Source organism: Diadema setosum, chromosome 8 (genome assembly GCF_964275005.1).
Source record: "Diadema setosum chromosome 8, eeDiaSeto1, whole genome shotgun sequence".
NCBI lineage: Eukaryota > Metazoa > Echinodermata > Echinoidea > Diadematoida > Diadematidae > Diadema > Diadema setosum.
This window is the reverse complement of record NC_092692.1, coordinates 8,248,295-8,392,297: the sequence shown is the minus strand read 5'-3', so window position 1 is coordinate 8,392,297 and position 144,003 is coordinate 8,248,295. Positions and strand designations below refer to the sequence as shown.

Below are 144,003 nucleotides of genomic sequence, written 5' to 3'. Positions count from 1 at the left end.
TGGTAAGAACAAAGACCATCTTGATCGCACTCATGGTAACTACAAACTTGTAAAGTCTGATATCACTACACTTGAATCTAATCCAGATAACCCTTTTCTGCTTAATTGAATGAATATGACACGATCTCATTTATTTATCTAATGAAAAACACAGTATATAGTACACAAAATAATTGAACTTGTAACAGCGAGACCATAAAATTTGATCGACCGTAGCCGGCAATAAAAGCATGTCGTTTTCTCAATTGCCCATAAAACGGATTCACAGATTTTTTTTTTCTTTATGGCGCACATGTTTATTAAAATGGATACTGAACCGTCATTGCAGCATCGCTCTAAAGATCGAAGAAAGCAAAAACCTGTTAGCTACCGTGGCAGCTGGAATGACGGGTCTAGAATAATAATGAAGGAGGTCGACAGGTGAACAGCCCAAAATAGTGTCGCCATTAATCACTATCAGTCGAGGCATGGTTTAGAATAATTACCTCCGTAATAAACGTGAAGATATTAGATTTTCTCCTGTTTTTAGATAGATCGCATCTGTATTTTCTCTCTGCTCCATGTCATTAAATATATATAGTCGCAAATTACGAAGGAAAAATGTCTTTCCGGAGCACATTCTGACTATATGTTATATTCTATACTGATTTGATATCCATCAATGCGAATACCTAAAGTGTGTTCTATTTGAGAAGATATCATTTGGCAACGGGTCACGTCAAAGTGTTTGAATGATTTTCAATTATTTTGTGCGCTCTATTGTGAAAGCTTGATTAATATCTGTGTCATTTTGCCATTACAGAGTCACCATGGCAACGGCGACAGTTTAATTTGTGATGGATTGTGCAAATAATCAATAAAAATCAGAGGTCTTTATTAAACGTGCTGTCACTCACAAGTCAAGGGTCTAAAAGCAAATATAATTCCTCTGTATTAGGATACACACGACTCTTTTTTTTTATAGAAATTTATGATATGGCGTCAAAAGATGAGCTCTGTTGCATCATTTTCCGGCATGCATTCTCACCACGATGTCGTGTTTGTCATCAGTAGATGGATGCTGAATCAAATCTGAATGAATGATGTTCATAATACCTCCAAGGTGATACAACAATTCAGTGTATTGAGGATATTACATGTCAAAATTTGAGAATAATATGCATTATCTGTAGGGACCCCAAGGCCGCTAAATATAAGTGAAAGAAATAGTTTAGAATGATGATACGTATTAACCATTAGATCATATTTTTTTTTATTACGTTTGATGAATCATACACACACACACACACATATATATATATATATATATATATATATATATATATATTATATATATATATATATATATACATATATATATATATATATATATATATATATATATATATATATATATATATATATATGTGTGTGTGTGTGTGTGTGTGTGTGTGTGTGTGTGTGTGTGTGTGTGACGCATTTTTGGTTAAGATATTTGATGGCCCATGTTATGATACTAGCATTAATGTGTTAATTGCTTTTCATGATTATGATACTAGTCTATGTGAAGGATGTTTCGCTAACGCTATTGCAAATTACTAGTTTAGCTATCCATAGCCCAATCTCAATTTCTTTGCAATCAGCGGAGTTCTCTCTTTGTTCATCTTCCTTTGTTCTTCTGACCTTCACAAGTCCATTCTGTGCTTCCCTTGCTTTGCCCTTGCTCTCACTTCAGTACTTTCGCTCCGTCCTTTCTCATTTTGACTTTGCTTGGTCTTTCAGGACTCTTGCCCTGCTCTCCTAAGTTCAACTTTGTCTTGACTTTCAGAGTTATTGTCCTCATCCTTCGCCCCTACCTCTCACTGTCCTTCAGCCTTTTCAGCTTGCTCCCTTTGCCCTTAACTCTCACTGTCCTTCAGGCCTTTGTCATTTGTGCTTGCTTCTTATATTGACTTTCTCCTGTCCTTGTATCCTCTCCTTCCCTAAGACTTTGAGCTTCTTTTATATCTATGTGCTCAAAGACGTCCTTCTCCTATATACTCCGCAGCGCGATAAACGTCTTTCTCGTGACCTTCATGACTGGTCCTCTCTATCTCTCTCGAACAAGAGGAGCTTGTTTGAAAGGGGTATATAAGACAGACTTTATATTTATCTTGAGACTCACTTTCTTGGAAGAAGTTATCGAGAGGAGATGGAGTGAAGAGTTTGTCAGCTAAGAGTGAAACCCGTGTTTGAACAGCGAGAGAGTAACCAACGAAAGAGATTAAGAGTCAACCAGTCCAGAAACTGTCTCCAATCATGTTAGCTTGTTGTATTAGCCAGTAATAATTCCTTCACCGCATCGCACCTCTTATGCCTGGCGAGACATTCTCAAAATCCATCCCTGTAAATGTGTTAGAGTGATTCTCCATAATAAACTTCTTAACCGTGATTTCTGCCTGATGAATGTAATTTCTCCCTGACTCTCGGCATCCATTGGCAATAACTTCAACATACTTTGGGACTTTCACAGAATAGGAAATATATTCTGCCCATCTGCGACAAATATAAGTCGCCATCACAACACACATATATATATATATATATATATACTCCTAGATGGGTCATTTGGAAGACATTTCCATTTGTTTTATATGCAAATTTATTATTACATGTTCAATGGCAGTTTACGCAATGGAGACACGAAAATTGTCTCCTTAATGACCAGTTGTCTCCCTAATGAAGACACTTCCCCCCAATATGTCTCCCTAAGGTGCCAACTAGGGATATATATATATATATATATATATATATATATATATATATATATATATATATATATATCCGTTTGGTATATATCCGTCGGGAATATGTAGTTTGTTGAGGATTGAAAAGTGCTCAATGCTGTAAAGCAGAGCATATTAGGCGTAATCTCCGAAATAAAATATCCGAAACAAAAACGCACTCAATAAAAGGTCCGAGCTTATATCCAAATGCAGACACCGGAAAAGAAAAATCATCCATGCGTCAAACCGATCCACCGCGCCACATGAGCACAGAAACACACCACTTTGTCAGTCTGCCTGAAGATCGCGACAGCGTGAAACCGCCGGTAGCAGACATGGCACCAAAACACAGGTACGCCTATATCTATATTATATATATATAGATATATATATATATATATATATATATATATATATATATATATATATATATATATATATATACAAACGCTATATAATTCATATTACACAAGGCAAATACATTACATTGTAATTTATCAATTGTCTTGGATGGCTGACAGCTGATTATTGATATATATTGACTTGAGGTACTTCCCCCTAAACTTTCGATTGAGCTCTTCATTTATGATCCACCAGTCATATAGGCATATACGTTTCATTTATGATAATGTATAGGCCTTATGTATAGGAAAGGGCGGGGGGGGGGCAGAGCAGATTTACCCAGAATCCCGAAATGTATGAATTCCTTGACAGTCCTTTGTATGGGCGTTGGAAGCGTTCTTCATTAGATCGTGTTTCATTTACACTCAATCCATTAAAGTTTCTGCAACCTTGGCTATAGATTATATCAAATCTTTATGAATTTGATTAGTCAAAAAAAAAAATAGAAACGTCGCTATGGCGACAAGTATCGCATTAAGTCTGTTGTACACCTATAGTGTGAGACGACAGTTTCACACAATTGGTAAAAAACTTTAATGGCATGTATATGAAATTTTGACGGCACAACCCCATTTGCTGTTGTTGTTATTGTTGTTGTTGTGGTCATACATTCCTTGAACCACATTCCAATTGGATGGTAAAGTGTTTCAGAGCGGCAGGCTGCCTATTCGGTAATTTGAGCATTTTCGCTTGACATTTGTCTTTGAACATTACCCTTTGACCCCCACATGTTCATTCAAATAATCACCAACTGCCGTGATATCCAATTTTCATGACGATATTGATCCTTTTTTTTTCTCAAAATACGGGGAAAATTGTGACATTTCAACATGATCGATTAACCTTTGACCCCATAACCCAATTTTTACTCACAGAATGATTGCGCAGTAATACAGGAGTAATTTAATTAAGTGTATGCACAGAGTAATTTGCGAGGTTTGGAGAACATGTGTAATTTCAGAATTATATAGCAGATTTTTGGATTTTCACCTGTCCTTTGATCCTTGACTTTTGACCTCATGACCCAAGATTTCTCAAGAGAATCATTGTCATACAAACAGTACATGCATCAAGTTTCATGAAAATAACCTGAGCCTTTTCCAAGATATGGAGAAAATAGCAAAATTCATATGTTTTCACTTGACCTTTGACCTTTGAACTTTGACCTCCGTGGTCCAAAACTTGCCAGAGAGAATCTTTACCGGGGGTCCGTTTCATTGAGTCATCACATAATTTAAGTCTTTACATGAATCTTAGAATGGCCAAAGTCGCTCCTATGTAGCTAAGAGAGATTTTCAAAGAGCAGTAAAATCCATTTCACGAAGTCTCTCACAAGTGTGTCTTATGAGCGGAAAGTCTCTCATAAGACTTTCATGAAACGGAGCCCTGGTGATACATAACATGCACTAAGTTTATTAAATACCTTCAGGTATGGCAGAGATATGGGGAAAAGTGATATCTTAAGAATTTGACCTTAAGCGTGTGCATCCAAAAGTTGACAGCCATTCACAACTTCGTCTATTCATAGATACAGTTATGTGCCAAACTTCCTTTAAATGTCTTTTAAAAAGGTTATCAAGTTACACAAGTGTTGGACTGAGGGTCACCAACTCAATATCAGGGAAATAACTTCTGATATTAGTTCAACGCTATTGTTTTAGATAGGACCTACGCTATAATCTTCAATGACGTCAGTTTAAAGGTGTGTTTTTTTTTTTTTTACTATAAAGTAGTACGGCCTACTATGAACAATGGTGTTTAAGTTTCATGAAAAGTTGGTGGCAGACATTTGAATAAGATGTCAATAGATACAATACACAAATATCGTATAAGTGCGAGAATTGGAGTATATATATTTATTTGACATTTGACTTATTTTGCACAGAATAATATTTACATGAAAATTGAAAACAAAGAGGTAACAACAAAATCAACAAAATACATAGCTCATAAAACAGAAAAATCAAAATATTGACATGCATCATTAACCTGTACCCGTAGGGTCATTCCTAAGTGAACGTAGGGCCTATATGAAAAATTCACTTTTCTAATGAGCAAACACCTAATCAAACAACGAAGTGTATAGCTGACCGTGATGCAGTCATTTTGTTCCTATAACTAGTAAGTTTATAGAATTAACTCCTAAATAATATTGTGAAGTTTGAATATACTGATATATGGTTTGATATATGCATGTATGTACAAAAGTGAAGTTGTTGTAAGAGAACCAAAAGTTAGCGCGAGTGCTATACATGCATAACAATGCCTATGAACATATTACATGTATTATTCACCAAAATATTTTCTACCTTATATTCTTGTGAATGAAAATTTAATGTGTATGTCATGCATTTCATGACAGGCTCTCTGTGTATTGGCTTTTTCTGGTTAATGTCCCTCGGCAAGAACTTCTCGAATCTAACTCGGGTATATAGGATGTTGAAAGTTAACCTACCATCGTTTTATATTTTGGCAAATAAAGTAAACGGTCCGTTCTTTATCTCTTGTTACATAGGAGTGTTAATTATACTGACTAATATTCTACCATATGTCGTAGATTGCCTGTCAGCAAAACAAACAAAAATTGTGCAAGTGGAATATCTATTTTAACTGGAAAACGTCCATGACAGGCAGTTATGTGAAGGTTGCTTTGGTCTCGTTCTGTTGTTCGTAACGGACGAAAGTAGGCCATCGCTTTCGTTGCCTTTTTTTTTTCTTCCTTTTTTTTTGACATAGATGAGATGCGGTTCAAAATAAATTTGCATGAAGTTACCCGCACTTCAGTTCCAGACAGGATATGCTGCTGAATGAATGTTTGTAAAGCAAATAAGAATATGCAGTGAAACAATAACACGTATAGTCAGAATAACGCCAACTTTCCCTTATACACACTATTTCACTCCGTCATGGATGTGGTTCTTCCATGTAAAATAACTATCCATATAATAAAAAAGAAGAAAGATGTCATCCACTTTTCTAATCTATCTATCTGTCACAATGTCTGTATTCATTCTCTTTCCCTTTGATAACATCCTTTCACCTTTGAACTTTTTATAATCACATATAATTTGTTTTCTTTATTTTTTTCTTTTGAGAAATCTGATGAACGCCGCAGACAACAGGAACGACACTTCGTCAGTGTTTCCGTCCTGCAAAAAGATGTCAAATCCCCATAAATACAATATGTGAAAGAAACCGGGAGCTTCACAAGAATGGCTTGCAGGGCCTACAAGCTCGTTATGAGAGTCAATGTTAATTTATCCTGACTGGGTCATTTCTACCGTATACATGTCCGATGTGTTTGACCGTTGCGAACTTCGGCGACAATGACACATATATTTCAGTCCTTGTTGGAATTTGCGATACTGGAATGTGTACACGAAGGGGTTGATCCAAACATTTATAAATGCGATGCAAACGGTTAATGTGTATACTAGCCCGTTTAGGTCTACGTCTCCTCCAAAGCAGAAGAACACGAATATGGTGACATTCGGCGTGTAGCACACGCAGTAGCAAACGCTGACGGTGAAAATCGTCCGGATAACATTTCGGCGGGCTCGGCCCCGGTAGTCAGCTTTCTGATGAGTTGAGTTCATCTCGTCTTTACCCCCCATCGGCGTTTGGCGAAGCGTGCGAACAATTTTGATGTAAGCGGCGGTGATTATGCCAAAGGGTCCGCTGTATAGCATGACAAAAGTGAAAATTCCAATGGCGGGTTGCATAATTTCGTTAGGCCATTGAAACCGATGACATATTCCATCTTCAATTCTGGCTATCGTCATTAGATAGGTCATGTGAAGACAGCCGTAGACCCACGGTATCAATGCGAGTACTCGCATCACCTTCGCAGAGACTCGTCTGTATGGTATGGGGTAGACAACCGCCAGGTACCGCTCAAGCGCCATCAATGTCAGGTTTACCACAGACGCTGCGTAAGTCACCCAATACAGAAACTGGGTGTGCCAGAAGGTACACACAAATCTTGCGAGAACCGTGTTGGTCGGCAGTGGTGGCATCGGCACCACAAAAATCGCTACGAGCAGGACTGAGGAAGTGAAATCGATAAGAGACTGGTTGACAAACAAGATGTTTGTCATATCGTGCAGCGATTTGACGCTAGCAATAACGAACAAAACCATCCCATTCCCCGTTATCCCCAGCAGACCAAACGCAGTGTATACAATGCTGGTCAGAAGTGACCAGTTTCTGTTTTCAAAAATTTCAAGAGACGAAGTATTTGAAGAATTCATTCTTTCAGAAATTAAGTCGAAAAATTACAGATCAGCAAAGCGGCAATAAAACTATCGTCACGAGCTGCTGGATTATTATACCCTTTCTCATCCCGCTCCCGGCTGGATGGCAGCACGCTATAAAAAAATTGCACAAGGCATCCTTGCTATTGTGATTGACAACTCGTACTTGTATACTCAATGAGTGTCACGTTTTCCCTCTCCTTATTCTATATATTGCACGACTATTTTATGGGGGGGGGGCTGATTTACTCTCATGACGCGTTTCAATCGTGATGAATAATGGAACTTGTTTTTTTATCTAAGTGCTTAATCAAGCCATCAAATTAAATGGTGTGGGGGGGGGGGGGTTACATTGTGTATGTCATACTACCTATCAAAGAGAGCTAACAAAAGAGACAGTGAAAAGTGGAATCAAGTGTAATTCACTAATCATAATTCAGCGAAAACTGAAAATGATGTCATTTCGAAGTTTAGTAGACATATCACATCAGTGAATTATGCATATACCAAACACCAATGTGGTCTGTGGTATACGCCATTTACGTTATCATTTTGTGATCATGTCGGATCTGAAGAGTGTATGCTTGGGTCTTTGGTTTTGGATAACAGACCGAAGTTTGGGGTATACATTACCCTGCAAAAACATCGGTGTTAGATTTAACACCACGGGTGTTAAATCTAACACCAATCAAGTGTCAATAGAGGACCACACCCACAGGTGTAGAAAAGTGTTCACCTGGCACTTCGTGGTGTTAATTTGACACTGCGCTGGTGTTAATTCAACAATGACACCGCATGGTGTTGATTTGATATTGCAGGTGTTAATGTCAATGGTATAACACCCGCCCAGCTTCGTTAGGAGACCACACCAACTGGTGTTACTGTGGTGTAAATGTGTTCACACTTTTTTTTTTCAAAAATCGAGTACTTTATCGGAAAAATTCTTGATCGTCTTGTTGGAGTTCAAAATTAACAAGTAAAACAGTAAACTATGAAACTATTCAAAAAACAATTTTATATTTTGAAGTGACACCCGGAGGTGTTGATCTAACACCACAAATGAGCACCGAAAATTTAACACCAGCTCGGTGTTTCGTATCTAACACCGGACTTTTTGCAGTGTATGAAGCTTTAAATGCTACCTCTATTGCTGCTTCTATATGCTCCTCATCCCCCTTTTTTCACTTCTGATGACCGACGTTTCTGAAAGAATCAATTCTTTGAATACTTCGTATCTGGAAATCAAATTCACTAAGATGTCTTCTTGAATAATGCAGACGATAAGAACTTTTCAGTCATTGTCTTGCTGCAGAGAGATGAAAGAATCTACAAACACTGCTTTTTAGTGGACCTCTCAGTTCTCTTTTTTTATCCTCTAAATATATATTTGTATTTTCCCGTCTGTACACATAATTTATTTTCATTAGTTTGTTGACTATCCTTCGTACTTTGTAGTGTATTAATCTTATGATGGATTTTCTGATTTACCTTGTGTTATGTTCTGTTGGAAGAAAAATGAGAATGAATTAAATGAATTGAACTGAATTGAATTTAATTGAATTTAATGCATGTGAAGATGTTGTAATAGCCATTATGAAGGATTCACTTTCACTGTTGAACTCTAGTATAACCCTTTCTCGAAGAGTAATCGTACCTTTAAATCGGACACCTATTTGAACTGAGCTGCAAGAAGAAGTACCGGTATATAGCTGGGGAATGAGTGAATTATCATGACTGTGCCTATACCGTATGGTAGTACGCAGTCATTCTATAGAATATAGATTCTATAGATCTATGATACATTCTCGACATGCTCGAAGTCTATGGCCCCATTTCACAAACTACCTCCATGCCTGAGACTTAGATCGTACAATAAAAGCAGTAGGACATCGAATACCATTCAGGATGTCAAACCTTGAAAATCGAAAAGACAATATCATACTAATATCAGTTTTCTCCCTTTATAGTTAATGTTATAGAAAGGTTTATTTATTCGTGTCTTTTAAAGGCCCTACCTCGTAGCCCAGGGACTAAATTGCGTATATCATTACCAATAATACGTACAGACAAATTCAAACCTTCAGACAGTTACAAAATAAAATATTTGCACGTACTATATCATAAAAAATGAGTGAGAAAATATCGTAATTACACAAATCAATATCTTCAGCTTTATTCGGAATATATATATATATATATATATAATATAAAACATACACAATAAGGACGTATTACACACTTTTGAAAATAAACATCAGAACTATGAAAATAAAATACTGTATAGCGACTGTTAAGGTATATTTACGCAAGTCCTTCACTTGAATGCCGAAAACCTAAACACTCTGCGCTTAGAATATTGATAAGAACATCATATTAACAGAAGTTTGCCTGCCTAAAGTTGGTTATGACAAGAGGTGCACTCGAACAGTATAGTGCACAATCAAGCAAAAATATGTAATGATTACTTTGTTGAAACTCCTCGGATATTATTCGATTAAAGGGATGGTACAGTATTGGTGAAGATGAGAATTGGGCTTTTAACTTTTTGCGAGATACTAAGAAAACACTTATGATATACTACAGAACATACCATTTTAAGAGGAATTCAAAGTCAATTTGATGAAAATCGGGTTTAGAATGACTGAAACATCCAAAAACAAAGTAAAATCAAAGCGATCGTAATAAAGTGTGGGACCCACACTTTATAAGAATCGCTCTTTTTTGGATATCTCAGCCATTTCAAAACCAATTTTCATCAAATAAATGTTTAATTCCTCATGGAATTACATGCTCTTTCATATTTCATAAGAGGTTTCTCATTATCTCACCAAAAAATGTTACAAACCTGAAATTAGGTCTCAACCAAAACTATACAATCCCTTTAAGAATGTTGCACCGTCCATTTATAGCATCATATGTATTAACATACAAAATAATGATGCACAGGACAGAGTGGATCGGTGAGAAATGGATGCGCGAATTAACTCTGGAATATTGTTTAAACCCACTCCCTGCGCTCATGGGTTTTAGACGGTTCCCCAAAGTTAAACGAGAGCACTCGATTTTCACCGATTCTCAAAATAGGCCTTTGCATTACGAGTATCCGTTTTATAAAATGGGTCGGTACATTTTTCCCCATCATGGGTCGGTACACGCGAACCTATACTATACAATTAAGGCGTTAGCCATGCGTTTGGATTTTACTGGACGCATGGCCCTGCCTTCGGATTCTACCGGACGCATGGCTCAGTGTGAATCAGTAAAAATCATTGCATGATAATTTACTAATCAGATTGCAAAGATTCTAAAGCCCATTTTATAGAGTAAGATACTAATTCAATTCGTAAATGATTCATTGCTGTTGGTGTTGTAGCTTCTGTGATAACTGCGTCTTCAGTAAATATATAACGTCAAAATGAAAATGAGCATAAATACCAATGGTGTACTTGTGTAAAGTCAACAAACGCACATCAAAACAGGAAGGACCATTCACAAACCTATACCCCTCAAATATTACATGCTATAGTGCGTTCCCGTTAAAGCGAAAGCGGTTAAAACGAAACTCTCGTTACAACGTAGTCGAACTTCAGGTCCAAAATTTATTGTCTACATATCTTTATATATTCAACTGTTTGGCTACATACAACGATATTTCGATGTCTGACGAAAGAAAACTGGCGATTCCGAGGACTTTGTATTCACTTGTCGTTTTTGCTTGACTGAAATATTTCCTATACCATCAAAACAAGAAGTCCAATTGAAACATCATTACATGCAGAGTTACACTGTTAATGTTATCTTTTGTTATAACAGGAAACATGAAACTATGCTCAGTCGATTAGAAGGTGCATTCCATTTTAAGACGTATTAGTAATAAAGCAATGATTGACAGATGAGGTCACATGCAAAATATTGGTTTGGAAGGTGTTTGTTGTTGTTGTTGTTGTTGCTGTTGTTGTTGTTGTGGTTGTGGGTATTTTTTTTTTTTTTTGGTGGGGGGGGGGATATCGAGTAACCTGAAGAAAAATTGGAGAAAATTATCGTAAAATAAATCGAATGTATCTAGTTTCGCACCACAAGTGATGTTGAGGGTATCATGAATCAACACAAATTAAAATGCATTTGCACCACTAGTCCGTTAACCTGTGTGTCTGTTCAAGGAAGTTCAAGAGATTGTGTTACAACAATCTTATTCCCTTTTAACTCCTGTTCGATGCCTTTGCCAAGTCAAAAAATATTGAAATAAATTATGCAATGTTGTACAGATAGGAATACATCGATTCATGTCTCATTGCATAATATCACTAGCTACTCTTTGAGGGAGATATGTGTTCGCTATGATGGTACAGCTGTAACTATACTTTTCGCCATCTATATATATACTTAATTGATAACAGATGAGCGGTATAGCGCTATACACCATCTTCACTTTTAGCAGGTTTACACGTTCGGCATTGATTATATACGGCACATATGCCGTATTAACACAGGGTGAAACCCAAAACTATGACTGTACATCACCAATTCATGATTAATGACAAATGACATTCCTCTTTCTTATTTGGCTAGGCACTTCACTTGTTGTCAAAGCAACATAATGTATAACCTTGCTCAATGTAGCAATTTATTGAATATGTTTTCAAACAAACAATCAACCTTTGTACAACAGCCAACTAAACTGACTCGTCAATTAACATTGCGGAAGCATCTATTTTATTGTGTTTGCATTGAATGCACACGCATCAACAAACCTTTTGTATCAATATTGCCAAATACCAGGCATTAACAATAAACATTTTGTTGCTGTCATGGTGTATATTCTAGCAAGCACCATTACAAGGATTACGTGAATAATCATTACATCACAGGACGGTTGCTTATCTCAATGAATGTAAGTACCAACATGCCTTATATCACAAATCACCCCTTTTCTGCTTAGGTCCTATATGTGTTACTGTATGTCCCCAAAAATTACAACGGGACCCTCTGCAGTGACTGCTTTAAAAAATAGTGAATCAATCCAAATACAATGGCAGGGTATGAAAGGATAACTTATTTTCCACATCTTCTAGAAGACCCCATCCAATTTGAAAGAGAAATGACGATCTTTGTAGAGCATGTCAGGAATCCCTAATTCTCTCCTAGTTCTGTCAGTTGTGTTTTACACATTAATATGCAGTTCCAAAGCATAATGCTAACATTGGAAGAATCAGACCCATGACATACTTTACAATGATCCACATTTTTCTGTGACCACTGACCAAACTGAATGAAGTTTTCTGCAAAATATAGGTAAACGTTATATTCTTGGACCATGAAATTGCATTCAAACAGTTTAATCATATTTTACGTTATTAATGCGGAAATCCGATTGCATTTTTTTTTTTTGGGGGGGGGGGGGCAAACTGTATTGTTGGAAAAAGCACGGAATGAGCATCGTCAGTGACTTATCATATTGTATCAATGCACAATTGCTCTTACAGAGCATCTACAGATTGCCAAATATCTTTAAAGAAGAAATAGAATATACATGTATATTTTTGTCATCTGTTTTTTCTCTAAACACACCATGTTTTTATTTTTTTGTACTTTTGATTTACTTTGTTTCACTTGATACTGTGTACCTTTATGTACATGTGCGCCTATATATAAGTTTTGTAATATGTCATTTTCACCTCATGATGCAAGGACATACATGTATTTTAATGATGACGAACAGTCGTGTTAGCTGAAACATGTGCCATGCTTCAATAAAGAAATGAAATGAAACATACACGTAATAATCATTATACAGTATCATAATCATCTGCGCAAAGGACAGATCCAGAACATAAATACATTTTGTTTCCATACATATTCTAAAAGACAATACTGGATAGTAGAAAAATGTTTTTTGTTTTTTTTTTACGGATTTCTTCTTAGTAATTTGCTTCAGATTTTACTTCTTTGTAATTGCCATTGATCTCCGAGAGTATTAACCTTCTGAAAAGCAAATTTGGTCTATGTACATCAAGTTGTAATATTTTCGTCTGGTTTAACTTATATTAAAGCATGGTATATACAATTAAGTGATTTTTTTAATCGTATTGAGATAACAGTCAGAAGGAAGGTTGGTCTGTATTTACTATTTTACAAAGTTTGATCTGATAGATATCTATATGTCTGAGCAAAGTGACAAGACACTTTAACAATGGACAAATTTTGATCTCTTAATGGCAGTGACACTCAGTTAAATAAAAAAAGAATTGTGTTGAGGAATTTGGAATGGGAGCCATTGCAGATCCTTGCGAAGGAAACGTTGGCACAATAATGAAAACACTAGCAACAGTGGTTAGTCCTTCTAGAGATTCACACCCGAAACAAATGATATAATACAAAGTCATCGTCTGATCATTTGGAATGTTTTCAGTAATTATGATAAGTCCTGCGTATTTGGCCTTCTACGAAGAAAGCTGTTCTTGTGAAGAAATCTGTTTTATCTCTGTCCCGGTACTTACTGCGCCATGGTGGACTCCAGGAGGTTTCTGGCGCCATGCAAATGCAGTCGTCAGTCCCAGCTGGAATTTCCGATACTGGAGCGTATAGATAAAAGGGTTCGTCCACATGTTGATGAAACCGACGCACACCGTCACGTAATAGACCAACCCATTGAAGTCGACATAGCCACCAAGGCAGTAAAAGAGGTATAGAATTTGATTAGGTGCCCAGCAGACGGCGTACGATATGCAGAGAAGCATCATGGTCTTGATGATGTTTCTGCGGGCGACGTTCCGGTAGTCTCGGGACTGATGCACCCCTCCTTTGAGCTTGCTCGAAAAGGCTGCGTCCTGCCTACGAAGCGCCACCACGATATGGCCGTACATGGTGATCATCGCGGCGAATGGTAGAAAGAAAAAGATCACAAATGTGCAGATGCCTACCACTGGCTGCATGATCTCGCTCAGCCAGAGAAACTGGAAACAGAGAAAGTCATCGACCCGCGTCAGGAAGGGGAGGTAGCTCATATACAGGAAGCCAGAAATCCACGGGATTAAGAAGACGAGGACAGCGTTGCGCCGTTTCATCTTAAAGCGGTAACGCAAAGGTTTGACCACCGCCAGGTACCGCTCTGTCGTCAGAATCGCCAGGTTGATTACTGTCGCCGGGAACGTGGCCCAGAAGGGATACTGGGTGTACCAGAAGCCGCAGAGAAAGCTGGCGAGGAGTTGGTTGTTTCTCGGCAGAGGAGGCAGCGGCGCCACGAACAAGGCCATGAGCAGGAGTGACGACGTGAAATCGATGAGGGATTGGTTGGCGATAAGGAGATTGGTGGTATCGCGGAGCTCTTTGACTCTGGCAATGACGAAGAGCACGATCCCGTTACCGACCACTCCTAGTATACCGAAACAAATGTAAATGATAAAAGTTGGTCGTGAAAGCTCAATTTCGACGACGTTGATATCACTCGCAGTGGTTGTCGAATTGTTCATTTTTTAGATATAATCGTGAGCCAAGATTTTGTGTAAATGAAACAGGATATAACGCTGTATAGATGTCTAAAGCTCTAACTCTGGCTGTATGCAATCGCGCAGATTAGCTCGATATTGCGTTTTACACAACCGTGGTCACAAAAGTCCAAAGTTCAAAAAGCACTGAAGTCAGTAATTGGCAGTTAACCGAAGTGTTACTTATATCAATCCTAGTAACTTAGCTTGCTATATATGTATTTGATATCAAACTTAACGAATGAAAGCTCTCATCTCGTCCTATTGGCTAGAGTTCGCCGGTTCTAAAACGTTTATCTAATGCAAGCATTTAAATTAACGTGTTGAATGATGCATGGAGAAAACCCTCACTCGCAAACTCGAGTTGACAAAAAACAAAACAAAACAAAATACACGCTTTTCTTATATTTCATATGACCATTTAAACCTATTTTTAAATTGCCATTAAAGCCCATTTGATTCACCCTTGTAAGTATACCTCACATATTCTATCATTTACTTCAAACAATCTCTCTGGAAAAAAAAGAAAAAGTTATTTGATAAAATATTTTATCGATTCACCATTTCTTTAGTTTCACCTTGAGAAAGCAACTATGTGCAAGGAGTTAATTTAAACTTTGACAAAGCATGGGAGTAAAAACGAAAATATAAAAAAAAAACTTAAACCTTTGAACAATTGCCATGATGGCCTGTCGGTGTGTTTTCACCATTTTGAGGATAGCCGTTTCTATAAAGCAGCTAAAAGCTTGCATTCATATACTTGCAATTCATGTTGCTCTGTAGCCTATAAAAAGCACACTCAGAGAGAAGGCAACAGTTAAATCGAATATATTGAATGTCATCTTTATCTTTTGAAATCAGTACCCATTGGATCGCATTATCTATATGGCTTGTGTGGAAGTTTCTCTTGAAAATCTAGTCTGTATCCATGATCACTTTAGCATTGCTTTTGTACATCAGTTCAGATCAATAAAAATTATCGACCCATCGCTCAATATACGCGTTTTGAAAGACATGATGGAAACTAAGCATTTTGAAAGAGATAATGGAATCTACCCATTCTGGAGTGATGACTTCAAATCAGTAAGTGCTCCTTTGAAACCGACACGAAAGATATGAAAGTAGTTTTACTTTGATATATCTTAAACTGTTTTTCCTTCCCCTCTTTTTTTTTTTTTTTTTTTTTTTTTTTTTTACTGCGCTTTCCTTTCTTCTACTGTATTTCCAATGTTTTCATGGCAACCAAATAGCCGCATTGCCTCAATTTTATTTCCTTTTGTGGCTAAAGTCACGTAAGTGGCATTTTGTTCTAACAACATCTCAATTTACAAAGAAAAAGCTCCATGGTAACTTGTAAATGCATATATGTTTTCAAATCATATACTGATATAAACCTATCAGTCGTTTTTCAATCAATGTCATCCACTACAGTTTCGCTCGCTGAAATTGTATTTTGACATGTAAGGCTCGTGGGTCTTCAGCTTCTTGAGTGCTACGCACTGCTAAGTGTGCACAGATTTCTTGTGAGGTCTACTAGAGTCCAGTCTAGGTCCCCAATAATCTAATTTGTTTGTCAACATGCTCAAGATTGATTCGCTGACTAATTTCGCAGAAGAAAGTCAGTCAAAACACTTAATGTTTTATCATGAAGGTTACGAATTAAGAAATTGCAATTGAACCTTCTTCAATCATTTCTTCTTATTATGTTTTCGTTAAAGCGACCAATAATTTTATTTGCAGGACATCTTCAATTCTTACAGTTACTCTCAAACTACTCATTATGGTTCTTTGTTCTTGTGAACACAAAGTAGAAATGTATCCAATTTAATTCAAATCAAATAAGATGGATTTTCCAGTTGCCACCACAACGAACTGAACTGAAAATGTGCGCAGCTATGAGGATAATATAAGGGAAGACAAAACGGATTGCAGAAAGACTTTCTTTACACATTATGACCCGGGATTATGACTCAATAGCCATTATTGTTATTAATTCAGGCTGGCATGATCCTACTGTCGCTTCAAAAATTGATTCTACGCCCATCAGTATAAATTCATTCACGTCGTAAGAATTTCACTCGATATTGCAAATTGAATCAATTACTGCCATTTAGATAGACTATCATTCGTCTTCCGCAAAGAAAAAAAATACAGGAAAAAAAAAACAACAACAACACACACACACCTTATCTGCCAACCCTCGTTAGCCTACAGGGTTGTGACCGAATCTTTTACGAAAAACAAAACATCTTGAGATATTAGGAATATGAATAGTGTGGTAACATTTATAGAATCTGCAGAAGACGATTATGATTAGTTCTTTATATTTACCGACTACTGTAATGATTTTAACTGTTCATAACATCTCATCGGATAAGATTGTAAATGTTTTTTATGTCCCACTCATAATTATATCATGCTATGCTACTTTTCAGTTTTCAAATCCGAGAACCCCGTTGGTTTGTAAATCAGTTAACCAATTATCAACGGCGAACTGCTAGAGAATGTGGAAAATTCAGAATCTGAACTGGAAAGGATTAAGTTTGAATTACTTCCTGGGATCCAGCACTTCACTCATGTTGAAACACATTTCCTGTGAAAGTAATACCACTTAAATTAATTTGATAACGATGATGCTGCTTTGCATCTATTGATATGTTCATCATGTACAACCTCACAACTCCAAGTCAAATTTTGCGATCGATCTACAGGGAGTTCTGTCTGAATGCTATATCCAGCAGCAGATCTGGTACTACTTTTAGTTATCATTATACACTTCTGTACATCTGATTTGAACCATTGTCCATCTCTGTGGATATGTGAATATTTCGCTTAATGCTTTTATTTATCGTATTTGCCTAACTGTGTACGTGTCAATTGTCCGTTAACCTCAAGAACCTTTATGCGCACGCACCAATGATGATAATTCTGAACAGAGCCTTCTAATATAACGCTCTGATTCTGAACTAACTATGCGCCCTCTATCGTGGGTACAAAATACAGAATATTTAATGACTTACACAGCTTATGACTCATACATAAAAAGGCTATTATTTCTACAGGAACCTATTGTAAGAAGAGCAGCGTCAATGTTTAACTCTTGTACTTAGCGCATAATTGCAATTTTCTTTAAGCATTATTGAAACACATTTCGAAAATAATATGAAAGTGTAGAATGCAATTGGCGAGTAATTTGATTGTTACAGAACATTAGGTCAAAAGAGGTGTTGACTGTTACATTATTTTGTGGAGATATTTTCAATTTTTACTGTGAAGCTTTGTCACTTAATGAAGTCACATTGAAGTTGTAGTTTCAGCTTTAGTTTGATTTTATTTGTCCACTTGTTAAAATATACAAAAATGCACACAAATGCACAATGAAAATGACAAAATCAGAGACTACTAATCCCAGTCTTAACATAAATGTAAAATGTACAGTTCGACATATTTGAAATGTACAATTATACACCTGTATTACAAGCTATTGAATATAAATCGCCAATGAATTATATCAAATGTTTTTTTTTTCCTTGGAGGAATATCAAATATATTTAAAAAAATAACCAGATATATTATTATTGCAAGTCGAATCTTAATCTATTTGTAGGTGTTAGCAACGCCACCCGTTTAGAACCTAGTTATCATTCATTAACCAGAATAATACTAAAATACTCTGCTGCTTCGATAATGCTGTCATGACATTTATGAACAATTATTTCGCAAGATACACTTTGAGTACAAGTGATCACTTTTCGTAAATCATATCAAAGGCTTATAAAGCTCTGATAATAAACCCAATATTTATAAAGAACAATGTAATATCTGAACATTGCCAAGTTATTTGTTAGATGTTAATTAGTTTTTGTGAATTGATAGAACTGACCATCACTTCCGCTTTTATAGATATCAGATAAAGTTGCTAGCACTGTTACAGTATAAAGGATATTTTTTGTTGTTAAACAAAATAACAATCGCAGAACATTAAAAAGAATATCTTGAAAACGAGAACAACGGATAATTGAATGTGTGCGCTTGTGATAAGTCCCGAAAATAGGAGCTTTCAAAGATTTTACATATAAAGACCATTATTGTATTCTATATCACAGCTATCAGATATCAATAAACGTAACGAAAGTGATGTAATCGAATACTTTTTTTTTATCAATCTTACATGCAGTTATAAATACATCTTGGTGATTTTGGATATTGTCCAAAAGTGTGTCACTAATTTTGTACAAAAGCTCGACTGCCTCTTTTCAACCATCGTAATTTCGTCTAGGAAAAGCATGCCGAGTTTCGCTTTATACTCAAATATGATTGTATTGCTTGAGAACTGTATATGGTTTATCAGCCACTTATCGTAACTTAAGAATGAACTAGAAAGGTCGCTATGGCCACTGGTATGCCTCCACCATAATGCATGATTCTCCTAATAGGTCTATGGTACATCGTGACAATGTGTTGAATGTTCACTTTTCTTGATCTAGGTTCAATTGGATGAATAGGAGAGCATTTATTTGGGGATTTGCGGATTTTTACTTGACTTTTGACATTTTATGAGTTAATGCATTGAGCAATTTTCAAGGTACCGGTATGGAGAAGAAGTGTAATTTCTGTATCAAATATTAAATTGTAGCATTTTAACCTGCCTTTGACTCTTGACCTTTAACCCTATGACCCTAAAATTCCCCAGAGAATCATTGTCAGGCAGAACATGTATAAATATTTACTAAGTTTCAAGATATCTTGAACCACTTCTGAGATATGGAGGAAGAAGTGAAATTCAGTACTTTCACTTGATCTTTGACCATTTGACCTTTGACCTTTTTGGCAAAAAACAAACTTCCCAGAGAATCTCTGTTGGGTAATATATGTACATGTATGCATCAAATTTAAAAACAAAATCCTGCAGGCATCACATAAATATAAGAGGAAAAAATAAAATATTAAAGAATTGACCTTGACCTTTGACCCCCTGACCTTTAGCCCCATGACCCCCAAATTCCCTAGATAATCACTGCCAGTCAGTACATGCATGTGTAGGGCCTACTACGTTCCATGAAGATACCTTGAACCATTTCCGAGGTGGAAAAAAGTGACATTTTCACTTGACCTTTGACGTTTGACCTCATGACCTTAAACTCTCACTAGAGAATCCTTATTGGGTAGAATATGAATACACTAAATTTCAAGAAAATACCTTCAGGCATTGCACATATATGGGGGAACTAGAGAATTTTTGAGCATTTGACCTTTTTATTTGACCTTAAGCATGTGCACCCAAAAGTTGATAGGCACGACTCCAAGTTTCATTAGGATACCTACAAAAGGTTTTTAGTTTATACGCTGTTCACAAAATTGAAGGAAGGACAGACAACCCGAAAACACAATGCCTTCGTGGCGGAGGAATAAAAATTGGCAAAGCCGCGGCTTGATCATTATATTTTTTTGTGCTGCCCTCTTGAGTTGCACATTCAATACAGGTCCGCTGATGGGGCTGCACCAGGCTGCACTCTCCACATTCATTCTCTCACAATAAAAAGAAAAAAAAATATGTAAATCGAAAAATACAGAAAAAGTAGAACACACACAATAGCTGCACTCATGACTCACGGCTAGTACTACCCTCCCTCCATTATTATGAAATGCCCGCGGCCCCTGTTGTGAGCTGTCTGTGGCACTATCCAAGCCCACGTATATGACCACAAGCGAAGGTGAAAATAATTGTGCAATGCAATGTATCTTAACACTTTACGCATGCCGCATTCTTGAGGCTACTACCCTTGTTGGGTCTTTAACAGGTATTAGTCTTCACCTTCATTCCACGGCACTACAGTAGCATAGTATATGTAGTACTAGTAGTCACTAATTAGTTACATGTACTGTTGATTCATTTCGTGTTAAAGTTGCTTATGGTCTTTATCCCTCATTTTAAATGGAATGATTTAACACAATCGTAATGCAACGCACTGACCTCCTAACAAACCTGTAATTTGTCAGTTTGGACAAACAACCCCTGAACATGCCCTCACTATGACACATTACGTTTTGTACTACGTCTTCAACAATAGCGGCGTTTATGTCAATGTCAATCATGTTCAGAATGAAGCGTACATAAAGTACTCTGCCAGTTTCAGGCTGCCGCTAATGACAACAATGGAAAAGAGATAATCTTCCAATGATAGCATAAAAAGTCAGCAGCTGCAGCAGAAGCAAAAATGATGGAAATCAAAACATTGTTCTTCATTACTGCCGAACCTCTTCGTTAGTGACTTTTGTAACGACTCTACGGATCGAGTCACAAAGCCAGAAGGAGACGACTGGGGCTGATCAGAGTAATGTACACAACCATGACAAAGGAGCCCGCCGTTCTCACCATGCATTAACGATTTTTGTTTTCATAATCTCGAATATTCTTTCATCCCCGATCGAGTTACATACCGAATTTTACACGGGTGAAAACACATCGCCTACGTACATTGATGCAAATAAAAAACACATACAGACCCAGACGAAGCCTTTCATTTTCTTTTTTTAGCTGCGTTGCCAATGTGAAGGTGGTGTATGAATTGTTATACAGAATCCAAAATCGATATGTTCACTCATTTGATAAATGTTTATCAAACGTCCACTTCCTTATCATTTCCCATTAATTGTTTTATAACATTCAAATCTGAAATATTGACTTATTTTGATAAGACGAATCAGTGTTTATCAGACCCGCACTGCCCTATTTTTTCCCCATGAATTGTTTCATAACATCTTCGATAAGTGCTTATATGGCGTGTACTTCCCTATTGCTTACCTTGAATTGTTTCATAACATCCAAAATGTATATGTTGACGTATGTGATAGTTATCAGACGTAGACTTCCTTATTGTTTCCCATAAATTGTTTGATAACATCCAAAATTGATATGTTGACTTATTTGCTAAGTGTTTATAGGACGTGCACTGCTGTATTGTTTTCCTTGAATTGTTTCAAAACATCCAAAATGTATATGTTGACTTCTGTGATAGTATCAGATGTGCACTGCCCTATAGTTGTAACTTTACACTCAAAGTGTATAAGAAGTTAAGAAATGCAAGATGTTTGAATATTGAGGAGTAATACCCCAAATATTAAATGTCACTCCTGATTCGTCTAAACCCAGAGAGCTGCCTTTCAAGTGGAATGGGGAAAAGATTTTTTTTTTTTTTTTTTTTTTTTTTTTTTACTTAGTTCGGCTACACGTATGTATTAACCTTACAGTTTTGTCAGGAATTTTTTGTCAAGGAAAGTATTTATGAATATGCAAGCCAGGAACAGTTAGATCGTCGTTACTCTGAAATTTGTTTAGAAGTCTCTTTACAGGTTGCACAAGATATTGGCGTGTGTAAGTGGAAATAGTCAATGAAAGTTTAGAGTTGTATCAACACAGTGCAGCATAATGTGAATTCTGCGTCACGATTATGCTTTGATGCTGCCCATAAGGTGAAGTAATTTACAGAACAAACTAAGTAGGAAAATCCAGCTATGCAGAAGATTAAGTGATTGTGATTAAGTCTTCGATTTAAAAGTTTTTCAAAGTGAATTTTATTTTTGGCAAAGTAAAAATATGAAAGATTATTTACGTACAAAAGGAGAAAGAATGGTAAAAATTTGAATGCTTCTTTACGGTCTTCATAAGATAGGCAAAACTAAAGCGTATTGGGATCTTTTTTAAACAGTAAAGGTCGTCAGATTGAAAGTGCAACCGATGTTTCTTTACTAAAGTTAGCTCGTACAAAACTTGAATACTCTAGGAAACGTGAATAAATCACAGGATCTTCAGGCCAAAGGGCTGTCTTTGAGTGATGACAATGTGACATTACAAAATGGTTATTTGAAAGCACCCATTACATTAGAAAGGGTTGAATTAATGAATAATGAATTGAAAATGCCAAAGTTTGTAGTAATGATTTGATACAAGATGAATTTTTGAAAATTTCCCTTCATAAAATGTGTTCGCTATAATACCATAATCACGCACGTATCAAAGAGGCTCGAGACATTGTGAAATATCAAAATCATAGCAGAATGTTGTGGCTGTAACCAGGAATTTATTAGATAGATTATAAGGACTTTTGCATTTACGTTTACATTGTGAAACCAAATGTAAACCTCATAATATTCTGATGGAAAAGGTGAATATTGTGTCTTGTTCAGTACATGCACAGGCTACTGTGTGATTCGTGATTGGATAGAGGAAATCGGTGTATCATTGAATTCATGAGAGAATAATATAAAGGATGAGTAATAATGCAAGGTGACTTTCCACTGTAGGTCTTGACAGATATATGCAACAACCAAAAACAATGTTGTTGTTGTGTTTTTTTCGATGAATGCAAACAAAAGGAAACGAGCCAGAAATATAGATACAGTGTAATATAAATGAAACAATGAACAAAGAAAATGTGATTCCATCAGGATTCGACCCTGAACCCTCCAGATTGCTAGACCAGTGCTCTTGCTGACTGAGTTTTGGAAAGCTCTATATAATACGATGTTCGTGATGCATCACTTCGGTGATTCCTTGCATTTAATTCAGTCCTACAGGCAACAAAATAAACAATTTCTGTCAGTCATGCAGACGCTGCTTCTGTTGGATAGTTATATATGTAAACTTTTCTTCGTCTGTCCTTTTTCCCCGCAGCAACATCAAAATCAATAAACTAATCTTGGCACTCACTATACTTCAACAACAACAAACAACTCAATAACTTGTCAAGAATAACTGCTATAACTTCTTGCAATTGAGATTGTCCTGCTACTACTGATATGATATATCACCTTGTTCTGAATATTTATCAGAGTATAGACATTGAGTTAAAGTTTTGCTAGCATGTCATGATTTATGCAAATCGATATGCGAGGATTCAGTTGACCTTTCTTTGCTCTCACAAGAAGTCTTTCATCTCGTTTCCTTTCCTTCCATTTTATTTCATTTCAATCCATTCCATTCTTATTTCATTTCATTTCACTTTCACTTTCATTTCTATCCAAAATGTAATTACAGTATAACATTTCAGAAATATACCTAAAGTAATGAAAATAATTTCGTATGATCAAGCAAGATATTTTGAACGAAAATGCAATCATATAACTGTGTAGCATAACTGTACCAAATAAAGTTGTTACAAAACGGAGGGGACTGCTGAAAAGATGCAAAAAAAAAAAAAGAACAAATACTACTAGACAGCTTCGAGGAGATTTCGGTGGGATATAAAGGCACAGTATCTCCTGAAAATGTTTCCGATTGCTGCAATTGGCGCTGTATAATAAAGTTGCTGAAGGCTACATGATTAGCCGATTCTTTGCAGGAGTCAAAAGTTAATTACACGATGGCTCTTAGCGTTACGGCAGCTAGTCGAGAATAAAGCGCATCCCACGTTTGTCTGTACGTGCTTCATTGGGCGCGACATCCACTTCAAATTTGCGCGCACGAACTTCAAAGGACTACTGCCTGAATTCAATGTCATACAATTGAAAATATTTCAATTACCATTTTCTTTTTCAATTTACGTTGATGCGGTTTTGAATGAATGGAGGAAGGGAATAAACCAAACAGAGTCACAGTATACACGAAATATAAGCGTCGAAATTACCAAGTCCGTGGCAATTTGCCCAAGCACATACATACATACATACATACTGTACATACATACATACATTATGCATACAAACACGCTTATATAAGTACATGTATCATACGTCTTTGATTCAACAATTCTCATTATCTTATTTCGATAAATATATAGGCATATATGATCATACAGGCATATCCCGCTTCCCGCATTTGGCACTATTAAATCACCTGGTCTGAACTTCTATTCCTTCTCTGTTTCTCTTTCACAAACACTGATTATCGGGGGCTTACAGCCAAACAAGCTTGCTTTCATGTACGTAGGTCCCATCATATATCTCTTTGTGCAACCCCGATTTGACCATTTATCAATATAATTACTGTTGTTATCATGTATGTATTTTTTTTTTGTAATTGTTGACAAGGTAAAAGAACTTGTGATGTTATTTTTCGATGTAGTATTGATATACGAGAAGTATGAAATAGATTGAAATTGAATTGAAAATATATGTCAAACCTGTTTTTTTTTTCAATATCTTCCTTTAAAATGTATCAATATTTATTTGTATTATTTTTTTCTCTGTCATGCTGTGATCTTATTTACCTTTGACACCATGCATGCTGTGCCAAAGCCCATGTGATTATTGCTGGGGCCTGCGCCAGTGTTCAGAGGTGCCATATCATGCAACTAAGGTCAACGGAGGGTGAAGCATCTTTCCCAACTAAGGGGTCTTAACACCGCCGGCGCCAAAAGTGTGTGTGTGTGTGGGGGGGGGGGGGAACCTCCGGGTTTCATAAGCTAACAAGCAAAAAGGAAAAAGGCCTTCAGCGCAACTTCTGGTGCCACATCCGGGTTTCTTCAGCTGACAAGCAAAAAATGATGCCGCGGTGTTCACACAAGAACACAAAACATCTATCGTGTTCAGTACCACGAACTGACTCAAGATAATACTTTCAAAGGAATGTGGCCAATGTAGAGCTATTTATAGTAAATAATAATGAAGATCTGCTTTTCTCAAGTGATTCGTGGAATCAACAATAATTTATGGATAATAATGCTTTCTTTGAAGATGAAGTCGGGGATTAACGGCTGTTGATGAAGCTTATGATTTTGTCTGCTTCACATGTCTTCGTTTGTTGTTTACATCGATATTTATGAACAACATTCTGTCAAAATCTCTCCCGCACCAGTGGTAGTTGTCACATCTGAGTGTTTGCTCTTTCAAATCGGTTTCGTGTTAGCTCATTTGCCCAGTGATTTTTCTGTTTGTAATGTCTGCCAAATACAAAGCATCGACAATAATCTCCATGAAGTCATTATGCTTCACTGTCGTTGATGTCATGTCTTGGTCCCTATGAAAACCACACAACGCATAAGAGCGCAGCTATATGTAGCATGTCGAAAACACTAGGCCTACGTGATTACATTAGTCATAGTAAATGATGGAGTGGCAACTCTGCAGACGTTGCTCCTATACGCTTTTAAAAATTGAAATTAACTTCGAATACATGTCAACAAAGAAAATGACATTTTTCTGATGGACATTTTTTTTGTGTGTCATCCGCTGACGCCAGATGAAATCGTGAAAATACAGTCCTTAACACACATAAATTATAGTGCACCTGGTCGTGCACAAAATGTCAAAGACATTAAAAATTGGGGATGCTCCTGAAAGGGAAGAATACTTTTAACGCTCTTTCCAATTCCATTCTGAAAATAATTCCCATCTGCGGTGAAACCAACGACGAATTAATTCCTCGAACTTTTGGAGATGGTCAAGTCTATAGACATGCAGTAATAGAATGATGATCGAGTCAGCTCTGGTCATATTAAGACAAGAAGCAGATCGCTATGTAAAATAGACATCTGCGATACCCATTACATTACAAGCTAAAACTCAGTTAAATGCTAAATTGGATTCTCTCTCTCCCTCTTCCATATTTTTTTTTTAGAGGGTCATTTTGTTTTGTTAGAAAACGTCCTATATAGATGACAATAACAATAGAGGTCAGGTACGTATATATATTCACTCTATTTATCTTGTGAGGTGAATTGTCATATTTTTTTTTCCCTATTTAATTTCCAATCCGTAGTGGAACGTAAACACAAACACGGAATTTAGCTCGAAGGCTTACTTGTTCGCTGCCAACGAAAGGTCACTTTAACGACTGTCAAACAATCCGGGCACTATTAAACGCCCAGTAAAGCTTTGTATGAAGTGGGGAGTAAGAAATCAGATGAAGATGCGTACAATAAACACAGTTTCTTTTATGAGTATAGATTTCTACATTCCGAAATGGAGTAGATTCTAATCGAATGGTTGGCTAAGAGCGTACATGTGACCAGCTATTTATTTTGCCTAACACGTAATCTTGTTTATGACAGGTCATTAGTATACAAATATTGACTGCTCATGAGGATGATGGTGGAAATTATCATTCCCGAGGTGCTTTTCATACCGACCCTTCTATCACCCCGAGGCGTTAGCCGAGGGGTGATGGAAGGGTCGGTATGAAAAGCACCGAGGGAGTGATAATTTCCACCACCATCCGAATACAGAGCAGTTAATATTTGTTTTATATACCTCATCGTTTAAGACTAAACCAAGATCTAGGGCTAGGCAAATACGAAGTAAATTCTAACTGTTAGGCCTAAACGTTAGCCCTAAAATCAGGCCACAGCCTGCGCTTGCTTGCATGGTTTGCGTGCATTTCGTACACTACCCAGTACGCACGGTACATTGTACTCACTCACACGGCCTTCGGCGAGCTCCTGCATAAAATCTTGGCAGAAGATTACAGTATACATCCAGTTTCCCGTCGCTCGTGTTTTAATTCGATATTTCCGACATGCTGAGATTTGTCTCTGCTTCGGGATCCTAAGAAATTCTAATTGCAAAGTGTACGATCTTTGATCCAGCTCACTTCAAATCACGGAGGAGCGCTCGATCACCATGCCACGTTGAAACATGCCTGCTGTGCGCTATAGTGCGATGATTTTGCATGTGTTTATACGATGCGCGTAGTGAACGTCCTTGGGTGGAGGACCACTAGGGGTTGCGGACACCGCGCGCGAAGTCTAGTGTACTTGTTATGTGTACAAAAGTCGATGAGGGTTTACGAATTCTATCACAAGGGTTTTGCCTTTCTATCAAGAGGGGTTTGCCTTTCTATCACGAGGGTTTTGCCTTTCTATCACTTACATGAAAACCCTAAGGGAAGATAGACGGGACTACACCTTGTCACGTGATACACTTTTGACCAATCAGTGATACGAATCTCACTTATGAGGTATATAAAGACGAATAATGACTGGTCAGTAGAACTTTCACGTCACGATGCATGGTGACCGAACGAAATTTCTTCATCTTATTTACAAATGATAAGGTGGCTTTATCAAACGACCCAAAAAAAAAATGGTTTATCATTACACACACCCGGTACCATCGAAGCAGTCTAAATGTGTGCACGTCACGAGTTAACACCCATGAATCATACAGCCCAAACGAGTTATACAGCCCATGAGTCCGACACTATAAGCAAACAAGACCCACGAGTTCGACACTAACAAAATAAACTCTCCCTTTGTTGAGCTACTATTCCTTCTACCTCCACAGACACCAATATGATTTAATTCATCTAATCAAACGATTGGAAAATGTTTCTATGGTATATTCTTGATCTGAAATATCATTATATTATCACATCAATTACAAAAGAAATAACAAATCTAATTCGGAATGAATTTCCAGGAAGTAGTTTAGATAAATCTGTCCAATCCATATTTGTAATTCATGTTGCATGAAATACAAAAAAAAAAAAAAATCCCCCATATATCTTGAAGTTTATTTTAGTACAGGAGTAAATGTGAATATATTCCTCTTTCATGTTATCATAAGTTTAATAGATTTGACAAAACATATTTTGTTGTTGTACTTTTGGTGTAAATAAAGCCATGTAACAAGTAATATTGAAATTCTCTTTGTTTATCAGAGAGTTATACGTCTATAGGTTTTATAAATGATATACATTTTTTAAATTTCTTCGTCGTTGTAATCGAAAACGCTGTTACCATATTTTATCGACAGATCATGGGAGTTTGCAGGTCATCAACCAACAATTCGGTGGGTTTTTTTTTTTATTGATATATCAGAATTCAACTTTTTTGTCACACAATCTTTAATTCCATATCAATTTGGAATATCCGCATTTTGACATTTAGAAGACGACTGACCACCAAGAGTCTTCAATCTCAAAATGAGATTATTCAAAATTTTGGGTTAAACACTTTGGCACACACCTTCAATGTCTCAGAACTCTTTATAAAAGGATGCAAGTGTTGCATCATCCACATTTGGATTTTGACACGTAATTCGAAATAGAGCAAAACTATCAAAAAGCATTGGGCGGGCGGTAAAAGAAGGTTATGCCCCCGGCGCCCAGCCTAGGCCCCTAAATGGGAACCTATAACATAATTCATTAACGAAGGGCTGCACACCTGTAGCCTGTTCCACTGGTAGCCTCTAATTTACTTCAGGTATCGCCTAAGCTTTTCGCATCATCATTGTACAACATCGTGTTCCCTGCAATTACGTGATTACTCGTATTTATTTATTTCTATCACAATGATAGTAAAAAAAAAAAAAAAGCTACAAGCTCTGCTTTTTAGCAGTCCCCTCCATTTCCAACAATATTGTTTATGCATTTACCACAGTGACATAACAGTTATTTTTTTTTTGTATCTCTGTTGATAATTTACCTGTATCTTTTTACAATGTTATTTATGTTCATTGTGGTACTGATTTTCTGACATCTGTGTATACGAATGTTACACTGTACTTCCAACTTCCCCCCTACACTCGTCACTTAACCCGAGTCACAGATTTTGATTTTAAAGATGTTGTATTATTTTCCTAATGATTGTTTTTTTTCTGTATGTATAAGTTATGCTTACATGAAATCACATTGATTTCATTTTCTTTCTTTTTAATGAGATGTGGAAAATAAACTTGAAACTTGAAAAACTTGATTTTGTTTGTTGGAAATGAAATAAATCAACTTGAACTTGAACTTGAAAAAAGAAAGAAGAAGAACCCAAATTACAGTAGTTCAGACAACAAGAAACATTAAACACGCATTGACATCAAAGAACTTTCTAAACAATTATGTAGGTCGAATGTTCTTGGATAGACTGTTTGTTTCGTTTGTCGTCAGAAAATGTATTTGATCAATTGATCCGCGACAAACTTTCTGTGTAATGTTCATATAGGTGGACATTTCGATGCGAAATTGGAGAATTTACTCTATTAAATCCTACTGATAGCTATATTATGACAAAAATGCCACAAGAGTATTTTTCCAGACTCCCATTATTTTGACCTATTGTTAACATGGCTCACTGCCTTCAGCCTTCGAAATTTTATTCTTACATCAAATTTGTTCTTAACCATCACTCGCGGGGTCGCATAGAGGCCCCGCTGGCAGGATTGTGATATTTAACAGCTTTCTGTCTGTTATAATTCTGCTATGACCCAGTTTATGAAAAACATGAACAATCTATCACCCCTTTGTTGATAATTTTCAAGTCGCATACACGTAGTGAACGCAGAAATCAGTTTATATGATATCCTTTCCGGTCGCCTATCAAAACATGGTTCATGAGACTCATGATGACTGTATAATTTAACAAAAACATCCTGTGAAAGTATTGGTTGGAAGCACATCAAGTACGTCCGAGTTGACATCTACATTGATCTATGTATAGTGTATGTGAATGTGTGTGTGTGTGTGTGTGTGTGCGCGCGCGCGCATGTGTGCGTGTGAGTCAACTATGGATTTTTGGTATCGCGTCATGATTATGACACACCTTCCATTGCATAAAGTATAATACAATATTCACGCATTTGCATCCTGCCACGCCCTAAACCTAGCGGGATCGGGAAAAGATGTAAACGTCATATTGTTTTCGCCTCCTTTTTAGTAAATTAATGTGTGTCTGGACCAGGCAATTTAAATCCCAAGACGGATGAACGGATGATGGCCTATTTAGCCAAGGTTCTCTTTATTGAAAGAAAAAAGACGCCGTTAACGAGGTGTGCAAACTTACTGCGCGTTTGCTAATCATGAGTGGGTTATTAACATCATTAAAACAAAGGTTTCCGCAAAGTCACCCAGAAAGGCAGGCTATTAAATCTCTCACTATGTGAATACGCCTATAAGCTGATTCTACATGAAATCATCACTGGATTCGGAGGCGTGGCGCACTGCCAAAGTGCACCGGCCCACGCAGGAAAGGTTTCCGTCGCTCTTTAAGCAAAGCCTCCAGAGGTGAAGGCAAAATTCAAAGGCAGATCATATCTCTTTGTTCTGCCCACAAAAATCCATAATCATGATAATGGTATACAACGCCCAACCCCGTGGGCTTAGCAATTCCTTCATGGTTTCGTGCACGCTCTATCACTCCATTGAGGTATAGTTCCGTCGAATACAAGTGTGTTATCTGCGGTGATGAAGCAGACATTAGAATAATATGCACGTCGACAAGGGAGAGGGGAACAATGTACTGTGCAATGAGAGAGAGAAAGAGAAAGAACCCCAAAGAGATTGAAAGAGGGTTATGGATAGATAGATAAAAATTGATACAAAGAGGAAGACGGGAAGACAGATAGAAAGAAAGATATAGGAAGAGGGAGGGAGGGAGAGGGAGAGAAATGTGACACTAGACATGTAGTAAGCATTAACATGATATTAGTTGTCTTTGAAAAATCATTCGCAGTCCCATGATAGCATCTTCTTAACGAGAATTTTCCTATGTCATGTTTTTTATCCTTGTAATCTTGCCCATTACCGCCATAAGATTCAAAATTCTTTATTATCTGTTAACATACAAAATAAAAAAGAATTACTTTCCAATGGCATTGAAAAAGGGCATTCCCTTATCTTCCAGACTTTATTTATTTCACGCCTTTTTCCTTTACATCAATTGGATTGTGTGAATTTAATCAGTAAGTTGGATTATTCACAATGACATTGTACTCGAGATTACATAAAGTATAATAAACACAGCTTTCTAAAAGTGATAATGTATACGTTTTGAATGAAATGCCTCCAAAACTGACGCTTAAATCCAACAATAGAGTTCAGCTTGCTTTGTGTTACTAACAAAACATTATCACACGAATGTGGTGAAAAACTCGAAATAAAACAAAACAAAACAAGGTCTTGCAGAGTAAAGGTCAGCATAGAGAGCATGAAGTGCTAAATTAGAGAAAGAACTGAAATAGAAAAGGATATGTCACGATACCCGGAGACCTAGCAATTTTGTTTCTTTAATCTTTGTTCTCCTGCAGATGATAGGTGCTTTAGAACAAATATTTGAATGAATACATTTCTAATGTAAATAATTGAATGAATAGAATTCTGCTAGTAAAAAAAAAAAAAAAAAAAATCGGTAAGAATGCCACTGGAAGATCTGTTCGTCACAGTATTGTCATTTTACGCACTTTTTTTTTCCACACAGGAAAGAAAAAGTTGATTAAGGATGTGTGCCTAACTAGGTATCAACGCGGGCGTCTTGTTACGGTGTCTGTCTGTATAGGTGAATGGACTCCAGTGCTCGCGCAACCATACCTCTGCCTGCGCTCACGACTGCTCAAGATGAGTCGCATTAGGGGTGCTAGCTCTGATTACACGCACGCTGATTAGGGGGCGATTTAGGACTGTCGGTTTGGTAAGAAGTGAAGTGCAAGTCCATTCTGAGGTACACCGAAAGATTTGCTGTGGACGGACGAGGAGACTAGCAATTGTTATTGCTTGATTAGGGAACTTTACTATCTGCCAGCAACACACAAGCGGAATTGTGAAACGTCTGCAGGGCTAATTTCAAACCCGGACTATCGGCAGGGGCGCGGGATACACTGTACTCCGAGATCTGCTGCAATTAACTCTCCGGCCCAGAAATGAAATTAATTTTGCTGACTCTTCTCTGTCTGGCGACTCTGGCGTTGGCCCAAGGTAAGGCTTGAAATGAAATGTTTGTTCAGCTGAGAGAGAGAAAGAAAGAGAGGGGAACCCGGAGAACGTAAAATCAACGAAAGAAACTTAATTATGTGTTTCTGTCTGCTGACCGTCACTCTCCTCGACCTACATTTTGAGCGTTCTGATTACGGAGTCTACCTGTTGTTACGCTGATTTAACTCTTTGTCATTTCCAATAGCAACCTGTTCATACAAAATGTTAATGAGATTTAATTTTGAAATAGTTTAGCATTTTGAGGTAATTAAGCGGATATTGTTCCACTTGTTTCATAAATTATATAATAACAGGCATCTATAGTCCATTACATTAGATGGATCGTTAACTTACAGTTTATGTTTTGGGAGAATATGATATAACAATTACACAATTACCACTATCTATAAAGACATGAAGCGTACATGGCTCACCAAAGATCGATCAACTAATATTTTATCTTAGAGAGAAACATAAATATGGAGAAGTCACATATAAACCTATCATTATTATTTTACGTAACAACGCAATTTTTCTGGATTTCCTTTATCGTTTCCGTTTCTTCCCTGTCTCTCTTTCATTATTATATCATTATTCGAATTCTTTATTCATGTATTATTCATATCTATAGGACGATATCGTTAAAGTAAGCCTGAAATAATGAAACAAAAGTTTACCACCGAAGCATGACTTAATTATACCGAGTGTCCCCAAAAAAGTGGAACGGTGGATTTTCAGTATATTGCGGTCTAAAAGTGATATATTTTTTGACATCATTAGAAAGAGCATCTTCCGCAGAAGACAATGATACCAAAATCTTTAAATTTGGTTCAGTACTTTTTATTCTACGCCAATTTCTGTAAATGCAGTCATTTTCAAATTTCGTCGGATTTTTGCGACTTATGAGATAATAACTTGAGCGCGACACGCGATCCATACGGTGAATATTGTGTAAGCTCGGTGATCCATGTCAACAAACGATACAGCTTTCACATTGGGCGCGGGCCAGGAAAAAAACAGTGTGTGTTTGTGTGTGTGTGTGTGTGTATGGGTGTGTGTGTCTGTATGTGTGTGCGCGCCCAATGTGAAAGCTGTGGTATTCTTTTGTTGACATGGATCAACGAGCTTACACAATTCACCGTATGGAACGCTCGTCGCACCCAAATTATTATCTCATAAGTCGCAAAAATTTGAAAATGACTGCATTTACAGAAATTGGCGTAGAATAAAAAGTACTGAACCAAATTTAATGATTTTGGTATCATTGTCTTTTGCGGAAGATGCTCTTTCTAATGACGTCAAAATATATAAAACTTTTAGAACGCAAGGTACTGAAAATCCACCATTCCGCTTTTTTTGGGACACCCGGGTCCCGTTCCATAAAACTTTTTTAGCAACCTTAGAAAATTCTGGTTGGGATTTGCCCAACCTGAATTTTTTAAGGTTGCTAATCTAAGAATGTAAAATCCGTTGCATAAAAACTCTGGTTGGGAGCTTCCAACCGGAACTTTGTGATTTCAACCGGAAAAAAATCCGGTTGGAGTTTTATGCAACGGGCCCCCGGTATAATTAAGTCATGCTTCGGTGGTAAACTTTTGTTTCATTATTTCAGGCTTACTTTAATGATATCGTCCTATAGATATGAATAATACATGAATAAAGAATTCGAATGCTTTGTTTTGTCGTTCATCGTATGAAAGTCATCAAAAATGTCTGATAGATCTAAAATGATCTATATAGGTGGAAGATTACATTTTTTTCGCAATATTCCCCTCTCCATTACAAAACTCAAGGTGACTCTTGCCAAATTTGAGGAGTAGAGGACTGATAGATACATATTACTACAGAGAGTTTATAATTCTGTAAACAAAATCAATCGTGTATAATCATATTCACCATTACTCACTGGAGTTATCTAGTTTATGTTAAGAAGGCAAAGCAAAGAAAAAAAAACACACACCTAAAAACACACTTTCAAAAAAAGAGGTCACTTTCAAATCTAACTCATCATTTGTCATTATATATATATATTTTTTTTTTTTCTGGTGCATGATTGAAAGAGACAATAAACATGATCACATGTAAAGCAGGCATGAAGTTTCTGCGACCCAGTGACTTTTTATTTGCTAAGAGGAACGAATTGCTAGGCACAGGCTTATATCTAGACGACCTCGCTCTCTGTTTATTTTTTCTTTCTTCCCGACCCAATCAGCAAATAACGATTGTTTCTTTGCGCAAATAGATGGGAAATTCCTGGTTAGGGCATTGACTAACTTTCTTTCTTCCTCTCTCTCTCTCTCCCCGTGAGAAGCAGTGGCTCAATGAAGTTGCAAAACAAGTTGCGAATGATGAATTATTTGGGGCTTAATCATTATGATCATGTAAAAGTAGCAAATCGCGTCATGCGTGGGAGAACCACCCTCTATGCTTAGGGTCAAACACGGGGCTCGCAATGCCATTGAGTTAGACTCGCCTATTACTTTCCCCACTTACTCCTTGGGTGTTGACACAGTTTTTCAACTTGACTGAACTGCCCTCAACTCTGTTCGCTGCTAGACAATCTATCATAAACAGTTGTATACTACTCATGAAATCGCAATAAGACCACAATATTTCACCGCAGTATATACATCTAGAGGCAAAAGAGAAATAGGCCTAGAATTGGTCCAGCCCATATAAATGAAACACACTTTACAAGCACCCAAATACAGTAGAAACCAGGACTAGTATTAAACCCAACGTTGCATAGCATCGAATCACACAGATTACATCGGTATATTCATTGACCCGCGACTTTGCTTGGTCAAGCACAGAACGATCTCCATGCCATCTAGTAACCATGGCAAAGGAATGTGAGCTTCTTATTTATGTAATGAAAAATGCCCACGCAAAGATAAACATTGACATTCTATTGTAAGTCTAAAAGAGGTAACGGGGATGAAGCATCAGTGGGGAAAGGGTGCGTTGTAACTTCACGGGAAGTTGAATGCACTAAAATAATCCGCCAATCGTGTGATACTACTGAACTGCTTGGAAACAAGCCATGAAATATGTTTTGCTCTTATTTTTTTTTTGTCTACTGTTCATTTGGTAAAGGCGATTACAATTACGACAAATATCCAATGAAGAGAATTATACTATATCTCGGGGTAACATCATCAAAGTGGCGCGCATAGGGGTGTAGCTTGTCATGAAGAGCATTGTCCGCATCGAGGCCCTTTATATCAAAATGGTGAATGTATAGCTTCAACACAATGCACGGAGTTGAAGAGGAGCATTTTTTAGACGTAAGGTATATACTTATCATATATATATCTTCCTTTATATTTCATATATCTTTCACCCCTCTTTTCTCTCTCTTCCTGTCTATAGCCTGTGTCAGGAAGTGAGTATCATTTGTTGTATGATTTTTTTTTTCTTTTCTAGAGAGGGGGGGGGGTGTTCAAAGGGTTAGGACGAGAAGTGCGAAGTTTCACACATTTCTCTTTGTCATGGAAATAAACATGTAGAAATAAACTAATATTCATGTAAAAAAAAGTTAAAGTATATAATGCAGTCCTGAAACAAGTTATACATAATATATATATACATACATACATATCATACATATACATTAACATAAAACATATACATACGCATATACATGGATATAGGAATGCTTCTGAAGTGTGTATGACTTGCCTCATGGCTAGGCTCTAGTGAAGTTAAACTCAAATCCCAAAACTTGTGAGTGTCTTAATAACTCAAAAATTGGGAATGTCTTTTAGTGCATTTCAGTTCTATTATAGGGTTATATCACCTCCATATATATTTATTTCCGTGAAAATTGGCCGTGACCAATATATATATATATATATATATATATATATATATATATATCCCTAGTTGGCACCTTAGGGAGACATATTGGGGGGAAGTGTCTTCATTAGGGAGACAACTGGTCATTAAGGAGACAATTTTCGTGTCTCCATTGCGTAAACTGCCATTGAACATGTATATAAAAAATTTGCATATAAAACAAATGGAAATGTCTTCCAAATGACCCATCTAGGAGTATATATATATATATATATATATACATATATATATATATATATATATATATATATATATGTATACGTATATATTGTTGGGGCAACTTTGGCGGTAAAATAGACTGAACTTTGCTATGAAGAAAGGCGGCGATTTGGCAAGCCATTTTGGTCGCGGCAACTAGCTGAAAAGCGGGCAGTTATATCAAGGTGAGATAAACACATAAAAACCGTGTACACACTCATTGACTTCGTGGCTGTTAATACACACCTTACCGATTTCACGTCCGATTTTGTTAAAACTTCTTTGATATTGTCTTGTTTCAGTTTACTTTATCTTTGTAGGTCAACACGAATACTGGACACTGTTCTACAACATGACAGCTACATAAAACAACAACAAACAAAACCGAACTTCGCAGCCTGAGATGCAAAATATCATTCAACTTAGTGAGAAGCACTCAAGTTCATCCTACTCCGAAAGCTGTAAAAATGAATCATTCATTATATCATGTGATCAAAGAACAATTATCATGGTATTTATTTACACTATCGTAGTCCTTCCAATCTGGTCACTCACTTTTTTGTCACCTTCATAAACTGGTAATGTTAAACGGCTATTTTGGGTAATACAATCAAAGACAGGGCGGAAAACTGTTAGTAAGTGGGTTCATGGAGCGCATATTTGCAGCTCAAATTGATAACATCTGAAGGAATTCATTCCTCTTCATACCCATACAGTTTTAGAGCTTGGCGATCTTCCGCGCTTGGACAAGATAATCATGACATGTATAGGAACATCATAGGAAGATAGTTATCTAGAAGGATGAAGCCAGATTCCAATAGTAAAAAGCTTTGCTTTTTCTTCAAAGGGACCCACATCTACACGCATTGTCTTAACAGCGGGTCCTTCCGTATTTCGTACATTACGTCATTATTCTCCTTCGTGATTGACTACAATTTTTCGTCATTATGATGATATATCATTATGTTTTCAGCTGTTGTATATTTTGTCTCTTTCAAACTTTACCGTTTACATTACTTTTGTAACAAAACAAAAAAAGAGCGAAGTGAATTTTATAGTGTTCTGTCAAAATATAAAAAGAAGTTTAAATTGCATTGAAAATCGTCATGGTGCCCGGCATTTCCAAATATTTTCTTAGGATTTTATTAAAATGTTTCCTCTGGTAGTGCATACCTTCAATATGACATTGCTTTATATCTTTACCTTGTGCCCTTTTCGTACGACCGTACTATATAATGATGTATATCGATGCATATGTAATTCACATAGGTATGCCGACATTACGTTTCACTGTATTGACAATAGAATACATAACAAAAAACAAAAAGTAACTTCCCGCTCATCAAAATAGAGTAACTTTGGAAAGAATCCGTTTTGAGCAAAATGATTTAGCAGGGCTATATTTACACTTATTGACTAACTTATATGTGAAAAAGAGAGTGATATGTTGAGTCATGGATAAGTAAGCACATATCTGAAATAAAGTAGTCACTTTAAAAGAAACAAAAGTAGCTTTTGCATGGGAATTCTGTGAAACATTCTGTATCTGGTGAAAGTTAGATTACTGTTGTTGTTTCGTCTGCCATTGCATAACCCTCTTATACTATTGTGGCATTATCATTTTAACATTTCTTGCTTCATTTTTATGGTGTGCTCTTTCAACCACAGTACGAATCCCTCTTTACGTTCGCACAAAATATATGTTACATATTGGGTAACAGTATCGGATGCTCGCTTTATCTCTAAACTGAATGGATTTTTTTTGGTCTCTATTGTAAGCAAAGGTCTCTCACGTCGCTCTCGTATACCGCTGTTGAATACTAGTATCTCAGCTCCCATAAGTGCTGTAAATAGCGTTGGTGAACAATTTTGCCATTGAAGAGAAAAAGAAAGATTGACAATGATAGAATAGGAGGGGGGTATGAGAATCAACGAAACACCAGCTTCAGCTTACAGATGTATTTCCGCATTTTTTTTTGAATTGTATAGATTGATTCAAAAGTAGAATCCTCATTCTACTTACGTAACCAGCCAAACACAATAGCTAGTCTCTCACTACTACACACACATACACACACGCACACACGCACGCACACACACACACACACACACACACACACATTTACTCACATACCGCATTACACATTCACGTAAACTTATACAAAGCTGTCATGATTCAGACATGGAGGTGTTACAGAGATGGAGTGGCAACTCTTCGTAATTCATGCAAACACATGTTTGGGTTCAAGGCGTTACAATGGGATGTCTAGCATTCCATTATACGCTTTGAAGTCATGCTCGGCACCGCTCTAGTTGCAAGACGAAGTTCGGAGACGAAGAATGCATTTCACCTTTCGTTGAATTACAAGCTTTATTTCACCGCAAAATTTTATATGAAATACTCGAATTGATTTAGAATAGTTTAGGAAAGAATTCAATATTATTAACATGTATTTCTAGTTTCTTCGTAATTCGCAAATCGAAAGGAAATGAAAATTAGGCCCTCTTAAAAACCTAATTTTTTCTATAATGCGCACATTTCCGCATGTTAATTTTTCTATCTTTTAATAAGGGATATTTTGATCTTTCAAATAAAGTACTCCATTAAAGCGTGTTCCAGCGTGTTTTTAAACTGTTCGCTGTTAAAATTGTGAGTTTTACACTGCATTTTGATTCGCTGCTCCAATTCAAGGTACACAAATGATTCATTGTTGCCATCACATTGAAAGAGAGAGCGAATTGCAGTAGGAGCAAATATTTCTAGATGTGTTGAGCGCTAATCCCTATTATTGATGCTCTCTTTTGTCAAAGCACATGGGTAACACCTGTAGTTGAACGCATAACTTCTCGGCGGTGCCGCGCATGAATTCAAAGAAGAGCTTTAGTTGCCTCTCCTCTCTAGCAGACATGGGATGGCACACTCAAAGTTGAGTTCATAGATTTCCATCCTAACAAAGCAGGTATGGCTCCTATAACCTCAAGGCTATGTATTATCTCGTCAGTGAACATGCAACAAGGGATTGCTTCTTCTGCAGGTCTGAATGCAAACACGAAGCTTGCTTCATCCGCTTGGAGAAATATTCCAAAACGCACCGACTGTAACACATGCATACGCCTACACCTAGTATACAATTCTGGATCCTTTATTGACAGTGACAATGAGCTGGTAATGAATGGCTATGTTGCGGAACAAGAGAAAACAACACCACACCCATGGATTATGATTATTTGGAATGTGTTGCCGTGGTACATTGAAAATAAAGAAAACAGCAGAACACAATGCTGCGTGCGGTGTGTGTGTGTGTGTGTGTGTGTGTGTGCGTATGTGTGTGTTTTGTTTTTTTCAAAGAGAACACCATTGCTGTACGACTTTAATACAGCAGTGGGCCCTATGGCTTTCTCTGCAGGCCATCCTGTCATAATAAAATGGAGCTGTTTAGATACGCGCTCTAAAACCGGTCAAAATCAAGAGATGAAAATCAATGGCAGAGTTGTAAAGAACGGTCATGTTGTACACATATCCCCCTTTCAAATGTAAAACTGAATTGAGTCACATTTGAGTACATTCTAAAGGTGCAAACACAGAATTGTTGTATCATATATCCTGCCTACATGTTGCGGTAAATCTTGTATACGGACCTCTCTTCCTTCTTCTCTCCTCTTCCTGTCTTTGCTCTTCGTAGACTTGTACTGTCTTGCGTCTTATATGACATGTGTGGGTAATTGAATGTGTGTACGAGTGTATTTTCCTTGTCATATTTTCCCGGTACACGCGGTTCAATGAACAGTGTCTAGGCATTAGCATTGATACTTTATTTTTATTTTTTATTTTTTCCCAACCTGCGTATCTCAAAATAACTAGGTCCTACATGTATATTTTTACAAATGACTTAAATAATAATAATAGTTATAAAAAACCTTGAATAATATATTGTTTACTCATTATTTATCTCGCGATCCACGTCCCACAAGCTTTGCTTTTTAGTGGATCACTATTTTCCATAATCGAATGTATTCTCCGCACGCCCACGAAGTGTATATGCATTGTTCCTCCTAATCATTGTATATATATATATATATATATATATATATATATATATATATATATTGTTATGTAATTTATCTCGTATACTACATGAATCTTTTGCAAATGTTTGAACAATATCATTTCATGACATGTATACTTTGTACTATGTTTTGATTTTCGTTGATTGGAAATAAACTATGATTGAATTGAATTGAATTGAATCTTATACAATCAACTCGGACATGGTTCCATAATATCACACTCTTGGGGCGTAGGCCCTTACTACTTTGTAAACGAGGTAGTTCTGTAAGAGGACCTCGGGAGGAAACAAAGGGTACGTGCAGGAGGAGAAATGATGGAAGAATCGAGAATATTACGATAGATGGAGGGGTGACAAGAATCGGTGAGGTGGTATCGACATTTCGAATGGGTTGACAGCTCATCTCCACCACGTGTGCTTAACATTTTATATCAATATGGTATACATTCTGCACCTTTTTAATATTGCAGATGTTTCATTCAACTGTTTTCATTTTTGCATTTTTAACTGTTATTAGTATATGTACTCGAGAAAGAAATCAAACAGACAGAAGTCTCCTATTACAGCACAAAAAGTGCATAGTGTATATAGCAGCTGCGCTTGAGAATTGTACCTATCATATCATGATAATCAACACAGATTACCAAAAAAAAAAAAAAGGTTTGCCAAGATACTTAAGAAATAAAAAAAAAAGATCGCATCGTTTTGAATGCAAAATGATATTCACCTTTGTTGTTCCAGTCCGTGATCATCGAATGGAATGTTTAAATCTACAACGTTCTTATTGTTTCTGTTTTCGAGGGGGTGTCTTCTACCTCTTTGTGAAAAATGACGACAGAAAATGTTAAATTATTATTCCTGTTTTCTGTTTGTTTTTTGTTTGTGTGTAACCAATGGTTCAAATCCGTCTTATACCCACTACGCTACTATTACCGCCATTGCCATTATGTCAATCTTCATTCTACTGTAGACAAAAAGTGAACATTGCTAGACAAGCGCAATCTGTCTTTCATGCCTGTCATGCTTGATGTATTTTCTGTTCTTATTATATTGCTTTATTGATGGCTTTCTTGTGAAATTAACTTGAATCTAATTGAATTGAAATGAATTGAATTGAACGCTGCTCAGGTGTTTTTGTCCAAATAACTGGGGATGGAAACATCCAGTATTGGAGTCATAATTGGTCCTTGAGATACATGTACTTAGTAAACCGTGACAGTAATCATTACTGCACGTGAGTACTTATTTTCTTCTGACTTTCCTAATTCAATTCTTTTTTTCTATTTCCCCCACAGAGCCCTGCACGCCGGATTACTGCCAGAACGGGGGGACCTGCGTCGAGCGCTTGGACGGGTCCCGAATGTGTCAATGCCCATCACGTTACAATGGCGACACGTGCGAAACATCTGACCCAGGTAAGCTTCGACAAAATGATTGTCTCGTATATTTGCTGTGCCTCATTTCTAAAGACTACATGAATTCATTTCTATCATTTTTACTGAGTTGTACAAACTACTGAAAACTGAATGAAGATTCAAATGATGAAGTACTATACGCTTTTTGTAATATATCTATTGACTCTACAGATTGTTTCATGGTTACCAGGAAGCTATCGTTCAACACTTTAAAATGAAGATTCTCTAGCAGTGCAGCATAGGCTCAGTTTTCATGAGTTATCTTTCTCTTTCAGGTACTCTCCTTACCCCCCCCCCCCCCCCAACATACAGTGTACTTAGTCCAGAATTGTCCTAATGACCTTGTTCTCTGTTGCATTTGGCATACGATTGCTTTTGCAGCACTATCAACGCAAATCACGGCAGACAAAATTAATTGCACTAAACTGTTCGTAGGGTTATTAGACTCTCCTACTCAATTACATAGGATTAATGAAAAAGTAAGTTTACGGAAGAAAGTGCATGGGAGCTCATCCCTAGTAATTTGACATTTGACATTATCAATTTATTCAAGTTTATGACACGTGCTAGCCGAACGTTTGGTATCTTGGAAAATAAATGATAAATAATAATTTAAAGAACAACCATAGAGCTAGCATAAATTGGATTGAATTTGGAAGGCATGCATTGTTATAGAAAATAAAAATGGTACGGGGGATGTGGATGGGGATAATTCGTTATATCTTAGTCAGCAAGAGAACTTTCTATGTTGTCTTCAAACATGACATCCCATTGTGTTTTCCTTTAAGTAATAATGATAATAGCAGTAGTAGTAGTAGTAGTAGTAGTAGCAACAGCAATTATAATAATGATAATGATGATGATGATGATGATGATGATGATAATGATAATAATAATAACGATAATAATAATAATAACAATAACAATAATAACAATGATAATAATAATAATAATAATAATAATAATAATAATAATAATAATAATAATAATAATAATAATAATAACAATAATTTGCATTTATATAGCGCGTAATAATCTAAAAGATTCTCTTACAGTCTGTAACGCGCATTGAAATTCTCCCTTTAAGCAGTTGTTGAGTAACAAATAGAACCCGGATTTTGCAAACTCTTCTGTGCCCCTTTTCCTTTTTTCTTTATTCTCTCTTCTAGTACTGTGTTGTTTTGTCATATTGTTGTTTTCTCTTCCTTGTATAATGTTGCGTCTTTTGTGTATGTATATGTTTTTTCTTGGTTTTGATTTATCTCATTTTTACATGAGTGGGCAATCGCATGCGCATGTGTGCATGTATTCACCGTTCTTTGTTATTTATTTTCTTCACCGATCTTTTCTTGGGTACACACGGCTCAGAGAATAGTGCCTGCATCAGGTTGTAACATTTTAAGATTAGTCTGAAATTGTTTTTTTTTTTTGTACTCAGTGATTACTGTTTATGATGATGTTGTTTAGTAGGTTTTGAGTGATCTAGATAACATAAGCCTTGCTTTTTAGTGGACCCCTCTTTTTTTCCTTATTTCCTTTTCTGTCAACCTTTCAACGTATGCATTGACGTTATTCTATTTTGTTGTACATAAATATACTTTACAATTTACATTGCATTACGCTTTTTTTTTTCAAACTGATCAAACAATGTTACGGTGTAATGCATGCTTCGTATTTTGTTTTATTCCTTGTTGGATGTTGGATGGAAATAGAATAAAGCTGAACTGAACTTAAATGAAGTGAAGATATACTATGGCTTATACACTGAGTAAAGAATTTCATTATTGTCTCTTCAGGGAATTCAGAGATTTCAACCTCATAAAATCGAGAACTTGAAAATATGCCATCCATCATTATTTTCTTTTACGAGGCGATATCCAAATTGCTCCGTCCCTCGCATGCATCCTGTTAAATAATGCTTAAATGTACGTTTACCATTTCCTTTCAATTCTCTCATAATCAGGTCGAGGAAACTGCAATGAATATTTCTACAACCAAACAACGGGGAATCTCACCTCGCCTAACTTTCCACTCGACTACGACAATTTTCTCACCTGCAACTATATCATCTACGCCCCGAACGCCGAAAGGATCCGTTTCACGTTCAACTTCATGCATATTGAGGAGTTTAAAGACGTATTGGAGATCAGTCTAGGGACTGATATTACTACTGGGGTAATCTCCATCTCCATTGCCTAACTTCGTGAAAAATGCTAACTTGCTAACTTTATTATAGAGTGTCAAGCTGAAGCAAATGCATTTTGGGAAACAGTGTTTCAATCACGAGCCACAAATGATTGCGTCAGATATTTTACTCGGCTTATGTATTTGAAATGAAGTTTAACATTTAACATTTAAGGTATTGCTGTCAAGTCAAGGCTAAGTAGAATTACAATTTGGAAGATTCTGAAGAAAAAAAAAATCCGCAAAACCAGCTGCGTTCTCCTTTTTGATGGTCAGGCTTTGCTCCCGAAATGCGCGATGCGTGATGCATACCATACAGGCACATCAAACCACTTCCATACTTCCAATGCAACCCCGCAAGACCGAACTGTATGGGCAACCAGGGGCAACCATTCGAGTGTATATTTCGCACGTGAAACTAGTATTGAAACATAACGACGTTGGAGCAAAAGACAATGATGCAAAGATTTCAACTTCATTTCAACAATTTTATCTATGTTCATAATACAAATATTATGTCAATGCGCACCGGCTTGATATAATATATGCATATCAATGACAGTGCGTATAAAAAGAAGGTAATTCAACTGTGGAGGGCTACTTTTTCATAATTGTGAGAGCGCAATGTTAGTTGAGAGGAAGGGGAAACTGTCTTTTCCTCTTTCCATTGATACCAAATCACGTTGACAAAAATGTTGATATTTAATGTCATTCATGACTGAGCACATGAACTTTAAAGGCATTCAAAAGAGAACAAATAACCACATTCTGCACCCAAATTCACGTTTTTTTAGCAGTATTGACAGAGGTGTAATAATTTGACTGCGACATGAACTAATCATTACGGCTCCCATCGAAAATACAGGGGAAGTGTTGGAAAATGAAAGATATCACACATACCTTTTATATGTACCAACAATCCCATTCCAATCCTCAACGGCATTTGGTTTTTTTTTTTATGTATATCAGTACCTTTCCTTTGCGTCAACCGACTAAAGTCGAGTTATTTGACCTGACAATGATAACTTTTACTAAGTAATAGGTAAACAAATGCTGAATTTTCAACCAAATAATTTAACCTGCCTCTGTGTACAATCAGTTGGAAAATTGAGCGTTAACATCATGACCTTAGCTATTTCTTAACTTCGTGCATTAGCCTACTCAAAGTCGATCTTTTGTGAAACTCCCCACAATTCTGTCATTTGTCTGTTTGCATTTTTGGTTGTTGTTGTTGTTGTTGTTGTTGTATCTCTTAACGTTCAGCATAACATACTGTGGAATTGCATTGTAAGCCCTTGGTGTTAATGAATTATAGAAAGAAAGAAAAAGTGATTCCGGAATGACAGGTTTTCTCTTACGATTATCTTACAGGATAGTCTGTACGAGTTCTCCGACGAGTACGATACCAATGCCACAGACTTCTTACCCTTCGTTTCATTGCCGGACCCGATCACACTTTCTGGCGATATTGTGTGGGCTAGCTTTTTCACGGACAGGAACATCGTTCGTCAAGGGTTTCACATCAGCTTTGCTGTTGGTAAGATTTATGTGTGTGGACTTGCCATGATTCTCTCTGTTTGCCTATCCCTATTCTTTTGCTTATTGTAGTTGTTCGGGAAATGATGATGCAATATTTTTTCATTCTTATATATATGAATATATAACAGAAATTAGTTTCTGCTCGGAGTCCCAAGAAAGTATAGATTTACAACAGTAGGTCAATATAAAAACTCCGCTAGAGACGTAATTTTGACGAATTTTCGTCCATAGGGCTTTGTCAAGTCAATACATTTGACTTTTTATTTTGAAGCATCTTCAAAATACTGACGACGCATCTTTTATTCTAATTTATAAATATCAAATGTATTGACTTGACAAAGCCCTATGGGCGAAAATTCGTCAAAATTACGTCTCTAACGGAGTTTTTAATATATATATATATATATATATATATATATATATATATTATACATATATATATATGTATATATATATATATATATATATATATATATATATATATTATACATATATATATATATATATATATATATATATATATATATATATATATATATATATATATATATATATATATATATATATATATATATATATATATATATATAGCATGTTGCCAGGATGAACAGTATATTATGGAGAGATGCTGGTATATGAAGCAGACCCCTGCCTTATGACACACTTTTTTCTTTCTTTTTCTGTGATTCATTCAAGTGAATTGACAAAGGCATTATAGCTGTCCCTTTCAGCCACACAGTAAAACTTCTTGCACTTGCAATAATTCGCTTACGACCTTTGGTAACAGTTCTTTCGTGTTGATTTACTAGTACTCTTTCAAGTTGTTGCCTTATCTTCATTTGAACACAAGAGGGCGGGTTTGGCATCATGTTTGCCGAAGTGTTGATTTAATTGCGCAGAAATTGTTGTTGTTGCTGTTCTGTGACTAGAATAGTCTTCATTGAGTAGTATATGGACAAAGAATGTAAGAGACAAAAGTTTCCATAAGCATGATAAGTCAATTGAGATAAAGCTTGTGACAAATACATTGATTTCTTGTTGTTAGGAAAAGGAATTCCAAACTGTCACAGAAAGCCAGTGTACGACCTTCGTTCATCGAATAAAGTAGGGCCTTTATTATGGGTAGTCCATTTTGTATCCCATGCTACTTAATAATAATAATAATAATAATAATAATAATAATAATAATAATAATAATAATAATAATAATAATATATCAATTTATAAAGCGCAAAACCTATAGACATATATTCTTCTGCGCTGCAAAAGCTTCTGATGTGCTTGACAATAACGAACAGTTAAATGAAAAGATGTGTTTTTACTTCTGCTATAAATGTTCAGAACCTTTTCTGTCTTTTTCACTTGTCTTATTCAATTGCTGCTCCTCTTTCTTTCTTTCTTTTGCGCAGATGATGACGCATGTCTCCGGGAAACTTGTCCTGTCGGATTCAATTGCGTGGATCTAAATTTCAATTACGAATGTGTTGGTAAGTGCTACAGGTCGTTGACCTTTGGTTTAATAACTAGAAAAAGTGTCCTCTGTTGAATGCGTTGTTATGTGTTACCTCGATAGTTTAGACTATAAACCTAGAACGGGAGTACAATGCCCTACAGTTATATGTAAAAATCGTCTGTCTCAGAAACTGCAGGGCTTTGCTCATGTACATCTTATCACTGTTTTGTTTCTCTCAACAGAAATTGATGAATGTCTTTCGGAACCGTGTAACAATGGTGGAACGTGTGTTGATCTAGTCGCCAACTACACGTGTATGTGCCCAGCGACTCATTCTGGACCAAATTGTAACACTGGTAAGTGTATCATAACTACTAAGTTAAAATTTTAGCTCAGATATTGGATATTGAGTTGGCCTTCATGTACGTCAAATACGAGTTTCTGTTATAGTATTTTATATCTATATTCTCCCAAGGAAACCAATGACTCTCCACGGTTTCACCCAGAGATGCTTTACATGGGGAGGGGGGGGGGGGGGATTTACGTTGACCAAACAGATAGAAGCTAGAAATATTTCGTACCATGCTGACCCCCTCCCAAGTGGAGTTTGGGCCAATGTTACATGCTTACTACCAGTGTCTCTTTCTTCCTTCATCATTCACATGCACGGTTTTGTATACTTAATGCATAATTACATACTATTATTGTATAAATGCAACTTCTCTTGTACGCACAAATGGCGCTACAGTGAAGTAACAAGCAAAGGGTTGTTTCACTAACACTTTTCTGCAATTTATACACGTAGATTCTGCAGTTTCACGACTCTCGGAAAACGTACGAGACAATATTTGTATTAGCAGCTTATATCTTTGGAAGCTAGAGATTTTACGTGGCAGCTTTCATCGTATGTAATTATAAGTTTTGTGTTGTAATGTTCTGCAGCACTTTTTCGTCTGATAACACAAACACAAGACACACACACGTACACACACATACACAGACACACACACGCACACACACGCACACAGCACACACATACACACACACATACACACACACCATCAAATAAATCCTTGTCCGCTCTGTGCATTTACATGATATTATGTAATATGATCTATGATATTGCAAATAGGTTATTACGTTCCTCCTTTTGTCTGTCTTCTTTTTTTCTGTCAATACGACTTTCTTTTACTTTAGTCCCCTTCTGTTTTTTCCCCAATATGTTCTTTCACTTGTTTTGAATGATATATTATACTGCATCATTTTGTATTGTTTTATACGTTGTCGGCTGTAAATGTACGGACTCACTGTGGCTGATAGGTTTTCTTTAAAAAAAAAAACCTGTATTGAAATAACACACACAACCAAACAAACATCTATAATGACTGCGTATTTAAAGATGTATGAAACGAATGAGTCCTTCACCTTCACCTTGTTTGCAGTGGTCGATCCTTGTGTGAGTGATCCTTGCATCGCCAACAACACCTTGGTATGCGACAACCTTGTGACTTCATATCAATGTAGATGTCGTCCAGGATGGAATGGCACCAACTGCGAAGTAGGTAAGTAGGGCGATGAGTGTTGAAAGGCTTGGAGTTCTAATCACCCAGGGAGGATGTCTATCAAACGTATGATCTTTGCAAAGACACTCTACAGTTGACAAAGTAACATGCAACACCCACACGCACACATTCTTACACGTACTTTCCTACACAAAAGAACCACGCACACACACACACACACACAAATTTCATGTAATTTGAGTGGCTACAGTGGTTTCATCCGACGTTCTGTAATAAACAACAAAGAGACAAAAGACGGATAGGATTAGTTCGTCTTCAAAAGATATTCAGTATGTTTATTCTGCGCAGTTATAAAAAAAAACCATGATATTATTTTCACCAAAATATCTTGATGAAAAGAACGAACTGACATAGGGGTAAAATCATATCATAATCAACAAAGAAAGAAAATTCAACGTAAGGAGATAGCAGCTTGCAATGTAGAGACTGATTTTGTTAATAATTCATTATTTGACTGAACATGCTTTCTCAGTTTATGTTATCCTACCTACAGTATTGTTAATGTAATATTTCGGCTAAGCAGCTGTAACTGACACCTTAATCTTCCATACTTATACTAGTTGAGTAATACAATTATAACGGTTCCATGACATTTACTCCTGCGACAGTTGCTCCCGTGAAATATCTGCACGCTAAGCCAAACATAAATTCTATCCCCGAACATAACCCTCACCCCAAACCTAATATTCACATCAAACTAAACCTAAATCACTATAACCTTAACCGTATCCCTTGTGAAGTCTTTGGAAAAGTCCATGGGGAAAAATAAGACCGGAAAAACTGTCGCAGGATCAAATGTCGTGTCACAATTATGATATAGACGTGATGCTCCGAATGATGTTGTGAATATATTGTATATCTATACAAGCACTTTAATGGTGAACTCTTCCTTGTATATGACGTCATCCAGAGATCGATGAGTGTGCCTCGGATCCATGTCTAAATGGAGCAACATGCGACGATTTGATTGCTGCCTTTGAGTGCACATGCGCGCCAGGTTTCAGCGGACTCACCTGCAACATAGGTATGTACACGTAAATTTGAGCAACTCCACTTCGTGTTCAAGTTAACCCGAATGCATTGGGTAGAATGATAACAGGATTAATAAACTGCTTCACAACCGCACTAACTACATGTATATGAAAGTCCATCATGTGTTGAGACATGGAGACATTCCGCACCTATTTTTCACGTAGACTATTCTAAAGAATTGTGTTTTAAAAGACGTTAATCAAATACCAACCGGTATACTCCCTGTTCTGATCCTCTATGTTGCTATCATTGCGACACTTTTGTTTAATATACGTGCAGTCACCTTATGCTATTACTTGTACCTCAGTACGTTTAATGTTTTGTCGTATCAACTTCCAATATTCGAAAATCGTGGCAGCGGTGTTAAAACGATTATTTGTGTTTAATTGTTAAACAAAATCTTAAGTACCAAGTCCCACAAATCATATTATTGCAGTATTCTGCTTTTTCTTTTTATCTATTTATGAGACAAAATATCATTTCGTCGTCATAATATAGGATGCATGAATTTTTAACTAGAGCATGTTGAGCAATTTCTTGTTTGAATATATCAAGGCTCCACAATCTTCAAAATCCTCTTAATTATACATATATATATATATATATATATATATATATATATATATATATATGTGTGTGTGTGTGTGTGTGTGTGTGTGTTTGTTTGTTTGTATACTCAGGCACACATATATATTCATGTTTATATATATTTATATCTGATTCTTCAAGTGGCACACATTTGACATAGGACTACATATTTGTTTTTTCTTTAATTCTTGTTTCTTCTTCAATGGCAAAATCCATTTTGACCGAATGTCTTTGATATTTCCTTCCAATTTAATGAATTGAAATACTTTCATTTAATCTTGCTATATTATCAAATATACAGTTCTAGGCAGAGTTACTAACTGAATTATGACAAGATGATAAAAGTCTGCCAGAAATTTTCCCCAAGTAGGAGTAGACAGCAATACAGACTTGCACACAAAAACAAAAATAAACGAAATGAAATGAAAAAGGGGCACCAACTGGAAATCAGACTGAGAGACATGACGTCAAGCAGCTATTGTAGCTGCAAGCAGTAGAATATCATGGTTTGCATCGAAACAGTAATTAGTTGTTATTTTTTAAGCTTGGATGATTGAAATAAATAGTACAAGTTGTGGGAGTACATTTGGGAGGCCCATAAAAAGTTTAATGATATTGCCAAAAAAAAAAACTTGTTTTCTTCGTTTTATTATGAAAAATAACCTCACAGCGGAAGTAACTCGTAGTAGATCGTAAAAACCAAATGGAGGTATAAGTGGAGTATCAAAGTACCGTATGTCCCCCCAAAAAATTACAACGGGACCTTCCGCAATGATATCTTTAAAAATAGTGAATCAATCTAAATTCAAATTCAGGGTATGAAACAATAACTCATTGCCCACATCTTAAAGAAAACCCCATTCGATTTGCTTCAGTGGTCAAAGAGAAATGATGAATTTTGTAGAGGATGTCAAGAATCTCTTCCCTCCAAGTTCTGTCTATTGTATTCACACACAAGAGCATCGAAGTGCTAAACTTGGAAGAATCAGACTCCTGACATGCTTTACAACAATCCACATTTCTAACCAAATTGAATGGGGTTTTCTACAAAATAGAGCTAAGATGATATAATTTAAGATCCTGAAGTAGCATTTAGACAGTTTAATCATATTGGGTGTTATCAATGCGAAAATCTTATTATAATTTTTTTTTTTTTATATATACTGTAGAATGTGTTGAAGAAAAGGTCTGAAGAGAAATGCAAGACATTTTACCTTCCTCGTGTTTACAGACATAGACGAGTGCTCTCCGAACCCTTGCATGAATGGAGGATCATGTATGGATCTCATTAACGGATTCAACTGCACATGTCAACCGGGCTTCTCCGGGACAACATGTGAAATAAGTATGTTTTTTTTTGTGTGTTTGTGTATTCAACACTCACTTTAGAAAAATGAATATATTGTATTGATATATTTGTACAATATGTATATTTATTCATTTATGTATATTCATATAATTATATGTGTGTAGGCCCTATATACGTGTATATGTACGTGTATATGTGATTCATTTACATACATTACACTTACGTATGTATAATATGTATGCATTTATACAGGTTATACAATATATTCATTTTGTATATCAGACACCCGCAGTGATATATTTTACACAGAGGTAGGAAGAACTGAGGACCACTGCAAGCGTTATGCAGAGACAGATATGAAAGAAAATCCTTCTCTCGGGGACGAAATATTATTTACAATTATTTTTTTATTATCATCATTATTATTCCAAATTAACTATGTGACTATACTCTCTTCTTGTTTTTACATGCTACGTATATTTTGTTCTCCCGAAATGTATTCATTTTAAACAAATGTCACAGTAATAGGTTATGTAATATTTGATACTTGTATTTCGAGATTTCTTTGGCGAGTGTATGGTGTACAACTTGTAAGACAGTTTAGTTTAAGGCTAGTAAAATATTGATCTATTTATCAAGATCTTTCTTACTTGCAATTACTTACAATTCTTGGATTTGTTGATTATACACGTCACATACTGTTTTACTACATAAACACGCAAATCTGCCTTGTTCTCAGAAAAATGTCTTAAAGGGATGATATATAGTTTTAGTTTAGACCCTGCTTCAGGTTTCTAACTTTTGATGACATAATGAGAAACATCTTCTGAAGTATGACAGAGCATGGAATTCCAAGAAGAATTCAACGTTTGCTTTGATGATATTGGTTTTGAAATGACTGAGATATCCAAAAACCAGCGATATTTGGATCACTTTTTATTTTGTATTTAAATATCTCAGCCATTTAAAAGCCGATTTTCATCAAATAAACTTTGAATTCATGTTAGAATAGTATGCTCTCTAACATTTCATAAGTGATTTTAAAGCTCATTCCTCATCCCGCTAACACTATACCATCCCTTTAAACCATTTTGCATCCCCCTAGATATTGACGACTGTGATCCAGATCCATGTCAAAATGGCGGCACCTGCTCAGACCTGATAAACGACTTTGCATGCAATTGTGCTGCGGGTTACATTGGGGAAGACTGCGGAACTGGTATGTACTTTAAACCAACTCAGATATTTAGTAAGAAGAAATATATGTGTAAACGTTTATTACACCCTTTGTATGGCTTATTCTTTATCTTTCTGTATATTTCCGTATCTTTACACCCAAAATATATTAATTTGTGCAAAAGTCTTGAGAAATCCGACAAGCGGGGTTCATAATTACCTTACTTGTTGAAATAATCTAAAAAACCGTGTTTATCCTGGCCTGAAATGAAGCTTGAAATCAGTGTTATTATGTAACGAATGGTGAAATTCCCCCTTGCACTGTTTTGTTTTAAGACATTGCATAATTTCTCAAAAATGGTTTAACCTTTCCAGTAATGTCAGGCTGGCCATACGCTGTATTAATCTAGCCAATAACAGCCCTTGTACATTATTATCACACTCTTTCTCGTTTTCTTTTTTAAGGAACCATATGAAGAGTTTGTTCGCAAAAACCGATAAGTCCATATTTGTCAAACGGAGATATTTGCGATTAAAGGTGAAGAAAAATAAAGAGAATAATAAGAAAATTTTTGCTTCTTTTGACCATAACTTCAAACATGTACCTTTATGTGTAGTGACCAATATATCATTTTAAAGGTATTATTTTGTACTTTATGATAGATACCGTACTTCAAAATCTTCAAAAATGGACTTATCGGTTTTTGCAAACAAACACTTCATATATATATCCAAACGCATGTTGACTTTTGTTGATTCATGATACCCTCAATATCCCCTGTGTGGCCAACTGAATATTTAAATATAAATACGTGCCTTGGATCTTATAAAAAAAAATCCACTATATTTGTCCAGATATACAAGGAAAGATGCAAGTGATATGATTGCTCTTGTGAATGGTGCATTCCAATGTCATGTTAATCCATATAGTGCTTTAGCAACGATTGACATAATGATTTAGATGTCACTGGCAGAATATTAATTGGTTTGAAAGTTTATCGTGAGCGTATCCAAGTAATCTGAACAAAAAATTGTTGAAATATTATTTTGAATTATATTGCACATATCAAGATATTCTTTTGATCATATAGTGATAATCAGGGAATCATAAGTTAGTACAAGTCAACATGCGTTTGCACATTTCTTTAAATCTAATGAAGTAAGAGCATTCCAGTGTGCTATCTCTCTCCATATTGATTTGTCCTTCTCAATAAATTGTACAGAAAAAATATGGACTGTTTATGATTCACCAAATGCTTATTTGGTTTCCCTGTTGTCAATGCGCAGATATCGACGAATGCGCCAGTGACCCCTGTCGCAATGGTGCCACTTGTACGGACCTCGTCAACGGGTTTACTTGCACATGTGTACCCGGCTACACTGAAGTTCTTTGCGATGTCGGTGAGAGTTGTGGAAATTGTTGCTGCTGACACCCAAAGCCAGGGATGCTGGGGAGCATGTCTGGACCATCCTTGGTTTTGGGTGTGTGCAATGTGTACAGTGTATTTTTGTGTGGGGCCGTGTATCTGCGTTAACTCCGCGTTTAACTGTGATTGCGTGTTTTCTATTGTACATGCATATCGTTGATAGAAGTGGAGAGCACAAAATCAAATGAGGGATAACACTGAATTGTCTCAGATTAGTTTGTCCTCAGTGAAATAGCTGAATTCATTTTTTTTTCTATTCTGAATGCTTTATAACAGCTTATGACTAAACCGGTACTACTGCCCTCACATAATGAAGTTGAAGTTTATTATCTATCCATATTCACATGTTTACATGGCATAACAAAACAAAAGACACCTGCATGAATACAGGAAAAAAGGTATCAGAAAATAGTATGAATGCTAATCAAGTCCGATGCCTGTCTGAAACAAAGGTTCTAAAAAAACGTAATAAGTACAGTACAATAAATAGTTCTACAATTGCAGTTTGAAAATACATGAAACATGAACATATTTACAAGTATTTACATTACAAAAGATTTAAGTTGAAAACTTGACATGATAGTTCATCTCCTACAATAAGTGTAAACAAATATGTGAGTCTAAAATAATGTAACTATAATAAGTAAGCTTATGTATATAAATATGTTACTTTATGATATTGAGCCGTAAAATTGGTGACAGCACACATAATAGTAATTTTGCTATATACAGCCAACAAGTTCTATTTTAGTGATATACGGAATGAGTATGTTGAGCTGCACTCCCGTACGGGTAGCGGCAGATCATTCCTGAAAGGTACACCAACAAATGACAAAGACAACTTTTCGTAAGTGGTCTTAATTTTAAAATTCATAAGTACTCCCCCAATCTTCTATTGCATGTTCAAGATAAGGTTGCAAGAGTGTCTTATACATCAGTATCAAGATATACCTTGGCACATAATTCCGTATTCGAAATAATATACCAACCTTTTTCCTCAGATTACTGTTTATCTTTTCAATATGAGTTTTCCAACTTAAATGTTTATCAATATACAGGCTAACAAAAGAAACAGCATCTACTTCTTAACTTGTCGTATTAGCTATTGTCATTTTCCCTTCCACCTTCGACCATCAATGTCTTCCCCTTACAATAATATAATTTGTTTCTGATAGATTAATTGTCAATTTATTAACACTACACCACTTAGCTACCTCACAAAGATGCACTTGACTTGAGACATATCTACTCTACCATCTTTGACTGGGAAAGTATGAAATGAAATAGTGTCATCTGCAAAAATCTTAAATTTAAAGAAATTAGTTGAATTAGGCAGCTCATTAATATGAACAATAAACAGTGTTGGGCCAAACACAGATCCCCGAGGAACCCCACAAGTAATAAGTCGTCTGGGAGACATTTTCCCATCATAACTAACAAAGTGATATCTATTACTCAAATAGTCTCACTATAATCTCATAGAACCACTGGAGAGGTGTGTCTCTGACTCCATAATTTTCTAATTTACTGCACAAGATATCGTGATTCATTGTATCAAATGCTTTCTGGAAATCAATAAAAACTCCCAGTGTCACTCTACCTTCATCTAAGGATTTTGACATCTCATTAACTAAACTAAAAAGAGACAGCTTGATGTTGATGTCGATAATGATATCGCTTACTTTGACACGGGATATTCCCCTTTACCTTATTGGAAAACTTTCTGGGGTTTCTTTCTTACCCACTGGGTGACATGATTAAGTATTTCAATTGCTCTTTTCTTTCTTCTTTTCTTTATGACCTCACTAGTAATTCATTTGTAGTGCTTAAACAGTTATTTGTGTACTAGCAATGTTCACTTCAGAACGCCGCATACACGTCTGAATGTCTAAAATATAGTCGTGAACACTTAATGCTGTCAGAACTACCTACTGACACATTATGTTTATTTCTTTCTTCCTCTTCAGACATTAACGAATGCAGTCCCAAACCATGCGCGTTCGGATCGTGCAATGATCTCGTCAACGGTTACACATGTGACTGTATCCCTGGGTATACGGGAACGAACTGCGATATAGGTAAGGCACCAGGGACTCAGACTCCTCTCCCCTTGCTCCCAGTACCCTCACAATATTCATGTCTTGCATCTCTTTCCCGTCCACGAGTCTTTCAAGATATCAAATTTGCTGAAGCAAGTGCCCGTGTGGAAACAAAATAAATGAATGAATGAATCACAATCCTAATGATGATGCTCTGCTGCTGATCATGATGATAATAATAATATTAACAATAATAATGATAATGATAATAATAATGATGATAATGATATTTACACTATATTATTATCATTATCATTATAATTATTATTATTATTATTGGGTGATAACAATAGGAATAATCATCATACTAATAATTACAAAATTATATCGTATAAAAAAATCAATGATTCATGGCTGAATACACGTTTAACGTAGCATTAAATCTATTCTTCACGTTCCATTATTGAGGAAGGAAAACTGCTTGACGATTGATACCTTAAGAGAAATTCAATAACCGGTATTAGAATTATGTAATTATGTAACAAACATTGGAAAAAAAAGTTTGACAAAATATCCCATTTTACGTCACGTATGGAAATATTTTAGTTTATCCTTAATTGGGGCTGATCTTATCAGCCTATATAATTCATGACAGATTCCAGATAAAACATGATAACGACATCATTTCCAATATGTATGTATATATGTGTATGTACACACACACACACACACACATATATATATATATATATATATATATATATATATATATATACACACATTTTTTATATATTTGTTTGGGTGTACTTACATACATGTGTTTGTGAATGTGTATTATATGAATCTTCTTTACAATAGATATCGACGATTGTAATCCAGACCCATGCGTGAACGGCGTCTGCACTGACGGCGTTGACTCTTTCACGTGCACGTGTGATGCAGGCTACACTGGGCTCCTTTGTGACATAGGTAAAACCCATTAGCCATAATTATAATAGAATTTTCAAGTTTCTATATAATAGAAATTTCAAGTTTCTACCCATGCATTGGCGACCTTTCCTGAAAACTGAATTGTAGACCACTCGTCTTTGTGTCTCTTCCTTTCTTTGTTATGCCTATCTTTAATTTGTTCCGTCCATGCTTTCCTTCTTGTCCTTGTCATAGTCCTTTCTTTCTGTTTGTTTCGCCTGACATTAGGATATCAAAATTTTCATACATGGAGTCCTTAATTGACGGATCTTGAGAAGCCCTCATCTTCTAGAGTAATTCACAAAATTTACAAGCTATGCTTCGCTTGTGAATTTCTCTTTTCCATGTAAATTGTATTGCTTTCTTGTCTATGTATCTAAAAACTAAGTTGATGTTATCATAATTGTATCCATGTTTTGTTGGAAAACGTATGTGATTCAAGGTTCCTTGAAATATGATATACCATGCAAGCGTTATTTATATTGATTTGTATTACTTTATGATGAAATAAAATCTTGAATGCAAATTGATTGTTAATTCAAGGACATCATTGAAACGAAGCCTTTACTTCGGGCAGTTTCTTGCTGGTAGCATGCACAATGAAAGAGAAAAAGAAATATAGATATTAATCCAAAAATATTGTTAATGGCCTATCCAATTCCTGTAATATATTGATATCAATGGAAAAGTACACGTAGTATCATGCAAGGGAATGCAGTCATGTCACTCAACTGAAAAGAAAAACCCAATAAGATACCGTAAATCCGTAGTGAGCAAAAGTTGCTGCCATAGAAATTCAGAGGATCATACACAATAGGAAGAGAAATATGACGTCATATGTCAATGGGTTTAAGCGACAAATATGAATTTAGGAGAAGCAATTCAAAATGCTGTTTTAAGACATTGGATCTACCAAGTTGTTTGATAATAATAATAATAATAATAATGATGATGATAATATGAATTTATATTGCGCTAAATCCACTCTATAGAGTGCTCAAAGCGCTACATACTATTATCACCCCGGTGTCTGGATACATTATTTCCCGCCAGCACTGACAGTGCTCGCTCTCCACTCCCTGGGGAGCATTCCAGCCAGTCGCCATTTCACAGGCGCGCACATGATGATCAACCAATATAAACATTCTCATCCTACCGGGTAGCCATTTATACTCCTGGGTGGAGAGTAGCAATGTGAATAAATTGCCTTGCTGAAGGGCAAACGTGTCTGACTGTGGGGCTCGAACCAAAGAACGCGATTCAGAAACGTGCGCTCTTACCACTCGGCCACGACACCTCCACAACGTTTGACGTATAGGTGTTAATGTCTTGCCACTGTTTGAGAGGCACACCTGCAATGAATAGGCAAAACCTATTATTGACATATTTTTATTTCCACGGTGCATTAATAGAAGAATGGTGCAACGGAGTTTCTATGTTTACTTTTGCTTTTGTTTTGTTTTTGTTTTTTTGGCTTTGTTGTGTTCATTTTTACTAGATATCGATGACTGTGCGCCGGCACCGTGCCAAAACGGCGGCTCTTGCGACGATTTAGTCAACGATTACACGTGTACCTGTTTGCCTGGCTACACCGGAACTAACTGCCAAATTGGTAAGTCAGATCTATAAGAATTTTGTAGTGTGACATGAAAACGAATTTCTGTATTATTTCCCAGTGAATTAAAAAGAAGCAGATTACATCTAGATGATTTTTTTTTTTCTTGTTGTTAAATACCATTAACACTTCAGTCCATACCACAAGTAGTCATTACTGTTTCGGAGATGAGCCCTCAATGGTCGAGTAAAAAAAGACATCAGTGTTTGAAGTTTCGTCAGGGCTTTGACTGTTTGATCTATTAAAAGATACCAGTTTTGTTAGTCCTTGCATGGAAGTCAGTACGACGAATGCTTTACAAAAAATGGAGAGAAGACGTTAAGAAAATGTACATTTTCGGACGCTCATACCTGAGTTATTATCAATTAATTGACCTTCCATGATGAACTGGCAGAATTGCACTAAGCGCAAAGTGATGAGATAGGGTAAATATGATTTATTTGTGGTGTACCGCTCTTTTTATGATATCCTGCATAGCCCGCAGCAATGTGAAATGAATGATGCAAAATACGGCGACATATTCTCTTTGAAAAAAAAAAATCCTGTGAGAAATATTTATGTCATGCCCGTTTGTGTTTTGTAACATTTGCCTTGTATGATAAACATAGATGTCAACGAGTGTGAAAGCGACCCTTGCCTAAATGGAGGTACCTGCGAAGATAGGATCAACTCCTTCTTCTGCGACTGTCCAGTCGGTTACCAGGGCGCCACCTGTGGCGAAAGTAAGTTAAATTTGACCGCAGAAGACTATACAATAAGTTATTGTGTGTTTAAGCGATGTTTTGATAAAAGCCCAAACCCCTCAAAACTGAGAAAAATAACCCTCTGCTGCAAAGTACAGAGTGCTATATGATGTGTAATAATCCATCGCGAATTGTAAGTGAAGTGAAGATATTTTTTCTCAATCTAAAAGACAAGAAAGTGTTTGAATGTACAACAATGAGAGAAGTGAAGATGTTTTGAAAAGGTTTGGATAAATACAAAAGATACAGTCATATTTACTTATCGCTGGCAAAATATGCCTGTGAAGAAAAATATTGAAAGTCTTAATGGATAGTTTCATAATTTTGGCAATAATTATAGCACATGTACCCATGATTAAAGGAGAAATCCAGTCCAAATATAAGTTAGTCTGATAAGAAAGAGTAAAATATTACGAGTTCAACGGTATGAATTTGACTGAAATCGGATGAAAACTAAGGAAGTAATGACATTTTGAAGTTTTGCTTTTTTTTGGGGGGGGGGAACAGTTCTTGAACAGTCCATATGAATATGCAAATGGCAAAGTGAGCATGTCATTCGCTCACAACTTACCATATGGTTTGTGAAATTTCCTAGTTTTCATTCAAACGCAATTATACCCGAGGTTCAAGTCCTCATTATATATATCTAACTGATCACTATTCTGAAGTTATTCAACCAGGAATTACGTCATGTTTCAGACTTCAATGACAGAAACATTGAATTTTCGTCATTTTTTTTTTTTTGGTACACGATCAATGCAAAATTGTGAGGGTATGGCATGGTTAGCTCATTCATTTGCATATTCATACCCACTGTACAAGAACTGTTTTGGAGAAATTATCAAAACTTCAAATTTTCATAGCTTCCTTGTTTTTCATCCGATTTCGGTCAAATTTTTACCGTTGAACTCGTAAAATTATACTCTCTTTTTTTCAATCAGAATAACTTACGTTTGGACTGGATTTCTTCTTTAAAGAGCCTTCATTTGTACACGACTAATTGGGGGGGGGGGGATGGGCAGAAATATTTTCTCAAGATGAAATATCACAAAACCACATAATTCACCCATTCATATTTCATCTCAAATACATCCTCAAACCAGAATGTTGAGCGTTTAACCCTTTCTGTGCTAATTAGTCGAATGTGCACAGATTTCACACGTAAATGTATACTGATGTACTGACTAGAATTAACTGTGACCCACAGAAGGTTAATAATCATGAGTCATTAAGACAGTGGCTCGTATTCAGTTTTGAAATTGCTTATACGGTGCATTTATATTCATTGTTTGTTGTGTCATATTCACATTTCATAATTATGTGCATAGATGTAAACGACTGTCTGACGGACAGTTGTAACGGCAATGGTCAGTGTCAGGACGGCGACAACACATTTACTTGCACCTGTTTCCCAGGGTGGACAGGACAGTTCTGTCAAACATGTAAGTTCAAACATGACGTCACGCGTTTCCTTAAAAAAAAAAAATAAACAACTCAATATAAACAAATTTGATAAAAAAAAAAAACGGTGAAGTGAAAGTTAGCTTCTTGAAAGTGTTAGGACTGTCATCGGAATAGCCATGATGTCGTATGTCTCGTATCCCCCACGTTTTTTTTTTTTTTTTTTTTTTTTTGGGGGGGGGGTATGCATTCAATAAATAGTACCACTGAGATTTATCTATATATATCAATCTATGTGATAAAAACCTAATATGGTATTAAGCACATAGATAGATAGATATAGATAAATCTCAGTGGTATATATATATATATATACATATATATATATATATATATATATATATATATATATATATATATATATACATATATACTAGGATATTATATAGATAGATGTCACTCAGTGGTGTATGTATATTATACACATTCATATTCATACACGTACATATATTATATTCATTTTTTTTTTGTTTAATCTTTTATCTCGTGTGAATTAGTAACTGTATAGAATACTACATTTTCAATGTTATCAAATCTTGTGTTGCTGGACCCGGTGGGAGAACAACACTTTTCTTGATGATAAGGAGAAACAGAACTGTCCATCTGATTACTCGTGTGAAGTACACATAAGAGTTCCTGTTACATATTCGCATGCAGAGTCTTTTTACAGATATGTTTCCACTTGGTTCTCAAAATAGTATACTATTCTCCGTGTCTCGTGTGATTCCAACGTTCCATCACTGCTCTTGTCAGACCAACCCTCGTAATGTCATGTCGTTGAAATACAGAAGTGTGTCAAGACTTTCACTGAATATGATTATGAAATTTCATGTTAGTCACCACCACGAACAAAAGAAAATGTATAATGACTTTCTCTAATATGCGAACAACTGGTTGAGAAGTTAGTAACCATGGTAACAGAACTTGACAAAATCCAGGAGAGTAAGTACATTAAAAGTATTCTCGAATCGATGGATGCATTACTGTGAAGTTGTATACTGAAAACAATCAATAGAACGAATCATCGTCTAGGCCGAGTAATACTGGTTTCTTCCTTTGTGATTATCTTCTAGCCGTGGATGACTGCAGCCCACAACCTTGCATGAACGATGCAACCTGCGTCGACCTCCACAATGCCTTCCGTTGTGACTGCCCACCCGGCTACACGGGTACACTTTGTGAAATAGGTATGACAATGAGGATACGACATCACAACTACTTTGCGTTAGATCCATTCGCTGTTGTAGCGCTTTCCTGTGTTTACTCTTTCCTGCTTTGTCTGTTTACTTGTTTGCTTTCTGTTTTTGAGAAATACTAAAGATGATAACATTGTGGCTTGACTCGTAGACCAAGACAGATCCATTGTTAACGAAATACATTCTAGTTGTTGAATCACCGCGTCATTAGATAGGCCTTCAAGTAACCTCGTTAAAACTTAATGTCGCTTTCACGTCAAATACTTCTTCCCCTCACATCGGATTACATTATTAGTTGGGAGAGGCATGGACCAAGGTCCATGGATGGGCGAGGAAACACAGTGTGTGTCGCCCTGTCAAATCCATAAAATCAATTCGGAAGTGAAAGTGGTAGTAGAAGTATTAACAATTCTCACCACTTCTCGTCCTTTTTTGTAACAACAGATATCAACGAGTGTGCCAGTGAGCCTTGCCTCAACAGTGGATCATGTGACGATTTGGTCAACTCATACAGTTGTACCTGCCAACCGGGATGGACTGGGACTGTTTGTCAGGACAGTACGTATAGGGCTAGTAAAGATTGACGCTGTGTGTGGGTTGCCGCAACCTCAGAACAGTAATTTGACGCCCCGTTGATGTTCTCATGCTAAGAACATTATTGTATCAAGGACAAATTTTCACTTTCATGATATGTTATTTACTACAAAGTAATCGTGGTATCATTAGAAGTACTTGTTTAAGTACCTACCTACCATTTACAAGCCAGGTGAGCATTTTCAATTCAATTCCAGGATTATCAGTGTAAGTAGATTACAACAGTATCCATAATTCCTGAACAGTACGTGAGTAGATGTCTTGAATTAGAACTCGGTTATTACCTTACCATATAAATAAGTCGGTTATTGTGACAACAAAGGAAATGCGAATCATGAGGCAATGTGTGTCTCTTCTTGTCAATATGTCATATGTATATATATATATATATATATATATATATATATATATATATATTAGCGTATCTGATTACGACATTACTTCTTATCCTCACAGATTAACCCCTGGATAGTGTGGGGCATTTCAGCACTGTGGTAGAGTTGATGAAATATCGGCTCTTAACAGAAAGGACTAATGCTACTGGCGGTCATTGTGATAGGCCTAAGACTGGTAAAGATGATAATGATGTTGACGATGATACTTCATCAGAATTACTCTGCCAATTTTGCTACAAATAAATGTGTTTTTTTTTTTGATCGGGTATGACACTAAACAGATATTGACGAGTGTGAAAGCACTCCATGCGACAACCTAGGTTTCTGTGTGGACGCGATCAACGGATACTCTTGTGTGTGTGTCAATGGCTGGACGGGGACACACTGTGAAAGTGGTAAGTAAATATTACTCACTGTCTCTCACAAGCATCATATCTAGCACCAACCGAAATAAAAGAAAAGCAAATTAAAAAAAAGCGGGGCTGTTAAGACAGTGAACTCCCTTGTTTTGCGTTTTACAATATGAAGTCTTTGTCAGATGTTCGTCAGCCGCTTTTGAGACATTCAACACTCTTATTTGCTTCCTTCTTTCAGTGGTAGGACTTTAATTCCGCGCTTTCAGTAAATGTTACAGTAACTGATATTTCACAACATTTTACGACATAAAGTTCATTGGTTGCAGCTGGCTGCAGATAAATGTACTGAGGTACAAAAATGACAAACTATAACTCAAGACTAAAGAACAGATTCAAGTTAATCTTGCATTATGAAGAAACATAAATAGCGGTAATAGAAAATGCAGATGGCTGCCAAAGCAAGCATAGCTTCAAGGAATGAATGGCCGGTCTTATTTGATATAAAAAGAAGTACAAGAGGCCGTATGATTCATGATACAGCTGCGTGAGGTTCTGAATTGTAGTAAAGTGCATGTGGAGTCAGTGATTGCATGAGATATAATGTGAGGATGCACTTGAGCATATACAATGAAGAACACATTTTATGACCAGCTATGTGTTTTAAAAGACAAGTCACAGTGCAAATGTACTTTGACTGTATATATGACCCCATCATCACTTTTATAGCCAAGAGAATATCTGAGTAGGTGCCATCGATTTCATTTTTTTTTCTGCTATTTTCTTCAAATTACTTAGATCCCGCTACAAAAAAGAGAAAAACTTTCAAAACAGGTTGATTTCAATGATAATGTGTCATCTGCCACGTATTGTTAAATTATCAGTTTGATTAACGAAAATATCGTAATAGTACACGCTTTCTCATAGCTGATGATGAATTGCATGTTGTCATTCTGTACCAAAAGAAACTCTTATCTCGCTTTCTAATAACAGGTTTGCTATTTTCAAAGATTTCATGTCATGCAAATCCATATGAATTATCACATTTTCGGTGGAATGTATGTATCTTATATCAGATATCGACGAGTGCGCTTCCTCGCCTTGTCTGAACGATGGTACGTGTATCAACGGTCTCAACGAATATGAATGCGTGTGCGCAGCCGGATTCACGGGAACCAACTGTGCCGAAGGTAACTGCCATTCCCTCCTCAGTACAACCCTCTACCATTAGCTTTAACCATTGTTCAATTCAATTCAATTCAATTCAATTCAATTCATTTCATTTATTTTCATTTTTCTTTTTTCCAACAAAATAAAACACAGAATAAATCAGGAATTGCACCATAAACATAAACGTTCGACTTTGCAAAAGATTAATGATACCAATAAACATAAAAATGAATCCTGACCAAAAAAAAACCACAAAGTAATGCTTCAGTTGAAAAAAAAATTGAGAGGTCCACTAAAAAGCAAGCTTGTATATTGTGAAACCACTCAAAAAACTTATGAACACTTATTTACAAACACTTATCACGAATCTAATTTACGACAGGACGGAACAAAACAAGAGAAACACAACAACATTGTTTAATGTGATAACGTTCTTAGAGCTAATGGAATAAAAATGAGCGTATGACCTAATAATCACTGATTACATGATATCATATATTATGTTCAATTAGACTTACAGAGAAAGTGATGATTCAGAGTACGTTGCCTATCACTCTAGCCAAAATTTGATGTTCCGCTATAAGTTCTGGTGAGAAACTTGCATTTTTAAATGAACACAAGATAATATTCCTTTAAGTCTTCACATGGTTTGATAACAAAGTAGCCCACTTCAAATTCATGAAATTCTTCCGTCGAGATGTTTTCATTGCAACTGATTGACAAATTGCCCTACATCGACGTAAATAAGCACTGAATTGATCAGTGTTTTAGTAGTAGCCATGATAAAAGTATCATGAGTATGTACGCCCATGATTTTTTTATCATGGCTACTACTAAAACACTGATCAATTCAGTGCTTATTTACGTCGATGTAGGGCAATTTGTCAATCAGTTGCAAAGTAGCCCACTGTTGGAGGAGGTTTGTTCGACAAAATGAAATGTGAATCCCTTTAAGACTTCAGCTCCACATCACACGCTGATAAAATTGTAAGCCGCAAATGTTCGGAGTGCTTAATTCTATATGGCAATGGAGGATAAAAGTTAAGATAGCTAATGGAAAGCAAGAGATGAACTTGACAATCAGGTAAGGCAGGGGTATAATGGGAAGAGAGGGGAAGAGGTACGATAGAGTTGATTTGACCTTTGCCTACTGGCTGTTATGTTAATTTCGGAACGTTTAAGAAGTGCGGATTTCACAATATAGTAAGGAACGGATGATGTTTATCATGCTAAGTGTTTGTCAATGAAGACAACAAACGAAGTAGCTGGTTGAATGAATGCAGCAAAATTAGTAGACAAATGAGTAAATTTTGAGGAAATTCCGAAAGTACGTTTAAAAGTTATGGATTTTTAAAGCGTGGTGCTGCCATCGCTGGATGGCACATTTACTGAAGAGCAACAACATAAAGCAGTAATGAAAGCGCACATTCCTTTGACTTGTCACTGAAATAATCATGCTACAGGTAATATCATTCCCCCTTGAAAGAGGTAAGCTTACTTGGGTTTATGTTAGAAAAATGAAATCTTGCGAAATTTTGTTAATATTCTCTTTATATCGTTGTTTCGCCGTGTCGTCATATGAACTGTTTTAGTCTTCTCGTCAAGCGATGTCGGCACTGAAACTATCAAAACTTTTGAACGGATTGTCCAATTTTCCTCAAACTTCAGTGTGCCTTCTTCTTAAACCTGTATTTTATTCTTTTTATATTTTCACAATTCAAATGTATATTTTGGAGAAAACCTTCCATTTGATGAAGATAATGGAGAAAGTGTTCTCCTCAAAGTGGCAGTCGTCAATATGGAAATGACTATTTTGCCGATTATCTTCCAAACACAATAATAGTAGTTTACTGCAATGCTACAGGAGGGCGGCAGAGACTTCATTGTTCAAAGACGGGGTCTCTGCTATACAGTCAGTAAATGAAAACAAGGAAAGAGTAATATCACTCTCCTGTTGTTGAAGCAGATAATGATTTGCAATTTTCGGAGATACAGGTTAAGACTTCATTGTTCATAAAACTGGATCGCTACTCAAGTCAATTTAAAGAAAACATAACCTAAAGAATCTCATTTTAGGTTTTCGAATCCAAAAATCAAAATCATCCTTCCTTTTTCTTTTAAAAGATATCAATGAATGCGCCAGCAACCCATGTGGAGCCAACGGATTCTGCGGCAACGGCAGGAACTTTTACGTGTGTACATGCTTACCAGGGTACACCGGTGTTAACTGCGATCAAGGTATAACAAAGTCCAGTGTGTGTTAGTTCTTGTGCTTGTGTGCCTGTGTGGGTGTGTGTGTGCAGGCGCCCGCGCGTGTGCGTGTTACCCTGATCAATGCTTGTTTTATGGTTCGGATTTGCTATATTTCATTGTTGTATTTTTGTTGTTGTTGTTGTTGTTGCTCATGCAGCTATTGAATTGTCTGAGTCCATAATTCAGGATGTGTCCAGTCAAATGAATTACTGGAAATTTGCAAGATAAAAAGAAACTCAAAATGCTCCAAAATTCACTGCCCATCTGTGGCCACTCGCAGAAAAAAAAAGGCAATCGACTATAGATTTCAATGACTCAGTAAATCCTGTACAATTTTGTTTTCTTTCTTTTTCTTCTTATTTTTGTCCGGTTTGTTTAATCTGCAGAAATTGATCTGTGTCTGACCGATCCGTGTCTAAACGGTGGTATGTGTATCAATAACCGAACATTCTACACATGTGTCTGCGCCCCGGGCTTTGAGGGCGACAACTGTGATATCAGTAAGTATTGCATCCAGGACGTATCATTTTACCGGCAACGTGGAACACTATAATAGTCTTTCTCTTCTTGCACACAGGTGAGGGAACAGAAATCTGAGTATTTTGGAAAACGACAATTTTTATCAGTCAGTTCAGTCTGTTCGAATTTGTGATAACTAAACTATACACGTTTATCTTTATGAGCGTTTACAGAAGTAAAGATAAAAACAGGGGGCACATTGAAGGAACATAAGGGATCATAAAGAGGCAGATTAAATAACAAGAGGAGACTAAGAGGTACATATAGACCATGAGCTCAATTTCAAAGTTTTGTGCATGTATCAGAAAGTGATGTATGTGTTGAAAGAAAAAGAAAAGGATTGTTATCATTTATATCCTTTTATAACCTTAACAAATTCATGATGGCGTTAAGAAGACACATGGATATATTTTTGTAATGTCTTTTAAAGAATTAAAAACCCCGATTCATTCCTAAGAATAAACATGACGAATCTTTCTCTGGTTTCTTTCCTCGTAGACACGAACGAATGTATTGGTCTTCCCTGCAATAATGGTGGCACGTGTGAGGATGGCGTCGCTGCCTTCACATGTAGATGCCGCGACGGATGGACGGGGACGACCTGTGAAATCAGTGAGTATAGCATAGCTTTCGGTATAGATTATATAGGTTCATTATCTCTTCTTCTTTTTTTCGAGAGAGAGAACTATGCGATATTTGAGTATGCGAAGAAACAGACGCCGGTCTATATTGCCAGATCTGGCTACAACTGCATCACCGTATAGATTCTATACAAATACAGTGTTAGTTCGACCTTAAAATAGTCAGCATCAGTGCCACTCCTAACACTGATAGATCGAAAACTATCCTGAAGTCTGTCTACAAGATTGCCAAGATGTATTTAATGCTTGCTTCATCCATTTTAACCATCGCGAATCCATATGTCTTCTTTTTTCTTTTATTTTTCTTAATTTTCAACGACAATTATAATTGCCTACCCGACTGATGTCAAATAGATATGCTTGAAAAAAAAATAACACCGAACAGATTAGTTTTAATCGTTAAGATACTTCTGATTTTAGAGCTTCCATATTCAACAACACCTTGTGTTGTCTAGTATAAAAAACAACCCTATGAAGAATAGTGACAATTGACGTAGTGTCACACGATGAGAAAATATGCGTTGTAATATGAATATATTCAGAGCACTGGTCATATGCCCAAGTAAGTTGTGCGTCGTCATGGGAACGGATGGTGATCATTCAGCATTATTTATGCATTTCTGTTCGACCAATTTTCAGAGCTATTAAATGTAAGTCTATCAAAATTGTAGCAACCCTTTAAAAACATCGATTTGAATGTACTAATACTTTAATTCATTTTATCATTTGAAATGTTACCAAAAAAAAAAACTCATAGATCCCAGAATTTACAAATTTTAATCCTCACACTTTGTTGATTGCCTTAACTGTTTGTCCCTCCGATTTTCAAGTTTGTGATAAATTAAGTATTCATATTTCTCTTTCTCAGATATCGATGAGTGTGATTTGGATCCATGTCAGAATGGTGGTATATGTGTGGACGGAATCAATAGCTTTGAATGCGTCTGTCAAACAGCGTATATGGGAGTCTTATGTGAAAATGGTGAGTTCATGATGCAAGAAAACACGCTTCCACTGGTCACGTTGACCAGTGATAGAAAACATTATTCTATGAACAGTTCGTTAAAGATATAAAATTACACAAATTGTGGCAATACAAATTGTATTAAGTCAGGTTATTGGGGAAGAAGTATTTAGAGAAACGTGTATAAATGATCAAAAACAAAGAATATGTTGCGAAAAAATCTAGACACGACAGTGTCTATACAAATTCTTATGTGTGCATATTACAGTGTGTGTATAGTTACAGGATTGTATCATTGGTTTTTCGAAGCGGAAAGTTCGTAGCGTTACAATGTAATAACCGAATATTCATTGCACCAAATAAAAGATGTGGAATGATAATTTCTTCAGTATTCGCTGACATCATTTTTTTTTTATGTCAATCAGAAAGGGACGCCTGCCTCTCACTTCCATGCCAAAACAACGGGACATGCAACGACTTCGATACCTACTTTACGTGTGATTGTCTGCCCGGATTCGGAAACTTCGACTGCGGCAGGAGTGAGTATGAACCCCATGGAACCACGGCATTTTCACGGCAATAACATGGCCTGTTTCATGTATATACCTCCTGGATATGAGTGCCTTTAGCTAGCTGTTATTTTCTAAACCTTTTTTGCCTATTTGCTAACTTCTGAACAGAAACTGAGCTGTTCTAGGCCGCCATCAACAAGTAATAAAGTAATAAAATTAAAACTGTCACTAAGCACCATTCAAAGCTACGTAAAGGAAATACGTGTATCATCTAGCACTTTGTTGTACATTGTATAGGCTAAAAGTGAAGGACTGGTCTCACATTTTTGATTCAATTCATTTTTGAGCATTTGGAAGTTGACTTAATACTTGTATGTATGACGACTTTTTCCTGTAATCATGAAACACACCAAGGAGACCTATCAATATCCCCAATCCACAGAGATTTTTTTTTTCTCATCGGTCACTCATCGGAAGCAAAGTTTGTTGCCTTCGGCCACCCAACGAAGTGCATCGGATCGCATGCAGTCTGATGAATCAGACTGTTGGTCAACTGTCAGGTCAGTGTCAGACGTGTCGAGCGTAATTTTCATCGGACGATCTTGCACCACCGGATCACGCCTGACACGTCTGACATGTCTGATCTCTGTGGAATGAAGGTGTAAAACAACGTCAGGATATGACCACTACACCGTTTGCTCTGAAATAGGTCATTCAGCTTTCTTGTGACTTTTCTGATAAAACTTTTTTTTAAAAACATTCCGTTCCTGCAGATATCGACGAGTGTCTGAGTTCTCCATGCCGAAACAACGCCCCTTGCATCGACCTGATAGCAAACTATCGCTGCGACTGTCTCCCAGGCTACGTGGGCAAAGATTGTGGGGAAGGTTAGCTTGTTTTCTGTAGTTGTCATCTGTCACTCTGAATTTATTAGCAGTCTACTGCTGTGTTCAAACATGTAAAATATGTGTATTAGAATTCCTCATAATGCCACGACATTTGTAGAAATCTTACAGAATCAAAAACTCCCCTTATTTAGAACGCTCTATCTTATTGTTCTTTGCTTTGAGCCTGTATGGCTTTTCTTTCATTGTGCTAGAAAAGTGAAAGTGTGTTGAATTTTCTTTATATTTCTTTATATTGTGTCCATCGTGACGTCATGAAGTAAGACGTCTTTTTATCCAGCGATGACGGCACCAAAAGTTCATTAAAAAAAAAATCATAACTTTTGAATGGATTGCCCGAATTTCCTCAAACTTTCACTAATTTATCATGTTCTTTATTGATATTGCTGCTTTTGCTCAATCCACACCCTTACATTTGTATTTGGCCTATGGTTTCGTTTATTGTCAATTTACGACAGCGCATAAAGGTAATCAGCGAATTTTTGAAATGAAGTATTTTCCTCTTCTTTTTATTGCGTACTTTTTTTTTCAGACATAAATGAGTGCTTGAGCAGTCCATGTGGTATTGGTGGTCAATGTACTAATCTCATCAATAGATTTGAATGCACGTGCCTGCCAGGATACACGGGGACAAACTGCGGCATCGGTAAGAGAAACGTTAATTCAGTCAAACGAAATATCGTTTGACTTTAATCGAAACAATTATTTTCTTTTGTGTGTGTGTGTGTGTGTGTGTGTGTGTCTTTGTGTCCGAGATTGCTGCAAATATCCACTCTGTCAAGTTGATCGATATTGATCGAAGTGAATGAAACTCGTTTGAAATCTTGTACAGAATTGTATATCAGCATGTTGAATTTAGTATCAGTTTACTACAGGAGACCACTACTTTTCGCACCGGCAATTAAATGTTATGATGCAGTGAGTCACGGTTCAAAGGCTTTTTGGATTTATGAAATGACACCATGAAAACAGTGTGAACATAAAGGGCAAAATACCTCCATTTCAACCCTAGGAAGACTGCAACTTTGTAATGCCACTGACATCCATGCAATAAAGTCTATAGATGTATTAACGGCGTTAGACCTGTCGAGAAATCGGCCATTGATTGCAGTCACATACCTTTTCGATATCATGCTTTTGACCTCACTTCTGGCGTGGCCATCAGATATTGATGAATGCGCCAGCTCTCCATGCTTCAACGGTGGCACGTGTACAGATAAGGTCAACGGATTCGTGTGTGCATGTACCGTCGACTGGACAGGCACACGCTGTGGAACAAGTAAGTGGTCTTGAAGAATTCTCATTCAACAAGGTTCTATCTAGAGACAGAGGTAAAGATATATTGTGGAAAAAAAAAACGGCTGACGGTGTGCTTTTTATCACCTCTAGCTCCAACGTCTTTAAGACACGGTGTCATACTTTAGTCATGAGCTTCTGATGTAAACATTTCGCTTTTTTTGTAAGTAAGTGTGCAGTTGTTTCACTCAAATGTTCATGCAAAACTATCTAATATTGCTACGTTCATCAAGTTGTCGCTCTTGAAGACTTTGGCGAAAATAACAATTTTTGAACAGTTTGATTGTCAGTATGTATCATTGTCAGCTGAAATAAAGCCATTCTGTTAATAATAAATATTATAATTTATTGTAACGTGGAAAATACCTACAAGGGGCTCATGACCAAGTGAATACATAGTGCAATGTCCATGTGGACATGGAAGGGCCTGACGGAGATTGTATACCTGGCTGTCACCTTTCAGGCTTGCGTGTCTGCGGCAGTGACCCCTGTCGCAATGGAGGAACCTGCAATGAAGCAGAAGACGGTTTCACATGTTCCTGTCCCCCCGGCTGGATCGGGTCCACGTGCGACATTGGTAAGAGCCTTATCGGCAGGTGTATTCAAAGACTTGTCGTATGGAAGCTTAAGATTCTAGTATATGATGAAATGAAATATGATGTAACGCAGTATGATAAAGATCAAGATCAAATAATCATCTTAACATAATATAGTATGGTTTAGGATAATTTGATATAATATGATTTGATATGATATGATATATGATATGATATGATATGATATGATATGATGTGACATGATTATGATATAATGATATTGTTTAATGATATATAAGAAAAATATATGTATCCATGAACAATAATGATCTTACTGTAGCCTGTAATCACAACGATATGGAATCATTAAATTGACAAAAAATCTCCCACAATTTATTGTAATTGTGATGATTCGGTATAAAAACACTGTAGTCTTCTGAGTTTTACTCTGTTTGTCACCTTAGTGTCTTTGCTGCTTATGACAAGATGTCACAGAAACTCTATCCTTTAAACGAAATAAAAGCGGTACAATGCCAGTTTGAAGCGGTTCTGTAATCTTTACAGGGCCAAGGACGCTTGCAGATAAATTATAATTTCTGTTTCTCTACAAAGGAGAAAAAACAATTTATGCCTTCGTGTCCATACGAAATCGCATGTAGACCTCGCGTACAGGAGAGATTGCCAGTCACCGATTTCTAGTGACATTGGTCTTGATATTCTTAGAATCTTTATAAGTATCCTGATCACTGGGCACTGGATGCCAAGAAAAACAGCAGTTTCTGTACCTTGGGCTAACTTGTAAATAATTTTACGTCACTTTCTTATATATATTAGATTACGATGAGTGCCTGAGCTTTCCTTGTCAAAACGATGGAACCTGTCTGAACGGACCTGATACAAACCAGTTCACCTGTCAATGTACTGATGCTTGGACTGGACTGAGGTGCACGGATGGTGAGTGCAGGTTTATTCAGCATTCATGCATAATGTCCCTTTCCAATTTATCTCACTTCAAAAGAAGCCATCATTTATTAGAGATATGCAAATTCCTTTCCTGGGAGAGGTGGTACATTTGATATCCTATGCCTATATCACCAACCAAAGCTGAATATTGTATACTTTCTCCAACATACCACGCAAGTTTCTGTGACTATACGCAGTCACACACGTGCTTGCGTTTTGTATATCTCCTGCTCATGATCGAGTCATTGTGTGAACTGTATCTCAATGATCCATGTGCAGTGGGGCCCATGTTTCTATCCACAGTTCTTCTCGACATTTCAACCACCATGTTATGTTATCCTCCACATTTGATGTTCATCTCTGTGATTTCTTATGACTGGTCTCCGCACATTATTGGCACTGTGAAGACCCTATAATTGTCTAAAGCAAAGTTAAGCCCTTGTGCTCCTCTTGTGCATCAATAAACGATACTATATATAGTACTCTATGGTGTGTAAACAATTTTTAATTGCTGCAATATTGTATTATAACATATATAAGCAAAACTGTCTTCGAAGCAGAAAGACAGCATCTTCGGAGGCGTGCTATTGAGGAATCTGCGATGTTGGAAATGTTTGTTCACAATTCTTCTAATATCGTTTTCTGAGGTATCAACAGCATGGAGAGGGAGGGTGATTTTGAGTAGAAATTATATAAGTATCTGTCCATAACTCACGTCAAAAAGCACTCTAATGCATTGACCGGTAATAACATGACAGTATCATTTATGATTGCTGTTTTTTGTCTTCACCTCGCCTTGTGTTTCAGAGGTGGATGAATGTTCGAGCTCACCTTGCAGAAATGGGGGAACGTGCACTGATGAGATTGGTGGCTACACTTGTGCCTGTACCGCCACCTGGACAGGATCCCACTGTGAAGTCGGTGAGAGAGAGAAAAAAAAAAAAAACAACTCGTGTTTTTGTCTCTTCCAGTGTTACAAATTCTTGCAAGTTTGATGTGGAGTTATATTTCCAGAGAAAATCACGTCATTCATGCCTATCAAGCGTTTGTATAATTATCTTTCACTTTGCTGTTACATACTAGTAGATTTCTTTTGTGGCTTTAGCAGATCTTTTTACCTACTGAAAAACATAGCAATTTTACAAAAATAATGAAAGTAGCAACGTCAGTCTGAAGAATCTCTTATAAATTGATGGCTGATCTCATCTGGATAATGATGATTATGATAATAATAATAATGATAATAATGGTAATAATAATAATAATAATAATAATGATAATAATAATAATAATGATAATAATTATAATAATAATAAAGAAATATTTCAACGGCCAAGATTGGTGGAATGTTATGCTGTGTTATGTGTATTCATTTGTTATGATTATATTTGTTGGAAATGAAAGAAACGAAATGGAATAAAACGAAATGTTCTTTACGTCTGCTGCGCTGAATTTCAATCACAATTTTCAACAGTAATTCTCTAGAAGAGTGATCAGCTGGTCATGCTGGTAATGCATGGAATACAAACAATTCTGAGCTAAGAATCATCAAAATATCATATACCCGCCAACTTTAGTATTCAGAATGATTAACTGTTGTCAAGATATCTTAAAAATTCTCCCCCTGCAGCTGTGGAATTTTGCATCAGCGACCCTTGTGACAACGGCGGAACTTGCCGAGAAGAAATAAACGGCTACTCCTGTTTCTGTGTGCCTGGTTACACTGGCACCGAGTGTCAAATAGGTACGTCCGTAAAGGAAAAGATATACCTGTTCTATTGATGACTCAAGGAAATATTATTCATTATTCTTGCAGTGATATGTTCATATGATACTATGTATTACTGATTTGTGACCTTTTTTCTACGTATAGAGGAGAAAACTAATGATGCTCAAGGCAGGACATAATTATGTTGCCTGCCTGATATTACCAGGGAGGATAATTTGCAACATGATATTATGGACATGGGGGCATGGCAATACAGTAAAGTTAGTAGAGTTATCATACTTAACGTTGATTACTTTTTGAATGCCTTTGCCCTTACTTTTTTTTTTTAATTTTAGAAACAAACGAATGCACCCCCGCAAGCTGTAACAGCAACGGTGACTGCATCGACGAATTGAACGGCTTTTCTTGCCAGTGTTACGCAGGATGGACCGGTGCAGCCTGCAATTTCAGTAAGCCACGAGATTAGCTGTTTATGGTTTTAGAACGAATATTAGTAATCATGAAAATGTGATGAAAATACATAGGTAGTCAGTGTTTTGCCGCGAGATTAGCTGTTTGGTTTTAGAACGAATATTAACAGTCATGAAAATGCGATAAAAATACATAGGTAGTAAGTGTTTTGATGTTGTTTTAGATGTACACATAAAATAACTCTTGCATGTCTTGTCGAATCTCCTTACTTGCATTTTTCTTTGAAGGTATAGAGTATATTGCACGAATACCAGCTATATTCATAATGTACTTGCTGTTGAAGTTTATTCTATCATGTGTTGTAAAGTGTTGATTATCACAGAACATGTCTACTCCTGCAATTCTTGTGATCATTTTGTTTTTTCTTTGTGTATGAAAAGGAAACATGTTTAAAATTGTAACCACGCGTTCTGAGTATCCGAGTAAACATAAGAGAATAGATAAGGGTTTTAGAACCCCCTTTATAGAAGTGAGATAATGACATGAAAAATCATTGATAAATGGCAGAGATTGAAAGTCCGTATATCTGTAATAGAAGACTACGACAGTGAAGGCAATTTCATCACTGTTTGTTCCCTTTTAGAGACTCTATATCGCAGGACTCTGCGAGATTGGATGACCCCTTGATCACGTGGTTTGTAACATTATCTGCATCATGTCTCTGTCTTTCTCGTCAGACATCGACGAATGCGACAGTTCCCCTTGTGTGAATGGTATCTGCAGGGATCTCGTAAATTCCTACGAATGTATCTGCTCTGTTGGCTTTGCTGGAGTCCACTGTGAGGAGAGTAAGTCTCTTCATTTTAGCCATGTGATTCCGTTGAAGGCTTTTTTTTTTCAAAAGATATTCCACGTCGTAGACCCTATGTTCCTGCAGCAGTAATCTCTTAACTAATAGTCATGTCCTACAAACAGGAATAAAAAAACCAACATCAACCGTGTACATGTTTCAAGGTTTACTGTACATTTGTGTTAATGTCTCATTCTCATGTCAAGGTCAAATGCTCAAAATTTCTTTATTTCCCCTGTATCTATGCAATACCTGAATGGTATTTTCTTGAAACTTTGTGTATGCACGTACTACCCAATAACGATTCTCTAGAGAGAGTTTCGGGCCATGCGGTCAAAGGTCAAAAGTAAAGTGAAATTGGTAAAATTTCACCTTTTTTCTCCATATCTCGCAAATGGTCCAAGGTATCTTCATGGAACTTAGTAGGCCTACATATGCATATATTGACTGGCAGTGATAATGTAAGGAATTTGGGGGTCATGGGGTCAAAGGTCAAGGTCAACTCCTCAAAATTTCACTTTTTCCCTCATATTTAGTAATGCACTGCCTGCAAGATTTTTCTTGAAACTTAGTGTATACATGTACTACCCAATAGAGATTCTTTGATAATTTTTTTTTTTTTGCCAAAAAGGTCAAAGGTCAAGTGAAAGTGCTAAATTTCACTTCTTCCATATCTTGGAAGTGGCTCAAGGTATCATCGTGAAACTTGGCACATGTTTATACATGTTCTGCCTGACAGTGATTCTCTTGGGAATTTTGGGGTCATAGCATCAAAGGTCGAGGGTCAAAGGCCAAGTTAAAATGCTAACAATTAATACTCTTTAATATCGGAAGTAAAATTTTTCTCCATACCTTGAAAATTACTCTATGCATAAACGTATAAAAAGAGTCAAAAGTTAAGTATAAGTCCTCAAATTCCCCAATACATGCTCTCTCAAAATATTAATTCATCCGATTAAAACTAGTTGAAGGAAAATGAACATTCAACACATTTGTGACAAACGTGTCATTTTAATATTTTGCCAATTATGTTAAACTGTCATTAAACATTGTCAAGACGATCTATAGACCTATTAGGAGAACCATGCATTATGGCGGAACATACCAGTCGCCACAGCGACATTTCTAGTTTTCAATATGACCTGCATCTGTATCTAGTTTTTTTTTTTTTAATATTTGGAAATAAAAACTGAATCAAAGGTTGAAAAGACACTAATCTACAAGTAAATTGAAAAAATAGTAAATACGTTTCATCCTGATTTGTGATAAGAAGAATGGATGAGCTAGTTCTTGAAACAATGGAAGCAAAAATTTAGCTTGGAAGAAAAATGATCTCGTACACTGTAGTTACCGTTTTGACGTGAGCAAACATGATTATTATTAAATGAAATGATTATCATTGTCGTTGATTCAATGTTGCCTGAACTGCAGTGCAAATTGCGTTTCTTGGATTTCTAGAATTAGTCAGAATCCATCACATCATTATAATAATGAATTTCTTGGGTGTTTTGACGCAGACGTCAATGACTGCGCTGTGAACCCCTGCCTTAATGGAGGAACGTGCAATGACGGCATCAACTCTTTCACTTGTAGTTGCTTGCTAGGATTCTCGGGAGACAGATGTCAAATAAGTGAGTTCACCTTGATGATGATGTTGATGTTAATGTTGAAAGACATCCCTGCTGGAAAGAAAACAGTGTCCCACAGTGTGAGACACAGTGTGAAACGCAATGTGAACACAGTATGAACACAGTGTGAAATATCTTCACACTGTTAAATTCGAACGTTTTAAAAGTGTGAATACAGTGTGAGTCATCAATTCGCAGTGTGAAAGAAAGCGTTACTATGTGGACACTCTGTGAAAAACCACACCACAGTGTATAATCATCTTCACACTGTTAAATTCGAGCGCTTTCACATAGTCGACTATGTGAGCACACTGTAAACACACTGTCGGGACACTGTATTCTTTCCAGTAGAGATAATCATTCTGATGACAATAACAACAACAATCATGATAATAAAAACGCCATCCAGTAGAGATAATAACAAAAAAAAAAACCCAACAATATTACGAACTATTCTACTTCAAATTTAAACATGAAGCAAAATGTAATAATTATTGGTATTTTTCCAAGATTATTTAACACTTGAATATATTCATTGTCACAATGCAGTTATTACCAATTTTGAAATACTTTGCTACGACAGAGTATTAAAAGAACGTTCAAAAGTTAGTATATACAATATGTCACACTGAAATTTAAATGTCTAACTTTTTAAGCTATATATATATATATATATATATATATATATATATATATTAATATATACGGTATATACGCTCAGCAAAAAAGAAAGAAACACTTTTTCGTGTTCATAATTTTCATGGAAGATTTTGATGAAAATCAATGTATTATATACCATATTAAAGGTAATTTAATTGGCTATCAACGTAGTGGGTCAATGTAAGGGATATTTTAAGTATGAGTGAACACATTTGTTTTTGTCTTCCAAGGCACAAAAGTAAAAATTGCAAAAATTGACATATTGTCTTTCATTTGCAAATGCCCTTCATGGTAACAATAATAACAAAAGAGCAGTTTAAGACAATGAGAGACCTGAATGAAAAAGCAAAAATAAGTTTTCTTTCTCTTTATTTCCTTATAACCTCAAACAAAATCAAATTGGGAAACTTAAGGGGGGAAATAAGAATTTTCTGTCAACTCAAACTTCAAATGACATACAGTGTAGGGAGTAGGGGCACAAAGATGATTGAATGAACAGAATATTGTTATTTCATTCATTTAATTCAGTAATGACAGAATTCATGAGACAAATTCAAGAACGAAATATAATTAACAATTTTCCTGATAAGAGAAATCAATTAAGAATCACACTACTTTTGTTAATATTACTTCTTCTCTCATTTCATCTGAATTTGGATTGGACAGAAAATTCTTCATTTTCGTCCATTATTTTTCAAGTTTCTTGATCTTTTGGGCTTCAAAGGTATTGTAGAGATCATAGGTATATTTTTGCAACTTATTTTTTGTTCTTGTTACATGGAAGAGCATTTACGTATGAATGACAACTTGTTCATTTTTGCAATTCTTTATGTGCCTTGGAAGAGAAAAACAAAGGTGTTTACTCATGCGTAAAGTTTTCCTTTTTATCGACTTATCAAGCTGTTAGCCAATCAAATTAACTTTCATATGGTGTATCGTACATTAACATTTAGCCAAAGATTCTATGAGAAATATAAACTTGGAAAAGTGGTTATTTTCTTTTTCTGCTGAGTGTAATAAATGTATATATATGTCGAAAAAAAAAATCCCTATCTCTATCATACATTCATACACACATACAAGATGCATATATATATATATATATATATATATATATATATAATTATTTCAGTCTATCATATGTAATTAAGAAACCCACATATCCAGCCAGATTATCATGAAACACCGCACACCACAAAGTTTTATCTATGCGTGCTTTCCACCAGACGATGATGACTGTAGCCCCAACCCCTGCCGTAATGGTGGCATCTGTCGGGATGAAATCAACGACTTCTCCTGTATTTGTTTGTCTGGATACACCGGCAGCCTGTGTGATATAAGTGAGTATGTGTATTTCTGTGTAGTGTCTGTGTGCACCTCAGTTATGGGTTAATCCATTATTTAATGGGGGTGGGGAGTAAAAAGGGGAGAGAATACCGTTCGTATCGTGGCCCACGCTGGAGCTATCAGCATCAAATGAAAAGTAAATAACACATGCACAAATATGAGTTCTGAACAAATATCAGTTCTAATTCAAAACAGTACTTCCAGCCGTTACTGCAGAGATCTGGTTACATCACTAGTGCGATGATATTATGCTGGCTCTGGCTCCAAGCGTATTCCGTTGGGTTTACCAAAATATATATTGGCAAGACACGCATTGTATAGTTTTCTTAACAGTCATGATATTTGTGTCTTTGGCTCTGCATAGTGGATTGTTCCATTGCTGGTTATTTTTAACACAACAATCACTTATTTATTTTTTTTTACTTTGTAATATCTACAAACTATCCCTCTCAAAATCGCCAGCCTTGACACAACGTAGGCGCTAGGTAGTACACACAGTTCTGTAACAATGTCCTAGTTCACTTTATTATGAAGTTCAAAATTAGAAACATCGATAGTTAGGAGTAATCAATCAGGAATATGTGACCTCTGTTGTTGCTGTTGTTGTTGTTGTTGTTGTTGATGTTGTTTTTGTTGTGTGTGTGTATGGGTTTGTGTGTGCGTGCGTGTTTTTTTTTTGTAAATAGTTCATGTGATGGAAAGTAATACATGATACATATCATTTCAAGAAAGCTACGCCTTTAATGTGCGTCCATGTGCAAAGTATAAACCTCGATTTTGTACCAGCACGTTTATCTCAAGTGAATATCTTCTCCGCAGACATCAACGAATGTGAATCGAATCCATGCGACAACGGTGGAACGTGTGTAGACGTTGTTAACGGCTATTCCTGCGTGTGCGTCTTGGGCTTCAGAGGGATTTACTGCGAAGAGAGTATGACAATATCTTACCTTCCCATTCTCTTCTTCTTCTTCTTCTTCTTCTTCTTCTTCTTTCGTTTAACATGTAAATGGATTCAAATCTACTTACCTAATTCGGCCTAAGCAATGAAAAAAGGGTTGCATGCTATGTAAAAATAATATTTCAATAGAATAAAGTGTTCAGAGAAGACATGAGGAAATGATAGTCTACCCGTTACATTCTGCAATATGCAGAAATTCAATTCAATTCAATTCAATTCATTTTATTTCCATACTTCTCATTTGTGGACATTATAACAGAAATCAAACAAGTTCTTTCACCTTGTAAACAATGTGCAAAACACAACAATATACATGGTGATAACACAGTAATTATATGTAATAACTGGTCAAATTCGAAATCGAGATGGGGTTGATCAAAGAAAAGTATGGCGGGACCTACATGAAAGCAAGCTTGTTTGGATGTAAGCCCCGAGTAATCAGTGTTTGTGAAAAAGAAACGGAGAACGGATAGTAGATAAGACCAGATGATGTAAGAGTGCCAAATAAGAAAAAAACAAAAACAAAACTAAAATTTGAACTATTACTGTGACCGAGATATCATTGGTTTCAGGAGGACAACATGATCTTCAAAATAAGAAGAATGGTAACACTATTATTTACAATAAAGAAAAGTCTGTTCAAATAGGCAAATACAGTCATGCTTCGGATATCTTGGGTAGGAAGGAAGAAGAAAATTTGAAAATGGTCCAACCTATCCACCTTTACTCTTGCAGATATCGATGACTGCGCCAGTAATCCATGTCAGAACGGAGGATCGTGTATCGATGGTGTAAACAGCTATGTCTGCCGGTGTGCCACGGGTTGGACTGGACTCCAGTGTGAAATCCGTAAGTGTTTTTTGTGACAAGAACTGATCAGCGATTTTTTTTTTTTTTTTTTTTTTTTTACGCTGATTCGAAATACATCCCTAAATTAGATAGAAGCCACTTTTTGAATGGGCCGTTGTGTAATATATTGACTTAATTTACAACTGCATCGGTAGAAATGTGAGACGAAAATCGCAGTGAAGATATAGAAGTAGTTGTTTATATTCAACGGTTACCGTTGTTTCATGTAAACACGAAGTCCGCAATATCGTCAGACAGAAAGAGCACGTAACGAGTTCTTGCGCGACTGTTTGGTGGGTGTAAAGAGTTACTTGGGAAAGGTAGGGAATGCACTTCGTAACACACCTTAATGAGTGCACCCGTTAGGGGTGTGGGGATATTCGGGTACTCACCAATTGTTGATGTTGTTGTTCTTGCTATTGTTGATGTTGTTGTTGTACATTCCTGATTACTGATGAACAGGTGGGGAATGTAGTCGCAACTATACGCTGACCAGCGCCAACCCGACCGTGGTCGTGACTTCAACCAACTACCCGGCCAATTACCTCAACAACGAAGACTGCCTTTGGTTTGTCAGCGCCCAGGCCGGCTACCACATCTACGTCCAGGTCACCACTTACAACACCGAGCTCCTGTACGACTACCTTGCAATCGGGAACCTACTCAACGTCAACGACCTCGGCTCGGCAATCATCCAGACCTCGGGCAACTTGGAACAGACGGGAACGGAGAGGCCCCCACCGTTTCTCTCCACTGGTGAAGTGGTCTGGGCCTTCTTCCACTCGGATGGCTCCAAGACTGAGTCCGGCTTTGCCGTCAACTTCACCATACAAGCCAATGCTGGTATCTATAGCATAACATCCACGCGTTGAAGCGCTGCGTCGATCCTATTAAAGCAAACATGTTGCAATTTGCAATAGAATTGTTCATATAATTACTATCATTATCTCTAGGCTTGCATAACCTTTGGACCTATTTCAATACATCTATTTCCCCCATTTCGAACTTATAAAGTGATAGATTTCTGACATATGTGCCTATAATTGTGTTCACCTGTATCTGAGAGTTAGTATGCGTCGTGTGGGTGTGGGTGTGTGTGTGAGAGAGGGGGGAGAGAGAGAGAGAGTGGAGGGAGAGAGAGAAAGAGAAAGCTGCTTTCTGCTGGGAAGCTGCTGGAAAAGACGCCAATATCTGTTTATGGCTGAGAAATATATTGTTTCAGGAAGAGAAGACACCTAAATCATTGCTTGAAAATAATGAAAATAAACACTTAGATCACCTGTAATACCATATACTTAAAATGAGATATTAGGAAACTGATCTGTAAAATCTCCAGTTCGTGCTGTTTGCCATATTGTATTATCATCATGTATTTATTTAATCGCTGACCTGTATTTAATATCTCATCTGTGTGCACGTCATTTAGTAACTTTTTTTTTTCTCGCCTTGTTTTTGTTCCGCACCAGACCTGGTAGACGAATGTCAGGCGGGACAAGACAGCCCTTGCCTGAACGGCGGAACTTGCATCAACTCTATCGGGCGATATGTTTGCCAGTGCGATCGATTCTTTACGGGCACAAACTGTGAAATTTCTGTTGGTGAGTGGTCAGACGAGTTTTTACAATGATTAAAGGTCATCATACCGTCCAAGCCTCGCTTGTAGTACTTACCGATGGATTTGGATGTCAGTGTGGATAAAAGTCCACCTTCGGATCATGTCATAGTCATACTGTCTGATTCTGAACGACTAGCTGAAGACCAGTCTGTACTAAAAGGTATCAAACAAATACAGAGGGCATTTCATGAAGCTTTTTGTCCGACAATTTTGTAGGACAAATTTGCCCTCAACCAATCGGATGCAAGGATTTCAGTAGCTTTTAACTGTTTGTCAGACAAAATATCTGACAAAAAGCTTCATGAAATGCCCCCCTGCTGACCACACTAACAGCGGCGGCTATTCCCTGCAGCAAGTGGTAAGGGGCACAGGAACAACAACAACAACAAAATAAATGCACTCGTGCAGGAAAAAATAACGCCTGAAAATATGTCAAGGAGGGATGGTCCCATAAAAAAAAAAATAGGGGAACGCATAGCCATAGCCCCCCTCCCCATCCCCAATCTCTCGTTTGCAAGTCACTGTTTTTTTGTTTTTGTTTTTTGTTTTGTGTGTGTGTGTGTGTGTGCTAGAATATATGAGATGTTGTGGCTTGTCATTAAAATAAAACTACGGGCTATTAAACTTGAAGTCTCCCGTTCGAATCCCCTTTAAGTAGCAGCTGTCCCATTAGGCAACTCACTTTGCGTACAAGCAAGTACTCATTGATTCCTCTATTTTTTTTTTTATTCAATTTAACCATCAACAGCCTCTCAGTATTGCTCTCTAATGGGTTCATCCCCAATGTACTTGACAGTCTTTTCTCTGTGTTTGCTGTGGTTAATGATTTTGTATCGTTACCTCTTTTTCCCACACTTCAGAGAGGAATTTCTGCTTTGACAACCCGTGTCCAGCAGGCACGCATTGTGAGAGTGGCGATGGTTCTTTCATATGTCTGTGCCCTCCTGGAGTCGTTGATGACAGTTGCGTTGTAGAAGGTATATTCTGCTATCTTTTCCTTGTGCTATACGAAAGAGCTATCTTAATAGCTCCTTGGCTATATTTACAGTCATAATATTGTAGCGCACTTGCACTGTGTCCCACTTGTCTTACGATGGACTGCAAACCTACTTGTAAACGTTTTAGGGTTTTGGCGGGGAAGATTGAGCACGAACTTGAAAATAGAGCTGATTTTAAATCTTTTCAAGATCTCTTCAATCCAATGTCTGTCGGGATTGTTTGTTACAGGTGAGGGTTATCGTGTCACACATTTGATTTATAACTGCCTACTTAAGCGATGAAGAAGAATTCATAATTAGGTAACTATGAATCGATTCATTCTATTACAACAGTTGTTGCTGAGCGAACTCCATGCGAATCGAACCCGTGTGCTAATGGTGGGACCTGTGCGGACATCTCAGATGGTAGCTACGATTGCACCTGCACACCTGAATGGACAGGGACAAACTGTAATATTGGTAGGTGACCAATGCAGATATCGCGTGAACAACAACAACAACAACAACATCAACAACAACATCAACAACAAAAACCAACAACAACAACAACAACAGAAAACCCAACAACAACAACAGCTATTACAACAACCGCCTCTGGGAGAGAAAATTTAACGACGATATTCCTATTCTAATAACGACGTTTACAAGATGACTGTATTTGCTCACCGATAAGTTAGAATAACCAAATCGATGGGTGAAATTAAGAATAGTGATACAAACGTATATCATATAACGAGGCGTGATACACGCCATAGGGTCATAATGACGTAGTATTGCATGAACGCTGCTCTGTCACCTGTCGCATCAGAGCTTTCTAAAGAGCTTACTTAACTTGTAGTAATGCACCGCAGGTGAAGATGATCGTCACTTTCCTGTCCGCTCGTCTTTCCATGGTCTGCATTTCCTATCATTTGGAAGATATTGCCCTCAAGTCAGTGCATTCTCAAGTATTTGCACAATATGATGACTTGATATGCCCGTTTGTCCATCAAAGCTACAACCACTTCATGTGACATTTTTTCACTTGTCGTTGAACACTTTCCCCAGACGTGGACGAATGCGCTGATTCTCCCTGCCGGAACGGTGGCACCTGCCTCAACCTGGTCGGCACCTATGAATGCCGCTGCTGCGAGACCCTCTTCACGGGACCCCAGTGTGAGATTAGTGAGTACTCAGTCCCATAATGTTGCCGCAATAGAAGATATTAGGAACAGAAAACCTACCTCTCTAATCGTTTATGTTCAATCATCATATCTACACTATGATGTGTCTTCGTTCTCATTAGTAGACGTGCCCAAACATATTGGATGTCCACGCATATTTCAAAGATTTGTTTTTATTACATGTGATGAAAACAATATTGCGTGAAATATCGAGTCCCGTATATCAACAAGATAAAAGAAAAGCAACAATAGTACAAGCATTTATCAATACATTCCTTTCTCTCAATTTTTCATGCTTTTTCTCTTACCAATGTTTCATAAAACAGTACATGTATACGTATAAACATGATCCTAGGACACACTAAACTTGTGTATCGTAAAGCATTGATGCAGACGCGCACCTGTTTCAAGACCTAGAGCCAGATCTAGATCTAGGCCTAACTGTTTGTCCTTTTTAGTATGGACCAGGCCTATATCGCGTGTTGTATAATACAAATATTCAGTGTTTTATCATTCGTGCCACGGTATGAATATTACATTCCGTGTAAGCTTAACCGTTCTATTCAACTCGCTTCGCGTCGTTGAATAGAACGGTTAAACTTGCGCGCTCATGTAATCGGAATCATCGCACTCATAAACACTGAATATTTGTATAATATATACATATTTGCATCACTACTCCTTCTTTCTTCAGGTCTTGCCGCCTCTATCTGTGATACCCAGCCCTGTCAAAATGGCGGCCGTTGCCTCCCCCCTCAGAGTGAGAACAATCTCCAGTACATTTGTCAGTGCCCGCCAGGATACGCAGGGGCCGATTGTGAGATAGGTGAGTTATCGAAGTCTCACGGGGAGACTCTTCCCTCTCATAGAATACTGGTGGGACTGTATAGTAACATGTCTGCTACTAAAGATGCAAGAAATTGGAGAAATTCTGAGAAAGTTACAAATGTTTCGGATGTTAAAGCATCACCTGGTGCGGCATCCCTGTAATAATGTCCACTATATACACAGACAAGATTGTGACGTCATAATATTCGTAAGCAACTGTTTTGTTCAATTCTCTTGCAGTCTTGAGATAATATAACATTATTGTAGGTGCAGGCCTTCGTATTTCATGTTCAAATTCTGTTGGTGTGTTGTCTCCTCAACGTGAAACATTTTAACCTCTGCATCAAAAGGGGAGACAGCGCTTAATGGAAGAGCACGCGCAAGGGAAGTGCAGTACTTATCAGCTTATACTGATTGATGATAATACGGCCGATGTTCTTGCTATGTATGTCACTGCTGTGCATATGCGATGCTCTTTGCTGCAGATGTGAACGAGTGTGCCAGCAATCCGTGTCTGAACGGCTACCAGTGCGAGGACCTGGTGGACTCGTATCGCTGTAACTGTCCGACGAACATGGGACCAACATGTCGGGGAGGTAAGTTCTGTCTCTTAGTGATGAAAACAATAAAGTGTCACTACTACATTATTATTGTTATCATTGTTAGTGTTCTTCTTCATCTTCTAGTTATTATTATTATTATTATTATTATTATTTTCACTTCGGTTATCATCATCATCATTATTATCATTAGTAGTAGTAGTAGTAGTAGTAGTAATAATAGCAGTAATAGTAGTAGCAGTACTGGTAGAAGTAGTATTATCATCATCATTATTATTATCATTATTATTGTTTTCAAAATGGTATTATTATTGTCATAACAAATTCGTTGTTGTTGTTTTAAGAAATGACTTCTGCTTTATGAAAAAAAAAAAAGCTTCCTGATTTCCTCTCTGGTGACATCGGTCTTTTGCTCGACAGGCAACTATCCAAAGGATTATGCACAATGTTTATCAATGCTTATTTACTACCTTCTATTGTTACCATGCAGTGGTCTGTCTCTCTCTACCGTGCATGAACGGAGCGACATGCCGTGAAGTTCCTGGGGATTTCTCCTGTTCGTGTCCCTCCGGATGGACGGGCAAGACGTGTAACACCAGTAAGTGCAAGTTTTTTTTTTATTTGTTTGCACAATTTCAAATAACTCTGCCTTTTGTAGATGCCAAACGAAGAAGAGGTGAGATAAAATACTAAAAGAGAAGTTTGAAAATTACTATAGTAAACCGTAAGCAATTTTGCAACCAGCCAACATGATATTGCGACATATTACTTTAAAAGAGTTTTTTTTTTAATTCTTACGTTCATTTCACAATCTGACAAAATAGGGTTCACTAATAAATCGAAAACATCTTGCGCATTCCTGCAATATAATATCTATGAATTAATGGTTAACCAGAGGCGATGCTCATAATAGCAATTATTAGATATTGACTTTTTGTGACGGCTTTTCTACTGTATATTGTGACTGGACGTTCCTCTATGGTCATTGTTCAATCAGCTTTATGTCGTGATATTTTTCATATCTCTTGAGGAGAGTCATTACCGCCTTCTGCCACGTGGTTCATATGCTCCCAGAGTTTTAGGCTGCAGTGAAAGTGCATAAACTTTTGTTGTGTATCTTTGTTTAACATTCTTGAAAAAAAAATGTGTAAATAATGTTTCTTTTCTTTTTCTTTGTCAAATTTTAGTCGAAAACACCATTTGCACTGAAAATGATATCGACTTGTGCCAAAATGGCGCCACTTGTATTAGGCAGAATGGAGACACCGTGTGCGTCTGTGCAGCAGGCTATAAGGGGCCTTCTTGCGAAACAGGTGAGCTGGAGTACCTACTGCTCAACAGTCCTTTTCTGTGATTCACTTAAAGTTTCACCTTGAGAGGGATCATTAAGTGCCCTTTAATACATTTTTATGACGAGACCTATGTCACGTCAGTCACGTTAGTCTTGCCACGCCTACTAGTGACATCATCAAACTTCTTTCTCTCTGAAACAAAAATATTTCGCGAAGAAAATAATTATACGTTTCCTTTTTTTTCACAATACGAGATTGACGAGAAGTAGTAGATGAAATTTAATAGAAAAATATTGAGTTCTGACCTTTTGAGTATGCAATCTATCTATCATTTGGTCTCAGTCCTTGTCAATTTTGATAATAAGAAAAGTGGTTTGTTCCTATTTCAGCGTTGTTGACATAAACTATTATAACATTCATCTTATTCAAGTGCTGAACGCCGCGAACCAAGTTAATCGTGATATCATGCAACACTGTAATCAACATTATGATTGTAACATGTCGTTTTGATTCTTCATTTCACAGTCATTGTTGTGGACGTCTGTAACAGCACGCAGTGTATGAATGACGGCCAATGCGGAGCGGACGGAAACTGCGTGTGCCTCGAGGGATATACAGGCCAATACTGTCAAGAAAGTGAGAGCTCGAAATGATTACAGACACAAGCACACGTGCAAACCAAGAATTTTAATGTAGCTTTATTAGACATGCATGTCTTTATTGTCCATATTGTCAGAGGGTTTTTTTTTTCTCAGAAAAACATTATTTTGACTATCTAATTTGAACTGGAAAGTATTTCGCTTTTTAAATCGAGTATCATTAGGTCAGTAATAGGTCACCAAACGAGTTCGGGACACTCTTGTTCCTAGTATAGTGTTTTCTCTCTTTTGTTACCAGCATCTAAGCAATGAAATACCCCAAATTGAAGTCGCTTGGGGTAAAATGTCTCTAGCAGGTGGGGGGGGGGGGGGTGGGGGAGGGGAGGGGAGGGGACCAGTTATTCTTTAATTTCTTGTTTGCCATAAATATGGTTTATTCCCTCTTCGTGCTCAGATATGGATGGTTGTACTCATACATACATGTAATCTATTCATATCCCATTATTCTGTCCTCACCTCTCGCAAGCGAACTATTCAGAACATTTCTCTCAAGCCCCCATCCCTGGTTTTCTTCTTGGTCAATGCATTTATCTTTGGGCAGGATTTTTTTTTTTCTTCAGAAAGGCCATGTTGTCTCATGTGTGTACATGGGACCATGGCAAAGTTGAGATTATTCATAATGAAGAGTGCTAAAGAACACTACCCACTTTGTTGACATCATTGCATGCATTCTCTATCTTTCCATCCACGAATGTGGCCACACATAATAGACATAGATGAGTGCGCGAGTAATCCCTGTGCCAACGGCGCCACTTGTTACGATCGCATCAATGACGTCGAGTGTGAGTGCCTGGAGGGAACCACAGGGCTGCTCTGCAATCAAGGTAATTACACAATCACGCTGACCTACTATGTCTAATCTTTTTTTTTTTCCTGTGCCTGTAGTGCATCTAGTGCATCCGGATGTGGCTTTTTCGTCAAGATTTAGTGCACTGCCGGGACTGGGGCACTTCCGGCGCGGGGCATATTATTTTGCACAGCGCTAGCGTGCGCGTACGTGTACCTTACGTATAGCACCGCGCCGACCACGGATACTAGTACAGTAGGCGGATGTACCAGGGTCCCGAGCCAGCCAGTGGCCATGCCTGTGATACTCGTACACTGTAGCTATAGCCCCCACATTGATTGCCCTAGGCCTTGCATTAGCATGCACCAGCGCACGCATACAAGCTAACAGACATACCGGTACATCGAACTGCTTGATCATGCGATCGATTTGCACATCACTGATCAGTCATCTCTGCATACGCTGACAGTATTATGCTGGAAAAATTTCACCCACCTGGATATCGTCATGGAATGCTCATCTTTTTTTATGTGTTCTCTGTCGGGTGCCGCGAACACAATCTGGAACGAACCAAGATCTCGAACTTATCCTGTCTCCGAAGCAATTACTAGTACAGCACAGTTGTGTACTTCCACACAAGCAAGTACTACTACTAGCAAGTCGCGCGCGCGCTGCGCTGTGGAGTCACTCGCAAACTTCACCCACGCGGCCACGTCACGTCTCGCATGTTCTGTAGAATTTTGTTTTCATTTATTATCGTGCGAACAACACATGGCAACTTCGCAGTAACAACCCATAGTCGTATTAACAGCAATTTCTTAAGAATGGAGAAATTTCAAATCATATTAAAGCTAAAATTCAAGTCGAGAAAACAGTAAGTACACGTAGAATACAGTCGGTTGTAATATGTGTAAAAAGCATTAGTCACGTATTACGCGTGTACGAACGGAAGTGACTTTGCTACCGGACTATCCCATAATGCACCATAAATGACGATTAAATCAACATCCGGGTACTTTTTAAGTCATTGGCGATAGCGAGATTTTTTTTTTTATTTTTTTTTTTCGCTATGGAATCTCTCATTGCCGTTGTATTCTCACTGTCTGTTACGCACGTTATGCTCTTCCCTCTTTCACCACGCCTAGTTGTCGTGACACCGGCACCACGAACACAGGAGGGATCGCTGGAGACGGATTGGATAGTCATCTTTGCCGTGCTCGGTGTTCTCGCCTTTATTCTCTTCATCCTCCTCATCATCGGCGCCGTGTACTTCTCCAACAGAGATAAGTCATAGTGTCGGGACCGCGCTTATACGGAATAACGAACTGAAATAAATACTAGTAAACCTTCATGTACAACTAAACATGCACAGCCTGTGATAACTTGAACTTCCTATACACATCTACAAAAGCATAAATCTACGTACGTGCATAGTGGAAAATGAAAAAAAAAATCCATCGTGATTTACTTATCAGTTCATCGGCATGTTAAATAAAACTGGAGGGCTATCCGATTTCGTGTTGAGTGAAGTCATATAACAATCTACAAATGAATATCAAAGTCGTACTCACGCGTAACATGAACTATTTCCTCACACGCATAATGCAACACAAATATATGAATAGATTATCACATACTTAATTCAAAACTGCGCAGGACATATGAATCCCACATAACACATTATACTCAACTCCTGAGTAGGCCCTACGTTGTATTTGCAAACCGTATGTGTCTGTTTATGTCATATTCGTTCATATTCTACCGCACAACTACCAAAGGCACTTTTCTATGTAATATCAGTCTTTTCATGTGTACTGTAAGCAAAGGTGCCACTTTTGTATCAGTAGAATACTTTGAGGTAAAGATGTGATTTTCTTGGGTGCTTTTTCAAATATAAACATGTTGGCTTATGTATGTGTGTGCATTTTGCCTTGACTCCGGAAAATGTAAGCATTAGAGTATGTTTAAGATAAACCATTTTTTCAATAATTGGGCTTAAAGTATAACAATGGACTTTATCAGAGCTATCAGGGCATACTGTAGTATTTCAATGAAACTATGCCAACAACGGGAGATATTTTTTTTTCATGGTATGCCAAGCCCACTTTTTTACAGCAGGCCTACATGACTTTGTATATGTAATATGCATGGATATAGTATTATTTCTGTAAGCTTATCCCTTTCCTTTTCGCTGGCTGGGATATGACATAACGTGTTTCTATCAAAAGCATGCTACAACCACCAATGTTTTATTTTGCAACCCAGCTTCCATTTATTTTTCTATTTCAGCTTATATACGAATATTTGTAGGATTACCATTTTCACCCATGGTCTGATCTAAGATCATGAAATTTTTCTTGCAGCAACAAAGCGTTAAAACTTCAACATTCCCGTTAGGTTTAGTTTAAAAAAAAGAAGAATACTAGTACTTCTTGTTTTTTTTAACAGAAATTATCAAATACTTCGTGACATCATTGGACTTGAACAAAAAAAAAAGGGAAAAATAGAACAATACTTTCCTTTCTGAGGGTGATTGTGGGCTTTGGAAACCAAAAATATTCTGCGAATATGCAAAATTTGATGTGACCTTACAATAATGACATATGACGATGTATCGAAAATAAAACCATGGATTACTTTTTTTTCCTACAGTAAGTATTATTTCTGTTGTTGCTGTTGTTTTGTTGAAGCTGAAGTTGAAGTTGAAGCTATTATCTATATTCACGTGTTTATATGGCGTAATACATAATGAAAGGCGCATGCATGAATGCAGGATAAAAGGTACCAGAAAATAGGATGAATGCTAATCAAGTCTGATACCTGTCTAAACCTGAAAATGCAGAATACTGACTACCAGGCATTCGGAAGGGCGTCAGAAGAGTGTACATATCTGTTCTAAAACCCACTTAAAAGTAGTCACGTCAAATACACAATTTAAATGTTAGTATATGACATTGTAGAATATAAAATTACAATAAATACCATGTCTTTCATGAAGTAGCCATTACTCATCATTACTCAGGATTACGTTGGTATGATTATACCTTTTTTTTTTCTTGGCACTCTGGAATATAAACCAATACATACTTGATGAAATCGACATTCGTAACTAACTTGTGATTGTTGCGAGTTTGCATTCTGATTAATATGTATCCTGAGTAATGAGCGGTTGATTTCACAAGATGTATTTTCTGTCTTTCAAAATATGATTTCATTTGAAGTTTATGCAGCTCATACTGATATATTTTATTTTACTGTTTCGTGGAATTGACATCAATACGTATTTACTCAATATTGAATAAGTTAAATAAATAAACATAATAAACAAATAAACCCAATAAATACCATGTCTTTCATGAAGTAGCCATTACTCATCATTACTCAGGATTACGTTGGTATGATTATACCTTCTTTTTTTTTCTTGGCACTCTGGAATATAAACCAATACATACTTGATGAAATCGACATTCGTAACTAACTTGTGATTGTTGCGAGTTTGCATTCTGATATAATATGTATGCTGAGTAATGAGCGGTTGATTTCACAAGATGTATTTTCTGTCTTTCAAAATATGATTTCATTTTAAGTTTATGCAGCTCATACTGATATATTTTATTTTACTGTTTCGTGGAATTGACATCAATACGTATTTACTCAATATTGAATAAGTTGTAGGTATTACTGATCTGAAATCTAAGGTTTAATATGTTAAACATGGTGGCAACAGGTTAACAGGGTACTTTCGCGAACAACCGTATCACATCGGACTTTTTCCTGACTTTGAACTTCGCTATTTTTTTTTCATGTCAAATAATCTGTTGCAATGGCAACAAACAGATAAGTACGCATAAATGTTAGTAATTATTATATAGTACTCAGCATTTACGTACTTTGCAGACTATCGCATTTCATTGCTTTGACTTTCTCCTCTAAAGATATCTTGAAAATGAATGTCATGCAAAATGGTTTGATGGTGAACCTGAATGTTAAAGAGATAGTATAGTATTGTTGGGGATGAGGATGGGCTTTTAAGTTTTTGCGAGATACCAAGACAACACTAGTGAAATAGTACAGGCCATACCATTCTTAGAGGAATTCAACTTTTGATGAAAAACGGTTTCGGAATGGCTGAAACATCCAAAAACAAAGTAAAACGAAGCGATCGTAATAAAAGGTGGGTCCCACCTTTTATCAGGATCGCGCTGTTTTGGATATCTCAGCCATTTCAAAACCAATTTTCATCAAATAAACGTTGAATTCCTCATGGAATTACATGCTCTTTCATATTTCATGAGAGGTTTCTCATTATATCATCAAGAAATGTTGGAAACCTGAAGTTAGATCTCTACCAAAACTATACGATCCCCTTAAGATGTGATTAAAGGCCACTCTCTATTCGAGTGAGTACTTATCATGCAAATCTCGTTTTAGAATGTAAATGCTACATGCATGTGTTGTCTTGGGGAAGTGTTACTGAGTTTCTGCGATGCTTGGCGCTTTCCATTGTTATCTCATCAGGACCAATACTTAAAGTTTTTCCTTAATTACTATTTTGCCAATGTTATGGAGGATACCCTGAATTGCGTGCCCTTTATTCAGACGTTTCTTTCTTCAATGAGTGAGAAATGGAGCTTACCATCATTTGCTGCAGACATTTGCCTTTTTTGTTTAAAATATCCCTTTAACATCATAACATCTGCGATAATGGATACAAGCAGGCTAATTATAAGTCTGTGCAATGTGCTCATTGATGTTGTTGTTGTTTTTTTTTTCTTCATATTTGTAATCAAATTTTTTGTACCCATTCAAGAAGAGTAAACAATTAAATTGTTTGAAAGAGAACTCTGAGTCAATTCAATTCTTCCGCCACATCTTCTGTGTTTTCTATATTTATTGGGTTTTTAGTTTTAGTTTAGTTGGGTTGTCCATCAGATAAATGATCACTATTAACCTATTCTGTGCCGATGAGTCAAATGTGTGTACAAATTTCGCACACAAACCTATGGACAGACAGTTAATGTGGCACACAGGGGGTTAACTGTAAGAAATCTCGAGAACGGCTCTACCACTAGACGTCTCGAGTGTGTTTGCTCTCTGATTATCATGGGCATCAAAGTTTGACGCAATTATAGTATAGATGTTGCACCGATAACGCATTGCCACGTGCACATTTGCTATTGTATAGCCGTTTAGGCCCACCCTGCAGCCATCAGGAAGGCATGAATAATTCTATTACAATGATGATCACGTTTCCCTTAAAACCAACGGTGCCATCTTATTATATATGGCATTTGTTACAGAGAGTTGAACTTGAAATATTGTATGAAGACCAATCGTGTCAACGATTCGTGTGAAATAAAAAATAAACCATGCTCCGTTATGATCGAAAATAAATTTTATTACAGTGAGAGATTTCACCATGTAATTTGTTTTAGACCGTTTTCAGGCCAACCATTTGCCCTATAACGGGATATCAGAGTAAATACTTTGTAAACAATAGTGCCCCCAGTCTTGGTTTTTTTTTTCATTATTTTTTGAAAAGTATGTGTCTCGGGCATATAACGAAAGAGTTGTGTTTATTTTTCCAACTTTCAATCAACACGCAAGGCAAAATTGGTATGACTAATGCTTACATTCTATTGAGAAATTGATTGTACAACCCTATATTCTAACATCCCTTGCTACCCCTGGCAAGCATCTTGTCTAACCATGAAGAAATACCCGTGGAAATATCAATACCGATTAACATATCGTTCAGCGCAGTGGGTTCGGCTATTTCTCTTTTATATACATATGCATATATATATATATATATATATATATATATATATATATATATATACATGATATATTATATATATATATATATATATATATATATATATATGCATATGTATACGTTAATGGGCTTCTAAAGAATGAATCAAGTGTCTCTAATTCTCCTGATGTGAATTGATCGCCAAATCACAAATTCTGAAACTATTTGCGTTTGTTTGTATGTTTGGTGTTTGTTTGTTTGTTTGTTTGTTTGTTTGTTTGTTTGTTCGTTTGTTTGTTTCATTTTTTTCCATCTGAGAAGATGGCTGGACAGCTGCCACTAGCTGGGTCTTCCATGGGGCCCAATTGGATATGAAATGCGTAAGATATCGTATCATGAATTTGAAATCATTTTCCCTTTTTTTCTGCTTCAATGACTTTGACCTATGAAAAAAAAAATCAAAATCTTGCCTTTCATCAACTACGGTATAATTATGATATCCAGCTGAAATAAACTTTACAGTCGCTAATGTATTGTACCATACATTTACCACTGGACTAAATCAAAATAGAAAGAAAGGCAATCAGAAAAAAAAAATGTCACAGAATAATTAAACACACACACACACACACACACACACACATTTAATTGAGACGTATAATGTAGCCATGATATTCACATTGTCTATAGCGTTAAAGTCTTAATAACAATTGCAAGATATTTCGTGTGCGTATGAAGACTTAAGCTTTAATTCAGTCTTCTTTTATAATATTTTTTTTTTGTCAGTTACAATTTGGATAAAATCTCTTCTATTGGTGATCCATCCTTTCAAAGAATCTTAGCAGAATAGTGAATTTTGATTTCTTTGTTATCATTAAGAAAAGTTAGGATTCCATGCAGTGGCTTCCGATTTCTACGGTCCGATTCCTTATAGCTGTTTACACATTTTTAAGTTTCTTGCCATACGACGCACATATAGATTCTGAAAGTCATTAGATTTCTAAAATCAGGGTTGGTTTTTTGTAATGCAGGTGACCTTTGTTAGATAAAGGTTGCTTTTTTTTTTATTTTGCCCATGAAATTACTTTGTCTTTGTTGTCATTCTGCTCGATTTGAGGCTTCTTTTTTTTTTCGTTGTCCAAACGGAGCTGCATTGTTTGCTTATCATTTTGCTCAACAATGGGCAGGAAATAGCGGTTATTTGCGCTTTTGTCTGTACGCATTTTTTTTTTCTTTTTTATCACGATCTCGTCACTGTGCACCCCATTCATAGCACGATCACTCGCGCAATGAACCACCAAACAAGACCACTCCTTTTTTCACGCATAGTATCTATCATGCGTGACTACTTGTTACATGTGTAATTTCAAATGGGTATCTATACTACACTGCTTTATCCAACAATTTTCCATAAGCTTTCACCAGGAGTGTAAAGCTTGCCAGCGGTATCTGAGAGGAGATAATAGAAATTACCGTTATAATCAGTAGAATTGTTAATTGATTGATGGCCAGTAAAGCCCAGAGTTAGTTCTTTGGGTAGCAGCAGCTGAAGTACTCTTTTGAGTACTATATAAAACAGCACCTTTGCTTGTAATTTCGTCCTATTTTTCTTTATCACCAATTTCAGCAGAGTAAATTTATGTTTCGAGAAATATCGTAAACAGTTTTTAATTGTGCCAATGCCTTTGTATAAAAGGCAAAATACATACGTACTATACTGATAAAATAAGGTTTAGTTGGACGAACAACAAAAATGTATATATTTTATGTTCATATCTATCTATCTATCTATCTATCTTTCTATCTATATCTATATATATATATATATATAGAGAGAGAGAGAGAGAGAGAAATAGAGACAGAGACAGACAGACGGACAGATAGACGCGAGGAAATGTGTATGTATACATACACATTTGAACAGAATGGGTTTTTCTGTTTTTAGAAGTTTTAAGATATAATTATGTAATGCAAAATGTAGGGCCAATGAATGTAAAAGCTGAACTGTGGTTGCAGCCCGATGGGAACTGCTTCTTGTTCTCTCCTACCTATCTGATATAGATGTCATCTACACCCATACTGTCCTTTTAGTGCCGATTGGCCAGATTATCCAATAGCTAGGTCTTATCCATGTATGCACTGACAAAAGTCCCTGTCAGAGAAATGGCTAATCAACTCCGCCATTACTAACAACAACAACAACAACAACAACAACAACAACAACAACAACAACAACAACAACAACAACAACAACTTGACTATAGATATTTCAGTTGGTGTTCCTAAAATGATTCAAGAGAAGACCTCTGAAACCACCCCTTTCCAAGGGTTTGATCTATAACTAAGGACTACAACAGGTTTTGAGTCACAATCCGCTGCATATGATGCACCATTGACCCCCAAGTCGTTCATGAACCCGTCCTGACTTTATCACAAACCATGCCAACAGTGTCATCACTATGCTGCTTTTACTTAGGCAACTGCTGATGACTGATTTTGCTGTTGTTGCTATTGATTTTGTTGTTGTTGTCGTCGTTATTGCTGCTGCTGCTGCTGCTGAGACTACAAGTAATAATCAGTATTTCTGATCTTGATTATACACTTGATAATAAGCGTTGAAATAATGCATATTAAAATGAGTGCATTATGTTATGAATAGTATACTATAGTTAATGAGATGTAATCAGAAACCCTGTCATTAATACTTCGCATACTTGCACTATCGTTGGTATCAGTACAACGAGTGGTGTTCGTTATTTCTAAGGCTCGTTAATCCGAAAATGAAAAGAACGTACATTCGAACCTTTAAATATATTTTGTGAGTCGTATTATATGTTATTATGCATTATCGGTATTATCAATTACTTGTTTATTAATAATGTCTCCCACGTTGCTGTGGAATGCATTTGAAGAGGTATGTACATGTATCATACATCTTCATAAATAATTGCGAGTTGCCTATACACACGTCATGTTGGCATATATCTGCTTATCAATGATATGTGGGTTTTTGTGTTTGTTTGTTTTGTTTTGTTTTGTTTTGTTTTGTTTTTCTTTCTTTTTTTCATGCTTGATTGTGATAAATCTCACTTATGTTTTATTTAGTCTCGTTTTCCCCTTCCCAGTACACAGGGGAAGGACTTTCATTCTCCCCTATCCTCAGCGTAATAGACCTTCACGACATTCGCAGCGGACATCGCTCTCCGGTCCCCTCCGACAACAAGCCCACCTTTGAATTGGTCAGCCGTCACGTCGAGGCCTCCATCCGTCCACCTCGCCTATAGGTGCCGGAATCTGCAGCAAGCGGGTTTGGGGAGTCACTCGCTGCTGCAGATCCCGGCATCTCCCTCAATGGGTCTCTATTATATAAAATATATTCATGTATATTGTCTTACGTTCCTTGCGTGCGTTTCCCTAGCAAGAACAGGGGATCCTTTCGTTCATATACCTATAGTGTAATTTTATAAATGATACACCTTTCATCATTTTTGTGGTGAGAACAACCTAAAAATATTTGTTAATCCCCTTTCGTATGAGTCGCCTGCATCTAATTAATACTTTAAATCTATGGTTTGAATTTATTTTGAAGATTATTATGACTCCCACTTTCTGGCACTAAATTGTACTTTTTATTTTTTGGGGCTTGAAGCCCGCAGGTATACTCATACGTCTTTGATTCCAGGATTATATCTGTATCATATTTCTCCGTTGTTTGCTGCAAATATTTTTTCTGTATCAACGCCTTAGAGCTCCTTGATATAAACACTGCAAATATTTTTCTGTATATGCAAGTATTTTTCTGTATCAACGCCTTAGAGCTCCTTGATATAAACACTGTATATATATATTTTTTCATCTTCTTCTTTCTTTCGAAACAATGATACAGTTATATTAATTTTATCTATTTTGTAAAAAACATATCATTGTGTGTGTGCTCTATTTAAATACTGTACATTATTTTGGGTTGAACCATGATATGGATGTGTCTGTGCGTGGTTGAAGGTGTGTGTATGTGGTTGAGTGTGTGCACGTGGATGAGTTAGTGTGCGGTACACGCGCGCGTGTATTGTGTAATTATTTGAGTTTGTCTGAAGAATAATATGAGGTATTCATCAATATCATATGAGCTCCCTCGTGGAGACGTAATGAGCTCCTTTATGGAGACAATATGAGCTCCCTCGTGGAGACTTTATGAGCTCCTTTGTGGAGACAATATGAGCTCCCTCGTGGAGACGATATGAGCTCCCTCGAGGAGACTTGGTATGCATTTAATATTCTTGTTTATATCTCTTTAAGATCTATAATGTTTGTTTTATGTTATAAGTGCTGTCTGGGGCAAATTATTTGTATAGGGCCCCATTTCTCTCTCTCTCTCTTCTTTCGATCTTTAAAATAACAACAACAACAACCTTTAAATATATATTATATATATATATATATATATATATATATATATATATATATATATATATATATATATATATATAAAATAAGGTCTTATTTACCCAGGGTAGCCTCTTCAGTGTTGCCACTCCTCTACCAGAGGGCCCTGCTATCATTATTACCCTAGCGTTACCAGATACCCATTTATACACCTGGGTCGAGAGGGACACAGTGGGTTAAATCATCTTGTCCAAGGACGTAAGCACTGGGCAGGATTCGAACTCGGGTCCTCCGATCGGGAGTCGGGAGTCTTATCCACTATGCCACAGCGCCCCCACTAACTAACTTTGTTTCGTTTTCGGATCAACGAAGCTTCGGAATTATGAACCTTTCTTCATTTTGATTTTGGATTAACGAACTTTCGGAATAACGAATCTCATTTCGTTTCGGAATTAAGGACCTTAGGAATAAATAACCTTCGGAATAACAAATCTTATTTCATTTTCGAATTTACGACCCTTCAGAGCAATGAACTGCAACTAAGTAGAACACTCCATATACTTCTCAAGAACCACCAACACCACTAGTACCGTCAACGGCAACTATACTACCGCCACTGCTATATGTCCCACCGCCACCACTATACAAGTAGACTGCTAGTACGCCCTCACACTATTGATTCCATTTCTGCAACGCTTACTCTCTTGATGCTGATGATGGTGTCATGTGATGATCAAGTGATAGTTATGATGATTCAGTGATGAGTTAAGTTCATATATGACATTATTGTGGACATTGACGCGACTATCTGTATGAACACACCCAGAGTGCACGGGTTATCTAAGGTGAGCCAACCGCAGTGCAGCATAGCAGGAGGAAAAACCCAACAAATCTGGAAAAGAAAAGTAAGCCCATTTCTATTGCCAGATTTTCCCCGCTTGAACAGCCCCTTTTGATGTCACGCCTAAGAGGGTTACTTGTTAGCGCAATTGTACCATGACTAATATTATATTTTGTGGTTCAGTTTAGGCGAATAATTTAGCAAAAGAGGGATATGCCCACGCAGTTTAATGGATGGAATGTATAACACTTATGGGCTATTTGTAAGAATAACTACTGGAACTTTGTCGTCTGCGTATTTGCTCAATTGTTCGCGGGTGGTTTGCAAGCTATTCAAACTTACCTTGATCTAGAAACACGTGTGTAACAAATATGTTGTGAAAGAAAAAAGAGGTTGTTGCTTTCTTGTGCATGGTAAGCTTTATGAAAATATGAACATGGTGAACCCATGTATCGTGCAAGCATGCCTTGCACACACTCACATATGCTTAATTAAACAAGGAGGCCTACAAAACACAGTTTACATTTCACATCAGATTATCTGAAAACTAATCCTGAAAAGGTCATTCATTGCTAACCTTATTGATACACACCCAACTACCAAAACAAAAAAAAAAGAATCGGCTTTTGCAATGACAGAACCCAGTCGGCATTTGGACGGCGAATACTGACAACCGTTTCGCTACTTCCATTTTTTTTTTAATAAGCTCTGACACACCTTGCGATCAGCTGTTGACAAGAAACATCTATTGCAACTTATTGACAAATTGCCCTACATCGACGTAAATGAGCACTGAATTGATCAGTGTTTTAGTAGTAGCCATGATAAAAAATCATGGACGTACATACTCGAGCAGGAAACACTGATCAATTCAGTGCTCATTTACGTCGATGTAGGGCAATTTGTCAATCAGTTGCAATGAAAACATCTCGACGGAAGAATTTCATGAATTTGAATAACAAAGCAGTACCCGCTGCATGCTATAAGGATTAGAACCAACACTTGCTGTCGGGCGAAAGCTCGGTGGTCTAGTGGAGATGACGCCTGTCCGGTGATCAAGAGGTCGTAGGTTCGAATCCTGCTCGAGTATGTACGCCGATGATTTTTTATCATGGCTACTACTAAAACACTGATCAATTCAGTGCTCATTTACGTCGATGTAGGGCAATTTGTCAATCAGTTGCAATGAAAACATCTCGACAGAAGAATTTCATGAATTTGAATAAGAAACATCTAGTTGTAGAAATATTGGCAGTTAGCCTGATAGCTTATCATGTGAAGGGGGCTCTTAAAGCCGTCACCGCTAATTCTTAGGCACGTGAGGGGGTGGGTGGGTGAGGTAATGGTAGGGGTCTGTATCCAGTTCAATCTTTAATAGGATGAAGACGCATATCATAGTTTATACAGGGACTGAAAAGGGAAATACTGATATTATGAAAGGACTCTGTAACACAGTTACCAGACGGGGTCCTATTGTAAATTCCACCTTGGTGATGTTTGATTATTCTTTTCATGAGGAAAGTTGCAGTCATTGTGATTGACCTGCTTTACTTTGCAGCTATTGTGTTATTCAGTTACAGAAATATTTTGTTTGCACTGTTCCGCAAAGTTTCAAGTTTAGATTCATTGAAAATAAATATCCCAAAAGTTGTTTAATGTGGACATTCAATAATACATGTACATTCAAGGCATTAACTCATAATATAATATGAGAAGTAATTCTTGCTACTTCATATTCGCTATTTGTAGAAAAGTCGCCAACTAAAATGTCCTGCTAAAAAATCCGCCAACAGTCTTCTATTAATTCCATATTCCTCATTTTCATTCCACGTCTTTTATAATGACTTGTGTTTCACTTTCACACCAATTCAGCATACAAATTTATATGCACACGGCTACTCGTGGTAAATAATGTAACCCTGTTGGAAAAAAAAAAATGTCCCACAGTGTGAGAAGCACAGTGTGAACACAGTGTGAACACAGCGTGAAATCTCTTCACACTGTTAAATTCGAACTTTTTAACAATGTGAACACATTGTGAATCATCAATTCACAGTGTGACACAGAACATTACCATGTGAACACTCTGTGAAAACCAAACCACAGTGTGAAATCATCTCCACACTGTTAAATTTGAGCGTTTTCACATAGTCGACTATGTGACCACACTGTGAACACACTGTGGGACACTGTGTCCTTTCCAGTAAGGAACTGACATTTAACAAAATAAATATAAACTTGAAATAATTCTTTCGATGTCATATTTTGTCACTGCCAATATTTTTTTTTCAATCTATTTCAATACAGTTAAAAAAAAAAAAAAAAACACTATCAGTCTCAGGGCTGTTTTTCAATGAGTCCGTATATCAGCTTGCAGCATATAAAACATCACGATATGATACAGAACCAAAAAAGAACATTCCTAAAAGAGAGAAAAAGTATACTGGCAAAGCAACAACAGCATTTACACTAAAGGAAAATGTCGAATAGGTATAGAAAACAAAAGAAGACAGAAAGAAACATCATCATTTTATGATATTATATCTAAGCAACGAAAAAGAGAAGTCACAGAAATTTTATGATTAACATTCAATATAGTATAATCATATGCTCGAAACATTCAACGCTTGATTCGCTCATGATCTGTGTCATTCTATTTCGATTAGAGTTTAGGGTTTATCTTTTAAGCAAAAAGAAATGTTTTGCACAAAATTTAAGCTCTAGCATGGGATGCCTATAGATGCAGTTAGACATTACATGGGCAACGCACAATACATATTTGTGACTAGTTTGTTGCATTCAAACATTCATGTGTAATCAACAGTTCGCTGGAAGGCCAACGGAAGATGCTGTAAGGACCCGAAAGAAAATAATAATGAAAAAAAAAATTAAAACGAGGAGAGTGAAAAAAATACTATCAAAATGAGAAACTGGTCTCTGAACTTATCTATTATTACCATTTGTATCATTGTATTAACTGGTATAGAGAAAATAACAAGAATCGGACAGGTTCCAAATTACAACTAGGGCATTGGAAGCTACTAGTATGTGGTGTCGTGCAAAGTTTACAATCAAACGTCAAACTTAAGCAGACATATCCACGCCGATGACCATACATCACAATTATTCAATTTAACCTGAACGTTAAATGCCATTTCATGTTATGGTAACAATGATAACTGACAGCTGAGTCTGAGTAAATTTTGCTGTTTTTCCTCAAATGCTCGATTTATCTAATAATCAGTTTATCTATTAGCAACAGTGTATTAGAAAACATTACAATTCAGCATATCGCGCAGTCATAACGCGAAGTTTGAAGAAAATTTCAGACAATATCTTCACGTATGAAACAGATAATTCACGTGATCAGGAGGTAAAACGTTTTCTGAAGATTTCAAAAAGAATAAAAGAAAATTAGAAGAACGATTGAACCTAATATTGGATTTTCTTCTTTCTTGTCAGGCTAAACCTCGAAGTATCTGATGTCTTTTTTTGCCCCTTATCTATCTTTTTCAAAAGAATACTTCAAAACATTACAAATGTCAAGACGTTGATCAAAATACAGTTCTGCCGTCTTTCATGACCAGTTACCGAATCAACAACCAACGCTCCAAGGACTCCAAGAAGTACTAATATAACGTCTTTTTTTCTCCGACAGGTTCACCCGAATACCGCATACAACCAAAACCAAACACGCCCAGATACCTTTTTGCACTCAACAATGGAATGACAGCTTATCCGATGGAGTCATTTAAATAACAAAAGGGGTTGTCTCAGTCCTGTAGCTCCCCAGCCTCACCCCTTCGCGTTCTCTCCCCTTCTCGATTTACCAAAACTGTGGCTGGGACACTTTCTTTTGTAATGATGGACTTCCCTTCACCGCGTTCTTCGTAATGCAACGGCGGAGAAAGAGAAAGGCTTGTCATGAATATTGTAAGACGGTCATTCTCCGAGAAGCCCCAAAAATGTCGCCGAGGGTCGTTGCAGGAGTTCTCGTTACAAACACCCCCACCCCCACTCAGAGAGAGAGAGAGAGAGAGAAGAGGGAGATGTAGAAGTTTAAGCAAAGTAGAGAACTACTACCATGACTACTACTCAAATTCTTTTTTTTTTTTTTGCTTGAGAGTGACGAAATATTGATATCACGTCCATACCTGCCGAGTGTCTGATGTGAACTCGACTGGGCAATGTCTCAACACCAGAAATATATATAACCATAATATTGGTTCTTCGGGTGACAGCCGTTGAACAACTTGCAGAGCGTGACAGTCCACGCCTTTTCTTCTCAAATCATGAAAAAAAAAGATCCTAACGACAAACACCTGTTTGAAACGAATAAAAACTGATGCAAAAAGCACCCAATACACACCCACCCCACTCAGTGATTAAGCTCAATGAATACCGTTGACGTTGTTGTTGTGTATGATCTTATTGTTTCATAAAGACGCACGCAGCCAATGGAATGGGGCGAGTCCCTACAGCAGAGGAGTTCGCAATAATAGTATTGAAGTGCATGGCTTCACTGACGTTTCAAGCGCATTGAAAGAGATACCCACGGCTTGACTTACGTATGACGAGAGGGGGCTCGCTAGGATCCACAGCCTCTTCATATTCGAAACATTCGATCTAATATTGACATCATACACCGGAATGGTGACGGAAAACACTGGGATCAGAGGGAAGAACTAGACATCCCAGGAAGCTAAGGGAGATTCTGAGAGGGAAGATAAAATACAATCATTCCCGGTGCAGTGGTAAAACTACCAGTCAACAGAAGCTTGACGGGGCTTTGGCGTAACACTGGTGTCCACTTAGAGAGTGGTTGCGAAACCGCTACCACGGGTTTACTTCTCCGCTTTGCCAATCTCCACCGAAGATGAGGTCGTACGGCATATCCCTGTTTGTGGCGCTGTTATGCGGAATAACACATGCCCAAGGTAGGAGAAATGTTTATTTTGAGCATCGACTGTTACTGAAGACTTGCATGATTAATGTGTTTATGGATAACTTTCAAATGCGTGATGTAGAAAGTAGTAGTCTCAGAAAAGGTGTTAACTACAAACACTATCATTTCTGCCACTACCATGCAATACTGCAAATCTTAATGACTGCAACTTCTACTACCACTTACTTCTGCTACCTACTGCTACTGCTACCATTTCTTCTACTACTACTTCTACTTCTGCTGCTGCTACTACTACTACTATCATTACTACTACTACTACTACTACTACTACTACTACTACTACTGCTACTACTCATACTACCACCACCACCACTGCTACCACTGCTACTACTACCACCGCCACGACAACTGCGACTGCTGCTACTACTTACCTTGTACACTGCTACTACTATTACTGCGGGGGTGGGTATAGAGGAGGGCTGCAACCTTTCCACACATTTGGGCTCTCAGAAAACACGAAAAATTTAAAAAGACAAGAAAACCTTTCACTTACTCGGTTTCCATCAAGAGATTCTTTTGAATCGCCATCACCAACATAATCACGTCGGCATCATCACCATGACGACGACCACTCAAATCATCATCACCACCACCACCACGATCATCATCGTCATCATCATCATCATCATCATCATCATTATCATCATCATCATCATCATCATCATCATCTTCATCCCCATCATCATCATCATCATCACCATCACCGTCGTCGTCGTCGTTGTCGTCGTTGTTGTCATCACCATCATCATTATGACACCGGCAAGGCACTTTCAACATTGCTATTCTCGATCGCTTATACACTGCTACCGAAACCTCTTCAATCAGTGGCAATATAATTATTTTCTCTTTTTCCCATTCTCTCTGTTTGTGCTTAAACTCCGCCCGTCACTATTCATACGTGCACTACTGCTATGCCATCACTGATACGATCACCCTTACTACTGCTGTCTATGGTCGTAATACTACTTTAGCTGTACTATGTATTTCATGTATAGTGCGTCTGCTATCACTGTATATAAACGTACACCACCACCACCACCAACATCACGATTACACTGCTACCATGCTGCTGCTGCCACTACTACTACTACTACTACTACTACTACTACTACACGTGTACTACTACTACTACTACTACTACTACTACTACTACTACTACTACTACTACTACTACTACTACTACTTTACTGATGCTGCTACTGCTGCTGCTTCTATTACTATTTCTACAGTTGCTAACTTTAATCTCCTGTTTATTTTGTTAAATCATATTATGCATCATTTCGTTACATATTCCTCTCGCATCACGTGTTAAGATATGTCCTGCGACGACCTCTTCATAGAGCCTCTTTCTATTGACTTTATCATAACATGTCATCTATAGAGGCAAACACGCTTTGTTAGACTGCATAATATATTTTTCGTCGGTGCTGTCAGTATAATACTGAGAGATCAACAATCACCCATTCATTTGGTCACGTATTTGTCACTTGTGCTCCCTACGAAAGTATACACATATACTGTGTTCATAGTTATTGAAGGAGCCAATTCAGTATCCCATGATCAGTCTATACGTACGGCTTGATTTGTAACTCATTGGTCTACTCTATCTTCAGTAAAATCACACGTAATATCAGCTCAATGATCTTGCTGGGTCCAAAGTTAATGACTGGATGTCTAGTCACACCTCATGACAGCTTGAAAACCAGGGACACATTTGTGGTGTACTCATTTGTTCGGATGTCAATGCTATGACTTACGATTAGAGAAAATAGTTCTATCTTTGTGACCAAATCAATGAAATCTTAAAAATCGATACATATATATATATATATATATATATATATATATATATATATATATATATACGTATATATATATTATATATATATAATATATTATATATATATATAAATATATATATACATATGTATAATTTATATGTGTATTTTTCTTGTTTCTTTCAGGGCATGACATGTTACACTGTGCATTAAAGAACTCTTTAACGAAATACATTTGTCTATCTTGATATTGCTCCTGCATGATTATGACCTCTGTTGTGATATCTTGTCAACCGTTGTTGGTCATTAAAACAATTAGAAAAAAAAATCTCTTGGTAATTTTAAGACTTAAAAAAATCAGAGGAAATAGAGGAAAGAATGGGAAACGAAGGTCGGAAAAACTTTGAGAATCACGAAGTGAATGTGATATGATTTACTCCAGGTACTGATTACTTTCTGAAGTGAAAGAGTTGCAGACATCTTGCATTCTCGATAAAGAAAACGGCAACTTTTGAGTGTATTTTGTCCGTCTTATCATATCGCCACGTTGTAAATAATCGAAACATAATCTGACGATCAACGACGGAGTAGGATTTTTTATGATGCTTCTCATCTTTCCTCATACTCTGTGCTAAACATTCTTTTCTGTCAGAACAAAGAACCCTCTCATAAACAGACACGCACATGCACAAACACTTTTTATCCTTAATCTTTATTGATTTCACTGTTTATTGATTTCACTTTATTGATTTCACTGTCAAATTATGCATGAATAAATCATTTATTCTGTTCTACAAATACAGCGCAAAATCAACATCATATTCAGTATTTACTGCTACAAATAAATCAATCAAAATCAAACTTCCTCAACAATACAATCGGAACAACTGGTTTTTTTTTTTAATAAAATGTATTACATTCCACTTGAATGTATTTACATATGAAACCATATCTCACTTGAATTTGAATGTGTAAGCGTACAACTTATATTCCACTTGTGAGAATGATTATAGATAAGTATATTACGCAACTGAAGAATCATTTTTTTACAGGCCCTATCAGCCCCCCCCCCCCCACAAACTGAAACAAATCTTTATTTCTTATTATATCCTATTCTAGATAATAAATCATGCCATATCATTTTTACATTATTAATACTTATCCTCACTTCCAAATCAAAACCCAGTCGCATACACACAATCATACACGCACACACAAACGCACACACACACGCACACGCACACGCACACACACGCACACACACACACACACACACACACACACACACACACACACACACACACATTTACATTCCTGAAACGTCACACTGTGGGAGGAGCCGATAGGGCAAGTGCATGGCACGGAATTTTATCAAATGTTTTGTTGTAAACAACCAGACACGCACTAATTAGCAAGCGACCAACAAAAGCAGAATGACCAATCAGCAACCGTGAAGTGGGTGTGTTTAAATTCCTAAATCCTCTCACGTTCAAGTTTAATGTGAATGATGATCCTTGCAGATAAAGAGATTATACACACATCCAACCTGTAACGACGCACGTAAGGGTGTCCAAGCTATACAATTTCCTGGCGGCACTCTGTTGAATTAGTGTTCATTTTAGCACAATCGTATTCGGGGTGGCTTATCCTTTAAAGATTTCAGACCTGATTTGTGAAGCACTTTGAGGTTCACAGAGGGGGAACAAGTTGATACATGAAATGCTGACTTATCTGTTAAAAACTAATTTCAGCATTTGATTAATAAGCTTTAGTTAACAAACGTGAACATTCACTCGGGGAAATTAACGCCTTTTGAAATTGGCGACTGAGGGATGCGTAAGCAAATACAGAAAAGAGAAAATATAATCAAGAGAGCATTACATATTTCTGATTGCCCTATGAAGTGACATTTCTTTTTTCTTGTCATGACATATTAGAAGCATAATGTGCAGATTTAGGGAGGTGCTTGGATTTGGTCTGCTAGCTTCAACTACAAGTACATGCGTATCAAAGGCTATTATTTCGAGATTGCTGACGTATAACGTTGTGCTCACAAAGTCCTTGTACAGCTACTCCTTCTCGAGTTCCGGGCCAAATCGACTCCCCCCCCCCCCCATATACTTGTGAAAGAAATTAGACTTAGGCGAACGTTGCTCTCGAACTTGTTCACCCTTTTAAATCAATCGAGCTTTCGGCCTGTCATATATATACCCTTAATCTCCAAATGTACAGATAATAGCAATCTAACACAATTTGATTTCAATTAGAACATCTCCGTATTACGCGTTTTCATTCGACGTTTTCCTATGTGGCCTCGACTTCATATACCAGTACTTTAAATTACCATTTCTTCGAATGAGCGTCCCCGGTCAATGACTATTCAAAACACCGTCCTCAGTTCATACGAAATGCACACGGCGTCTGTTCGATCCGGCCCAGTTGCGTTCCCAGCTATTGCAGCTTGGGGCACAGCTACATTGTATACTGAAAGAACGGTGCACAGTGCGCTGCACAATGCGTGGGAAGGAACACTATCGATCTATCATTCCCCATGCACTTGATTAAGGCCAAACCATTCTTCTTTTTCAGATCACGCTGCTGTTCAAGGCTGTATATCAGTATTCAAGCCCGAAGATGTCAGCTAGAGAACCACTGTAAAACTGTGCGGCATTGCCCCACCCTAATGTCAATCGCCACATTCCTCATCAGGCCAAAAAAAAAAAATTGTTTGTTTGCCCTTAATTGCCAAAACCCAAGAGGGTCGGTAGGTCGGTTTTTTTTTTTTTTTGTTTTTTTTTTTTAATTCCAGGGTACCTTTTTTTCCATGTCAATGCACTCAAAACTCCAAGAGATTCATTCAAATTTACGTCTTGCCAGGGCCCGGTAGGCGAGGCAAAAACACTCACTGACAAACACTTATAACGTTCATCTTTGTTAAATTTTGCAAACAGCTCCAAAAAAGTACCTTCCAGTGAGATGCTGGCAACTGAACTCCAAACAGTTTTGGTGCCATGACAGCTGGTAACGGATGCTACAAAAGTAGCCATCTTGTGAAGGGCTGCACACTAACCCATTTTTTCTGCCGGTCCGACCTGTCTCTGTCGGACCGGTATAATGCCCCGTTTTACCATTTTTTACAGGTCCGAACAGAAAGTTTACCGGTCAACAACGACAACATAAAAAACATTAAATGACTTGCAAACTTATTTTCCTGTTTTTTTATGGATGTACCCCCCCCCCCCCCATGTACATTTTACAGATTAATATTTTTTTTAAAAAAACTTGTATTATTTATTGCACAAGAAATTTAAAAATAAAGACAGGAAAAAATTAGAATGTTTGTTTGTGAATTTAATAGTGTAAAATGATAATGAACAAAATCAGATTGTATCAAATGCGTTTGTGACTTTTTCTAAACATCAGCGCACGAACTTGCTGCGTAACCTGCTCTTGGTGGTCAGTTGGATTGCGATGATTTAATGAATTATTTCAGCTGTGATATTTTCTGATGCACGCGATACAAAGGGTTCTTTATTTTTCTCCCGATAATCTCTTCGCATTTGTGCATGCGTTCTTGAAAGGTACACGACATGCAGGGCCGAATTCGCAATCCTTTTTGCGCCCATTTCCACCTCAAATATTAGCGGGATTGTGACGATTTCATAAATTACTTCGGCTGTAATATTTTACGATGCACGCGCCAAAAGGGGTTGAAAATGCGTCCTTTATTTTTTTCCGATAAACTCTTCGAATGTCGTAAGTGCGTTCTTAAAATATGTACCACACGGCCGAATTCATGATACTTTTTTGCGCCTATTTCTACCTCAAAAATGTCATCGGGATTGTGACGATTTCATAAATTACAATGTACTTCGGATGTAATATTTTGTAATGCACGCACCAGCTAGAATGGTTGAAAATGCGTTCTTTATTTTTCTCCCCATAATCTCTTCGCATTCCGTAAATGCGTTCTTAAAAGATAAACGACACGGCCAAAAATCATGATTCTTTTTGCGCCTATCGTTTCCTCAAACTTCAACGGGATTGCGATGATTTTATGAATTATTATTCGGCTGTAATCTTTATGATGCACGGGCCAAAAGGGGTTGAAAATATGTCCTGTATTTTTCTCCCTATAATCTCTTCGCATTTCGTACATGCGTATACGACACGGCCGAATTTACGATCCTTTTAGCGCCTATTTCTACATCAAATATCAGCGGGATTGCGATATTTCGTTAATTATTTCGGCTGTAATCTTTTGTGATACATGCACCAGAAGGGTTGAAAATGCGTTCTTTATTTTTCTCCCGATAATCTCTTCGCATTTGTGCATGCGTTTTCAAAAATATACACTGCATGCCATGCAGGGCCGAATTCTAGATTTTTTTTTGCGCCTATTATTGTTTACTCAAATTTCAACGGGATTGCGAAATTTTCATGAATTACTACTCGGCTGTAATCTATATGATGCAAGCGCCAAAAGGGGATGAAAATGTGTCCTTTATTTTTCTCCCGCTAATCTCTTCCCATTTCGTACATGCGTTCCGACACGGCCGAATTCACGTTCCTTTTTGCGCCTATTTCTACCTCAAATATCAGCGGGTTTGTGGCGATTTCATTTATTACTTCGGATGTAATCTTTTGTAATGCACGCACCAGAAGGGTAAATTTTTTTTTTCTCCGATAATCTCGTCGCATTTTTGTGCATGCGTTTTAATAACCAACACGGCATGCAGGACTGAATTCAAGATCCTTTTTGCGCCTATTATTTCCTCAAATTTCAACGGGATTGCGTTGATTTCATGAGTTTTCATTCGGCTGTAATCTTTTATGATGCACGTACCAAATGTGTCCTTTATTTTTTTTTTCTCCTCTATAATCTTCGCATTTCGTACATGAGCTTTTGAAAGGTGTACGACGCGGCCGGCCGAATTCATGATCCTTTTTGGGACGATTTCTACCTCAAATATGTAAGCGGGACTGCGATGATTTCATGATTTTTTTTTTTCTAGTATTATCTCTTTACATTTTGTGCATGCGTTCTTAAAAAGTACACGGAAGGGCCGATTTCGTGATCCTTTTTGCGCCTATCTTCATTGTGAGATCATTCTGAACGAATGAAAATATTCATTTGTGAAATGACTGTGTAAAATGAAACTGAACGCAATCAGATCCATTTACTGTATCGCTGAATATCGAATATGTTTTTACTTTTCTAAAAATCGACACAAGTAGATTAGTTCTAACATGTCAACTGCCACACTGCTGCGAAGCCGGGATGCACGCAGCCGGGATCGGATCGTGAGTAAAATGACCCAGAAATGCGTGCGCTTCTAATTCTATCAATGCTTCTTGTCTGGCATCACCGCCGATCGCAAGCAAACGAAAATCAGTTACACTGTACATGCTTTGCATGTATTGCATGGCATGGCAGTGCGTGAGCAGCGCCAATGCGCAAGCTAGCGCGAAGATAAATCTGGTCGCCAGTGTGCAGCCCTGTACTAAGTGCATAATATACATGTATGCATTGATTGGATTTCGTGCGCGTGCACGCATGTGAGCCAAAAAGGTAGCTACATTGTAGCATGCAATGCATGCTATAAAACGTAGCCTGTGGACCCGCGCGGCCCGAACACAATTACGACGGGTCGATGAGATGAAAAAAAAAAAAAAAAAAAAACATTTTTAGACTTTTTTTTTATTCTTTCTCTTGTTTAAAATGGAAAATTTTGGGTTTAAAACCATTCACAAATTTGTAGAAGATGAAATTTGTGGAAAAAAAATAAACTTGAAAGAGCAAAAAAAAAAAAAAAAAAAAAAAACGCGACCCGAAATTTCCGTGATTTTCGGTCGGTCGCGAAGGGCAAACAAACCATTTTTTTTTTTTGGCCTCATAATTGGCATTGTCCTAGTAACCGATTGAGAGTATACCCAAATCATATAAATATTGATATGGCATCTTCCAGGGCAAAGTATCGAGGAAAAAGACTTTGAAAAGTAAACTGCGGTGATGAAAAGTGTAGTACCCATAATAGACGAGAAGAACCAAATATGGGAGTGCAGAATTTTTTGGATTTCTTTTGCATACTCGAGACTGGTAAAAATAATTTGTTTTCCATTGTAAATCATAGATACCCAACAGTGAATTGCAACTCTACATACTAACTGAGAGAAATAGAGTTCAGACAGTAGAAACTAAATACTCGTATCTTATCTAAACACAAAGTCACGATTAGAAAGGGTGGAAGGAGTAGCATCATTTGAAGAATAGTATTTTTATATTCAGTGGTATCATTATCATCACAGTCATCGCTATGAAAATTTTAACGATGAACTCTTTTAACGAGGATAATGGTATTTCCTTACAGACGAAAAGAACCGAATGGGTCTACCTTCTGTTGTTTTAACGAGAGACTGCATTTAGCACGTTTCAAACCGTTGCAAAATTTAATTTGTATGTCATTGCTTCTTGTTGAATGCACGCAGCTCTTAATCGGGATGTTCTATGATGGTGCGAAGAATGATAAGTTATTCTTTATACATGGCTTGTGATGGCAGTTGCAGCTGGTAAGACGTACTCCTTTTCTATAATGGTGCCAATTGCGTCTTTGAATCCAGAACCATTCTTTCTCGATTTGGTGAAAGAATCGACTATGTCAAGGTCTTTGAATTATTTATTTCCTTTCTTCTGTGTGCAGTGGTACATATGGGGGGGCTTTGAATTTCTCTCTAGTCATCCATCAAACTTGTCCTCCCTCGAGGACGTCGACAAATGGGTCATTTATGGGCATTGATGGGGAAAAAGAGCAAGCGAAGTAATCGCGCTTTTAGTACCAACTGTGCTATCTTTTGTCCGCGATTCCAACACCAGTAAACGCTGATAAATCGGTAAACCTTGCAGCAATCGCGCGACTGGTAGACCATGTCTGCCGCGTTTCTGTTCTTTTTTTTTTTTTTTCTGAAGCGGACCTACACTGCCTGCTGTAGAGGAGCGACTCCGCTATATAGGCGCCACAAAATGAGGCCAGAGTCCGCAATCTTTAGAGTCTTCTTCTACATAATAAACACAAAGAACATGGACACTTCCATTAGCAGAACGCTCGATCCTTCGCTCTACCCCACCCTATTCTCAGCGTCCACATAAATATAAGCTACACTTATAGGGATATCCCTGCAGAAGCACGGAACGATTTGCCAGATCGTAAGAACGGCAGTCCCGTGATGTGTTTTAAGAAAACTGTCAAAATTTGAGTTTAAAAAAGAATTAAGCTGTTTGAGTTGAGACCTCAATGAGATTCTGTACCCATCCTTTGTAAGTCTTTATTCTCGAGTACATGGTGACTGTATGGAGTTATAATTATGTATACTGCATAAATGTTGATAATTATCATGATAACTGTTGATGTTGTTATATATCATTATTGTTATCATTCTTATTCGTATTATTATTATTATTATTATTATTATTAGTAGTAGTAGTAGTAGTAGTAGTAGTAGTAGTAGTATCATCATCATCATCATCATTACAGCCGCTATTATTACTATACCTAACTCAACCAGGCTGCAAAGTCTTGCCGACATAGTATTTGTGATTCTCTCTCTGTCATATTCATCCCGTGTCTATGTCATGGTGCTGAGTATTACGCTATACAGTCAGTGGAAACAGTCCCGCCCGCGTCTCCCTATTGTAACGATCCATCCCCGTAGGGAACTATAATTGTCTTTGCTTTTCTCTATTATATGACACAACGATATGAAGCATTATCATTATACTCTTATAGCGTAAATCAGCCGTTCCCATTCATGGGCCGGCTTATACAAAACAAGACACGTTATGAAATATTCTGACGTGTCCAGCCGACATTCTATATGACAATCTGTAGAGTTTCCGACGATGAAAGAGTCGTCAAACAGGTTAACTTGAATCTTGGTTCTGGGGCTCTTCTGGCATTGCTTATCCCCCTCGATAGCCTTGGTGCGAATCTCGGGAGTGCAGGCGCAGCGTGTCGCATCAGATTCCATCAGAAGTCATATCATCGGAGCGTCGAAGTTTTATCCCATTTTGTAGATTAGATGAACCTCCGATGGTCACTGGAACGGGGATTTAGACCGCACAGAATCAGACTTGAACAACGCAGCTTCGCATTAGTCATATGTATATAATCATTATAGCTAGAAAAGTCGAAAATAATACAACATTTAACTGAAAACGGAATGTAAACTATTGCAGTAAAAACACTGCGAATCTGTGTCACCTTTGTTTCCTACGATTAACTAGCTATTCACATTTTGACTTGGATGTTACCGTTACTGTAATTACACCACTGAATGTATGTACAGGTATTCTGCCTCCACGATACATTTTTATTATTGTTATTATTATTATTATTATTATTATTATTGTTGTTGTTGTTGTTGTTGCTGGTAATCATGATGATGATGATGATGTCTGTAGGATAGAATTTCCGTCTTCAATTAAAGGGTGTGTACAGTTCTGGTTGAGGTGAGGATTTAGCTTTTAACGTTTTGCGAGATATTCAGAGACCACTCTATGAGATGTCAAAGAGCATGCAATTCTAAGGGGTATCAAAAGTTTATTTGAAATGGCTGAGCTATCCAAAAACAGGGTGAAACAAAGAGATCCTAATAAAAGGCGTGGCCTGTCGCCTTTTATCATCATCACTTTTGAAACCAATTTTCATCAAATAAACGTTGAATCCTTCTTAAAATTACATGCTCTTTCATATTTCATAAGAGGTTTCTCATGATCTCACTTAGGAATGTTCAAAACATGAATCCCCACCTCAACCAGTACTGCACAATCCCTTTAAACTCTTGCAGTTTGCACGGTGAAACTACGTTGCAAGCTTTGTTGTCCAGATTATGTTTTCGGTATCAAAAGATCAAGCTCATGTCAAAGGCTAACTCCAACTGCTGTCGCGTTAACAATTTGGAAAGCGAGAGGTTGTAATTTCTTGTCGTCTTACAATTTGCAGATCTTAGTTCAATGCTAGAGAGAACGTGAGGGAGAGAGAAGTAGCATCCTGACTAGACTGAGACAAATATTTTCCAGGCGTCACACCAATCGTAATAAAGACCAAAACATCGCATACACCCACGCATAGAAGAGTCATTTGCACACAATAGCATATCTTTTAAAAAGCAAACAAACAAAAACGCTCATCTGTTCACGCCCTCCTAACCGAATCAATTGGTACGGTGAACAGCTCCAATAGGGCTCATCGGGTATACTTCTCAAAGAAATATAGTGAGGAAGGTTTAAGGCACATTGTTTTATCAATTTTGCGCTGCTTTGAATTCATTTTCCGGAAGAGCTAGAAGTAAAAAAAATGTTACGGAGTTGATGCTAATTTCGTAACGTTTATATTGTAATTAGCTAGCAAATCAAGGATATTCCGACAAATACTCTTAATGATGAAGTCTATTGAAGTCAAATCGATCTGAAAAGCTATTCTATGGTTTGTGCTGGTCTATTACATAGAAGTGGTATAAGATTGACTTGTACGCGTTCAAATGCTCGTAAAGCAAGCAACTATAATTTCCGGCGGTGACCAAGCGAAAAGGCAATCATGCGCATAATATCAACGAACACCCACAGTATAGCACAAACACACACCATTATATATGCATATTCTGTGGGTGTGTGCGAGTGTGTTAGGGAATATTTGTGATCCATTAATTCTACTCCAACTAATATTTCAGTGCGATTAAGGACAGTTTTGATATTTTGTAATTCTCACACCGATTTTGAAATCATGTAGTTTGCAGATTTCTTGTTTCAGTATAAGAAATGCCCTGTTGTGATGTTTAAACAAAACAACATTGGAGCCAGCATAGTTCAAGATCCTTTTTGAATTCAGCGGAAACCCTCCAGACTGTTATTGACCTACGCCCCATTACCTCCGTATTTCATTGTTTGGCTGGCATAGCTCATAAAATGCAAGACCAGTAGAAACAGACATGCGGAGAAAGAGGGAGAAACAGACAGACAGACAAAAATATACAAAGAGATTATAGAGGTAGAGAAAGAGGGTGAGCTACTTGGGACAAAACAGAATCAAGATGAACCACGCACCATTACTTCTTTGGAGCATTGGCGCACGGTCTCACTGAAGTGCAGAAAACAATGCCAAACATTCTTTAAAATCGCGAAATAGCAGTTACCATGGATACATTTTGTGTCGCTGTGTCTGTAGGTTACGTACTGAGCTCATTCTTAATATATCATTCATCGATATGTCAAGAAACAAAGGAAAATAGAAGAAAGAGTACAATGAGAGTTCTCTAAAAAGTCTTATGCCTATCGCCATTATGTCTTTTCGTGATGGAAATGCCTTTACCAAACAACATTTCTTCAAACGGATATCAGAATTTGCAAAAAACTGCATGATCATGGCGGCATTAGTTCAATAATGTGACGTGTACAATATCATGCTCTGAAAACCAGCTTGGGAACTTTGAAATCGAGTTCACATCCGAAATTTACGTCATATAATAAAATTTACGGCATATACATAAAAAAAATACGGCATGGGTAACAAGAACCATTAGATTTACCATTTAATCATTTTAACGAACTGTTCTTCCTTCGACATGATTGGAGTTTTTCCTAATAATGACCACATAGACCTCTTCCTTGCATAAAATATTCGCTTCCTGTAATTCTTATCTATCTTCAGGTAACCGCTTTAAAGGGACAGACATTTGAAAGAGACTTACTTCTCTATACCATATTGCAGTTTGTTATCATCTTTTCATAAGAAAAATTTACTATTAACGATGTATCGTATAAATTGATTTTTGGCACAGTGGCAGCGTGTTTTGATTTATGCTGTAACAAGACCTAATTTAAACTTCATACTTCAGTTAGCATTCACACACACACACACAAAAATAACTTTACAAGCACACAATTCCAATGCACTTAACAAAGTGACTCTTGTCACTCTTCATGCAAGTCTTGTAATGTATAAATCACTACAAATCAGAACGCAAAAGAAAAGACCAGTAATAGTTGAAATCATAATAAGGTCAGTATATCTATATTGCAAGCAGTACGTGTGCGTTGGAGCGCTTGACGCTGATTAAGAAACCTATTACAAACGCGAATACTAGTATGCACATGTACACCGCACATTTCGTATGTATTTAGCGGCATATAAGGGTGTATGACACACAGCAACACTGAGCTTTAAGATATGGAAAAAAGGGCTGATTAATTAACCTGTTCGCATTGCCCATTCAACCGAACTCACAATGCAACGTAGCTTGTGTTGATGCTCTGCCATAGATTCTCTCGTAATCTTGTACCCGCTATATTCCGGTTGCTATAGCGACGGAACGCCAACCTCAGCAATAGCGATGTAAAGTACTACCATGGACCTAACTCACGCATTGCAGTGGCAGCAACCATACTGGAATACGTCACGGCTGGCTGAGACGCACTGCGCACATAACGTACGTTCCGTAGCAGAGAAAGGAACGACAGACAGACAAACATGTTAATTGATAGACGAAGAGGATCAGTATATATAGAATATAGATAAGAATCAAGATAAAGAGATTGATACATGACTGAGCAGATGGATAAATACAAGCAAAGAAAGGTGCAAAGTGATATGAAAAAAAAAGTATAGTAGCAAGAGAGAATGAGGGGGAGAGAGCGCGAATGAGCGCGAAATGGAATAGGCCTATTTATGTGGAGAAGTAATGGCAGATGGATTTTGAAAGCGGACATTAGAGAAAAGGAAACAGAGATAGTGCTACTTAAAACATCACTGTCAGAAGTAACAAAATCACAGAAACTTGTAGGGTGCACTCGCGACTAGTATGTACTGATATGAATTATGTGATAACCGTGTCACATGATCATTTACGGTATCGTAGGGTTCACTATCAGATATGAAAGGACACGTACATTATTTGAATAGATGCGCATTCTATCGGAGGATAACAACCTGTTTGGCCCAATACTGAAAACAACACACTGTTTGTTATTCTGCTGGGAACTTTTACAGCACCTTACGTGATCATCTTACGCTTGACGTTTCTGAAAACATAGATTCCCACCCCCTAGAGTTCATAGAATGACGAACAAAGACAAGGGCATTTTGTGTTTCTCTTACGTTTCCCAACTGTAATGATGAATAAAAACCAATCACTACTAGCTCAGCAGTAAACAGGATACTCTTTCTGCTCTTCATAGGACAGTGACATATCTGTCCATTGTTTAATTTCTATTTTTCACCTTCGATTGTAGTCATCACAAAGAAACAATGAAAATACACCTTCACGCTCAGACAACGTCCCACCGCTCCCATCCAACACGTCATGACCCAGCGTGTGTGTTAGAAAGGTGCGCACCCTTAATAGGGCGCACATTCATTCAAGTTCATCCACATTTCCATTCAAAGAATGGGGAGACATGACGAGATTTGTTTGTTGAAAGCAGAAGGGAGCGCTGACATTCTCGTTCATCAAATTTTTTCTTGCGGTTAATTGCAATTATCACTCATGTTTTGTTACAACCGCTAGCCAGCCTTGAGAATGACACCGAAGTACGCTAAGGTGAAAAACGTGATTGGCGGTTTTACGCCTCATAGCGCAAAACATCATTATGATTTCACTGGCTGTATTGTTGTTATTGTTATTGCTGTAATGTCGACTTAAATGATTTGCGAAAGAAATGAAATAAAATGTCAATGTTTCCCGGCTACCTACGCGCAGGCAAAACTTCTTCCCGATTTACTGTATCCCATCCAACTGACAATGTCTTCTTGATTATTCCTGCTATAAAGGAACACTGTCTTTAGGGGATAGTAGAAACAGACTCGAAATGCCCACCACTTAAATGCACATCTCTCAGCATTGGACCAAAATAATGTTCTTACTGAAAGGAGAATTCCGGCTGATTTTTTTCAGACTTTAACATTTCAACAATTTATTTTTTCAGTCGGTTAACTACGTCTAGGACACTCTTGGACGATGTTTGCCATTAAAAGTGATATCGTGGTATGTATACTAGTGTTTAGTATGTCCCAAAATGACAAGGAATTTCTTATATAAGGAGAGAAACAAAAGAGATAAGGGGGAGAGAAACAAACGAGAACTTACTGTCAATCATCGATCACTTTTCGGAGAGCCCGTTCAGGCGTAACATGCGAACTTATGTCACCCCACAAATGCAAGTGTTGTGCAACAAAAAGTATTCCGACGTCATCGACCAAAGGGGTTCGTTACGAAGGCATGATTAGCACTGCAAACGGAATGGTTATGTGACGACGCTCCAGTGCAGTGTATCATTGTTGAAGAGTCTTACCTCTGTGGTTTCAGATGTTGCCGTTGTTGGTATACATGTATGTAGTTGTGAATTATTCGGGGATGAGTGTATGTGTCTTAATAAGACACGGGTACACATGTATGTATGCATGCAGTTCACGTCCACGCACTAGGCACACAGCCCTCACGGACAAACAGAAACACATAAACGAACATGCGTTCAAACACACGGGTAAATGTATAATGCGTATACATGAAACACGGGTAAAAAGCATGATGGTTTTGAAGAGTAGCACTGCTCACTGGCCAAGCATGAACTCGTTTAGGTACCTCTACCATTTGGCACTATAATTGTGTACAATTCACATCCCCTAACTCTACTCATACCTGAGTCTGCAAATGTTTCTGTTTGTTCATTTACATTCCTTCTCAGTCAGTCTACCAGTCTTTGCACTTACCCACAATGCTTCATTCGTTAATCATGTTTTGACGCTGTTCATCGCAGGAAAACGGGATGTGGCAAGACTGACTAATAACTGGTTAAAGTTAATTTAAAAGTTTAAGCTTCTACCAACCTTTAATTGTAGTGGGCAAGCTTTCGTCCTACTCCTGAGGACTTTCTCAAGCCTTATGCCTTATTGGTTAAAGTTAGTAAGCCAGTTGACCACTCTAGGCCTATAACATTGATAGATACTTGTATACACAGTGCTGCCCCAACACGTTAAAGTCACTACCTGCCATTATGATTAGCGGCAATTACGAGTTACATGATAATTTCGGATAGATTTTCATCACATTAAAGATATATACTATGCATGAACCTCATTCTCCTGAGCTCTGAATTCTCTATATGAAATCAATAGAAGAGGTTATTAAATCTCCTAATCATAGGAATATGTTCAAGATTATACGTTTATCGATTTATTATGAGAAAGCAACTATAGTAGACCACCTTCTGCGACCGAATTGTCATTCAGCAAAAGATAATACATTGTGTACCATCCTGTGCTTGCCCCTCACGTCTAAAGTTTTGGTTCAGGGACGGGGTTGAATATAGTGAATTGGAGGAAGAGTGGATAGATAGATAGAGAGATGGAAAGACTGAGACAGATAGATGGATAAACAGACAGGGAAAGAAAGAGAGGGGGAGTGGAGAATCTTAGAGAATTTAACTTCTTTCACCGGACGCGCATACCATAATCACTGGTCCGCCACGATGAAGTTCAGGTATTGGGCCCAACCCATAGGACGAGGGCGCGTCTCCATGTCTGAAAACACCCATTTGTGTGTGTGTGTGTCTGTGTGGGTAGAAAAAAAAGATGAATGGACGGCATTTTATTGCAGAACAACACGTCCAAACGTTCAAGTGTTACCAAAGCTATTGTTAAACGAATCAACGAATGTTCATTCTTGTTATTAATGGTTGAGCAGATCCATTCAGCGACTTCGTCAGAATCATAGTGCAAAACGGACACTTCGGAATCCGGTGCTGTAACTCTGAATACATGCACACACGCATAGTCATTCACAAACACACACACACAGACAGACACACACACACACGAACCTACACACATACAGACACAGACACCACACACGTACACACACAAATAAACAACCCAATACACAATCATATTGATACAGATTGTCATGTTACACCATAGACTGAAATATGTATATATATATATATATATATATATATATATATATATATATATATTTAGGAAATTATATTATGTGCATAATCTTTCAGCATAATTGTGTCCCCTGTCTTCAAAAAAGTCATAAATAAAAAATCCATTTGTCAAAGTATCACATCATTGACACATGATGGACGAAGATTATAAAAAGTCTTTATACTTCTTGCCATTGCCTGGCAGAAACTGTTCGACGTGGTCCAACGACTTTCGTAGTTCAATTGATATATTTACATTCAGTGGCTTATGTGTAATTTTCCCATCATTATTTTTGAATGACTCCATTCAAAGTCTCGGTGAGCTATAATATATCATTGTCATCCGCATTGCGCTGAATAGAGTCACCTGTCGCCTTCATCACACACTGAATACCAAGTTCACGGTCGCCCAGCAAGACGCCAGAATTTTGATACAATTTGATACAAGTTTAAATATTTTATTGTTCGTTGACCGAATTTGATATGCTTTATTGTAAAAATGTGTTAAGTCGGCGATGATAGCTATCAGTCTGCTATCCGAGTGTATACCGTTTGTGCAGAGTTACCAAATTATACTAAGTAGGCTACTCCTGTGTCCGCTCTAATAATTCTGGCTTACGGAGGTCACATATTCTTTTCTTTTGTTTGTACTTTAGCCCAGATTTGAAACTGAACTTTTTTTTTTTCTTCTTGTTTCTTTTGGACGGCTTCATGCATGAAATGACCAAATAACTCGTACAGATTGCATCTTGCACAGGACATTTTCGCATTTTTTCTTCAAAAATCTTGCGATATTGGTCTATTCTCCACGAAATGTAGCTATATAATTATAAGCGTATCTGTGTTTGTGCGCGGGCGAGCACACGCGCGTTCCCGATCTAAAGAGAACTTCCAATATTCCTTTTACATGAGGAGTCTCTTCAAAGGATAAACTCGTTTCACAATCTGCAAGCGTCTTGATGGTTCTGGTGTGCGATTATTTCTACAATCCTTTCAAACGGTGATAGATGCGCAGAGAAAGAGAGATAGACAGTAAAATAGAAAGAGAGGAAAAAACGGAAGGGCAGAGGGTGTGTAGTCACCTGCTACACAGACATTTAGTGTGTGCACCTGAACACAAACTGAGAGGGATGCACGGATAGTATCCATTGTTCTCTTCGACAATGCAACCCTCATCAGGTCGTCTTAACGGGGGATTGCAAATATTGGTTTCAGAGATTGACGGGCTTCGGTCTATGCTCTGTTTTCTTTTTTTTTTCCTATCAGATGAGGGAAGAAAAAAAGAGGTTTTCGAATTGCTGTGATCTAAATTTGCTTGTGCGGCCTTGTTGGTTAAAGTATAGGGAGGTGAAGCGAAATTTCGTCACACCTAGCTCCCAGGTTAATGCAAGCTGTACTTGTTAGAATAATATTCAGGCGAATATTATGCATGATACATCCATATCTTTTTTTATTTTTTATTTTGCAGCTTTAATAGCGTTCTGTTGATCCTACAAAGTGGTGATAACCTGCACGACTCGGCCCTCCACTGACGTGATAGTAAACACTGCTGGTCATTACAGTGATGATCCCAGTCACTGATATTGTTTAAAATGAACGAATATCGAAAAAATCGGGTTCAAAGAGAAGACCGTTTCGGTGACGATAGCAGGGATTTATCTATCAATTCGAATTGAATGTACTCTACTTATTTTGCAATCACAGTATATGCAGAACACTGACATTTAAAAACAGTTTAAAAACTACTATAGGCCTGCTCAGGCACCACTTGCTTCACGCCCTGGTCCACGTTGACGTAATATAGTCCTGCTACAACCAGTTCATGATGGCAATGATTGACAGGGCATTTTCATTAATGTTATTTATCTCTGTCTCCTAGTGTAAGAAAGTCTTTCAAAACACACAGTCAGTTCTGAAAATCATTTTCCAGCGATTTGTAAACGTTTTGCATGTCTCTCTCTTTATGAATATAATTATGTGCATGTATAAAGTATCTATTGATAGATAGATAAATAGATAAATAAATATATAGTATATGCATATGTTTATATATATATATATATATGTATATATATATATATAGCGAAAACTTTGAGCAAAGAAAATGGGTTTTCATCGGGATTCGAACCCGAGACCTCCGGATTACTAGACCGGTGCTCTACCGACTGAGCTATTGAAAGCCCTAGATCGGTGTTCGTCCCAAACCCTTAACTCTCTTTGCTCGTGTGGTCAGAAGCTATAGTGTGTGTATGTGTGCCACACACACACACATTAACCTGACATAAACCCAAATGACGTAAATCAACTTTGGAATAAATGTGAGGGATCGCCGAAGCGATGCAGCTTTTTGTAATATATTTTGAAACGAGCAAGGAAAAACTGACCAGACACTATTGTAATAATGAATAGCGAAAACTTTGAGCAAAGAAAATGGGTTTTCATCGGGATTCGAACCCTAGACCTCCGGATTACTAGACCGGTGCTCTACCGACTGAGCTATTGAAAGCCCTAGATCGGTGTTCGTCCCAAACCCTTAACTCTCTTTGCTCGTGTGGTCAGAAGCTATAGTGTGTGTATGTGTGCCACACACACACACATGTGTGCCACACACACACAACAACATATATATATATATATATATATATATATATATATATATATATTATATATATAATAGATAGTAGATATAGATATACACGATTTAAAGCATGAATACAATCGATGAAAATGACTAATTATATTTCCTCTTATCCCATTCCTTCTCACAGAGTGTGATCCCAACCCGTGCCAGAATGGTGCCGATTGTGCTCTCAGCGATGGATCTCCATTTTGTCTTTGCCCTGGAGATGGGAATGATTTCTATCAAGGGGAAACCTGCCAAGAAAGATTGAGTAAGTCTTCTTTTGTTTTCTCGTTTTTTGCCATCAGCAAATTTGGAATGTGGAATATACTTAATATTGCGCGATATGGTAATATTGATATCTGTGCTTTATGCTATAAGTATGAATATGACTTTGCTAAACTCCAGCAATTACTACGATGTCGGTTAGATTGCAAAAAAAAAAAAAAAAAAACCACCCAACAACATCAACATCAATATCTACAACAACAATAACAGACAAAATGATGAGAAAAACTACCTAAACCAAACGTGCTGGTATGATTAACAGTAAAGCAATCATAATCTTATGCAGTTTTAGTCATACCAACATTGGTTGTTGGTCCTAAAAGACATCATTAGTTCGTAGGGCTTGGCTACCTCCCATAACTCATTTTCAGCTCACCATGCTGCAATAGTGATACTTGGAATACTGATACTTATACATCCAAACTGGTGGGAGAATTGCTATCCTTTTGTTGATCAGCAAAAGCAGATGTGACCGGGTACTGCCCACCTTAAAAACTTCGCATTTTTATAACGTCCAATGCAATTTAAAATGTAACTATACTCTGTTTGTTTATATCCACCCTTCGTATGATAACTAACGTGAATTTAGAGTGTATTTTCCCTTTGATGCACTTATAATCCTGAAATTAGCCCAGCACAGTAAACGATTCCCTCAAAACTTAGTAGAATATGTATGACGAAATTGTGGAACATTGACCACCAAAGTCATGTCGAGATTTAAAGGCTTTTGTTTGAGTCACAAAACTTGTTTAATAAGTTAAATTTCTATCAAAGAAGGCACTGTGAAGTAATTCTCCGATTGGCAATGACAATTTCAAACTCTTCCCTTTCAACATTTTACATTTTCTTTTGTCTTTTACATGTGCCTCTCTTTTCCAATAGCACAATTATTTTGAACATGAGTTTCACATGTATACGTACATATCTATTGTTGTATACATTGTATTTTCCTCTTTAACTTGTATCAACAAATTGTGGCGTATTTTTCTCAATAATGTGCAATTTTTCGAGCACTGTGATTTGTTTCTATGGACTCACGTAATGTATGATGCCTACATTATGCTTTGAATAAGATCTAAATAAACATTGAACAAAAAAATGTATTCTCTTTGACGGGAGTGGGGAAACTTTTAATGTTTCGACTAGTTTCCAGTAGGCCTAATCACTTGGCTTATCCGTAACTCACTTTATTTATCCAGATGGCGATGGGTGCTCGCAGAGTTTCTACACCAAGAGTGGCACGCTGACATCGCCAAGTTATCCAAATAATTACGGAGACGGTCTGAACTGCAATCATCTCATCGGTTATCCGGGAGGGAGAAAGGTAAAGTATCCGAGTCTGGAGACTGTAACTCATGATGACAGACTCACTTCTATAAAACCTTGTGACAGACACTGCCGCTACACAAGTCTTACATACTTATTTACACAGGGACATACGCAGACACGCTAAGTTTTAGATACAATGATACTGTGATACGCGAACAGTCTTGTACGCACTGGAGGAGAGAAAAAGAGGGACAAAATTAATTATAATACCACAAAATCAGATTATGAAGAAATGAATTGCTCACTCATGCAACGTCATGTAATACAAGGCACTTGTTGAAAAAGTTTCATAATGTGTAACTATTATATCATGTACACATTTATACCAAAATATGATATGATAGTTTTAAACTTTAAACCGTTTTAATTTTACCCTATTGATTTTGATTGTACATAAAAAAAAAGAATGAAATGAAAAGATACAATGCCAAACAACGGAAATGTGATTACATGGCCATGACGGTTTGATGTATTAAAAATATCGCATTTTTTCTTTTGCTCGTAGGTCCGAATTTCTTTTAATGGACCAATCAATATCGAGCCCGCAAAGGACGAACTGGCCATCGGCTCTGGCTCCACCGTGGATTTCAACGCGGCAATTGTATCTTATACGGGGGTTTACAACCCACCACCTGCCGACTTTGAGATCGTTTCCGACTTGATTTTTGCGAATTTCTTCACGGACAGGAATAACCCGTTTAACTACACTGGTTTCTCTCTGTCGTGGCTGTTTGGTATGTTTCTCTTTTGAATGTATTCTCGCTTATATATCATAATCATCAGTATTATGTGAGTTCTTCTGGTATAATATAGTAACCGCTGTAACCATGGTAACCAGGTTAAAGGCATTGCTTACCATCGGGAGCAGTGATTTAAAAATGTTCGAGTTATCACGTTTGATGCATATGTGTAGGTCAGGTGTATCACAAAACATCCTAATAAATAAAAGTTATGCAGTAAAGTCTAAAATATAAGGAGATATCACTATTTTTATCAATAAAAAGTGTAGACGGGCTATGCTAGACAAATAAAAATATTACAACTATTGCTGACATTTTGTATGTTTACTGATTAACACTTTTACATTGGTTGTTTCTATCCCCGACTCACATTTTAGAACTATTTTGAAGCACTTAAGCTGGGGTTTTGTTTGATCTGTAAAAGGTAAACAATGCCTTTGATATTGCAGCGTATCTCTGAATTATTCTTTTTTCCCCCTTTGGGTGGGAGCCAAAGTCTCACATTGTGATGAGCGTTTGTTTAAATTAATGCTAAACTTTCGGCCCATAGACATCCATTTTTTTTTCTACTGATGGGTCCTTGCCGATAAAAATTTTTATGAACATTCCATGGACACGGTAAAAAGCTTGCAGAGTCAGTGGAACTGAAACATAATTATTATGAATTTCAACTTAATCAGTGTTAACTAATCTAATGGTGAAAAGGTCTTGTCTGCGTTGCCAAAAGGCACTGATAAACGTAATGAATGATGAAGATAAACAAAATTTCCAAAGAATGAACCAAAGAATGAGAAAGACACTGCAACCAGAATACACAACAAAGACAGACATTCGTAAACTGTGATTTGATATTCAACATGGTTACCTGCTTACTGTGTCTCTAAGTATATTCGAAGAACTTTTATCCACGATTAGATAAATGAAGAACTGAATTAATGCGACATTTCTTGTCATCCATCAATCTAATTTGCATTAACGTGGACCCTTTTCGACAATACATATCATGAATGACTGGAGTGGACAGCTCATACAGATTGAGTCTCCTTGATAGCAATGCAAGGCGTGTTTACGTGTGTGTATGTTTCAGTGTGTGTGTAAATGGATGAAAGTGTGTTTGAAGGAGAGGGTTGTAGGTGGGGGGATCTCTTGTGTTAACCACAAAGAAGCTGTGTATAGTCATTCCAATAGACATTTAATCCGAGATTGTAATATTTACTGTGTATCTTTGCAGATGGTGATGAATGCGACCCTTTTCCGTGCTCTCCTGGAGAGGAATGCATTGATCTAGAATACGATTTCATGTGCATTGGTAAGACATCTCCGCCCTGTTTTCCGCCCATTTAAGCACCACACATCAATTTTCAGCCCGCTATCTTGAAATCTCAACATTTCACAACGCTGGAATGGCTTTAAGATACCGTTGTAATGTAAATAAATGATTCCGCTTCTATTTTTTTTCCATAACAAAATATATACATCTTGAACTACTGTTCTTTTTTTTAATGATACCTTTGAAGTTGTTTTTTTTTTTAAAGTATGTTATGTCATCATGGCTTTTAGTGTGTGACTGAAGGTGATTTCATCTAATGTGTGTGGATCACTTGCTGCCTACATTGAAGGAAGAGTGGGGAAATCAGCCATTACACAGTGAAACCCAATGTGTAAGACCTGGTTGGTTTGGATCAGGTTGATGTCTGTTTCAGTCATAACTGCGGGGGGGGGGGGGGGTCTTAATGCACTAGCACAGCAATGCACCCGAATACTTGCATATCCCATTGAATCATCTTTTCTTCTTATTTTGTAGGCACTTCATTTATGGCCAACATAAGAGTTACAGTGTTTTAAAACCGAATAGTTCTATAGCGTATTTAATTAATGCTGTTGTGGTCTTGGCTTACCTACCTTTTGCACGAGTGTTATGTGCAAAGCTGGATATTCTCATAAAGTCGGAATTATCGTGCTATAAAGCAGCAAAGAAATTCTTCTTTTTTTTCTTGGGAGTCTGCCAGGAGCATACACGCGTGTACCTCTTTAAGTGACCATGACACCATGAATATTCCTAGTCGGTAAGACATTGATATTCTAATGTCTGTCTCAATTCTCTCTCCATTCAAAGACATCGACGAGTGCGCCAGTGACCCTTGCCTCAATGGTGGCACGTGTCAAAACAACGCCAATGCCTTCGCATGTGTCTGCCCAGAGGGATATTCTGGGGAAAGATGCCAGGACAGTAAGCATACTTTACTTGCCCGTGTCTGTCGCACACTTCACCGGCTCATCACTCTTGCTTTCTTCATTGTCCCGAGTGTCAATATGTATATTTTATGTTATGTTATGTATGTTTCTTTGTGTGTATGGTTATATATATATATATATATATATATATATATATATATATATATATAATAACTCTGGATCCAATTTATAAGGGAGTTAGTGTGTGGAAAAAGTGTATTAAGACTTGTCACCGGTGTGAAATATGGGTTGAATAATTATTATATATGCTGTACGAGGAAAATTGTCCTGACTATTCTTCAATGTCACCTCACTTCTCGTATAGCCATTATTATGTAACTCATGTTAAAGTTGTTTGAAAACAAAATCAACATCAGCATATTAAGTAGATGCATTTCAGTAAAATATTTATTTTTAGGCAGTGATTAATCCATACCGCAGGTAGAAAAACTCACCAACATAAGTATCGTTTAATAGGAATAATATTGTGTCTCTGTGTTTTTTTTTTTAAGTATCCCGCCAGCGACTGAAATACATTCGAATATCGCTTTCAAAATATCGCTAAGGTTTGACTACGCCATATCGCAACATACAGCTTCATCGTTCCGCATCTCTATAGGAACCCGTGAAAATTATATCAACATATTTTGCTCACCAATTGATGCTAAGTTTCTTTTGCGTTTTTTTTTTACCCTCCAGTCATAGACCCCTGTCTTAGTGACCCTTGCCAAAACCTTGGCATCTGTCAATCTGACCAGCTTGATTTCACCTGTTTGTGCGTCAACGGGTGGACAGGGCTGACATGCGAAGAAGGTATGTGTTATAGTTACAAGTGCAATCATAAGCAGTTTTGTTCTTCCTCCACAGCTCTTCCTTTGGCAAATGCAGATTTTACTACCACTCCTGGTACTGAATAGTAATACTTAGTTTATTACTTACCTTTACTACTAACAGTCTTTACTATTGCTACACCCTTTTTTTTTTTGGTCATCTTGAAAACTCTGCAACTACAATTCCCACCACTCGTGCGGCAAGGAACTTGACATTGAATAGCGTTCTTAACATTAACATCAATTGAATTTAAAGGAACTTTAGTGTTTGTGATTGCCTGTCTTGCTTCATTACTATTTCTGTTGAAGTGAACTTCAGCGAAGTGGAGTCTTTCAAAGTCGTTTTAACCTTTTCAAAGTCAGTGTTCCTTTTCAATATTGAGTGAGGATGCTTCCTGTTAGACGTGGGCTCACTGTGCATTCACCGAGACAACAACTTCCGTATTTTACGTACAATTGCCAGAACTCCTGTTTGTATGCTTTCAATGGAAATTCTGTTTCTCTAACTTGCATCACTTGCCATTATTGCAATATCCGACACCAAGTCCAAAAAGTTAGCCGAATAACGTTTTTTCATTTGATGATTGCCGACTTGACGCATAAAAGATTAAGGGTACATTTGGCCACATGTTTTGTGTTTGTTGAATGTGAAAGAGTTCATCATTTACCATAAAAAAAATGTCTTTAGAATCATTTTAATGTTCAGACAATCGGACAGTTAAACAATGCACCCTCTTAAATTCTGCAATGGAAAAAATAGTCAAAAATACCTCAAAGTACCAAAGGGCAAACGGCTTGACTATTCTATACTCTATTTTCACAATTGATGATACCTTAAGTTCATCTAATTTTGTGTAAACTTTTGTTTCTCAATCAGATTTCGACGAATGCTCAAGTGATCCCTGCGTCAACGGAGTTTGTAATAATGGCCGCAATATGTATACTTGTACCTGTGATCCTGGGTGGACCGGTATCAACTGCAACACTGGTAGGAAACAAAATATTTACCCCATTTTCTTGATACATTTCTGGAATGCTCAAAAAGTGTTTTTTTTTTTTATTTAGTTATAGTTCGTTTGTTTGATTGCTGTTGTCAATGAGGTTACTTGTTTCGGCCGAAATGGAAATGTAAAAATGATAATGAATTCATAAGTAGATTACAGTTCTTTTATTGTTGCCTGCTGGATTCTGAGGCTTGGGAAAATAGCAACTCATGGAAAGGAGCAGAGACACACAGGAGGTTATGTTGAGTTCATAATGATTCTTTTTTTAAATAAAACTTCAACGTATTTTGAACTAAAGGAGCCACAATATGTTTTCGATGGGAATTTTCTGACTGTCTTCTTACTTCTTTCATCTTACAACCAGTTAGAAACGGATGGTTTCATTACAATCTGGCACAGTGAGATAAAAACCAATACAGCTTTGCCTTCATGCATACGCATAAATGTATACAAGATTTACGCAAGATTATAGTTACATGGAATATATATCAAGATAGCCAATGAATAAGTAGATAATATGTAGTTAGATATAGTTATGTGGACATATTACTACATTAAGTGCATTTGCCAGGTCTGAGACGTTGATATATTACGACATTAAATGATGTCATTTTCTTCTCCAGATATTCTGGAGTGCGCATCGGGACCGTGCGAGAATGGAGCAACATGCTTCGAAGGAACGGATGCCTATGCTTGCGTGTGTGCCGCAGGATTTACAGGGGTACGCTGCCAAACAAGTAAGTATCCTGATACAACGAAACGAACTGTCTCCTTTCACGTATTGAGCCGTCCATACAGACCTCCCCCTTTTTTTCTTGTTGCTCCTTTCGTGTACGATTTTGAGCCGCAGAGTCCTTCTTTTCACTCTGTTACATACTGCATCCCAACGCATGCTATATCAATGGCAACATGTCCGACGATTTCATTCAAATCTAACCAGTGAATATAAACAACCACCCATTAGTGTGACAAATCAAGGAACGGAACGCTCTGAAGAGAATGGGAAAATGAGTTATATTTCGAAGCTGGCTAAATGATGCATAGTATGACAGGTATACCGTGTTGAGGACTTTCGAATCCGCTCCGTTCGTCTGCCTGTCTGTCTTATTTCTGTATGTGTACAATTGCATTACGTATTTCTCCTTCTACCCATGTCCATTTCTCCGTTGATATTTCTATAATCATGTAATGTCCTCTTCCTTTACCAATCGATCTCTCAAAGCATTCATCACTATGTACCCTGTCAGCAATGTATACATACCGACTGTGTACGTCCCTCAATCTCTTAAACTGAAGTGGTTGCTGCTCTTTACAATGACGATAGTTATGGTAGTGTTGATTTGAAGATGTGACCGTATGTTTATCCGTATGTTTTGTGTATTGCTTACAGACATTGATGAATGTGGCAGTTCACCTTGCCAAAACGGTGCTGGCTGCGTGGATGGTATCAATGGGTACACTTGTTCCTGTCTGCCAGGTTTCGAAGGGACACATTGTGAAAACGGTAAAGGATTTTGATCAATCTTCGCCAGAATAACCAAGAACAAATGAATTCGCATGATTCACTCAAACTTCAAAAACTATATCACAGCAAAAAGCAGAATACATGATACAGAAATATCGACGCGCACCTATTTCAGTCTTATTCTTAATCAGGCATCATTATTTTCAAGTGTTCACTTACTATAATACTTAGTGAGAGAGTGAAAAATGTTAATAGTGCTGACAACAGTGGATCCCAAATATCAGTCTATATGTCAGAGCTTAAGCTGTTTATTTCTATCAGATATCTACAGTTAAAAACATGAAGTATATTGGATAGAATAAGTCACATTTTTACAGAGATGCAACGCCGTTGCGCTTATGATTATGTCACAAAGATCTGCTGAGCATATCAGTGATTCTACTGCAATATATAATCAGAGGCATATCATGTCTTTCGTGTTCTGAAGCGTTCCTCGTAAATTTGTTATTGGTTTCGAAATTTTTGCAAAATTATTGCGCTTTGCATAAAGGAGTTGTTTTCATATTGATACGTTTGTTACTCTGCAGATATCGACGAATGTGCAAGTGACCCCTGTCTGAATGGTGCCACTTGCATGGACCTAATCAACAGTTATTCCTGCGCCTGCGCAGCTGGTTACACTGGCACCATTTGTGAAACAAGTTAGTATTCTTATGTATCATTCCCTTAGATAAAATTTCTTGTATACCAAAAAAGAAAAATCATATTGGAAATTCATACGATATTTGTTTTCCTTCCATTTTCTAGTAATCATAGGATTCTCATTCATGCTATTAATATTGACTGGGGCTACATTCTGTCATTTAACATTGTGTTCAGAATACTAAAATTTATCTTTTCTGATAAAAGAGGAAATGTAACATGTATTAAATAAGAGTATCATTACCAGTTTCTCAGCTGGTCAAACATTGTATGATGAAATGTACTCAAATCCTCAGTGATTCAGCATAACAGCTCTTGATATGACATTTAAACTTCCTATGTCCTCATAATATATCATAAGATTTATTCAATTTATTCGACGCATCTGAAGACACACCTAACTTAATAAGTATGTGTTTGTATATGATTATACTAGCACATACGCACACATGCATGCACACAAACACACACGCACACACCTACGCGTGCAAACAAACACCGTCACTGCTTTACGTAATGTGAGTATTCATGACGTGTTGAAATTCTTGCCTGCCTTACGTCGGTATTCAGATATCAACGAATGTGAGTCTAACCCATGTGCCAACGGAGTATGCGCAGATGGCGTTAACATGTACACCTGCACCTGCAACCCGGGATGGACAGGAGTGAACTGCGACATCGGTAAGACTCATGACTCTTTGGGAACTTACTTCCATTCAAAGTTATCAGAAGCATGGACACAGGAGACAAGTGTTATGAAAATACTAATATATGTAAGATATGTATAAATTATTGAATGTGATTGTTGTTTGAACGAAACATCGTAATGACCCCTTGTTATTGTGATGCATTGCAAAATCCTTACTCTAACTGCAAAAAGCATAAATCAATGCATGTGCCATGATGATTTAGGTTCGTTTTTGATTCATGTGTTTCCTGTACATTGCATTTTCGTTTCGATATGTTAAAACTATACCCTGTAACTCATGTATTGATATTTCCCAGATTGAATTTTAACGTGTATCTCTTAATGATATCGAACAGATATCAACGAGTGTCTCGCCAACGGAGGAGTAAACCCATGCCAAAATGGAGGTACATGCTTAAATGAGCAAAACATGTACAGGTGTCTATGTCGTGACGGTTACACAGGCGTTAACTGCGAAACAAGTGAGTACCTCCCCCCTCCCCCCAAATATGAAATAAAAAAACTGATACAAACAAATAAACATCAAATAATTAACAACAGACGAAAGACTCAATAAAACAAAACCAACTGACGGAGAATAGAGACAGAGACACACGCATGCAACACTACCTTTCATACATCACTATAGATTTAGCCTTCTGTAGGCCATAATGCCATTTGAAGACCGAAACCTATCCAGTTGAAGAGAAACACACACACACACACACGAGTGCATTGACAAATAGAAGACAATGCAACATACAAACGACCATAGACAGACGGGCATCACAAACGTGACAAATATCATCAATGGACATTGGATTATGGAGATGAAATCGCAATTCTAAAAAAAAGCGACGAACAATATGTTAAATTGGACAGCATATTCCCGTTTGGCCGTAAGCAGGCCTGGTACCAAGCTCACGCTAGACTCACTGCTGAGATAAAGGTGAAGTTGTTTAGGGTGGAGCTTCTTCATATTTCGGGATGAGATCACAAAATATCACAGTCATCTTTTTGCAAAGACAACACACCAATAGACTGAAGAATAAAGAAGAAGTTTTAATCAGCTACACACGCCTGTGCCCAGCTTTATGAGCAGCATGTAATCAATTTGATATTGTGGGAAAAAGTATACAACCTCATTAGCTCAGATCTTTATATGTTTTCCTCATGATTTTTTTTTTTTATGTTTTCATCGGACGCTATAATCTGTAATCTGTAATAAATTTCAATTTCCCACACCCCTGCAGATATCGATGAATGCGCTTCCTCACCATGTGTTAACTTGGGAACGTGTATGGACGGAGTGAACTTCTACACTTGTGTTTGTCTTCCTGGCTTCGAAGGCACCAACTGTGGCATTAGTAAGACACCGTTCTGCCTCTGATTTCATCAAATAAACATACTAAAGCCTCCTTTGAGTTTACTCTATGTTTTGTTTTTGTTTTTATTATACGAAATTGATTAAAATTCATGTAAACGCTCGAAGACGATGCTATTTCATTTAGGCACTTTAGATTATCAATTTTGTCTGATTTAATGCTGTACCATCTTTAACGATTGTTAACGGTGTCGTTCTTTCATTTACCTATCTCTAACATGTGTACATTATTTCTATGACAATATTAACGATCTAAAAAATCAAGCAGATTTGGAAGTGTAAGTTTAATTTTCTGGCCGGTAAGTGAGTCAAGATAAGTTGATAATTTGTTTTGTGATCAATTCTAAATGTGTTGTCAAGTTTGATGAAATATGAGTCCTTCTATGTTATTACAAAAGCATATTTTTGCTCCCATGTGTACTAAACCAGACATTGATGAGTGTGCATCTAATCCATGTCTGAATGGCGGAACCTGCGCAGACGAGATCGATGGGTACACCTGTTCCTGCCCTACCGGTTACCAAGGCGACAGATGTCAATTTGGTATGATTACTTTTCTGGGTTTCGCTCTCCATTTGCTTTGTGCCGAAGTTAAGAACTATGTTAAAATGGCTTCTATGCAGAAGAAAGAAGTGAACGTTTTGGAGAGCAGAAAACGAAGCTCTAACTTAACTTTTAGTTGCTTAGTGCAGCGTCGATTGACAACGCACATGGTGCTCATTAAGAGTCGGACTAATACATTGCCATTTCTCTTTCTATTTGTGTGTGTATTCTATAGACGTACCGGACTGTACAGACACCACATGTCTTAATGATGGAGTCTGCCAGGACCTCACGAACGCATTCCTGTGTGTCTGCACCCCAGGCTGGACGGGAACCCGGTGTGAAAACTGTACGTAGAAACCGTGTCTAGACAACTCCGCTAAATTTACACTTCTTTTCTATTTTCTTTTTTGACGAAAATATTTCGTTTAATAGGGGATAAGTAAAGACATATGAAGCCATTTCAAGGAAAGGAAGATTCCAAATTGAGTCTTCTATTTATCGACGTGCTTCCACCAAAATAATGTTAAAGCAGTGTATTTAGAGGTAAAACGGTACAGGGCCTCATGTAAATATGTTTATGAATTGATCATCTTTGAGACAATATGCTAGCTACTCTCAATGAAACTCGAAACTTTGTTAAAGCGATCTCAAAGAAATGAGGTCATCTTGCCTCATATTAGATATTTTGAACATATCGGAAGTCTGCAAAATGTAGTGTTTTGATTGCCATCTTTAGTTTTTCCTATAGTTAAGTCCATGCGCATAACAATATTGATAGCAATTGGCATAATAGCAACTCTCTAAGATGGATTTTCTCATACATGGTTTTTCATTTTATATTACGAGATCTTAAACGAAAAACATTAATGCTTACCAACCTGATGATATATTCCATATACTTATGTCAAGTGTTCGATTTGTTAATCATTGCTATGGTTTCTGGCAGGGACTACCTTTCAAAATAGATATGAAATCATTATCGTTGTGATTCATCTTTTCATTTTTTATAAATCATCACATATTTTCTGCAATTAGCTGTGGATGAGTGCGCCTCGTCCCCGTGTCAAAATGGTGGAACGTGTTTGGATCAACACTTGTCCTACGTTTGCTCCTGCGCCGCTGGATACACAGGCACAAACTGCCAGCAAGGTATGATAATCATGCGATTGATGGTGGCCTCTGAAAGACCATTTGGTCTATTAATGTGTTATCTTGTCTATGCCAATATCTGTCCCAGCCCAAACACTCCTTGTGTGTGTATATATATATGTATGTGTGTGTTTTTTTTTTCTTAAACTCTATGTAATTCTCTCCTTTAACACGGAAGGACACTTTTTCTGTTTTTAGTTTTGAATAATGCAACGAGCTGACAGTATCTGGATGAACGTTTAAACAGATATTGTTTTAGATTGTAAACAAGGCAGACGTGTTTATATGCATACTACTGCAATTAACATCACAATTTCATTTCATACAAAGCAAACTCGCATTCAGGCAACATGTATATGCAGGCGAAGCAATATAAAATTTTCGCTGTTTCTTTAGTTCAACACAATGGTTCGCGAGAAGGTTGTTTAACAATTTCACGCGCCATAGTAAGAAATACTCATAGCGACGTTTTTAAAGCTTAAAGGGATCGTACAGTTTTGGTTGAGACCTAATTTCAGGTTTCTAACATTTTTTTGGTGAGATAATGAGAAACCTCTTATGAAATATCAAAGAGCATGTAATTCTATGAGGTATTCAAAGTTTATTTGATGAAAATTGAAATGGCTGAGATATCCAAAAAAGAGCGATTCTAATAAAGTGTGGGACCCACACTTTGTTTCGATCGCTTTGTTGCGCTTTGTTTTTGGTTGTTTCAGACATTACAAACCCAATTGTCATCAAATAAACTTTGAATTCCTCTGAAAATGGTATGCTCTGTACTATATCATAAGTGTTTTCTTGGTATCTCGCAAAAAGTTAAAAGCCCAATTCTCATCTCCGCCAATACTGTACCATCCCTTTAATATGATAAAAGTTTCCTCGATAATTAGAATTTTCAATTTAGATGCTATCGACTATTCTGTTGCTATTTTTTTAAATAGATATTCACAGTGTGTATAATGACATCTACTATTGATAGACTGATTATAATGTCTGGTCTTCCCCTTTTTGATAATTATGTTTGACCCAACACAGACATCAATGAATGCCAGAGCAATCCGTGCCTGAATGGAGGAAACTGCATCAATGGCATCAACATGTATGAATGTGAATGTCCCTTGGGATGGAGCGGTGACAACTGTGAGATAGGTATACAGCTTTCATCTTTAGAGCGCTAAGAATTTACTGCACTTAAGCATTTAAAAAGCTGTTTACATTATTTGATCCAAACCTTCAGAGTTGCTTTCTAGGCGTACCAAATTGAACTTTCAGTAACGAGATGATGTAAGCATGTCAAAAGTATTTCTTTTTAATGCCAGGGTATAGCTATATGTGTAATTCTGACAATATTACGCATACTTACAACGCATTTTAGTTAATAACACGTCTCTCCTACTGCGTTATGCTTGTTTGAGAGGCTGAATAAGAACTCTGGAACTTGTGCTGTCGTTTATCTGTCGTTAAAGTTCTTCTGAGCCTTCAAAGCCGAATGAATTATGAAAAAGGTATTTTTGTATTCGAATACGAGGGTTATTTGTCATGGACAAGGTCTACATGTCAAGAATTGGTAGAGCTAAAACTTTCATAAAAGATGAAACTACGAATGGCACTGACGACTTGAAAAGGTGTGAGTCAGTCTACATGTGAAACGGTCTTTGAAATTCCGTTTGACCAATTAGCAAGCAGAGGCGGTTATAGTAGTTGAGTAAAATATTATTACTGTAGTATTTTCTGTGAATAGGCCTAACTGTTGTTCAGTAGGACCTACATTTCCAAACTTTTGTATCGTGCTTCCTTATTCTAAATGTTGCCACAGATCTAGACGAGTGTGCTAGCGACCCTTGCCTTAACGGAGGAAGCTGTCTCGACAGGCCTGACTATGCATTCCAATGCTTCTGCCGGCCGGGCTGGACAGGCGATGTGTGTGACCAAGGTTAGTAACAAGCACCGATCTAACGTCTTAAGTTATTCGATCATGTAGTTTAAATCTTACGTGGTGAATAGAATGGCAAACAGCTCTTAGTTCAACTCTTGTTACAACTACTTTTAACACTCTATCAAAACATTTCAGGTAATAGCAACTGAAGTGCGATGAATGTAGTTTGGCTGAAGATAAAAGATAACCATTCACTACAGAATTCGATATTTCAGGATTATACCGAGCACGGTTGTGCTTTAACATACGTGATGATGTGCATACACATACAGCATACGTGTGATATTTTATGAACGTGTATGTTGACCGCGGGAAACTTCAGTGAAATTTACCCCTTATCGCTCCGACTCGAGGTCAATCTATGATTATGACACTCTGCCCAATGTTTATGATGTTACGTTTTTCCTTCGTACAACGCTTTCTTTATAGATGTGGACGAGTGTTCATCCAATCCATGTCTCCAGGGCGCCACCTGCGTCAATGGACAGAATATGTACACTTGTATCTGCGCACCTGGCTTCACAGGGACCAACTGCGCAGAAGGTAAAGCATGGAGCAGTCTCCCGAGAAATTAACCACAATAGATTCATGACATAGATATGTCTGATTATTGTACACTACTACTCCCTGCGTAGGATACAGCGATTTCAGTACGACGTCTCCAGATGTCGATCTAGACTTTGAAGAGTGCCAGAACGATGCATGTCACTATCACACCTTTTGTGCATTAAACAATGTAAATGTAAGAAAAAAAAAGAGTTAATGATGAATATCAAATAATCTTCCGCCGGTATGGTACTATGAGAGGTCTCACCGTAGAATTTATTCCTTTCTACGACAAGATGATATTGGACTGATTCCTCTACAATACAGCCAATTGCAGGACATGTAGGTCTACACCGGCGTATATTGTATGGTATTACTGCATGTTGTGTCACATGACCTGACATCGGGTGACATCGAGTAACATGGCGTCATTTCTCCCCTGTTAAAGATATCAATGAGTGCGCCAATCAGCTGTGTAGCGGACGGGGCCAGTGCAATGATCTCATCAATGGCTTCTCCTGCACTTGTGAGCCCGGATACGAAGGCACAGAGTGTGAAATTGGTAAGCATCTTACGTCCTTCATGCACTCAACCCCTTAGGCTATATTCAATCCTGCCTCTACGCTTACACTCCCTCTATTAAAGTGTCCTCTATTTTGTACCTTCATGATTCACTCTTGTTCACTTTCATCACACAAGTAAACGTTTTTCACAAAGCACTTGCCAGACTCCACATCATCTTGTAATCTGTAATGAAAAAAAAAAAAAAAAAATCGTGAATTGTGTCCTTCAACAAAGCCACTTTTGTCTTCAGCTTTTCACATCGTATCGCACGGGAGGCTTAGCTATTTCATTTAGAGATAAATATCATGAGGTTAGTGGCTTCAAGTTTCCTAACAGCAACAATTTGTGCCCCTCGCTGATAGGTAAAGTACTTTATTCGCATTGGCTTTCATATCCTTTGGAGGGGACTTATAGAGTTTTTCCGTCAAGGGGTTGCTTGCTTTGCATTTATTGCTTTCTCAGCGACTACAGTTAATGAGATTCGAGTCAAATCAATTCAATTCATTTCATTTCAATCAATTCAATTCAATTCAATTCAATTCAATTCAATTCAATTCAATTCATTTCAATTAAATTAATTTCAGCTCAAGTAAGAAATATGTCACGGATAATGATCTGATTTGCAAATGATATTTTCATAGATTTTTTTTCTTTTTTTTTTTTTTAGTGAAAATAGCAGCCCGAATTTTCTGTTTCTTGTACTCATCTCTAATGAGAAAACCTGACGTCATTCTTCTATACAGAGATCGACAGGTGCGCGACGAATCCGTGCCAGAACAGCGGGTTCTGCAACAATTTCCGCACCTTCTACACGTGTACATGCCAACCCGGTTGGGAGGGTATCAACTGCCAAATAAGTACGTATGCCATTTTTTCATATTTTTCCTTGGGTAACCAGTCTTGCAATAGCTGATGGTCACACTGGTAGACATGCTTGCTTTGTGTGTGTGTGTGTGTGTGTGTTTGTTTGTTTTTTTGTTTTTTTTTTTGTTCCTTCCTAAGAGAATGATTACTCGCCGCATGGCAGACGACAAGAGAAAAAAATGGCCAACAGCGTCTGCATAATGTAGCTCACAACCTGTGAAAACATTTAATGTGCTCGCCCTACTAAAAAGCAGGGAACTGTCTGGCCGGTCAGACCAGAAAATATACTTTGAGATACTTTTTGAAATTAAGATGCCAATATGACGTAATGGTCTCTTCTCACCTGCCATCGCCATCTTACATTAACTGCAAAGGACTTATGATTAATGAAATAAGAAGAACAACCATTAACATACACACCATCAATGTCTGAATGTAACGAATGCTTAAGGATACCATTAAGCACAGCGTTTAACTATTTGTCATTACCTTATAGAGAAGAAAATGTATCAATGGCAAATCGTTTTTCTTTTTCATTAGGTTCACATCAATTGTGTTCATTTGATGTAATGTTGTCTGTATTGTAAACCAGTTCTTAGCATCCCTTCTCCTTCTGAGACTTTGTCAACTAGTTTGTATCATTTTAGCGCAACCATTCAGGCTAAAATGGAGGGGGCGAGTAGGAGGAGATAACCTCAAACTGGTGGCAAATCAACTTTTACCATCAACCTTGAACCACAATACAGTGAAACATCCCCCCAAAAAGAGACTAATCAAAAAAATTATTTAAATGTACCGTCGCTGGTCTTTTATTCGTCTCAGCCTAACACTCTCTAGCAACGTCATAACTCCTGCAGACCTTTCCCTGTAACTCCCTAAAAGAAATAGTTGTAATCATATATTATGTAATGAGGCTTGCGCTACCGCATATGGATGTTAATTTGTCTCGTTTGTTTTCTTATTCAGATACGGACGACTGTCTCGGCGAACCATGCAACAATGAGGGTGTCTGCTCAGATCTGGTCAATGGCTTTTCTTGTGCATGTACAGCCGGCTGGACAGGCACACTGTGTGACATCAGTGAGTATCAGAAGCACATGAGGTGGCGCTCTTTTGCAGAAATTGTAACTGCTCTGTGTGCTCTGTGACTGTTTGATTAACGCTAATCTTTGAAATAGCTCACTCCCTTTTGTAGCATATTCATTCTTTTATACTACACACTTTGGTAGCACCTGCGAAGACTCGAGTCTGATTTGTTTTATAAAACATAAAGTACGTCACATATCCACTTGGGCTTGCCTTACTTTCGAAGTCGATTAACGGAGGTGAAGTATTAAAAAAAGGTATATTTTCGTTCAAGCACCTTACAAAAAAAAAAAAAAAAAAAAACTTTTTAAGAAACTTTGAGCTGGTAACATTTAAGGACACGTTGTAGTTCAGGTGATATGCCCTTGAACTGCCCACCTTGACTCCCGCGTTTGGAGACACCGATAGCAATAGTAGTGCTTTTAGGCATGATACTTCATTCACATTTCCCAGTTCTTCGGAGGACACTTTACGCCTTTACCTTATCGGGATAATCATTCAATTCTGTTGAGCTAATCGTGGCTAAATTCATCCCTACGAAGGCATACCTTACTCTGCTGGTGAACACGAAATTCTTGTGCTGTGACAAAAGTGTCCAAACTGGAGCCCATTACACATCGTGCATCTCACCTCCAACGAATGATGTTGTAAGCTAAGTAACTCTGATGGCATGTAATGATTTGTGATTGAAATAATAAACACCGAAATCTTTGCTTCTTTTTTCTCAAGGTATCAACGAGTGTGCCAGCAATCCTTGTAGTAACGGCGGCTTCTGCATAGACCAAGTCAATCGATACGAATGTATCTGCGCCAACGGGTTCACAGGGACTCACTGTGAGACACGTAAGTCCCTCAAGTTTTGCTCAATGTCAGCCGTTTGCCCTATCAGTGAAGCGAATTCGTAATAACAATCTGTGTATGAGGAGACGAAAGTCCCTCGTACTCGACCCAATGCTGCCGAAGAAAATCCACCCTTTCACTGCTGCAGCATTAATTGAGTTCTGACGTAGAGTGCATACTCTTTGATGATTCACTAATCGGTTGGGCCAGTTTTCTTCAAAATAGCCTGAAAGATTTTCGAGTGATCCCTTCACTTTAAGCGTGAACTAAAATGTTGTGAAGTTAGTGATGTAGGTCTCTAGAATAGAGCCTTTATGCTTTCTGAATGTAGTAATTCAATAGCCATCAGTGAATACTCCAGCAATGCATTAGTGACTATAATATATACAGTAAAACAATCATATTTTTCATCAAAAACTAACAATTACAAACAAATTACAATTCTGATTATTTTAGTTAAAATCATGCCTTGACACTGAAAAGGACTTCACTCGATCACACAGTTTAAGTTAATATTATATGCAATGAGTACAGATTTCTCCTTTCTTCTAAAAATGTTAAAAACAATTTCAAATAAGGGGAAAGGGAAAAGATTTCACATTTTTAACTTTTATTTCATGCTGTACATCAAAATGCTAACACTAATTTCATTTCCAAACAGAGATCGACCAGTGCCAGGTACAGCCGTGTCAGAACA

General features: G+C 37.2%; 4 protein-coding genes and 1 non-coding gene across 5 annotated transcripts in view; 2 read left to right on the top strand and 3 right to left on the bottom strand.

The window, feature by feature from the left end:
- Positions 1-6,403: 6,403 nt before the first annotated feature.
- On the bottom strand, positions 6,404-7,243 carry LOC140231788 (galanin receptor 2b-like). The gene has a single exon (XM_072311944.1). The coding sequence runs from the start codon at positions 7,241-7,243 to the stop codon at positions 6,404-6,406; it is 840 nt and encodes a 279-aa protein (XP_072168045.1).
- Positions 7,244-13,839: 6,596 nt separating this feature from the next.
- Positions 13,840-14,868, bottom strand: LOC140231787 (pyroglutamylated RF-amide peptide receptor-like). Its single transcript, XM_072311943.1, has one exon. The coding sequence runs from the start codon at positions 14,866-14,868 to the stop codon at positions 13,840-13,842; it is 1,029 nt and encodes a 342-aa protein (XP_072168044.1).
- Positions 14,869-32,445: 17,577 nt separating this feature from the next.
- Positions 32,446-91,081, top strand: LOC140231786 (uncharacterized). Its single transcript, XM_072311942.1, has 50 exons — positions 32,446-32,500; positions 41,916-42,035; positions 43,999-44,210; positions 45,591-45,756; positions 47,168-47,245; positions 47,454-47,567; positions 48,654-48,773; positions 49,705-49,818; positions 51,646-51,759; positions 52,829-52,942; positions 54,187-54,300; positions 56,294-56,404; positions 57,224-57,334; positions 58,833-58,946; positions 59,558-59,671; positions 61,021-61,134; positions 62,227-62,340; positions 62,794-62,907; positions 63,620-63,733; positions 64,768-64,881; positions 66,986-67,099; positions 67,501-67,614; positions 68,132-68,245; positions 69,143-69,256; positions 69,664-69,777; positions 70,524-70,637; positions 71,188-71,301; positions 71,821-71,934; positions 72,415-72,528; positions 73,322-73,441; positions 74,258-74,371; positions 75,081-75,194; positions 75,515-75,628; positions 76,328-76,438; positions 77,958-78,071; positions 79,955-80,068; positions 80,895-81,008; positions 81,772-81,885; positions 82,348-82,728; positions 83,352-83,483; positions 84,361-84,477; positions 84,832-84,957; positions 85,546-85,662; positions 86,356-86,487; positions 86,975-87,085; positions 87,540-87,647; positions 88,237-88,362; positions 88,867-88,977; positions 89,711-89,824; positions 90,933-91,081. Exons 1-50 carry the CDS (start codon positions 32,446-32,448, stop codon positions 91,079-91,081), a joined length of 6,120 nt encoding a protein of 2,039 aa, XP_072168043.1.
- A 14,564-nt stretch (positions 91,082-105,645) lies between these two features.
- Positions 105,646-144,003, top strand: part of LOC140231785 (uncharacterized) — a 56,650-nt gene continuing 18,292 nt past the window's right edge. Inside the window, exons 1-25 of the mRNA XM_072311941.1 lie at positions 105,646-105,706; positions 125,259-125,381; positions 126,598-126,722; positions 127,233-127,461; positions 128,699-128,776; positions 129,584-129,697; positions 130,402-130,515; positions 131,410-131,520; positions 132,160-132,273; positions 132,927-133,040; positions 133,589-133,702; positions 134,274-134,384; positions 134,748-134,873; positions 135,645-135,758; positions 136,205-136,318; positions 136,554-136,667; positions 137,357-137,470; positions 138,506-138,619; positions 139,287-139,403; positions 139,836-139,949; positions 140,401-140,514; positions 141,260-141,373; positions 142,347-142,460; positions 143,196-143,309; positions 143,968-144,003. The exon at positions 143,968-144,003 is cut by the window's right edge and continues 78 nt beyond it. Coding sequence (XP_072168042.1) covers positions 105,646-105,706; positions 125,259-125,381; positions 126,598-126,722; positions 127,233-127,461; positions 128,699-128,776; positions 129,584-129,697; positions 130,402-130,515; positions 131,410-131,520; positions 132,160-132,273; positions 132,927-133,040; positions 133,589-133,702; positions 134,274-134,384; positions 134,748-134,873; positions 135,645-135,758; positions 136,205-136,318; positions 136,554-136,667; positions 137,357-137,470; positions 138,506-138,619; positions 139,287-139,403; positions 139,836-139,949; positions 140,401-140,514; positions 141,260-141,373; positions 142,347-142,460; positions 143,196-143,309; positions 143,968-144,003 — 2,827 coding nt within the window. The remainder of the gene's footprint in view (positions 105,707-125,258; positions 125,382-126,597; positions 126,723-127,232; positions 127,462-128,698; positions 128,777-129,583; positions 129,698-130,401; positions 130,516-131,409; positions 131,521-132,159; positions 132,274-132,926; positions 133,041-133,588; positions 133,703-134,273; positions 134,385-134,747; positions 134,874-135,644; positions 135,759-136,204; positions 136,319-136,553; positions 136,668-137,356; positions 137,471-138,505; positions 138,620-139,286; positions 139,404-139,835; positions 139,950-140,400; positions 140,515-141,259; positions 141,374-142,346; positions 142,461-143,195; positions 143,310-143,967) is intronic.
- Positions 124,598-124,671, bottom strand: Trnat-agu (transfer RNA threonine (anticodon AGU)). Its single transcript has one exon. It is a non-coding gene; the product is annotated as a tRNA-Thr (tRNA).

Excerpts from the sequence above, each read along its gene's own strand:
- LOC140231787 (XM_072311943.1), bottom strand. The coding sequence starts at position 14,868 with ATGAACAATTCGACAACCACTGCGAGTGATATCAACGTCGTCGAAATT.
- LOC140231786 (XM_072311942.1), top strand. The coding sequence starts at position 32,446 with ATGAAATTAATTTTGCTGACTCTTCTCTGTCTGGCGACTCTGGCGTTG. Across the intron at positions 81,886-82,347 it reads TGGACTCCAGTGTGAAATCC|GTGGGGAATGTAGTCGCAAC; the intron begins GTAAGTGTTTTT and ends ACTGATGAACAG. Across the intron at positions 83,484-84,360 it reads AAACTGTGAAATTTCTGTTG|AGAGGAATTTCTGCTTTGAC; the intron begins GTGAGTGGTCAG and ends CCCACACTTCAG.
- LOC140231788 (XM_072311944.1), bottom strand. The coding sequence starts at position 7,243 with ATGACAAACATCTTGTTTGTCAACCAGTCTCTTATCGATTTCACTTCC.